At 43.5% G+C, this 144,179-nt stretch overlaps 6 protein-coding genes and 1 long non-coding RNA gene across 9 annotated transcripts in view; 5 read left to right on the forward strand and 2 right to left on the reverse strand.

Annotated features, from left to right (window-relative positions):
* Positions 1 to 3,675: 3,675 nt before the first annotated feature.
* On the forward strand, positions 3,676 to 6,345 carry LOC106576960 (dual specificity protein phosphatase 13). 2 transcript variants are annotated; one of them, XM_014154533.2, is made up of 3 exons: positions 3,676 to 3,893; positions 4,389 to 4,606; positions 5,728 to 6,345. In XM_014154533.2, the coding sequence occupies exons 1-3, from the start codon at positions 3,772 to 3,774 to the stop codon at positions 5,937 to 5,939; spliced, it is 552 nt and encodes a 183-aa protein (XP_014010008.1). In that variant the 5' UTR covers positions 3,676 to 3,771; the 3' UTR covers positions 5,940 to 6,345. The 2 variants fall into 2 exon arrangements, with proteins under 2 accessions (XP_014010008.1, XP_014010009.1); XM_014154534.2 differs by having other exon boundaries at positions 3,735 to 3,893; positions 4,397 to 4,606.
* A 1,706-nt stretch (positions 6,346 to 8,051) lies between these two features.
* Positions 8,052 to 29,263, reverse strand: si:dkey-191g9.7 (GRIN2-like protein). Its single transcript, XM_014154536.2, has 3 exons — positions 28,959 to 29,263; positions 16,914 to 17,501; positions 8,052 to 11,953 (listed from the first exon to the last, which is right to left on the reverse strand). The coding sequence occupies exon 3, from the start codon at positions 11,942 to 11,944 to the stop codon at positions 10,463 to 10,465; it is 1,482 nt and encodes a 493-aa protein (XP_014010011.1). The 5' UTR covers positions 11,945 to 11,953; positions 16,914 to 17,501; positions 28,959 to 29,263; the 3' UTR covers positions 8,052 to 10,462.
* An 8,935-nt stretch (positions 29,264 to 38,198) lies between these two features.
* si:dkey-191g9.5 (rap1 GTPase-GDP dissociation stimulator 1) lies at positions 38,199 to 61,562 on the reverse strand. The gene is made up of 14 exons (XM_014154537.2): positions 61,278 to 61,562; positions 57,696 to 57,800; positions 45,065 to 45,187; positions 44,209 to 44,334; positions 43,829 to 43,957; positions 43,347 to 43,472; positions 43,039 to 43,182; positions 42,552 to 42,683; positions 42,175 to 42,309; positions 41,869 to 41,994; positions 40,934 to 41,073; positions 40,682 to 40,808; positions 40,212 to 40,340; positions 38,199 to 40,050 (listed from the first exon to the last, which is right to left on the reverse strand). Exons 1-14 carry the CDS (start codon positions 61,288 to 61,290, stop codon positions 39,923 to 39,925), a joined length of 1,683 nt encoding a protein of 560 aa, XP_014010012.1. The 5' UTR covers positions 61,291 to 61,562; the 3' UTR covers positions 38,199 to 39,922.
* Positions 61,563 to 71,385: 9,823 nt separating this feature from the next.
* Positions 71,386 to 73,767, forward strand: LOC106577084 (uncharacterized). The gene is made up of 3 exons (XR_001322063.2): positions 71,386 to 71,869; positions 72,110 to 72,189; positions 72,257 to 73,767. It is a non-coding gene; the product is annotated as an uncharacterized lncRNA (long non-coding RNA).
* A 1,214-nt stretch (positions 73,768 to 74,981) lies between these two features.
* Positions 74,982 to 75,716, forward strand: LOC106577070 (olfactory receptor 7D2-like). Its single transcript, XM_014154798.2, has one exon. It carries the CDS (start codon positions 74,982 to 74,984, stop codon positions 75,714 to 75,716), a length of 735 nt encoding a protein of 244 aa, XP_014010273.2.
* Positions 75,717 to 94,664: 18,948 nt separating this feature from the next.
* chchd1 (coiled-coil-helix-coiled-coil-helix domain containing 1) lies at positions 94,665 to 98,714 on the forward strand. Its single transcript, NM_001140799.2, is given in 3 exon segments — positions 94,665 to 94,932; positions 95,669 to 95,787; positions 98,273 to 98,714. Coding segments are annotated over 3 exon segments (372 nt in total). The 5' UTR covers positions 94,665 to 94,793; the 3' UTR covers positions 98,387 to 98,714.
* Positions 98,715 to 123,872: 25,158 nt separating this feature from the next.
* The window catches only part of si:ch211-51a6.2 (neurotrypsin), a 26,880-nt gene continuing 6,573 nt past the window's right edge, over positions 123,873 to 144,179 (forward strand). For both annotated transcript variants that reach the window (XM_045700776.1, XM_014154538.1), the window contains exons 1-6: positions 123,873 to 124,298; positions 130,881 to 130,923; positions 136,445 to 136,687; positions 137,529 to 137,667; positions 137,791 to 137,969; positions 143,935 to 144,082. In XM_045700776.1, coding sequence (XP_045556732.1) covers positions 124,221 to 124,298; positions 130,881 to 130,923; positions 136,445 to 136,687; positions 137,529 to 137,667; positions 137,791 to 137,969; positions 143,935 to 144,082 — 830 coding nt within the window. In that variant the 5' untranslated portion in view covers positions 123,873 to 124,220. The remainder of the gene's footprint in view (positions 124,299 to 130,880; positions 130,924 to 136,444; positions 136,688 to 137,528; positions 137,668 to 137,790; positions 137,970 to 143,934; positions 144,083 to 144,179) is intronic.

Consider the following 144,179-nt stretch of genomic DNA (forward strand, 5'->3'; position numbering starts at 1 on the left):
GTCCCAGGCAGGGAATGGTCATACACAGATAGGCAAACAGGCAGGTGAATCAAAACTAGCACTGAAGGCTATAACTGGTTCTCACAAACGAGCTAGGAAAAGGCTTAGTGGAGTCAAAACGAACAATACCTCACAAAGGCACAAACAGAATGAACTGAACTAAATAAGGAGCTGATGAGACCAGGTGAGTAACTAACACAGGTGAAATCAATGAACAAAAATTGAAAGACAGGCTACGTTCAAGAACACAAAGAAACAGGGCTACGTTCAAGAACACAACAAAACAGAACACAAGGTTGACTAAGAAAATAAATACAGAATCTTACATATGCGATCAATAAACTTTGATTTGATTTGACCTGACCAAGTATGTTTGGATGTGAAGTGTGTGATGGTGTGTTGTGTGTCTCAGCTGGGCGATTCCGTGCCAGGGGAGCAGAACAGATCTGTGGTATCTCAGATTTTTCTGGCAATTCTCACATAGAAACTTCATTGGGAGGAAGGATGTTTGACAGGATTTAAAAATTTGTATCACAAACTATTTTTGAGAAAATCATTATGAAAGTGGCAATTTGAGGCCCTTTAAGACCTAAAAAATATTTTTGGGAATTGCTTAGCTACATGATCGGTATGGGCTGTGTATGTGTGTGCATGCGTGCGTGTGATTGGTGTGTCACTGTGTGTATGTTATTGTGTTCACTAGGCAAGGTCTGCTGCATTGGTCCGAGCCTTCCTCATGATCCAAGCCAGCCGCATACCATCCTGCATCCCACTGCTGGCTTGCTTCTGAAGCTAAGCAGGATTGGTCCTGTTTGGTCCCTGAATGGGAGACCAGATGCTGCTGGAGGTGGTATTGGAGGGCCCCAGGGCAGTGATTGGGGATGTTGCCCTGTGTAGGGTGACATCTTTTGGATGGGACATTAAACGGGTGTCCTGACTCTCTGTGTTCACTAAAAGATCCCATGGCACTTATTGTAAGAGTAGGGGTGTTAACCCCGGTGTCCTGGCTAAATTTCCCAATCTGGCCCTCATACCATCATGGTCACCTAATCATCCCCAGCTTCCAATTGGCTAATTTCCTCTCCCCTGTAACTATTCCCCAGGTTGTTGCTGTAAATGAGAATGTGTTCTCAGTCAACTTACCTGGTAAAATAAGGGTTAAAAAAAATACATCCTCTCATGGCAGCAGAAACAATGGGTCTTCTCCAACAGAATATTTCTAATGCAGATCATTAACCTGGAGTACACTCTTCAGAGAGGCAGAGAAGGGACATAAAACACACTCACACAAATTATAAACACGTGTAAGTGCATCAAAGCTGGGACAGAGAGATTGAAAAACAGCTCTATCTCAAGGCCATCAGACTGCTAAACAGCCATCACTAACTCAGAGAGGCTGCTGCCTACCTTGACACCCAATCACTGGCCACTTTAATAAATGGATCACTAGTCACTTTAATAATGTTTGCATATCTTACGTTACTCATATCATAAGTATATACTGTATTTTATACCATCTATTGCACCTTGCCTATGCCGCTCGGCCATCGTTCATCCATATATTTATATGTACATATTCTCATTCACCCCTTTAGATTTGTGTGTGTTATGTAGTTGTTGGGGAATTGTTAGATATTACTGCACTGCCGGAACTAGAAGCAGAAGCATTTCGCTACACTCACATTAACATCTGATAACCATGTGTATGTGACCAATAACATTTCATTTAATTTGATTTGACACAAACACCTCCCTCCCTCCCTCCCTCCCTCCCTCCCTCCCTCCCTCCCTCCCTCCCTCCCTCCCTCCCTCCCTCCCTCCCTCCCTCCCTCCCTCCCTCCCTCCCTCCCTCCCTCCCTCCTGTCATCTGATGACCTTAGCTGTGATGTAATGCCTGTTACATCACTCTCTTTCTTTCTTTGCCTTCCTTTGTTAATCCATTTTTATCCTATCTCCATTTCCATCCCTCATTTTTCTACCCCGTATTGTAGTCCTCTCCCCCTGATGAATATACAGTGCATTTGGAAAGTATTCAGACCCCTTGACTTTTTCCACATTTTGTTATGTTGCAGCTTTCTTCTAAAATTGATTAAATTAATTGTTTTCCTCATCAATCTACACACAACACCCCATAATGACAAAGTGAAAACAGGTTCTTAGAAATTTGAGCAAATTTATTAAAAATATAAACAGAAATACCGTATTTACATAAGTATTCAGACCCTTTGCTATGAGACTTGAAATTGAACTCAGGTGCATCCTGTTTCCATTGATCATCCTTGAGATGTTTCCACAAGGTGATTGTAGTCCACCCGGTAAATTCAATTGATTGGACATGATTTGGAAAGGCACACACCTGTCTATATAAGGTCCCACAGTTGACAGTGCATGTCAGAGCAAAAACCAAGCCATGAGGTCAAAGGAATTGTCCGTAGAGCTCTGAGACAGGATTGTGTCGAGGCAAAGATCTGGGGAAGGGTACCAAAAAATGTCTGCAGCATTGAAGGTCCCAAGAACACAGTGGCCTCCATCATTCTTAAATTGAAGAAGTTTGGAATCACCAAGACTCTTCCTATAACTGACCGCCAGGCCAAACTGAGTAATCGAGGGAGAAGGGCCTTGGTCAGGGAAGTGACCACGAACCCAATGGTCACTCTGATAGTGCTCCAGAGTTCCTCTGTGGAGATGGGAGAACCTTCCAGAAGAACAACCATCTCTGCAACACCACCAATCAGGCCTTCATGGTAGACTGGCCAGACGGATGCCACTCCTCAGTAAAAGGCATATGGAGTTTGCCAAAAAGCACCTAAAGACTCCCAGACCATGAGAATCAAGATTCTCTGGTCTGATGAAACCAAGATTGAACTCTTTGGCCTGAATGCAAAGGGTCACGTCTGGAGAAAACCTGGCACCATCCCTATGGTGAAGCATGGTGGTGGCAGCATCATGCTGGGGGGATGTTTTTCAGCGACAGGGATTAGGAGGGACTAGTCAGGATCGTGGGAAAGATAATCGGAGCAAAGTACAGAGAGATCCTTGATAAAAACCTGCTCCAGAGCACTCAGGACCTCAGACTGGAGCGAAGGTTCACCTTCCAACAGGACAACAGCTATAAGCACATAGCCAAGACAACGCAGGAGTGGCTTTGGGACAAGTCTCTGAATGTCCTTGAGTGGCCCAGCCAGTGCCCGGACTTGAACCCGATCGAACGTCTCTGGAGAGACCAGAAAATAGCTGTGCAGAAGCTATCCCCATCCAACCTGACAGAGCTTGAGAGGACCAGCAGAGAAGAATGGGACAAACTCCCCAAATACAGGTGTGCCAAGCTTGTAGCGTCATACCCAAGAAGACTCGAGGATGTAATCGCTGCCAAAGGTGCGTCAACAAAGTACTGAGTAAAGGGTCTGAATACTTATGTATTTCATATTTAAATTTTTTATTGTTAATAAATTTCAGAACATTTCTGAACATGGTTTTTGCTTTGTTAATATGGAGTATTGTGTGTAGATTGATGAGTAAATGCACTTTCCGAATGCACTGTATATATAGAGAGGGAGAGGCAGACTGAGAAAGAAACAGAGAGAAAGAAAGAACAGGCTGAACCCAGAGCTAAATCGGTGGACAACCAGCAGCCACCTGCTTATGTCCCTCACACACCTACCCCCACCCCCATACACACACACACACACCCTCGCCTGCTGGAGATGGTCACACACGGCCAGAGGGCTGCAGTAGTTGAGTCAGTCAAGGTGGTGCTACTGTCTAGGGAGAATGTCAAAGGGAGAGCAGCAAGACCTGGTGGCTATTAAAGAACTAGAGTCAATCCTGGAGTCCTGCAAGCTTGAACTGACACCGATAGATGAGGTCTGGCCTAATCTCTACATCGGAAATGTGTAAGTATTTTTTTCTTATTTTAGTTTTTTTCTCTAAATTTCCTTACCCCTGCCCCTGGGTTGGAGGGGTTTTAGAAATACAGCAATAGAGATAATAATAGATTAAATATATTGGATCCCCCTATCCAATCCCTTCGGTTCTATAGAGGTATGAGTAAGAGCTAAAAAGTAGAGGCTAAGGGTCAGAGGCTAGAGGTTGATTTGGAATTCAGCATCTCAAGTTCCTATAGTGGACTCTATTACCCTATTGAACTCTGCTGAACACTACTAAACCTTACAGAACTCTGTTGAACACATACTGAACATGGAATTACTGAATATTGCTCTTTTTTTAAACTACTGCATTCATTTTTTGCCTAAATCTTGTCTATATTATTCCAGGCTGTTCACTGATTAATCTGTTCTCTCTAGGTTATTTCTGTTCAAACAGTTATGCAATCTCACATTTCACATTTCTCTCCCCCCCATATATTTCACCCTCTGTCTTTCCCTTAGGGCCATAGCTCAGAACAGGGGTGCATTAAAGAAGCTTGGTATCACACACGTCCTGAACGCAGCTCACTTTAAGCAGGGCAGCATCGGTGACCAGGATTACTATGGAAACACCTGTGTGTACTGTGGCTTCCCTACAGAAGACTCATCCCATTTTGACCTCAGCCAGTACTTTAAACCTGCAGCTGACTTCATACATAAGGCCCTGAAGACTAAAGATGGTAGGGGCACTTTAATGCATGTGTTTACTGTATGTATATGTTTGTGTTTACTGTATGTGTTTACTGTGTTTATGACTGAATGTGTTTACATTACTGAATGTGTTTACTGTGTTTATGTACTGTGTGTTTACATTACTGAATGTGTTTACTGTGTTTAGGTATTGTATGTGTTTACATGACTAAATGTATTTACTGTGTTTATGTACTTTATGAGTTTATATAACTGAATGTGTTTACTGTGTTTAAGTACTGAATGTGTTTACTGTGTTTAAGTACTGAATGTGTTTATATAACTGAATGTGTTTACTGTGTTTATGTACTGTGTGTTTACATTACTGTATGTGTTTACTGTGTTTAAGTACTGAATGTGTTTACATAACTGAATGTGTTTATTGTGTTTATGTACTGAATGTGTTTACATAACTGAATGTGTTTACTGTGTTTATGTACTGAATGTGTTTATATAACTGAATGTGTTTACTGTGTTTAAGTACTGAATGTGTTTACTGTGTTTATGTACTGTGTGTTTACATTACTGTATGTGTTTACTGTGTTTAGGTATTGTATGTGTTTACATGACTAAATGTATTTACTGTGTTTATGTACTTTATGAGTTTATATAACTGAATGTGTTTACTGTGTTTAAGTACTGAATGTGTTTACTGTGTTTAAGTACTGAATGTGTATATATAACTGAATGTGTTTACTGTGTTTAAGTACTGAATGTGTTTATATAACTGAATGTGTTTACTGTGTTTAAGTACTGAATGTGTTGACATAACTGAATGTGTTTACTGTGTTTATGTACTGAATGTGTTTACTGTGTTTATGTACTGAATGTGTTTACATAACTGAATGTGTTTACTGTGTTTAAGTACTGAATGTGTTGACATAACTGAATGTGTTTACTGTGTTTATGTACTGAATGTGTTTACTGTGTTTTTGTACTGTGTGTTTACATTACTGTATGTGTTTACTGTGTTTATGTACTGAATGTGTTTACTTCTGTACAGTTTATTTAAGACTGTCTCTAGGGACATTTGAGTTCCTTCATCAAACTCTGCCTCTCCCTTCATTCTCTCCTTCTCTCTTTATTCCCACACTCTCTCCATCCTCTCCAGGGAAGGTATTGGTGCATTGCATCATGGGTATAAGTCGTTCCGCCACACTGGTGCTGGCGTTCCTGATGATGCACTGTCATCTGCCGCTTCGCACCGCGCTCAAACACGTGACCCAGCGACGCGCCATCTACCCCAACAGACACTTCCAGTCGCTACTGCTCACCCTCGACACACAGCTCGCACGCAAGAGGAGACTATGTCCTCTTCTCTGACAGTCCTTCTTTCATCCCTCTCTCCTCCCATCCCTCTCTCGTCTCCCCTCATCCGTCTCCCCTCTTATCTATCTATCCATCTCACACACAATCCTTTATACTGGTTGAAAATATGTAGTTGTAGGACTTTTACAGTAGGTACAAACTGGTATTAAAGCACAGCATGTTGTATATACTGTAAATAACCATATAATGCGGTAGCAGGATTCCATGGAGATAATGTCGATGCTCAACGCCTTTTAAAATCTAAAATATCTAAAGAATTTGAACTTTTCAACATCCCCGTGTTAACCAGTGGTGATAGTTGAACCTGCTGTGAGTTGTGCAGCTGAGCATTGCCTCCTGGGAATCTCTCAGTTGAAACACTAATAATGAGATTACACAATTAAAGGTAATTTTTGTTCCAGTTTGCTGTCTGTTGTATTACTTTCAGACATCTACTACAACTATATTATGAACAGTAACTCCTCTACATTTTGAATAGTGTCAGCTGTCCAGCAAATTCTGGAGGATGTATTGGTCATTGGTGAGGAGGTTTAGAATTACAGAGGGTTAAAAATGGAAACTAACTGCAGGTGTGAGTGTGGGAAGAGGAACAAACACAGTGAGAGGAGGGACTATGCCTGTCAAAAGTAAGTTGACTTGGATCAGAGGGGAAAGACGTTTTATTTGAAATTGTTGACCTGACCAGACTGTTTTCTGCTCTGCTCTGGTTTAGCTGTCACTGTGACCCACACCTCCTCTCCAGACTGTGTCAGCATGCCTCTGAGGGAGCAGTGATGTGAGCGTCCGTCTGCCTGAGCTGTTGGAGTTCCTGCTAGCCAACCGATGGCCCACCGGCCACCTCAACCAAGTCTAGCCGGCAACCAGTAGGTACACACACACACACACACACACACACACACACACACACACACACACACACACACACACACACACACACACACACACACACACACTGGTCTCTGCCCCTGCAGTGGTCTGTCAGCCAACCAAGAGAACACATTCCATCTGTCAGAGCTGTGTCAGATCTTGTGGACCAATAGGCAGCCTGTAGGACCTAGTCTGGCCCAACCTCTACATCGGAGTGAGTATGTTGTGTGTGTGTGTGTGTGTGTGTGTGTGTGTGTGTGTGTGTGTGTGTGTGTGTGTGTGTGTGTGTGTGTGTGTGTGTGTGTGTGTGTGTGTGTGCGTGTGTGTGTGTGTAGAATTATAGTTTATAGAACAGTATGTGGCTCGTGATAAAGCCCTGTTGTCATCTCTGGGTATCACACACATCGTAAACAGTACGAACGGCTGTCACCGGATCATCACTGGCTCAGGTTACTATAGCAACCTGCCGGTGGAGTACTATGGTGTTGTCGAGGCTCCAGATGATACAGAGTTTAACCTTCATCCTCACTTCAACCCCCACTGCAGATTTCATTTATACCACCATGACGCAAGACGCTGAGTGCAGTCACAAACACACACATACACCGCTCTGAAACAAAATGGTTATTAAGGTATAATACTATGTATGTCCTGGAGTCAAGGTGTTTGTCCACTGTGCTATAGAACAGTTTCATCAGACCAAACTCTGGCTTCCTGTACCAACTCATACAGCTGGACCTCCTCCTCAGGAGCAGAGGACACACACACGTGCACACACACACACACACACACACACACACACACACACACACACACACACACACACACACACACACACACACACACACACACACACACACACACACACACACCATGCAGTTTCATTTAAAGGGGCAATCTTCGATTGGTAAGTATTTCATTTTATTTATTTATACTGATGTAAAACCATTGATTCTTAAGGAAAATAACGTATAAATGCCTCCTGAGCTTAGTTCAACTGTTGTGCGCCATCAGAACCCAAAATAGAAGCTTGTTTTACTCCCTTGATTGTAAATGAACACTGTATAGCCTCAAAACATGGTTCAAACTATCATTTTGATATCATGCATGGTCAATGGTTACATTTACCAAGCTCTCAGTTGCAGATTGACCCTTCCGTAGTATAAAAATATTTCTCATTTTGTGAATTTTGCCACTCCAGTGACATTGATTCTGATAACTTTACAGAAAGGTAAACGATGAGAAAAAAACATTTTTATTTGTAGTGACTGCGTTAGTGTTACACTCTGACAGTAGTGTCACCAGAGGTTAGTTTAGGCTCAGAAATACAGAGGGGAAACAGTTTCCTAGATGTAACCACCACAAACTTAATCTAAGATACTTTATTGCTGATATCAACAGTAGCCTAGAACACATTATCTGAGACATACTGTATATTGAACCTTCATTTGTGGTATTACTGGGTTTGCCAAGTTACAAATCGACTTACATTGGACATAACCATCAGTACAGATGACCATCAATACAGGTGGTTGTGTTTTAAAGACTTGATAACAGCAGTAATATTCTACTGATAAGGACTTCTATTTAACCTGCCTTCTAGGCTCACGGCCTCCAATACAAACCCAACAATACTGAACAACCTGTGCTGTGACCTGAAATGGCAACTTTGTGATTATTACTAAAGCAGGATAAATGAATTGTAATCAAATGATACTGTAAAAAAAACAAAAGAGCCCTTTAATGCCGATCTTGGTCATTATTTAATACACAATAATAACTTTCTTCAACATTATACAACTGGTATCATGATTAAACAGTTCTTCCTGCATTGTAGCAACAGTAAAAAGCTACTTTAAATCAGGTTCTAACACCTGTTGTGTTTGTTGTGATTGGTCAAAATCTCTTCGCAAATGCAATATGTTGTAAATTACATACTTGACAGGTTTATCAAACTTTCCGGCTAGTTGTAACTCATCCATTTTACAATACCAATACAGTACATTGCTATGGCACAGTAAATTGACAAGATACTGTTACAGTAGTGATAGAATTCAGACTCAGAGTAGAGGTGTGGGTCTTTTCAGTGATTGTTATTTGATAAACAACATGACTGTTTACTTGTTAGTAGTTAACCTTTAACCCTCTGGTTAGATATATGACTAAAATAATTATTTGTCCACAAGTCCACAAGACAATCACCACGCAGAACATATACATGAAAGCACGTGTCAAACTCATTCCGCGGAGGGCTGAGTATCTCTCAGGTTTTTGCTCCTCTCTTGTACTTTATTGTTTAATTAAGGCCACTGATTAGAAGGAACTTTGTTGTCTAGGTCTTAATTGACAGGGAAAACCAACAACCAGCAGCCAGCCCTCCATGGAATGAGTTTGTCTACATGGCATTAAAGGGTCAAACGCAACAACTGTTTATATAAGAGAAGTTGAAAAATGGAATGAAAAATGTATTCACAAACAGGCCATTTCACCTATTGTTATGTGCATTAATGTATTGTATGATGTGATGAGATGTTTACGTTCTTGATAAACATTCTCCAGTCTGTTAACCCTTTCTGTATGTCCCGGTATTCTCCTCTGCATCACAGTGTTGCATGAATCATCTGAGGTCAGTTTAAGTCTTGCTCTATGCTAGTCTGATGACGTACTGTCAATTCAGCATTGTGTAAACTTTTCTAGATATTCTATGTGAATACGGAGCGGTAGAGGTGTTTGTGAAAAGGTATACATTTCTGTGGTCTCTACCATGTGCTAAATCATATACAGTGTGGTATCCCAGGTCTACCCCAGGGGATGGTAATAGAGGGGAGGTACGTGAGGCGACGTTGGCTCCCTCTGCTGGGAATACGGGAGCTGGGCACCCCGACACGGACAGCTAAGTGGAGGTAAATAGAGGAAAGTGCCAACCAGCCGTGATGGCACACCGCGGGAGAGAAGGGAGAGAGACGGACACCAGAGAAGAGAGAGACGGAAGACCGAGCAAACCTAAGTTATTTTTTGGGATATATTTATTTTCTGTCATAAGTAAAGTGGTTTTTCGGACTAAAGCCTCCCTGTCTCTGTGTCAATCGCTGCACGCTCAACCCAACACCCCACAGTTTACCACAACATGTTTCAAACATTCACACAGAATTTGACTAAATAATAGAATCAGAAATGAGAGGAAGATAGACACATATTTCTAGCCGTAGTGGTTCGAAGTCTGGTGTATTGGAGCTTTCTTTTCCTACACTGTGTTTATACCTTTTAGCATGTTCGTTTACAGAAACCCCTTGTTCAGATCAAGTTATTCCCCCCAGTAAATAACTCATTCTTAAATGAGTAAGAAACCATTATATCACTTTGTATGACTGTTATGGCAGCACTCTGTTCTATCACTTGGCATCTACGGTGATGATGGTAGGTACCGTTACCAATAAAATCCATCCAAATGGAACCTTTCACTGTCTTTCCATTCACCTCTTTCAGCAGTATGATGGTAGGTTCTTGTACACATGCCATGATTCTGACAGCCACACAGATTCTCTTAATCCAGAGTGGTCACACTATCTCTGGTGTACTGGAGTCACATTTGATGTGTAATAAAGCAACAGCCATCTTGACCATGAAACGTGGTGTTCAGGTTTCCCCTCTCAGTCCACGGCGGTGCTGGAGCGTGCGCAGCAGGCTGGGGTCCTGATATAGCCCAACACTCCGCTCATCTTCCTCCAGCCACCGGCACCACCGCTGCTCTTCCTGGATGTAGCTGTATCCTGGCGGGACAGCTTGGCAGTGCGGCCAGCAGTCTCCTTGATCTGCAGCTCCAGGTGCTTTTGGATGGCCAGGCCCAGCTCCTCAGGATCCACAGAAGCCCCGTACACCTCCCATGTCATCCCTTCCGCATCCCACTTCACCTCCTTCACCGGGGGTTTCTGGGACGTGTCCGTCTCATTCCTGTTCTCGTTCTTGTTCCCGTTCTCATTCCCGTTCTCCTCCACCAGGCAGACCTGGGGGAACACGTGGGCCGGACACGTCTCGTGGACCTGGCCTGTCTGCACCCCCACGTCCCTGAGCTCCCTGGGGGACATCATGGTCCCTGTGTCCCTGGTGGCTCTATTGTTGCTGCTCATACAGCTATATTCCTGAATGTCCTGCTGCAGGGCTCCACTAGGGTGTAGAGTGTTGGCCCAGGAGCAGTTGAGGTTGCAATTGAGGTTGCAGCATTGCAGCAGGCGCTTGGCATCCAGCGCTGTCTCGCTGACGGAGGACATGAGGCGAGGGAGGGAGAGGAGGGTAGGGGGGTGGCAGTATGCCGCAAACGTGTCCTTCAACGTCCCGTGGGGGTGGACGAAAGTGCAGTAGCAGATGGCCTCCTCACATGATTGTAGGCGTTGGGCCTCACCGCCGACCTTAGCAGCTGTGTTAGAGGGGCTAGGGGCACCAACCCTGACACACCCGGCCTGAGGCTGCTGTGTGGGTCTGCCTCCCCCGCCGTTTCCCCATCTGCAGGCAGTGGGGTTGGTTGTGGTTGTATTGCCGTGCTGGAGCTGGACGGGCTGCTTGCAGGCTAAGGTGGAGAGAGCCTTACGAGAGGCATCCTGGGAAAGGTTGTCTCTCCCTGGGCACGAAGGGCAGTTGGTTTCACTGTGAGGTGGGGGGGCAGGGACCTCCCTGAGCATGTGGAGGGTATCTGAGTAACTCCTCTGGACAGGCAGCCTGGACAGATCCAGTCCTCCCAGGTCTCTCTGTGATGATGATAAGGGGTGGGGCGCCTGGCTCTCTCCGAAGGCTGATAAGGCTTGGTGACCATGATTGGTGACGCCCTCCTCGTGGTGATGGGCTGTGTGAGGGCGGACAGCATTCCTGGGGTCCACTCGGTCAGATGTGTGCGGTTGGATGTTGTGCTGGACGGCCTGAGAAGGCCCCTGTCTGCCTGTTTCTCTGTCTCTTTGGGAGCAAGGAGCCGTATGCTCACTGGAGCCCTTCCTGAGTTCCTCCTGCCTCAGAGGACCTGTCAGCCCATCTGTGGAGCTCTTAGAGAGAGGTAGGAGGGGGTCGGTGCAGAGGGCAGAATCAGGGGAAACACTGCCCCCTGGTGGGTATAGTGCTGACACGGGATGCCCACTCTCTGCCATGGGAAAGCCCTGGAACACAATGGAAACAGACAGGGACATAAGCTCTTATTTATGTCAATGGGAGCTTACTGTACATAGTCTATGCATGAGGACTCCCTGATGAAACCAGTGATCTGGTACTATGCTAATTGATTCATTATGAGACGACTCATCATCCTGCTTGGAGCTAGTGTACTGTAACAACAGACTTGACAGCTAGAATTTCAATGTTTTTTAAATAATTGAAGTCAAGTCTAGCCCAAGTGTTTTGACACGTTATAGGAAAACTCCACACCAAAACTATCTTTTGGTATTTGTTTCATTAGTTCATGTTGACATAGTCCCAAAATGTTTAGCATGTCAGCAGTCAAGTTTGTAAGATATATAGTCTTCAAAATACAGAAATACAGCCTGTATAATGCGTTTTGTAAATTCGTACACATTGTAAATATGAAAATGGAATGCATTATTTCAGAACAGGACCTACTGCTTGCATATCAATATATTGACGTTTGCGATGATGCAAAATAGGATGCTAAATGCATCTTACTGGCTATATGTCTGTATTTTGAAAGTTATTTATCTTGAAAACTTGTTTGCTGACATGCAAAACATTTTGGGACTGTATCAACAATGGACTAATGAAACAAATACCAAATTATATATATTTTTTGCTCATCTCTGTATACCCATCGCAAGACCCACTAGTTGATGCTTATTTATAAAACGCTCTTAGGCCTCACTCCCCCCTAGCTGAGATACCTACTGCAGCCCTCATCCTCCACATACAACACCCGTTCTGCCAGTCACATTCTGTTAAAGGTCCCCAAAGCACACATCCCTGGGTCGCTCCTCTTTTCAGTTCGCTGTAGCTAGCGACTGGAACGAGCTGCAACTAACCCTCAAACTGGACCATTTTATCACCATCTCTTCATTCAAAAACTCTCTTACTGACACTTGTGGCTGCTTCGCATGGTGTATTGTTGTCTCTACCTTCTTGCCCTTTGTGCTGTTGTCTGTGCCCAGTAATGTTTGCACCATGTTTTGTGCTGCTACCATGTTGTGCTGCTGCCATGTTGTGTTGCTACCATGTTGTTGTCATGTTGTGTTGCTACCATGCTGTTGTCATGTGTTGCTGCCATGCTATGTTGTCTTAGGTCTCTCTTTATGTAGTGTTGTGGTGTCTCTCTTCTCGTGATGTGTGTTTTGTCCTATATTGTTATTATTTAAATGTTCTTTAATCCCAGCCCCTGTCCCTGCAGGATACCTTTTGCCTTCTGGTAGGCCGTCATTGTAAATATGAATTTATTCTTAACTGACTTGCCTAGTTCAATAAAGGTTAAATAAAAATAAAGAAATAAAGAGTTACGAAGTACAATCACATCTGTTACACCATGAGCAGACTGGTCAGGTATCCCTCACTAACAGTGGCAGAGATTAGCCCGTCAGATTAGGTCTGGATCAGCCCCTCAATGTTCCATAAGATTACAGGAGAAACACGGGATTGTCTGTGTCTTCTTTGAGAACATTAAGTGATGTCTCCAATGTAGCCTCTCTAAAGCTTTGGTACTGGATGTGTGAACTTGTGACATGGCGTGATGATACGATGTCGGCTACAGTGCTAAACCTCGGTCACATAACCTTTAAGTCAAATACCCTTATACTGTATACAGGAAACAGGTTTCACTTAACCAACAACAAGCTTCCCAACACAGGAATGATGATTAAAAGGATGTTTTGCTCAATCTATTAACATGTATTTATTTTTGTATGTATTTTTTTTCTTGTATTCATTCAGGGGAGCCCAATTGAGACCAGGGTCTCATTCTCAATGGTGCCCTAAGAACAAACAATTCACAAATCATCATGCTAATTCAATAAAACAGCAAAAAAATCCACTACAAGATACAGCAGTTACAGACACACTACATTTCACAAAGAAATGATTTCAACCAAAACACACTCAACCCTGAGTGAATTCATTCCTCATCAGTGTTCTAAACTGCCCAATTGGCACCAGGGATTCAAGATGTAATGAGGATTGTAAATGATTCCAAACATGGGGGGTGTTAAAACAAGGGACCTCAAGTTAATCAACCTTGTGAATGGGTTTGGTGCCTCATATTTTTCCACTTTAACAGAGAAGTGAGTTGGAAACTTCTGCAGCATAGCTTTGTAAACAAAACTGAAGAAATGAAGTGATCTACAGGAATTTAGAGGGGTCCAGCCGACCTTCTGATAAATGATGCAGTGATGAGTATTTAACCTGTTACCTGTGATAAAGCGAAGCGCACTATGGTAGAGCATCCAGGCGTTTTAGAGTTGTGGTTGCTGCATTCTGATAAATGCTGTCACCGTAATCAAGAGCTGGCAGGAAGGTTGCCTGTACAACCTGCTTCCTGCTGTTCAGGGAGAGATAGAATTTATTTATATAAAAGAAGCCTACTTTATTAAACTTGCTGATATGAAGAGAATTATATCAATCTTGCAACATAGACAACATAGGTATGACCAGGTGTCTGGTCAGAGTTCCTGACATATTGTACTGGTCTTAAATCTGTCATTTCTGTCACGCCTGCACCCGCTCTCCCTCTCTGGCGCTCGAGGGCGCCAGGCTGCCCTTCATTATGCACAACTGTCACAATCATTATGCGCAGCAGCGCTCATTGGACTCATTTGGACTACTTCCCTTTGTTGATTGCCCCATCTATAACTGTCTGCTTCCCTGTTTGTTCCCTGTGTCTGCATTAATGTCGTTATGTGTTTTTGTCCTGACGCTGTCCTATGTCCGTCACCGTTAATTGTTCACTCCCTATACCTGCTTCTTGTCTCTACCAGCATCGACCCTTACAATTTCTGTTTTTTTTGGTTTGTTTCTGTTTTTCTGTGGCTTTATCCAAATTGTATTCTTATTTAGACTCTTGAAATATTTGTTCTATGCAGCCAAAATGTACCCTTAACATGTAAATGTAATTACGCTCCTGTGTAAGACAGCAAAGATACGCTGTGTATGTACGGTACATGTTCTTTATGTGCTCTTCAATAAACGAAGCCTACTTCGTAATTAGCTCATCCATTTTTTAAAACCTCACATTGTCAATCCAAAAGCCTAGATATTTATAGGCGGGAATCTGCTCGCTGAGAGAACCATCTGAAATATTTCTGCGAGAATTAGAAAACAACGTACATTTCGTTTTTCCCACGTTAATGTACACATTTGAAATCAGCAAGGGCTTTCTGCAAGGCAACAAAATCCGATTGCAGCTCCAACATAGCCTGGTCAGCAGTAGGATCAACAGCATACATAACGGTGTCATCTGCATACAGATCAATGTTACAGGTTTTGGCAGATTAATATTATTGATATAAATAGTAAAGAGGACCGGTCACAATCATCCCCTCCAGGACACCTTTAGTGATATTGACTTGACACCATCAGAAAGCACACCATGTCCTTTTCTGACTGCTCCCAAACCACTTGCGAGACATCTGGCCGAGTCCCATTTCAGACAACCTTTGAATGAGTAGGGGATGGTCAACAGTATCAAAGGCCTTGGATAGGTCTTTAAATAAGGCAGCACAGTGATTCCTATGATCTATGCAATTTAACACTTCATTTAAGACAAGCATAGCTGCTGAAAAGGTGCTATGTCCTGGTCTAAAACCAGACTGGTACACATTAAGAATAGAATTTGAATTGGACCTTTCTATATACCCTTCTAGGGGCTTTTTAAAATTGTGCATTTCATTCACATTTAGTGTCTTGTTATTCTACTTCACATAAGAGGCCTCTAGGGTCAGTTTAGCTTTAAAAGCATCACCAATGAGCCTGCTCTACCCTGGGAGCCTAACGCCCCATGGTAGCTCTCCATTCCACCCCAGTCCCATGGTACACCTCCTCATTAGTAACGTGTAGGGGCTCTGTGGGCTTTACAGATTGAATAAGAAACCAGTTGCAACAACATGAACAGTCTTTTTGGGATAACATGCATGACATGCATGATGGTCTCTGTGCGTTGTTCAATGTATTTCTTGAATTAATCTGTTTTGAGAGCTCAAGGCTGAATGTTTTCACAGTCAATTACAACATTATGTGTTTGTCTAAGTCATTTAACATTGTGCAATGGAATCACTGTAGGGCCTGGTGTCAGTGGGCGAGCTGATCTGAAGTACAGAGCACAGGATAACACTTTTTGGATAGTCCATCTGTAGATGCTCTACAGACCATCTACAGACGATCAGTAACATTTCAACTATCTACTAAACCCTAGACCTTACCCTAACCTTAACCCTTACCTTAACCTTAACCTTAGCAAGCAGTTGCTTATGAACAGATAGTCACACTTTATTTGGATAGGGGTAGTCAACTAAGCACAGAGGCACAACAAGTCATCTGTCTCCTATAAATTGGTTACATCTAAGCTGGTTAAAAGCAGAGGTTAGGTCACTTCTGAAAATAGACAAAGCAGGCAGATGATATGGCCTAAAGGTTTAGGAACATGCGGCCAGTCAGTAATAAAGAAAGGAATGCCAACACTTTTCCCACTGACACCAGAACAAAACACCTGATGAGTGGTAGTCTGAAAATAGAGGTGTGAGAAGTCAGGTAAATGCATTAGTTGCCTTTTTTCTTTTTACATAAATGCTTCAAATATTTCAGAATGTACCTCACGCAATGCAACAACTGGATATTCCTACTACTATGCTATAGACACACCTAAACAATAATAATGCCCCAAGTATCTGAAGTGTGTATGAGACCAGGGCCAGATGGTGACTGACTCACTCACTCAAGGCCTGCATTCATTTTTTCCCCAAAATAACCTGCAAGTAAAATCCCCCCCCATCCCCCACTTCCAACCATGTACACACACACACACACACACACACACACACACACACACACACAACAACAACATTTCTACACCTCTGGAATGCAGAGATTTCACTTTTTTCATCCTGAAAGGTCTCTGTTGTAACCCCTGCTTACCTTTTAGAAAAAATCTAAGATCCGTGCCTTATGTTCCTCTTCTTTATTTACTCTCTCTCTCTCTCTCTCTCTCTCTCTCTCTCTCTCTCTCTCTTTGTGTCAGAGTCCAGTTATCCCCCAGGATCCCAGGATAAACCCCTGTTTGTCCAGGTTGTTTGAAAGGAAAGGAAAGTGGTTCTCAACAGGTGACCTCCTCTCGCCACGCACCATCCACAGAGCCCTCCCTCCCTCCTCCACAGTCTCTTCCTCCTCTTCCTCCTCCGTCCCTCTATCCTGGCCGGGAACAAGATGGGGCAAACCTTGAGATAATCCTCTCTTTCATCTGATTACAAATGAGAGGCTGCACTTGCGAATCTTCAAATCGTATCCCAGGAGAGAGGGGTAGTGTGTGTGTGTGTTTGTGTGTGTGTGTGTCTCTATATGTGTGTGCGACGGTGTTAGAGATCGGTGGTGGTAGTTGTTTGGCTCTGTGTGTGGTGGAGAGGGGGATGGCAGATAGGACTAGGGAATTGGATGAAGAGAGGGGAGGGGGAATGATAATGAGGAGATGCTCAGTCAGGCAGACAGCTTCATTGCCACTCCATCCACCTGGAAGAGGAAGAGAGAGAGAGGAAATTGCATGAATGAATGCTCTGGCAAAAATAGGTTTGATGGCGAAAAAAACGCCCCCTCACACAGACATTCTGTCTCTCTTGCATCCTCCTCTCTCTCTCTCATCCCCCCTCTCTCTCTCTTCCTCCTCTCTCGCTCCCTCTCTCATCCTCCTCTCTCTCTCTCTCTCTCTCTCTCTCTCTCTCTCTCTCTCTCTCTCTCTCTCTCTCTCTCTCTCTTATCCTCCTCTTTCTCTCTCATCCTCCTCTCTCTCTTGCTCCCCACATACACACACACACACACACACACACACACACACACACACACACACACACACACACACACACACACACACACACACACACACACACACACACACACACACACACACAGACAAATTATTTCAACTCCTACCTCACCTACTCCCTGACACACTCCCCATCACTCTCGACCGCTCTCCATCACTCTGTCCCTGTTGCTATGGAAACTGCAATACTCAATGGGACCCGGATGAATGTTCATTTTCTAAGTTGCTGGGTGGCGACAGACAGTGAAAACATGTCCACCTGGAATTGACAGTGCTCATAGTTGTCAAGTTACAAGAGAACAATGTGATTTTAAGTCTACTTCTTCTGCATGGATGTCACATGCCATGGTACTGTATGTCCGTCTTTGCATGACAACGAATGAAAAGCATGAATGTAATTTGCTTGAGATGGCATATTAAGATGAAAAGTAATGGGAGTATGGGAGTATTGTAGTACTATGTGGTAGAATGGATTAGATAGCTATGACATTATAAAACAGTATTTATTGTAATTCAGAAGGTTTCCCTTCAGCACAGATCTAGGATCAGCTTACCTTTCCCAAATCATAACCTTAACAATTGGGAATGCAAAACTGACTGTAGATTAGTATCCAGGGGCAACCAACATACTATATCCTGCTTTGATAACATGAGAGTCAGACACTCCTGGACAACATTCAAATGCAACAGTGTGAGTCCATTGGCTGTGCGAGAGGAGGGTAAAGATCAGGGGATGGGGACCTTCAGTAAAGGACCTATCCTCACCACGATAACTGGTGAAAAATACAGACAGAGAGGGTGTTTGATTGGAAGACAGAAAATGTGTGATCAAACATAACGCAGTCATGACAAAGCCTGTCAGACATATCAAATGTCCTTGTTTGGGATATTGTAATTGTACATGGAGGGTCAAATTAAATAATTATATTTATCTAACAGAGGGAACAAAAGTGACCTTTGATCTTCCTAATTAGCTGTGATCCTAATTAGCTAGTGCATGCTGCTGAGATAGATAACAAATATTGTTGTTTATAGTCCAGGTGATATGTGCCTAATTTTTTTCATAAAAGCATGAACATTTTCAGAAAGGGAGCCATCGGAAAAATGCCTCCTGGTGGTCGTTGCGGACTATTTTCTATTCTGCCATAACCGTACAATGTATTTTACTTTGTATTTGCTGAACCAAACATGATAACACAGAAAAGGTGATGTGTACACCTATGTTTTGATGGTCACGGATTACAATGTTGCCATGTACAACATCATAAATTGTTCAGATGATTATATACTAGTGGACCACCATGGTAAGCCATGGAAGAAAATCCAATAAAACTGCAGTTTCTGACAACGTTACACAATAGAATATCATGTATGTGGCATAGAAAGCCATACAGCTGCTGTCTTCTTGCCCCTGGTTATGAAAGTGGATACTGTGTGACGCTGCTTACATTTACAGAACACAGGAAGGGCATTTGATTGGTCTGCACCCAGGGAGCTCATAGGGTCATTTCATGGGCAGGTATGTACCTCAACTGATTGCTGGTCCCAAATGCCACTCACCACTCCTCAACTTATATTTCAGAACATTTTCATTTTTGAACACTTCACAATTCTCCTTTATGATGGCACTAGCAGTCAATATAACATCAATCAAGCTCATTTCGCGTCACATCAAAATCAATGAATACAAATGTTATTTACATAGCGTTTTTCACAACAATGATTTTCACAGAGTGTTTTACAACAACCCGGCTTAGACCCCAAAGAGCAAGCAGCAGCTATGTGGTAAATAAAGAAAAGATGTACACAGTAAAAGGTTGGAGTGTGAGCTGTGAGAAGCTGTCAATTTAGGCAAGAAAGTACAGCAGAGTACATCTGATCACCAGACAGTTGTTCATTTAGGCAAGACGAATTATAATAAGTTCATGGATGACCAACAGGGTCATAGTAGATCAGAGTGTACAATACCCTAGCCTGAGAGTTGTCTACATACGCGGACAAAGCATAAAATAGAACTGATTTGACATTGCTGTTATATAGGGGGTATTTGTTTTGAGGCTGCATTTATCAGATCTCCAGATGGGATGAGTTGGGCATATGCACAATGTGAGGTTTTTGGCTAAGTTTAGAGATCTTCCAGCTGGGAGAACAGGGTCCACTGAATATCTCTGGGTTTGTATGATGTGGTTTTGGTCATGATCCAGTCAATAGTAATAAGGAAGAGGATCTGAGAGATGATTGAACCGCGCAGACTTGCCCATAATGACACTGCATGCAAAGTGGTCAAAAAGTGTCCCTATGATTATAACAAGCTTGAATAGTATACCTTGATTAGTATTGAATCGATTAGTATATTAGTATATTGAATCGGATCTCAAGATCTCCTAGAGAGTTTCACCATGTATACTAGCAAAAGCCTTGAAGTCTATGAAGTGAGAATGGGGAAGTGGGGGGACCATACATCCTTGTCCCGTTCAGAATCCTGCTTGCTCCTGCCTTAGCTTGGTGTCAATGGCTGACTCCATACATTTTTGGTGATACAGAATCAAAAATGGTTGACAAAAAAATGGTTGATGGCATTACCCCCAAACGGAGCTTCAGTTTCCAGCATTATGTATAAAAAAAATAAAAAATCTATTTTGTACGTTTTCAGAAACAGCGATTTAATTTGATTTCTTTGCCATGGCTCAACCACGTTGACCATTATATAATAATTGAAACTGTTTATGATGATGTACTGGCAGTCATCCATATTCTTTTTCCCATTGTAATCATATGAAGGAAAATGGATTGACTGTCACGTCCTGACCAGTAAAAGGGGTTAATTGTCATTGTAGTTTGGTCAGGGCGTGGCAGGGGGTGTGTTCTATGTTAAATTCTAGTTTTCTAATTCTATGTTGTGTTTTTCAATGACCTCCAATTAGAGGCAGCTGGTTGTCGTTGTCTCTAATTGGAGGCCATATTTAAGTGTGTTTGTTTTCACTTGTGTTTGTGGGTGGTTGTTTCCGGTATAGTCTGTGCACCTTACTGGACTGTTTTTGTCGTTTGTTTTTGTTTAAGTGTTTTTTCCTTTAATAAATTAGAAGATGAGCACTTTACCCGCTGCATTTTAGTCCACTCCTTACGACGCCTATGACATTAACCAGCTATGGCAGAAATAAAATTGGCTGCCAAGAGGCATTTTTGTGATGGCTCCCTTTCTGAAAATATCTAGGACCCAAAACTATACACGTGTACTAAGTTTCATGCTTTTATGAAAAAGCTAACATCATTTTCACACATTGCCTGGACTAGCATTGTTAACAAGTCTTATCGAGGTGTGGAAAAGGGTTGCGTTTGATTGGATGGGCTTTGCTTGTGTGTCTGTATCTCAGTGGTTGTGATTGTTGTAGCGGGCCTTGGGGGGAGGGGAGGGAGGAAGAGTTATTATTAGGAGCACCAGTCTCATTAAGACAGACTGAACATCTGGAGGGGGGCTGTACCAGGGACATATAGGTGGGGATTAACGGTTCTGTTCAAAGAGTGACAGTAAGCGAGGGATGGAGGGTTGAGGCAGACCCATAGTGTGTTACCCTGCTGACCGACAACCTACACTGCTAAGAATGATGTCAGAACTCTTGTTACAATTATAGTAACAGTTTCAGGACCTGAATAGAATCAGACAGAAGGGGTAATGAGACAGATTGACAAATTGTCTGTTGAATTTCAGACTGAAATGAAATTAGATACACTATCATACAACCCTGCTAGGACAAGGTATCTCAGCAACAGCAATGCCCTAACATGGTTGTGTTATCTTCCCGGCATTGTTAGAGACAAGAAAGCCTGAGCTGCATGCATTCAGATATAATTACCGGCAGAGAAGAGCACTAAGAAAAAAACTGTCTGAAAAGAATATGAATGGCTGACACAGTCGGCTCAATGAATAGATCCCCTCTTAATCCCTGCACACACAAACAACTCTCCAATTCTTTATGCAAACTATCCGTGAAAATAAAAAAAATGACAAAAACACCTTTTATCAACAATGTCTGTGTATAAACAAACATTGGAGCAGGCACTGATATCCAAATAATGCTTTGTTTGAGTATGCCTCGTTCCCAACAACGACCGTCAGAGTAGTGGTTAGAGCGATTGAATCCCTGAGCTGACAAGGTACAAATCTGTCGTTCCGCCCCTGAACAAGGCAGTTAACCCACTGTTTCTAGGCCGTCATTGGAAATAAGAAGTTGTTCTTAACTGACTTGCCTAGTTAAATAAAGGTAAAAAAGTTAAGAAAATAACTAAAAAAGATATACACCATCTCCTTGGAGTTCCATTGGCCTGAAGCAAACACATAAGAGGTGCATCAGCAGTAAAACATCTGTGGTGTGAGAAACTCTACCAGGTAGTGCTGTAGTGTTGCACCCTCTACAACCACTGTGATTATTATTATCTGACCCTGCTGGTCATCTATGCACATTTGAACATCGCGGCTATGTTCTGTTATAATCTCCACCCGGCACAGCCAGAAGAGGACTGGCCACCCCTCATAGCCTGGTTCCTCTCTAGGTTTCTTCCTAGGTTCTGGCCTTTCTAGGGAGTGTTTCCTAGCCACCGTGCTTCTACATCTGCATTGCTTGCTGTTTGGGGTTTTAGGCTGGGTTTCTGTACAGCACTTTGTGACATTGGCTGATGTAAAAAGGGCTTTATAAATACATTTGATTGATTGATTGAGTAAGACTAGAAACTTTATAGCACTATTCAAGCATCAACTGTAGGCTAAACTTTTTCTCTTGGAAAGAGAAAACTACACATATATGTGCCCTAAACATTATCCGTCACAATAGGTAATTCTCCTTGGTCAAGTTTCACTTTACAACATTTTGCATATTCAGTAAAGCTGTTCTCCCCTTGGGGACAGTTTAATCTGCGGACCTGCACTTTAATATCCATGTTTGTGTTCACGACAGCGAACAAAATGAAAGTGCCACATATGCTGCATTTGAGCTCTTGTGCTGTATACATATTGCATATACTGTATGACAGGGAGTGGAGAGGGAGTGGACTCGCAGAGTGGAGTAATAGTATATGGAATCAGTGATCATTTTATTACATTTTGCACAAGGAGGATTTTTAAAGATATATTTAAGTGTCACAAAACCGTTAGAATCAGAGGAGGAAGTAGGTAAAATTGACTGGTCACCTGTGCTAGATAGTGTAGGAGTAGACAGTGCCTGGGAAGTCTTTAAATGTAGATTCCTTGATGTGGTGAATGTGATGGCTCCCATTAGACGGGTCAGGGTAAAGCAGAGATCTAGCCCTTGGTTTAATCATGAGATTCTAGAATCTATCCAAACAAGGAATAAGGCCTTTAAAAAATGTAAGAACTCTCAAGAGCAGCATGATTTTGTCCTATATTAACGTCACAGAAATGAAGTACAGAGCAGGATGGATGAAGCTAAGAGGGGTTACTTTGCTGAGAAAATAACTGAGAACAAAAATGACCCTAAAAAAGCTTTGGAAATCATTTAAGGAACAAGGCTGTAGTAGTACTACCAAAAACAAACTAAACAGTATTGGACTGAACATCAAAGGGGAGATGATATATGATAAAGCAGAAGTTGCCAATGAATTCAACTATTTTTTTTACTTCTGTTGCCAGCAAGCTGGTTAGCAAGCTGCCCACCAGTTCTGGTTTGTATGGAAGCAACCAAGTCAAGAAGTATTATGTAGAGTTTTCTTCTGCAAAGGTAGCAACAGCCAAAATAGTCAGTATGCTGGCAGAGCTTAATAGGGTATGTGGGACGAATCGTCCCACCTACTCAACAGCCAGTGGAATCCCATGGCGCGTTATTCAAATACCTTAGAAATGCTATTACTTCAATTTCTCAAACATATGACTATTTTACACCATTTTAAAGACAAGACTCTCGTTAATCTAACCACACTGTCCGATTTCAAAAAGGCTTTACATGAAAGCAAAACATTAGATTATGTCAGCAGAGTACCCTGCCAGAAATAATCAGACACCCATTTTTCAAGCTAGCATATAATGTCACATAAACCCAAACCACAGCTAAATGCAGCACTAACCTTTGATGATCTTCATCAGATGACAATCCTAGGACATTATGTTATACAATACATGCATGTTTTGTTCAATCAAGTTCATATTTATATCAAAAACCAGCTTTTTACATTAGCATGTGACGTTCAGAACTAGCATACCCACCGCAAACTTCCGGTGAATTTACTAAATTACTCACGATAAACGTTCACAAAAAACATAACAATTATTTTAAGAATTATAGATACAGAACTCCTTTATGCAATCGCTATGTCCGATTTTAAAATAGCTTTTCGGCAAAAGCACATTTTGCAATATTCTGAGTAGATAGCCCAGCCATCACGGGCTAGCTATTTAGACACCCACCAAGTTTGGCCCTCACCAAACTCCGATTTACTATTAGAAAAATGTGATTACCTTTGCTGTTCTTCATCAGAATGCACTCCCAGGACTTCTACTTCAATAACAAATGTTGGTTTGGTTCAAAATAATCCATAGTTATGTTCAAATATCCTCTGTTTTGTTCGTGCGTTCAAGACACTATCCGAAGGGTGACGAAGGGTGACGCGCCCGACGCGTTTCGTGACAAAAAAATTCTAAATATTCCATTACCGTACTTCGAAGCATGTCAACCGCTGTTTAAAATCAATTTTTATGTGATTTTTCTCGTAAAAAAGTTATAATATTCCGACCGGGAAACCCTGTTTTAGTTCAAAGATGAAAAAATAAAAACATGGTGTCGCATCGTGCACGCGCCTCAGTCTCATTGTTCTCTGATCGACCATTATCCAAATGCGCTACTGTTTTTCAGCCAGGACCTGCAAAGACATCATTCAGCATTTTGCCGCCTTCTGAGAGCCTATGGGAGCCGTAGGAAGTGTCACGTTACAGCAGAGATCCTCAGTTTTCAATAAAGAGAGTGTAGAAGCCCAAGAAATGGTCAGACAGGCCACTTCCTGTAAGGAATCTTCTCAGGTTTTTGCCTGCCATATGAGTTCTGTTATACTCACAGACACCATTCAAACATTTTAGAAACTTTAGGGTGTTTTCTATCCAAAGCCAATAATTATATGCATATTCTAGTTTCTGGGCAGTAGTAATAACCAGATTAAATCGGGTACGTTTTTTATCCGGCCGTGCAAATACTGCCCCCTAACCTAGAGAGGTTAAATGATCCAAAGCCACAGGCCTGGATAATGTTCCTGCAAGGTTTCTTATAGATTCTGCAGAGCAAATTGGCCCTCGTATTACGCATATCGTTAATCTCTCTCTTGAACAGGCACCTTTCCCAGGGACATGAAACAAGCTAAAGTTATACCTCTGTATAAGAAGGGGATAAAGTCTGACCCTGGGAATTATAGGCCTGTATCTATCCTCCTGTGTAACATCAAAGATCCTGGAGAGAATTGTACATGAGCAAATGTATGAATATGTTAACAAACAGGGTCTAATGTATGATTTTCAGTCAGGTTTTAGAAAAACATACTCCACTGATTCATGTCTACTTTACTTGACTGACTTCATCAGGAAAGGGATTGATGAGGGAAATCTGTGTGGAATGGTACTGCTTGACCTACAGAAGGCCTTTGATACAGTTAACCACTGTCTCCTAATCTCCAAACTGGAGGCACTGGGGTTAAGCAGTATCACTCTAGGCTGGGTAAAGTCCTATTTATCAGGAAGGGAGCAAGTAGTAGAGGTTAATGGTTCACTGTCTCAGGCAAAACCAATGAGTTGTGGCGTTCCGCAGGGGAGCGTGCTTGGGCCTCTGCTGTTTTTATTGTATATTAACGATATGAAAGATGCTTGTTCTTGCGGTCTTTTTCTTTATGAGGATGACTCTACACTTCTGGTGTCTCACAAAAGTAAAACTATGTTGGAGAGCATACTTAACACAGAGCTTACTAACATTAGCAAATGGCTTGGAGATAATAAGCTATCTCAGCACTTTGGGAAAACTGAAGCAATTATTTTTGGATCCAGACCTAAATTGTGTAGGTTGTCTGAAATCAGAGTGGAGTTAGGGTGTGAGGTGCTGACTACTAAAACCTCTGTTAGCTACTTGGGATGTATCCTTGATGAAAGCTTGGGAGGTGTGAGCGTGGCCAATAAAGTGCTAGGGAAGGTTAATGCCAGGACTAAGTTTTTGGCTAGAAAGTCCAAGCTGCTTGATAAGTACTCATGAAGTGCTAGCTACTGCCCTCATTCAATGTCATTTTGACTATGCTAGTACTTCTTGGTTTGGGGGCTTATCTAAACTTATGAAGGGGAAGCTTCAGATAGCCCAGAATATGCTGATCAGGGAAGTATTGAAGGTGAGTCCACTTACTCACATAGGCAGGAGCTGCTTTCAGGAACAAAACTGGCTGCCTGTTGAGGCTAGGGTGTCCCAGATTAGACTAGGTTTGGTTAACAGGAATATTTACGGTCCTGCGCCAAGATATCTAAGTGATTACTTTCCTCGTGTTAGGGATGCACACAATCACATCACCAGAGCAGGTGTTGCTGATGTGTGCTTATACAGGTTCAGGAGTAATGCTTGGAAAGGTACTTTCTTGTATACTGGAGCCTCAGAATGGAATGAGTTGCCTCTGCACATAAAAACAACGTTCTCTCTGGGCAGCTTTAAAAATAGACATATAAAATATGTTTGATGTCTTCTGTGCCTATATGAATAACCCCTATGATGTAACTGGAATGATGAGATAGATGTTCTTCTTCTCTGTTTTTGTTTTATTATTTCACTGCCATACTGTGTTCGATCTTGTCTAGCCATCTTGTCTCAAGAGGACCACAATGGAAATAAGTCCCAGACTTTATTGTGTGTAATTCTCTATGATTTTATTCATGTGCATGTATGGCTTTTTCAAGTTTTATGTGTGCTTGTTTTTTAAAATGGTCGAATTAATAAACTAAAACTAAACTAAAGGGGTTCCTGAACTTTTTTGGCCTGCGAACCAATTTTGATATTACACAAAAAAAATGTACACACCATGTCAAAAATGCGGCCAATGTTTACTTTTTTTTTTATCTATAAGTCTATTACAAATCAGTCTGACTTTTTACAGTGTTTCAATCTGAAAGAAGTAGGATTTGAAGTGACTGAAATGCATCAGAAAGGTATTGGGAAATTCAGAAGATCATCAGGCAATAATTCTGTAAGATCTTCTATGTAGAAAAGAACATCCTCGTTGATGATGTTATTTTCCCCACAGTCTGTTTTAGTGCCTGGTCTTGTCCACTCTGTTTTAATGAGTCCTGCGCAGCTTGTGGGCATTGTAGAGGGAAACATGCGTGTTCCTTAAACACCATTTTAAAGTTAAACTTCTCGTTAATCCAACCACAGTGTCCGATTTCAAAAAGGCTTTACGGCAAAAGCATACCATTAGATTATGTTAGGACAGCATCTAGACAAGAAAAACCACACAGCCATTTTCCAAGCAAGGAGAGGCGTCACAGAAACCAGAAATAAAGCTAAAATTAATCACTAACCTTTGACGATCTTCTTCAGATGACACTCCGAGGACTCAATGTTACACAATACATGTATGTTTTGCTCGATAAAGTTCATATTTATATCCAAAAACCCCATTTTACATTGGCATGCAATGTTCAGAAATGTTTTGCCTCCAAAACTTCCGGTGAATGAGCACATCAATTTACAGAAATACTCATCATAAACGTTGATAAAATATACAAGTGTTATGCATAGAATTAAAGATAAACTTCTCGTTAATGCAACCGCTGTGTCAGATTTCAAAAAAGCTTTACGGCGAAAGCACACCTTGCAATAATCTGAGTACAGTGCTCAGTCACAAAAACAAGCCATACAGATACCCGCCATGTTGTGGAGTCAACAAAAGTCAGAAATAGCATTATAAATATTCACTTACCTTTGATGATCTTCATCGGAATGCAGTCCCAGGAATCCCAGTTCCACAATAAATGTTTGTTTTGTTTCGATAAAGTCCATATTTATGTCCAAATACCTCCTTTTTGTTCGCGTGTTCAGTTCATTATTCCAAATGCAAAATGCGCGAGCACTAAGTTCAGATGAAAAGTCAAAAAAGTTCTATTACAGTTCGTAGAAACATGTCAAACGATGTATAGAATCAATCTTTAGGATGTTTTTATCATAAATCTTCAATAATATTCCAACCGGACAATTCCTTTGTCTTTAGAAATGAAAAGGAACTCAGCTCGCTCTCACGGCTGCGCACGTGACTGAGCTCATGACATTTTGCCAGACACCTGGTTCAAATAGCTCTTATTCTCTCCCCATTCACAGTAGAAGCCTGAAACAATGTTCTAAAGACTGTTGACATCTAGTGGAAGCCTTAGGAAGTGCAATATGACCCCACAGACACTGATAGGCAATCACTTGAAAAACTACAAACCTCAGATTTCCCACTTCCTGGTTGGATTTTTCTCAGGTTTTCGCCTGCCATATGAGTTCTGTTATACTCACAGACATCATTCAAACAGTTTTAGAAACTTCAGAGTGTTTTCTATCCAAATCTACTAATAATATGCATATCCTAGCTTCTGGGCCTGAGTAGCAGGCAGTTTACTCTGGGCACGCTTTTCATCCAGACATGAAAATACTGCCCCCTGAAAGTCTTATCTTTCAGTGATGGGGTCATAATATTTTGTAGCTTAAACCATTCAAAAGATAGAGTCACATTTGTAGGAAGAAAACAGAAACCACTCTGTTTATTACAACCACATCTAGCGGCTGCCAGAGGTTACTGAGGTAACCCCGGTTCTGTGAACCAAGCACATTTTTAAAAGGGTTTATTTCAGAGTTTCTATCACAACCCCATGTTTGGGAAATGCTGAAATAGGACATAATTACGTGCACATAAAGGAACAGGACCATATGGTAATGGGATATACAACACACATACAACACACATACAACACAGCAAAACATTTGACCTGTTGGACACTTTTTGAAATTCTTATCTGGATTCAAACCGATAACTATCTTATACAGTATAACCACCTTTCACCAACTGAAGAACATACAAAGCCATGCAGGTATGTGGTAATTGGACAAATTGTAACTTGTCCTGTCCCATTTCATGTATAGTATTACCTTCATATTACAGTGTCAGATCTGTGGTGTTCCAGTGCTCCTCTCTGGTTTCTTCGTTCTCTTGTTGTTTTAGCGACCTCTGCATTAGCCACAACACCCCACTCTGACTGTGGGGCTCACACCTGATCCTGCGAAAACTGTGGATTCAATGTAGAGCGTATCAGCAGTTCCAAAGTGCACTGTTGTTCATTCACAGGTGCTTTTTAGAGCTCAGTTCCTTGTTTTCTGGCCCTGCAAACACGCCTACGCACACAACCCTGAGACACGTCTACTCTACAGTATATCTGCATATTCAGTTTCACACACAGACTCACCTTGACCTAGAATGCATTCCTAAGCCCATTTGTTTTTCCTATTCTGGCTTCAAAGTTCACACTGCCTGATAGAAGGAATCTGCATAGCATGCATGATTCTCGTCTGATGGCACTGTTTCATTTTGAAACCTAGGATGACATTATGAGCTGAAATAAAGGAATTCAGATCAAAAACTGGCAAATTATATTACATTGCAAGTTGCAGTATGCAGATTCTACAGTGTGACTCCTCATAAACCATAGATATTGAATGTGTTTTTATTGCGGGTTGCTTTGACACACTTTATCTACACCCTTCAGATTGACAGTAGAAGTTGGATCATCACCTATAAGATGCCATGGCCTGTAATCAACTGAGGTCAAAGGGCGAGGATCAACAGCACCAATCAAAATTGAGATTAAAGCCATGGAGCTACAATAGACAGACAGTATACAGATGTAGGTTCTGAATTTGATCACTCTGTTTTACATAAAGGATTTACATACATTCACTGAAAATCTGTACTAACACAAGGTTAAATTAACAGTATTGCACTTTTCATGTAGCCTAATTTGGGCCAGCTGACTAACCACCAATCAAGCAACGTTACATTGGCGGAAAAGAGTGAATGGACTCACTAAACATTCAAATCCTTTTGCTGCGGGATTGTTTTTCTGCGACAATACTGGTCAAAATTTGAATCCTACCCTGTACATAGCGGACAAAAATGATAACCCAGCATTTGTGTTTACCACAGGAGGTGAGGGATCACATACAAGCGTCTTCTGTTTGACCTTCTTTAGATTTACGCTTGCTAAGCCGCCTATGTGAGACACCATTTCTATTGTGCACAAAATAATCTGAAACACAACCAAAACAAACAGCAAATGCATCCAACAACTTTGTAGAGTCACAATCTTGATGAAATCATTGCGCACTAGGCATATGGGACAAATACATTTTTATAAATCTTTTGACTACTGTAATACACGTATAAGTGAATTTGTCCTAATACTTTTGGTCCCCTAAAATGGGGGGGACTATGTACAAAAAGTGCTGTAATTCCTAAACGGTTCATTCACCCGATTTGGATGAAAATACCCTCAAATGAAAACTGTTTGTCTGCACTTTAACCTCCTAGTCATTGTATTATTTCAAATTCAAAGTGCTGGAGTACAGAGCCCCAAACATATATATGTGTCACTGTCCCAATACTTTTGTAGCTCACTGTAGCTTCCACACAGGTCTCAAGTGACAGGGTTTGTCCTTGGTCTCTGTTAAGTGGGTCTTGCATTTATACAATACATCCCACAGTCTCTTTGTAGGGAGAAGAGGATTTGAGGATGATGTTGGGTAAAGGGTAAGACAGAATATTATCCCTCTGTTGACTCAGAGTTGTCTTTTTATCTGTGCAGATCACTATGTGAACAACCTTGAGGGCCACAAGTCAACATTTTCCAAATGTTACCTGATGCTGCTGAGAGACTTTCTCTGCACATCACTGGACATCACTCAGAATTCCTGTCTGTCTAGTGCTCAGAGTTTCTGGGGAAAGCTCTGCTAGAGGACATAGAAGATGTAGGAGTCATATCATTTCTATTTATTTATTAGAGCCTGAGGTGCTGTCTGAGATCTGAATTCTCTTAAAACATGATATACGAATGACATTCAAATATGCAATTCATACACTTCCATAGATAACTTGGTATACTGTGGTATGCATACAGTGTCTATCAAATCAAATCAAAATCAAAATGTTTTGGTCACGCACACATGGTTAGCAGATGTTAATGTGAGTGTAGCGAAATGCTTGTGCTTCTAGTTCCGACTATGCAGTAAAATCTAACAAGTAATCTAACCCTTTTTTTTTTTTTTTTATTTTCTTTTTTTATCTTTATATATTTTTATTTTTTTTTAATTTTTTTTAATTTTTTTTATATTTTTTTTACATTTTAGTCATTTAGCAGACGCTCTTATCCAGAGCGACTTACAAATTGGTGCATTCACCTATAATATCCAGTGGAACAACCACTTTACAATAGTGCATCTAAATCTTTTAAGGGGGGGGTTAGAAGGATTACTTTATCCTACCTGGGATAGGATAAAGTAATCCTTCTAACCCCCCCCTTAAAAGATTTAGATGCACTATTGTAAAGTGGTTGTTCCACTGGATATTATAGGTGAATGCACCAATTTGTAAGTCGCTCTGGATAAGAGCGTCTGCTAAATGACTAAAATGTAAAAAAAAAAAAAAATGTAAATGTAACAAATTCACAACAACTACCTTATACACACAAATACACACAAATGTGAAGGGATGAATAAGAGTATGTACATATAAATATATGGATGAGCGATGGTGTGCGGCAAAGGCAAGATGCAGTAGATGGTGTAGAATACAGTATATACATGTGAGATGAGTAATGTAGGATATGTAAACATTATTAAAGTGGCGTTATTTGAAGTGACTAGTGATACCTCTATGTAAACATTATTAAAGTGGCATTATTTAAAGTGACTAGTGATACCTTTAAGTGGCCAGAGATTTGAGTCTGTACTGTATGTTGGCAGCAGTCACTCAATGTTAGTGATGGCTGTTTAACAGTCTGATGGCCTTGAGATAGAAGCTGTTTTTCAGCCTCTTGGTCCCTGCTTTGATGCATCTGTACTGACCTCGCTTTCTGGATGATAGCGGGGTGAACAGGCAGTGGCTCGGGTGGTTGTTATCCTTGATCATCTTTTTGGCCTTCCTGTGACATTGGGTGCTGTAGGTGTCCTGGAGGGCAGGTAGTTTGCCCCCAGTGATGCGTTGTGCAGACCGCACTACCCTCTGGAGAGCCTTGCGGTTGAGGGCGGTGCCATTGCCGTACCAGGCGGTGATACAGCGCGACAGGATGCTCTCGATTGTGCATCTGTAAAAGTGTGTGAGTGTTCTTCAGCCTCCTGAGTTTGAAGAGGCGCTGTTGCGCCTTCTTCACCACGCTGTCTGTGTGGGTGGACCATTTCAGTTTGTCCGTGATGTGTACGCCGAGGAACTTAAAACTTTCCACCTTCTCCATTACTGTCCCGTCGATGTGGATGGGGGGTGCTCTCACTGCTGTTTCCTGAAGTGCACGATCATCTCCTTTGCTTTGTTGACGTTGAGTGACAGGTTATTTTCCTGACACCACACTCTGAGGGCCCTCACCATCTCGTCGTTGTTGGTAACCAGGCCTACCACTGTAGTGTCATCTAATAACTTTATGATTGAGTTGGAGGCATGCATGGCTAGGCAGTCATGGGTGAACAGGGAGTACAGGAGAGGGCTGAGAGTGCACCTTTGTGGGGCCCCAGTGTTGAGGATCAGCGGGGTGGAGATGGTGTTTTCTACCTTTACCACCTGGGGACGCCCCGTCAGAAAGTCCAGGACCCAGTTGCACAGATGGGATAGGGCAGTGTGCAGTGTGATGGCGATTGCATCATCAGTGGACCTACTGAGGCGGTAAGAAAATTGGAGTGGGTCTAGGGTATCAGGTAGGGTGGTGATAGGGTCCTTGACTAGTCTCTCAAAGCACTTCATGATGACAGAAGTGAGTGCAATGGGGCGATAGTCATTTAGTTCAGTTACCTTAGCTTTCTTGGGAACAGGGTCAATGGTGGCCATCTTGAAGCATGTGGGGACAACAGACTGGGATAGAGATTAGTTGAATATGTCCATAAACACACCAGCCAGCTGGTCTGTGCATGTTCTGAGGACGCGGCTAGGGATGCCGTCTGGGCCGGCAGCCTTGCGAGGATTAACAAGTTTAAATGTTTCACTCACGTTGGCCTCGGAGAAGGAGAGCCCACAGGCTTTGGTAGCGGGCTGTGTCAGTGGCACTGTATTTTCCTCAAAGTGAGCAAAGGAGTTGTTGAATTTGTGTGGGAGCAAGACGTCGGTGTCCGCGACTGGGCTGGTTTTCTTTTTGTAATCCGTGATTGACTGTAGAACCTGCCACATACGTCGCGTGTTTGAGCCGTTGAATTGCAACTCTAGTTTGTCTCTATACTGACGATTTGCTTGTTCTGTTGTACGTCATGGACCAAGGCGCAGCGGGTTAAGTGGTCATCTTAACTTTATTGAACACAAACGAAACAAAACAAGAAACAAAACACATAAATCAAACACCCCTCTTACATAAATACATATCCCATTAAACCCCAAACCACATAAAACAAATACCCCCTGCCACGTCCTGACCAAACTACAATAACCAATAACCCCTTATACTGGTCAGGACGTGACAGTACCCCCCCCCCCCAAAGGTGCAGACCCCGGATGCACCTCACACAAAAATAAACACAAATAAACCCCCCAAACTAAAGGGAGGGAAGGGAGGGTGGCTGCCGTCACCGACGGTTCCCGTGCTACACCCCCCCCCTCCCCAATCATCCTACTGTGGAGGTGGCTCAGGCTCTGGCCTTAGTCCACCACCTAACCAGTCCACCCCCGCTGAATACCTCTGGCTGAGGCACGTCGCTGTAGACCTCGGGTTGAAGCACTTCGCTGTAGACCTCAGGCAGAAGGACGATTCTGGGAGCTCCGGACTGTAGGGCGACTCTGGGAGCTCTGGACTGTAGGGCGACTCACTCGGTTCCGGACTGTAGGCCGTCTCACTCGGTTCCGGACTGTAGGCCGTCTCACTTGGTTCCGGACTGTGGGCCGTCTCTCTTGGTTCCGGACTGTGGGCCATCTCTAGACGGGGCACTGTCGCCGGATACTCTGGACGGGGCACTGTCATCGGACACTCTGGACGGGGCACTGTTTCCGGAAGCTCTGGACGGGGTACTGTCGTCGGAAGCTCTGGACGGGGTACTGTCGTCGGAAGCTCTGGACAGGGACTGCGCACTGAAAGCCTGATGCGTGGGGCTGGTAGTGGAGGTACCAGACTGGAGACACGCACCCCAAGGCTAGTGCGAGTGGCAGGAACAGGACGAGTTGGACTGGGCTGACGCACTGGAGGCCTGGTGCGTGGGGCTGGTACTGGAGATGCCAGACTGGATACACGGATCCCAAGGCTAGTGCGGGGAGCAGGAACAGGACGAGTTGGACTGGGCTGATGCACTGGAGGCCTGGTGCGTGGGGCTGGTACTGGAGATGCCAGACTGGATACACGCACACCAAGGATAGTGCGGGGAGCAGGAACAGGACGAGTTGGACTGGGCTGACGCACTGGAGGCCTGTTGCGTGGTGCTGGCTTTGGATGTGCCAGACTGGAAACACGCACCTCGGGGCTAGTGCGAGGAGCAGGAACAAGACGAGTTGGACTGGGCTGACGCACTGGAGGCCTGGTGCGTGGTGCTGGCTTAGGAGACGCCAGACTGGATACACGCACCTCAGGGCTAGTGCGAGGAGCGGGAACAGGATACACTGGGCCGTGAAGGCACACTGGCGGTCTTGAGTGTAGTACTGGCACCACCCTTCCCCCTGGCAAATGCGGGGTGCTGGCACCGCGCACACCGGCCTGTGAATGCTCGGCCTCGACGCCGTGCGCATCACCCCATAGCACGGGGCCTGACCAGTAACAAGCTGCCTCCGATAAGCATGGGGAGTTGGCTTGGAGCTTAACCCTGGCCCAGTCAAACTACCCGTGTGCCCCCCCCAAAACATTTCTTGGGGCTGCCTCTCATGCATCCTACGTTGGGCCCGCTCTTCGCTCCACTTTCGCCATTCCTCCCTCGCTGTCTCCACCTGTTTCCATGGCAGGGTCTTGTCCCCTGCCATTACCTCCTCCCATGTCCAAAATGTCCTCCACTCCCTTCTCTCCCTGGCCCAGGATCCTCTTCCTGGGCCCGCTGCTTGGTCTGTTGGTGGTGGGAAGTTCTGTAACGGTCGTTGTACGTCATGGACCAAGGCACAGCGGGTTGAGTGCTCATCTTAACTTTATTGAACACAAACTAAACAAAACGATCGAACGAACAGTGTTGCAGGCTAACACACAGCAGTACAACAACAACTTCCCACAAAGGGACAGGTGAAAACAGGGCTACTTAAGTATGACTCTCAATCAGCAACAACGATGTACAGCTGTTCCTGATTGAGAGCCATTCCAGGCCAACAAAGAAATACACAACATAGAAAAACATAGAAATACAAAACAAGAACATTACCCAAAAACCCCGGAACACATAAATCAAACACCCCTCTTACATAAATACATATCCCATTAAACCCCGAACCACATAAAACAAATACCCCCTGCCACGTCCTGACCAAACTACAATAACCAGTAACCCCTTATACTGGTCAGGACGTGACATGTTCGAATGCCTTGCGGAGGGAATAGCTGCATTGTTTGTATTGGTCATGTTTCCGGTCACCTTGCCATGATTAAAAGCGGTGGTTCGTGCTTTCAGTTTTGCGCGATTGCTGCCATCAATCCATGGTTTCTGGTTAGGGAAGGTTTTAATGGTCACAGAGGGTACGACATCTCCGATGCACTTGCTAATAAACTCGCTCACCGAGTCAGCGTATACATCAATGTTGTTGTCTGAGGCTATCCGAAACATATCCCAGTCCACGTGATCGAAGCAATCTTGAAGCGTGGAATCCGATTGGTCAGACCAGCCTTGCATTGACCTGAGCAAGGGCGTTTCCTGTTTTAGTTTTTGTCTATAGGCTGTGAGCAACAAAATGGAGTCATGGTCAGATTTGCCGAAGGCAGGGTGGTGGAGGGCTTTGTATGTGTCACGGAAGTTCGAGTAGCAATGATACAGAAAGTTACCAGCTCTTGCCTTGCATTCGATACGCTGATAGAATTGAGGAAGAATGGTTCTTAGGTTAGCTTTGTTAAAATCCCCAGCTACAATAAATGCAGCCTCAGGATGTATGGTTTCCAGTTTACATAGATTCCAGTGAAGTTCTTTCAGGGCCGACGAGGGATGTGCTTGGGGGTGGATATACACGGCTGTGACTGTAATCGAAGAGAATTCTCTTGGAAGATAATGCGGTCGGCATTTCATTGTAAAGAGTTCTAGGTCTGGTGAACAAAAATATTTGAGTTCCTGTATGTTGTTGTGATTACACCATGAGTCGTTAATCATAAGGCATACACCCCCACCCTTCTTATTACTAGAGAAATGTTTGTTTCTGTCGGCGTAATGCGTGAAGAAACCAGGTTGCTGTACCGACTCTCACAATATATCCCGAGTGAGCCATGTTTCTGTGAAACAGAGAATGTTACAATCTCTGATGTCTCTCTGGAAGGCAATTCGTGCCCTAATTTCGTCCACCTTGTTGTCTAGAGATTGGACATTGGCGAGTAATATGCTCGGAAGCGGTGGATGGTGAGCTCGCCTTCTGAGTCTGACCAGTAGGCCGCTCCATCTGCCTCTCCTGCCACGACCGCGCTGTTTTGGGTCGGCCTCTGGGATGAGATCGCATGTCCAGGGTGGAGGTCCGAACAAATGATCCGCTTCGGGAAAGGCGCATTCCTGGTCGTAATGATCACTTTTATATCTAATAGTTCTTCCCAGCTGTATGTAATAACTCTTGAGATTTTCTGGGGTAACAATGTAAGAAATAATACATAAAAAAACAAATAACTGCATAGTTTTCTAAGGACCTGAAGCGAGGCAACCATCTCTGACGGCGCCATCTTGCAACTGGGTGACTATTATAGACGTCTATTACTAGTAGGTTATGTGGTCCTAAATGTTTATGCCAAACAGCAAATACTGCAATAGAAATGGAAGCCGCTGACATGAAAGGCACATTCCAGGTTGTAATTCCATTGTGAGATGTGCAGTGCGACTGCAACAAATACAACCTGGTACACAACCATAGTGATTATAGAGGTGGTTATCCGATTGGTTCAGGGTACAGAAGTGTTAATGACACACTCGGGACTCAGCTGTGCTCTGCCTGGTGTGAGTCACACGCACGCACGCACGCACGCACGCACGCACGCACACACACACACACACACACACACACACACAAAATCTTTTCCCCAACACCAGTTGTTAAAGGGGTGGTTTGATTGATAGCAGTCTCATGTTTTGCTGTGGTTTTCTCTGGTTCAACTGATGTTTATCTGTCTTAACAGATTGCTCAGGAAATAGCAGGCAGTTGAATGTGCAGACACAGGCACGTACACACACACACACACACACACACACACACACACACACACACACACACACACACACACACACACACACACACACACACACACACACACACACACACACACACACACACGTCTGGGCTCCTGGCCCAGAATCCCACTCGCCGGCAGTGTGCAGAGATCAACCATTTTACAGTGCAATCTCTGCAAATCAGCCGCTACCCAATGATACACACGCAAGCTTGTACTCACACACTGTAAACAGACACATACAGACACACACAAGACACACACACACAAAGAAACACACACCCACACACTGATTCCTGTAATTGTGTACATACTGAGCCTCATTTCAATAAAGAGCTATGAATAAGCATTGACTGTAGTGTAAAGACAATGTTGCCACCTAGTGGTTAGAGTGGTTGTCTTCTCTGTAATCTGGCACGTTGTTTCCCTGTGCTTCTACAGCCAGGACATGCAGCAGCTTTTCACACAGTAGGTATGGATGTAAAACACAGTACGGGCCTTTACCACCTGACTAAAACATTACCCCTCCTGTAACCGCTGAGACTTTAGTTTATCTGAATATGGATGAGGCAAAATATATTCTCCTCCCACATGGGAAAGAGGCTTAGGGAGTCTGAGAGAATGTGTTTATCAGTGTTCCGAGTACGCTAGCAGAATGAGAAGGGTAGCCATTGTGTTTGGAAAAACGACAAGCAGACAGCAGACCCGTACTGAACTGAAAGTATTGGACTGGAGGAAGAAAATGACCAGAAGCCTTCCTCCAAATTGCTTTACCTGTCCAATGTAGTATTTTAGAGACCTGAAACACACCCACATTCAGTCATGCCAGTTGTTTCTGTAAGACATCCTTTTTATTAAAACACCAACATAATTATTTCAAAGATTGAAGAGTTTATTTCCATAACGCTATATCCACACATTTTTCACATTTGTGTTTTTGCATCAGAAATGATTGCTTATGGGTACCTTCATGTGTGCGTAAACTATTACTATTCTCAGATTTGTATATAATAGATATTTGATGTGTATGAAAATGTGTTAATTTGCAAAACGCTATATATCCATTGTTTAGCTGGAATGGAATGTTCGTGTCCTGTATAATTGACTGTGATATGTGGTTGTCTCACCTAGAGATCTTTAGATGAATCCACATTGTAAGTCGCTCTAGATAAGAGCATCTGCTAAATGACTAAAATGTCAAATCTAAGTGTTTTACGTACAGATCTCATATCACTGTATTGAATTACTTATTTAGAAAATGAAATAATATTGATGTCACAAAAGTATCATTTGTACATTTCTTTTTTTTTAAATGTAGTTATTTGTTACATATTTGTTAGCGTTTTGCAAAAGAACATGATTATGTGTCTCTCTGAAGTGATTTTTTTTTTTAAACAAATACATGTCTGTCATAGAACAACCACATGCCACGATTAGATAGTGAGACAACCCACCAATCTCTTTCAGAATTTCATTCAACATTAAAAGCTAATTTACCAACTCAGCTCCCATTGAGTAGCCTATTAGGTACTAAAGGGAAAGACGGATGGAGTGCTGTTTTCAGTTGCTATTAGCTATATTAATCCTTTTGAAATAGCCAGTCAGTCTCTGTTGGGCTCAAGACACCTTAACAAGTTGGTGTTAAAAGGAGTTGAATCAGCAGGGCTCTGAGTGCAACATTAAAGCTCCCTTCATCACAAGCCTTTTGCTGCCCCAGCGTCAACATAACATATTCATCCCTTTAAGTCTGAATTTTGGAGCTGGCAGCCAGTGGGCGAGCTGCCTGACACTCTCACAGCTCTGTAATGATTATCCCCAGTGCCCACCTACCTGTGCTCTCAGATAACTAGCACTAATTAAAATGTACTTTGGTAAAATATCTGAGATATTGAAATTGAATGCTTTTCTTGAGCTGTAAATTGTAGATATTACCGAGGGGATCTCACTATGGAAGATCCACAGAGAAGAGACAGGTATGGTCCTATTCTAGGAACATGTACATCCATGTAGACTGGTCAATATAGAGTATAGATAGAACATCACATGAATAAACAGTGCCAGACGTTAGTTTTGTGTTTTGCATTGAGGGTAAGCGCATTAGATGCTATGAAACAGTAGCCATGATTAACCCTATGGCGCATACATACGCAAACGTTTCCTTTGATAATATACACTGGTCGTTATCGGAAATCATACATACATTGAATTGATTGGGGTACTGATTAGAAGAGCTATTTCACACATAAACACTATTTTTATAGGTGGTCATGATGACTGAACCGGGATTGTTGTGACTCGTGTGCGTTTCCATGGGTTGGCTCATTCAGCTTGTGCTTAGAACATAGGCTATCACCTTGTCAGCTCTCTGTCAGATTGGGTTGGTCAGTCCTCTCCATAGGCCAGGTGAATGGAGGCCCAGCTTTGGAAGACTCAATATCTGCTTCTTTTCATGGAGAGAATGGTGTAGTCACGATAGTAGGGGAGGTTGTGGTGGCACGTGGTGCTGAGAGTCTGTGGTCACATTGACCAGGGCAGTGGTCCGGTCAGGCCAGTCTAGCTGGTTTCAGAAAGCATGGCCAGCACTGTGTCGGCCTGTGTGGCTACATTGGTGCTGGAGTGACCAGAGAGCTTGTTGAGCGTCTCCTTCAGGTTAAGAGATTCCATTTCTTCCTTCATCGAGCCTAAGAGGGAGGAGTATAGAGACAAAGACAAAGGGAGAGAGTGAGAGACAGAAAGAAGGAGCGAGAGAACATGTGTGTGTGCAGGTGTGGGTGTGTGTGTGGGTGTGGGTGTATGTGTGGGTGTGTGTGTGGGTGTGTGTGCATGTGCGTGGGGTACCTACTGGAGCTGGCCAGGCTACAGATAAGCCCTAGGGCACTGAACTTGAACTCCACCGTCCCCACTGGGTCATCCAGCATCTTCTGCAGTGTGGGCAAGAGCTCTGCCTCTCGGAATGATTCCTGCATGGAGGCTGGAAAACAGAAGGACATGTCACACGCACACACGCAAGGAGTGTGTGTTAGTCTCTCATTTACAGGAAGTACATTATGGTATTGAACATTGGTATGCAGGGGAATTAGTAAAACCTAAAAAGAGCTTACAGTAATTCACCATTGTAAAATATAAGCTGATATTATTACATTGTATATTATTACATGCTGACATAATATACCCAGATATTATAACAAATCTATGTATTTTGGTTGCTGTCAGTAAACCTGTATCTAGCTACGCTCTGTCAGTCAAAAGGATAGCTTTAGATGTATTGATCTTTCCCTCTGATTGCTCTCAAAGGATCGGAGAATCCCTCACCGATGTCAATGGCAGATGCAATCGCCAGGGCCACCAGGGCTTCATTCTGCATGATCAAGTGTTCGCTGGTTGCCATGGTGATGAGGTGTCGCACCCCATCTGCTTTGGTTACAGCGTTGATGACTTCCTGTAAGAGTCGGAAGGGAGAGAATCAGTCTCTAGAAGAGATGAGGATTACACACATACAGTATGTAATCCTCATAGTGTGTGTGTGTGTGTGTGTGTGTGTGTGTGTGCCCACGAGTGACTCACCGGGGCACGGCTGTGTCTAATAAGGGCGGCCAGGAGGCGGTTGGCCTCTCCCCTGACCCCTGCATGGTCCCGTGCCTCACACCACTCCATGATCCTCGCCAACAAAACCTCATCTTTACCCAGCACTGCAGCTGCCTCCTCTGAGCGAAGACGAGAGGAGGGAGTGGAGGAGGAGAGAGTCAGAGATAGAGAGTGGGGGTGAGAAATTGAGTGAGGGGGGAGAGTAGAGATGGTAGAGATGGTTAGAAGGGATAGAGAGAGAGAGAGAGAGAGAGAGAGAGAGAGAGAGAGAGAAAGGGAGGGAGGGAAAGATAGAGACAGAGAGACAGAAAGAAAGGGAGAGAACGATAGAGAAAGAGAGAGAGAGAGAGAGAGAGAGAGAGAGAGAGAGAGAGAGAGAGAGAGAGAGAGAGAGGGAGAGAGAGAGACAGAGACAGAAAGGGATAGAAAGAGAGAGAGGGAGAGAGAGACAGTGAGAAATAGGGGGAAAGAAACAATGAAAGGATTAGAAGTGAGAGAGAGTGGTGATTCCCTTTATAGGAGTGTATTACCTCAGTAGACTACAGTAATCAAGGGGAGCCACAGTACCCTGCAATTTACTGTGACAGGTCATAGTAGTGCCTGTGGTGGATTTTATATCCCGCATACAGTGTAAATAGGCTGTGATTCCAACTATGCCTTTGGACATAGAATAATTGTACAGCATCTACTGGGGCTGAAATAACTATCCTATACAGGTGGTTGGTGGTAGGAATAACAGCCATGTTTCTTAGTTTATCATAAATAAAAATTACTCCAACACACATTTAGTTAACTCTGCACTAGATAAATGCATTTGACCTATGTGATTTTAGTTAAGTCACATACAGTATAACCCAGACCTCTACATTAAGCACACATCCCATTCTTCTTCACCATACACCTTTCCCACGAACCTTGTCCATCCACCATCATGCGCAGGGTGCCCAGCAGTTTGAACTGCACTGGGGGCATGTCAGAGCGCAGCAAGGTCCTGATTCTCTCTGTCACCCCGTCCTCCAGCATCCTCACCTTATTACTGGCTGAAACAACAGGAAGAAGAGGGGTCACAGTGGTCTCAGAGCTGAGAGTCCTCAGTGTAAGAAGAGCTTACAAGATAAACACATTAGTCATTCATTTCCCGCTCCCGTTTGTCATTCAGTGTGTGTGTGTATGTGTGCGTGCGTGCGCGTGTGTTTGTGGTTATCCATCCTACTATGTACCTGGGATCGCCAGGTTTCTGAGCGCACTCAGTCCGGCATGCTGGACGGACACGTCGCCTTCGTCCACATGCTGCTCCAGTAGGGTCAGGATATGAGGAACCACTCCTAACTCCAACATCTTCACACAGTTACTGTCTGAGAAGGGTGAAAGAGAGAGGGGGAGAGAGAGAGAGAGAGCGAGAGAGAGATCGAGAGAGGAGACAGGAATTGATGAGACAGAGAAAAGATACAGAGCGAGAAAGGTGAAGAGAGGTTATAAGGTAATAGAATATGAATATAGACATGGGCTTAGAACATCAGAGACTGAGGAGAATCAATTCTCAAAACTAAAGCAGTCAATGTAGATAAGTCAATCTGAAGGCATTTTGTCATCTCACCATTCCTGGCAAAGTTGGCGATGGCCAAGGCTCCAGACAGTTGCAGCTGAGTGTTGGAGGACTGCAGCCAAGAGAGTACATCCCGGTAGACCACCCCCGTGCCCTCGCCAAAACACTTCTGCATGGACTCATCTAATGCACCAAACACAGCACACAGGGACAGGCAGCACATCAAACTAGTCAGTCACCGATCATCCATATTTCATTTAGCAAAGAAATCGAAACAGATAAAAGACAAATAAACAAGAAAACCACGTATCATCATCAACACATCGCATGAGCTGATTTTTATGAATACAAATGTGATTCTTAGTCTGAGAGTATCTTTGCTCGATTGCATTCGGAATCAAACATCAATCAAATTGAGCGATGTGAGCTGACAGACAGTGAAGGGGTGTGGGTGAGTGAGGCATGGACTATGGGGTTAGGTTCAAGGGGAGGACCATAGAGGGATTCTGGTGCCTCCAGGTCAGGTTGAGTTCCTTACCTCCCAGCAGGAGGGAAACGATGAGGTTAGAGGCGATCTTGATGCTACAGAGGTCATGGGGGTCAGAGCCACCCTGTAGCCCCCGAATCATCTCGGACAGAGCCTCAGGAACCCCCGACTCCACAAACTGCAGCTTCAGAACATCTGACAACAGCAGCACAGGAGGAGTGTGTTAGTCTGAGCACACATTCATTCAACCCTCCATGTGAAAAGCTTAAACTTCACTTGCAGCCTATTTAATCTCATCCGTGTCTGTATAAATGATCATCATTTGAATGACCACACTTCAGGCCCTTGCCCAGATTTACCACTCTCTCCCAGTGATCCCAGAACCTCCAGTATGATGTGTCTTCTCTCTGCGTCAGTAGCCCGTTTTAGCTGGGCCGTCAGCACCTCTGCCACGCCCACATCTACCAGAGCCTCCCGCGTTGTGTCTGCAACGGTCAGAGGCCACATATTTGATTTGACACCTTTATCTAACCAGGCCTGTCAGTTAAGAAACAATTCTCATTCACAGATAATAATGTGAGAACTGGTTCAACTCAGTATACGCAGTCTCCAGGTAAACAAATGAGACAAGCACACCATTTTGGTTCAGAAATGTAACCAAAAACGAACAGGCTTTCCTCCCCACTGGCTACAGACGTCAATTCAAAGTCTATTCCGAGTTGGTTCAACATAATGTCATTGAAATATCGTGGAGACAACATTGATTCAACCAGTGTTTGCCCAGTGGGTCCTCTCTGTGACCCTGTCTAGAGTATACTAAAGTTCCTCTGGTGTTCATCACCCATGTCGGCCAGGTTACAGAGGGCCAGCAGACACACGTTGACCAGTGGGTCGTTCTCTAGGTTCTCCCTCATGATGGCCACCAGCCTGGGGATCACCCCACACTGCACCAGCTGATCCTGCTGGGCCGCTGAGAGAGGGAGGAGGAGAGGGATAAAAGGGGAAGGGAGAGAAGGAGGTAGAGAGTAATGGAGTGAGACTGAGATAAATAGACTTGGAGAGGTGGAGGCACACACAGCAAATCCATCAGAACAAGCATTGCGTAGTAAGATTACATATTAATTTAGTAGGCAGATTCTGGTTCAGATTCATCCTATCACTGCAGGTAAAGCCTGATTCCCCCTGGGAAGGGCCCGGCCTGCGAGAGTCAGTCCCACTCACTGTTGTCGAAGCAGATGCGTCCGATGGCTCTGCCAGTGTGGAGCAGCAGCTCCTCGTCTGCACTGTTCAGCAGGGGCACCAGAACCGTCACCAGCCCCGCATCAATGCACGGGTCCCTCACCGCCGCTGGAACACAGGGACAGCATTTCCTCAATCTCTGTTTGTACCCACAGTAAGCCTATGGCATTGTTGTGTTTGTAAACGGAGGACTGGATCTTGGTAGATGCAAATAGAAAGTAGTCCTGCTGCTGTCAATGAGTGACGACCAAAACCACCCCCTCATTTTTGGTTCAGGGAGCGGTTCTTACAGAATGCACATAAGTCAGTTGCAGAAGTTCTGTTTTATGCATAGAAAAATACATAGATTAAAGAACAAAGGAAAGTGAAGGAAGCAGAGGGCACATTGGTAACATACATATATTATGCATAGATATCATCTACATAAAGCTACTTAAAATATAACATTAGCATAACTTCTTTTGAAAGGGCACTTTGAACCTTAAGTACCCACTGTGCCTACACTGGTTGAATCAACGTTGTTTCCATGTCATTTCAATGAAATGACATTGAACCAACGTGGAATAGCAGTTGAATTGACGTCTGTGCCCAGTGGGTACTTAGTAGAGGCCATGAATATTAGTTGATAGGTAATGAGTAGGAGGAGGTGAGGTAGCACAGAGACCACTTTGAAAACAGCCAGACAATAAAATCAACTTATTTTATTTTAATCAGTGAGTCTTTCAAAGACAGTGTGAGTCAGAGTAGTAGTGATTAAGGGCTTGGTTCTCTCCATTAAACTCAGATTGGTATTCATGCCCCCTGTTCCTCTGTCTCGTGGGCTGGCATCTCATCTCACCTTCCCTGGCCATTTCTGCCACCACCAACGCCACTTGGTTGGTGAGAGGACTCTTCACCCTGAGGGTCTGGGTTAAGATGGGAAGGATCCCACTGGAGGCGATCTCCTCAGCAGCTCCCTTCTCTGGGGACAGATCATACACATACTTATATGTCAACTACTCCTTGGCATGGAGATACAATAGAATGGAATATAACTGAAGACGGAAAATGACAAATGGCTTTATAGTAACATAAATCATCTTTATTGACCTATAGACAAACCAGCTAATTGTTAACCATAAATTAATTCAGACACAACTTTTGCAAATGAAAGTGTCCCAGCATTAAATGTAATGCCATTTCCTGTGCCAAGTCTCTTCTCTGCGTCTGTTCTGTGGGTGGCACTGTGTGCTCTTTTCGAAGGATGGGTCCCGGTCTCTCCGTGGCTATGGGATCCGAGGGTTCGGGGGTGGTCTGCCGGGCATTGGGATGACAACCCAACTCGGGATGAGGAGGGCTTTTAGCGGGTGGAATAGTGAGGACCAATTGGAGGTTTACTTAGTAGCAATGCAAATATCATGGTACAGCTATATAGACACTCAATCATCATGTTACTTTTTAAGGGTACGTTTACAAACATATATTTTGATAAATAGAATTGAAACGTGTCTCATTATGGTAAGTGGTGAAATAAGTATAGCCAGTTATAATTGTAATGGCCTAGCAGATAATAAGAAAAGACGATCAGTATTTACCTGGTTAAAAGAGAAGGAATATAATATATATTGTTTACAGTTATCTCATTCAACCATTTTAGACTAAGTTTTGTGGAAAAAGGACTGGGGGGAGAAATATATTTTTCCCAGAAATTCAAAAGGGTGATGATATTAATTAACAGTAATTTTGATCCAAATGTGCAAATTGTCCAAACAGATCATCAAGGTAGATGGATTATTTTAAATATGTTCTTGGACAATTAACAGATATGGCTTATTAACCTATACGGTCCAAATAATGATGATCCAAGCTTCTTTGAAAATATATATAAGAATTTATCAACTCTACAAGCAACACTAGACTCTATTATTATGGTGGGAGATTTTAATACGGTCTTAAATACCTCTATGGACCGGAAAGGAAATCACACTACAAACTATCACCCTCAGGCACTTAAGGAAATCATGAATGTCGCAGATATATTGGAATTTGTGGATATATGGAGGCTTATATACCCTGACTTAGTGAGATATTGTCAGGGTTTTCGCTGCTGGTCATTCGAGTCAAGTGCAGGAGAGCAGAGAATAGGTGATCAGGCGACTTTATTAGCCAAGAGCAACAAACAGACAGGCGCAAACAGTTACAACTCAAGCCAACCGGCAAAAGTGACAAGCGCAAAATACCGTCAATAATATAACAATAAGGTTCACCAATAATTCCCCAAATAGGGTACAGGCAATGCCCAGGGTGAAAAACCAGACTGGACCAATACAACAAACACAAAACAAAACAATTCCACATAAAGACATGGGGGAAATGCAGTGTGATTGCAGTGTGATTAGGGAATGTAAACCAGGTGTGCGGGGAACAAGACAAAACAAATGGAACAATGAAAAATGGAGCGGCGATGGCTAGAAGGCTGGTGACGTCTACCGCCGAACGTCGCCCGAACAAGGAGGGGACCCGACTTCGGCGGAAGTTGTGACAGTACTCCCCCTTGACGCGCGGCTTCAGCAGCGCGCCAACACCGGCCTCGGGGACGACCCAGAGGGCGAGGCGCCGGGCGATCCGACCGGAGACGGTGGAATTCCCGCAGCATTTCAGGGTCCAACACGTCCGCCACCGGAACCCAGCACCTCTCCTCCGGACCGTACCCCTCCCACTCCACGAGGTACTGAAGGCCCCTCGCCCGACGCCTCAAATCCAGAATGGAACGGCCGGAGTACGCCGGGGCACCCTCGATGTCCAGAGGGGGCGGAGGAACCTCCCGCACCTCAGACTCCTGGAGCGGACCAACCACCACCGGCCTGAGGAGAGACACATGGAACGAGGGGTTAATACGGTAATATGGGGGAAGCTGTAACCTGTAACACACCTCATTCACTCTCCACAGGACTTTGAATGGCCCCACAAACCGCGGACCCAGCTTCCGGCAGGGCAGGCAGAGGGGCAAGTTTCGGTGCGAACACCGGGCCTCACTGCGGTGACGGTCCACGCTGTTTTTTTGGCGCAGTGTGGCCTGCTGGAGGTGAACATGGGCGGCTTCCTATGTCTCCTCCGTGCGCCTGAACCAGTCGTCCACCGCAGGAGCCTCGGTCTGACTCTGATGCCACAGCGCCAGAACCGGCTGGTACCCCAATACGCACTGAAAGGTGGAGAGGTTAGTGGAGGAGTGGCGGAGCGAGTTCTGCGCCATCTCGGCCCAGGGCACAAACGCCGCCCACTCCCCTGGCCAGTCCTGGCAATAAGATCGCAGAAACCTGCCCACATCCTGGTTCACTCTCTCCACCTGCCCATTACTCTCGGGGTGAAAACCTGAGGTGAGGCTGATCGAGACCCCCAGATGTTCCATGAACGCCATCCAGACTCTCGAAGTGAACTGGGGACCTCAATCAGACACTATATCCTCAGGCACCCCGTAGTGCCGGAAGACGTGTGTAAACAAGGCCTCCGCAGTGTGTAGGGCCGTAGTAGGGAGACCGGGCAGAGGGAGGAGACGACAGGACTTAGAGAAACGATCCACAACGACCAGGATCGTGGTGTTTCCCTATGAGGGAGGAAGATCGGTCAGAAAATCCACCGACAGGTGAGACCAAGGCCGTTGTGGAATGGGTAAGGGATGTAGCTTACCTCTGGGCAGGTGTCTAGGAGCCTTACACTGGGCGCACACCGAGCAGGAGGAAACATAAACCCTCACGTCCTTTGCCAAGGTAGGCCACCAGTACTTCCCACTCAGACAGCGCACCGTCCAGCCAATCCCCGGATGACCAGAGGAGGGTAACGTGTGGGCGCAATAGATCAACTGGTCATGGACAGCAGACAGAACGTACAGACGCCTGACGGGACACTGGAGGGGAGCGGGCTCTGTACGTAACGCCTGCTCAATGTCCTCGTCCAGCTCCCACATGACCAGCGCTACCAGGCAGGAGGCCGGGAGTATGGGAGTCTGATCCATGGGCCGCTCCTCTGTGTCATACAGCCGGGACAGTGCGTCTGCCTTAACATTTTGGGAACCTGGTCTGTAGGACAGGGCAAACACAAAACGGGTAAAAAACATGGCCCACCTTGCCTGACGAGGATTCAGTCTCCTCGCTGCCCGGATGTACTCCAGGTTGCGGTGGTCAGTCCAGATGAGGAAAGGGTGTTTAGCCCCCTCAAGCCAATGTCTCCACGCCTTCAAAGCTTTAACCACAGCCAACAGCTCCCGGTCCCCCACATCATAGTTCTGCTCCGCCGGGCTGAGCTTCTTTGAGAAGAAAGCACAGAGGCGGAGATTCGGTGGCGTACCCGAGTGCTGAGAGAGCACGGCCCCTATCCCAGCCTCGGACGCGTCCACCTCCACTATGAACGCCAAAGAGGGATCCGGATGGGCCAGCACGGGAGCCGAGGTAAACAGAGCCCTTAGGTGCCCAAAAGCCCTGTCCGCCTCAGCCGACCACTGCAAAAGTACAGGACCCCCCTTCAGCAGTGAGGTAATGGGAGCAGCCACCTGGCCAAAACCCCGGATAAATCTCTGGTAGTAATTGGCAAACCCTAAAAACCGCTGCACCTCCTTTACCGTGGTGGGAGTCGGCCAATTACGCACGGCTGAAATGCGGTCACTTTCCATCTCCACCCCTGATGTGGAAATGTGATACCCTAGGAAGGAGACGGCCTGCTGAAAGAACAGGCATTTCTCAGCCTTGACGTACAGGTCATGCTCCAACAGTCGTCCAAGTACCCTGCGCACCAAGGACACATGCTCGGCGCGTGTAGCGGAGTATATGAGAATGTCATCGATATACACCACTACACCCTGCCCGTGCAGGTCCCTGAAAATATCGTCTACAAAGGATTGGAAGACTGATGGAGCATTCATCAACTCGTACGGCATGACGAGGTACTCATAATGCCCTGAGGTGGTACTAAACGCCGTCTTCCACCCGTTTCCCTCCCGGATACGCACCAGGTTGTAAGCACTCCTGAGATCCAGTTTAGTGAAGAAGCGCGCCCCGCGCATTGACTCAATCACCGTGGCGATGAGAGGTAGCGGGTAAATGTACCTCACCGTGATTTGATTTAGACCTCGATAGTCAATGCACGGGCGCAGACCTCCCTCCTTCTTCTTCACGAAAAAGAAACTCGAGGAGGCTGGTGAAGTGGAGGACCGAATGAACCCCTGACGCAGGGATTCAGAGACATATGTCTCCATAGCCGCCGTCTCCGCTTGCGACAGTGGATACAGGTGACTCCTGGGAAGTGTAGCGTCTACCAGGAGATTTTACCAGGAGGTCTGGACTTTCCATCCAACTGAATGGACAGATCCGCCAGTTGGTCAAAGGTGATGGTGGCATCCCTGCATGCCAACTCCCGACGGACGTCCTCGTGCAGGGTGCATCTGTAGTGGTCGATAAGGGCCCTGTCGTTCCATCCTGCTCCGGCGGCCAAGGTCTGAAATTCCAGGGCGAACTCCTGGGCGCTCCTCGTCCCATGCCTCAGGTGGAAGAGCCGTTCACCCGCCGCCGGAACTCCTCGAAGGGGTCCAACGCCGTATCTCCTTCTCTCCACACGGCGTTTGCCCACTCCAGAGCTCTCCCCGAGAGGCACAAGACGAGGGCGGACACCTTCTCTCTTCCCGAGGGAGCTGGGTGAAAGGTGGCCAGGTATAGGTCCAGCTGTAACAGGAACCAAGGTCCGAATGGAGTGGCGATGGCTAGAAGGCCGGTGACGTCGAAACGCCGAACGCCGCCCGAACAAGGAGGGTAGCCGACTTCGGCGGAAGTCGTGACAGATATACATGGCTGAGGTTTAATCAAGCCAGTCATCTTGATTACTTTCTTATGTCATTCTCTCTGGCACCAAAAGTTTAAAAAGTGTTGATAGGGGACAGAATGCGGTCGGATCATCACATAATTGGCATATATATTACTCTTACAGAATTTCCACGTGGGCGAGGATATTGGAAATGTAATAAAATCCTACTGGATGATAACTTGTTTATAACTAGGACAGAAGACTTTACAACTGACTTTTTCCGACATAACATAGGTACAGCAGATCCCCTTATTGTATGGGACACTTTTAAATGTGCCTTTAGAGGCCATGCAATTCAGTACTCATCTATAAAACAAAAGCAATTTAGATCAAAAGAGTCCATATTAACAAAGGAAATTGAAGGACTAACAGTACAGTTAGATAGCAATAAAAACTGTACCATAGAGGCACAGAACAAGTTAGGGGAAAAACAAAAAGAAATGGAGGAACTTATTCAAGAAAGATCCAGCGTAATATATTATAAACATTAAAGCGAACTGGATGGAATACGGGGAAAATGCACTAAATAATTGTTCAATCTTCAACATATAAATGCTACTCCAAAAAATGTAGTGAAACTTGTTACAAATGATGGAGTCACGCATGATTCACCAAATTATATTTTGAATGAGGAAGTAAAGTACTTTAAGAATATGTTTTTGTTTCAGTCTCCTCCATCTCCACTAACCGAAGCTAATTGTATGGATTTTTTTCCTATGAATAATGTAAAATTAACATCTGTACAGAAAGACTCAAGTGAAGGCCAAATTACAGAGGAGGAACTTCTTGACGCAATTAAAGCCTTTAAGGCTAGGAAAACTCCAGGTCTGGATGGCATACCAGTGGAAGTATACCAAACTTTTTTTTATATACTCAGAGGACCATTATTAGCATGTTTTAACCACTCCAATATAAATGGTAGATTATCGGACACGCAACAAGAAGGTGTGATTTCATTATTACTGAAACAGGATCCAAGTGATATATATAAAGATCCAGTCCATTTAAAAAATTGGAGGCCTCTTACACGTCAGTGTTGTGATGCAAAAATTCTAGCTAAATGCTTGGTGCACAGAATTAAAAAGGTATTGTCAGATATTATTAATCCTAATCAGACAGGTTTTTTACATGGACGATACATTGGAAATAATATAAGACAAGTACTGGAAACAATAGAATACTATGAAATATCGGGGACACCAGGCCTAGTTTTCATAGATGATTTTGAAAAGGCTTTTGATAAAGTACGACTGGAGTTTATATATAAATGCCTAGAATATTTCAAATGTGGAGAATCTCTTATAAAATGGGTCAAAGTTACTGTATGTATAGTAACCCTAGGTGTAAAATAGTAAATAATGGCTACATCTCATAAAGTTTTAAACTGTCAAGAGGAATAAAACAAGGTTGTCCACTGTCGGCAACTCTATTTATTATTGCCATCGAAATGTTAGCTGTTAAAATTAGATCCAACAATAATATTAAGGGATTAGAAATCCGTGGCTTAAAAACAAAGGTGTCATTGTACCGTGATTATTCATGTTTTCTTTTTAAACCACAATTAGAATCCCTCCACAGCCTCATAGAGGATCTACAGTTGAAGTCAGAAGTTTACATACATCTTAGCCAAATACATTTAAACTCAGTTTTTCACAATTCCTGACATTTAATCCCAGTAAAAATACCCTGTTTTAGGTCAGTTAGGATCACCACTTTATTTTAAGAATGTGAAATGTCAGAGTAATAGTAGAGAGAATGATATATTTCAGCTTTTATTTCTCTCATCACATTCCTAGTGGGTCAGAAGTTTGCATACACTCAATTAGTATTTGGTAGCATTGCCTTTAAATTGTATAAATTGGGTCAAACCTTTCGGGTAGCCTTCCACAAGCTTTCCACAATAAGTTGGGTGAATTGTGGACCATTCCTCCTGACAGAGCTGGTGTAACTGAGTCAGGTTTGTATGCCTCCTTGCTCGCACACGCTATTTCTGTTCTGCCCACACATTTCCTATAGGATTGAGGTCAGGGCTTTGTGATGGCCACTCTAATATCTTGACTTTGTTGTCCTTAAGCCATTTTTCCACAACTTTGGAAGTATGCTTGGGGTCATTGTCCATTTGGAGACCCATTCGTGACCAAGCTTTTACTTCCTGACTGATGTCTTGAGATGTTGCTTCAATATATCCACATCATTTTCTTTCCTCATGATGCCATCTATTTTGTAAAGTGCACCAGTCCCTCCTGCAGCAGAGCACCCCCACAACATGATGCTGCCACCCCTGTGCTTCACGGTTGGGATAGTGTTCTTTGGCTTGCATGTCTCCCCCTTTTTCCTCCAAACATAACGATGGTCATTATGGCCAAACAGTTCTATTTTTGTTTCATCAGACCAGAGGACATTTCTCCAAAAAGTACAATCTTTGTCCCCATGTGCAGTTGCAAACCGTAGTCTGGCTTTTTTATGGCAGTTTTGGAGCAGTGGCTTCTTCCTTGCTGAGTGGCCTTTCAGGTTATGTTGATGTAGGACTCGTTTTGCTGTGGATATAGATACTTTTGTACCTGTTTCCTCCAGCATCTTCACAAGGTCCTTTGCTGTTGTTCTGGGATTGATTTGCACTTTTTGCACCAAAGTACATTCATCTCTAGGAGACAGAACGCATCTCCTTCCTGAGCGGTATGACGGCTGCGTGGTCCCATGGTGTTTATACTTGTGTACTATTGTTTGTACAGATGAACGTGGTACCTCCAGGCATTTGGAAATTGCTCCCAAGGATGAACTAGACTTGTGGAGGTCTACAATTTTTTTCTGAGGTATTGGCTGATTTCTTTTGATTTTCCCATGATGTCAAGCAAAGAGGCACTGAGTTTGAATGTAGGCCTTGAAATACATCCACAGGTACACCTCCAATTGACTCAAATGATGTCAAATAGCCTATCAGAAGCTTCTAAAGCCATGATATCATTTTCTGGAATTTTCCAAGCTGTTTAAAGGCACAGTCAACTTAGGGTATGTAAACTTCTGACCCACTGAAATTGTGATACAGTGAATTATAAGTGAAATAATCTGTCTGTAAAAATTTTTGGGAAAAATGACTTGTGTCATGCACAAAACTATAGTTTGTTAACAATACATTTGTGGAGTGGTTAAAAAACGAGTTTTAATAACTCCAACCTAAGTGTATGTAAACTTCCGACTTCAACTCTCTGGATTAAAACCAAATTATGATAAGCGTACTATATTATGTATTATGTAAAAATTATACTTTAACATTACCGTGTAGTTTACCAATAAAATGGTCTGACGGGGATGTGGACATACTCACTATACAAATCCAGAAAGAAAGAAATGATCTCACTCCAATAAATGTTTATAGAAAGTTAGCAAAAATAGATGTCTATTTGTGGAAAAATCACCCTGATTACCTCTTTAGTCATATCAAAGTTTACCTATTTGCTTATGGTTTTGCCTACACCTAGTGACCTGCTTTTTAAATGATATGAACAAAAAACATTCAATTTTATTTGGAATGGCAAGCCAGACAAAATTAAAAGGGCCCATTTATATGGCCTAATATGAATTCGGAGTGCAGGAATGATTAAATATTAAAGCATTAGACCTCTCACTAAAGGCATCAGTCATACAAAAGTTATACTTAAATCCGAAATGGTTCTCTAGTAAATTGGTAGGAATGTCTCACCCCATGTTCAAGAATGGCCCTTTTCCCTTTATTCAGATTACAACTGTTCACTTTCGGTTGTTCGAAAAGAAAATAATCTCCAAAATATGGTTATTTTTTAAACAAGCCTTAGAAAGTTGGTTGCAATTTTAGTTTAATCCACCTGAAAAGACAGAACAAATAATACAACAAATATTGTGGTTAAACTCAAATATACTAATTGCAACAACAAAAAAATTCGATAAAATGTAAAAAAACGTATCATTTTTGGAAATTATATCATATATAGGACTGGTGGCGTTATGTCACACATGCAGCTAACACATATGGAAATGTCTGCTCTACCCAAAATTACAACCAACTAATTGCAGCATTACCACAAAAATGGAAGAGGCAAGTAGAAGGGGGGAAAGTAAGGAACTTGACTGTCGGCCCTGCATTAAAGACCATAAATGGTTAAAGAAAATTGTGATAAATAAAAACATATATCAATTTCATTTAAAATTGAAAAAATGGACAGCTGTGCCATATAAATTGCTAAATAGTTGGGAAGAGATTTTCAATGTACCTATTCCATGACACATGGTTTATGAATTGACATGCAAAACAACGCCGGATTCAAAACTTCACATTTTTCAATTTAAATTATTAAACAAAATTCTTGCAACCAATAGAATGTTATATATATGGGGGATGCAATCTTCCCAGCTCTGCAGATTTTGCTGTGAGGAGGCAGAGTCATTATATCATTTATTTTGGTACTGTCAATATGTAGCTCGTTTTTGGTCGCAGGTCCAGGAATGGCTGAAGAATTGCAACATTTACCTAGAACTAACACTGCAGATAGCAATACTGGGTCAATCAATCAATAATATAATAATTATTTTAGCAAAAAAATGTATCCTTAATTTACAATCTGTAGAAGCTATGATAATAGAAAGGTTAAGTACTTTTGTGAAGCATCACAGCACAGTTGAAAAATATATGGCAAATAGAAATCCTAAATGGATGGTGATGAGAGGGGTTGAATGGAGCTGAAGGGTGGGACTAATAACAACAACATAACCAATGTAAAACATACAGGGTCTGTAAAATGTATATAAGTTCAGAAATGTTGTGAAATAGCACAGTTAAATAGCACAGAAATCAAACTGGATGGACATCAGAAATAGAGGAAGGACAAAAAACAAACAAAATATAACTATTGTAAAATAGATTGTGTCTGTAAAATGTGTATAATATGTATAAACTGAAGGTAAAAGCCTAAGTGTTATTGTTTAATAGTTTACTTCAAATTGGGGGAGGGGTGGTAGGGTTTGCGAGGAATAATAAAGGTATATTCTAAAAAAAGTATGTATATGTATGTATGTATACATGTATGTGTATGTATGTATATATGTGTATATGTATGAATGTTTATGTATATATATATCCATCCCAGTCTCAAATCTCTGGAAGACTGAAACAGGTTTCCCTCAAGAATTTCCCTGTATTTAGCACCATCATTCCTTTAATTCTGACCAGTTTCCCATTCCCTGCCGATGAAAAACATCCCCACAGCATAATGCTACAACCACCATGCCTCACTGTGGGGATAGTGTTCTCGGGGTGATGAGAGGTGTTGGGTTTGTGCTAGACATAGCATTTTCCTTGATGGCCAAAAAGCTCACTTTTGGTCTCATCTGACCAGAGTACCTTCTTCCATATGTTTGGGGAGTCACCCACAAGCCTGTTGGCGAACACCAAACGTGTTTGCTTATTTTTTTCTTTTAGCAATTTCTTTTTTCTGGACACTCTTTCGTAAAGCCCAGATCTGTGGAGTGTAGGACTTAAAGTGGTCCTATGGACAGATACTCCAATCTCCACTGTGGAGCTTTGCAGCTCCTTCAGGGTTATCCTTGGTGTCTTTGTTGCCTCTCTGATTAATGCCCTCCTTGCCTGGTCTGTGAGTTTTGGTGGGCGGCCCTCTCTTGGCAGGTTTGTTGTGGTGACATATTCTTTCAATTTTTTAATAATGGATTTAATGGTGCTCTGTGGGATGTTCAAAGTTTCTGATATTTTTTATAACCCAACCCTGATCTGTACTTTTCCACAACTTTGTCCTGACCTGTTTGGAGAGCTCCTTGGTCTTCATAGTGCCTCTTGCTTGGTAGTGCCCCTTGCTTAGTGGTGTTGCAGACTCTGGGGTCTTTCAGAACAGGTGTATATAAACTGATATCATGTGACAGATCATGTGACACTTAGATTGCACACAGGTGGACTTTATTTAACTAATTATGTGACTTAATTGGTTGCATCAGATCTTATTTAGAAGCTTCATAGCAAAGGGGGTGAATACATATGCACCACTTTTCCATTTAAATATTTTTTTTTAAACAAGTCATTTTTTTCATTTAACTTCACCAATTTGGACTATTTTGTGTATGTCCATTACATGAAATCCAAATAAAAATCCATTTAAATTACAGGTTGTAATGCAAGAAAATAGGAAAAATGACAAAGGGGATGGATACTTTTGCAAGGCACTGTATATGGATATATATATTTACCCCAAAAATATATGGGGGATTGGAAATGATGCAGACAATTACATTGATGGAAGCAACAATCTATCCACAATATTAAGCTGATCCACCCCTTCTCTTTGATGAGATTGATCAGGATCACTGAGTGCACCGGTTGTCTGGACTCTTCTCCTCTCTCCGATTAACAGTGACTCTAACCCATCTGTGATGTCAGGAGAAGAACGGAGAGAGAAACTAAAATAGAATCCTCCTCTGTTGAGCTTGGGAGGGAGATTCATTGTGATTATTAAAGCAGCAAGATGCAATAGACACAGAGGAAGACTTAATGTTAGCATTTCTCCTTTCAGAGAATGTCACAACAGCCGAGGAGGCAGCTCAGGTTGTCAAGCGCTAGGCCACGCTGCTATGGTAACGTCCCCTTGCCCGTTTTTGAGGAGAACCAAATGTGGCTGCTTGTGCACAGTGCAACCTCATATAAATTGGATATTTGCCGAACCAGAAAGAGGGAGAGCTGGAGAATAACCTGACCTGTCAATCTCACACTTCCTTCCTTTCATTCTTAAGATCCCCCTCTCCACAGCACTGTGATGTTTAATGAATACAGATGAGAAACAGCAGGGGTGTTCTGAACACTGTTGTAACACTCAGTCTTTTTATAACTGAAGATTTGGGCCGAGACTACGTCAGGCATCCAAAATGTGATAAAAAAAGAGAACGTTTGTGCCTCAGCCCAGCAAATCAAAAAAGGGGGGAACGATAGATCCCTAAACAACATGATAAATATGCTGTGATAATTGAAGCTGAGACGATATATAGTTTCTAAATGCACTGACCTTGCTTGCCATGGCCAAGCAATGTCATAAAAGCTCATTGCTGGGAACAGGGCAGGAGTGACATTGATGAATCCGAGGTCAGTGTCGACTGGTGTGTGTGTAGAGTGGTGTGTGTGTGTAGAGTGGTGTGTGTAGAGTAATGTGTATAGAGTGGTGTGTGTGTAGAGTGGTGTGTGTAGAGTAATGTGTATAGAGTGGTGTGTGTGTAGAGTGGTGTGTGTAGAGTGGTGTGTGTGTAGAGTGGTGTGTGTGTAGAGTGGTGTGTGTAGAGTAATGTGTATAGAGTGGTGTGTGTGTAGAGTGGTGTGTGTAGAGTAATGTGTATAGAGTGGTGTGTGTGTAGAGTGGTGTGTGTAGAGTGGTGTGTGTGTAGAGTGGTGTAGAGTGGTGTGTGTGTAGAGTGGTGTGTGTGTAGAGTGGTGTAGAGTGGTGTGTGTGAAGAGTGGTGTATGTAGAGTGGTGTGTGTGTAGAGTGGTGTGTGTAGAGTGGTGTGTGTAGAGTGGTGTGTGTGTAGAGTGGTGTGTGTAGAGTGGTGTGGTGTGTGTAGAGTGGTGTGTGTAGAGTGGTGTGTGTAGAGTGGTGTGTGTAGAGTACAAACTCACTCTTCTCCAGTAGCACAGCCAGCAGGGTGTCCAGATGAGGCTTCAACTCCTGCTCTACCAGCTCGGTGCTCACACTGATGGCACTCAACGCCTCTGTCAGAGAGTCTGCAACACATACACACGTGCATGCGCGCACGCACACACATTGTATATTAGTCACATCCTCCTGCTGAACAACTACACTGCTTACATGTACTACATAATATTTCTGTAGAAACAATACATGCCGGTACTGTACATTCTGATGTTGTACAGTGAGGGAAATAAGTATTTGATCCCCTGCTGATTTTGTACGTTTGCCCACTGACAAAGAAATGATCAGTCTATAATTTTAATGGTAGGTTTATTTGAACAGTGAGAGAAGGAATAACAACCAAAAAATCCAGAAAAACGCATGTCAAAAATGTTATAAAATTATTAGCATTTTAATGAGGGAAATAAGTATTTGACCCCTCTTTAAAACATGACTTAGTACTTGGTGGCAAAACCCTTGTTGGCAATCAGAGGTCAGACGTTTCTTGTAGTTGGCCACCAGGTTTGCACACATCTCAGGAGGGATTTTGTCCCACTCCTCTTTGCAGATCTTCTCCAAGTCATTAAGGTTTCGAGGCAGACGTTTGGCAACTCGAACCTTCAGCTCCCTCCACAGATTTTCTATGGGATTAAGGTCTGGAGACTGGCTAGGCCACTCCAGGACCTTAATGTGCTTCTTCTTGAGCCACTCCTTTGTTGCCTTGGCCGTGTGTTTCGGGTCATTGTCATGCTGGAATACCCATCCACGACCCATTTTCAATGCCCTGGCTGAGGGAAGGAGGTTCTCACCCAAGATTTGACGGTACATGGCCCCGTCCATCGTCCCTTTGATGCGGTGAAGTTGTCCTGTCCCCTTAGCAGAAGAACACTCCCAAAGCATAATGTTTCCACCTCCATGTTTGACGGTGGGGATGGTGTTCTTGGGGTCATAGGCAGCATTCCTCCTCCTCCAAACACGGCGAGTTGAGTTGATGCCAAAGAGCTCCATTTTGGTCTCATCTGACCACAACACTTTCACCCAGTTGTCCTCTGAATCATTCAGATGTTCATTGGCAAACTTCAGACGGGCATGTATATGTGCTTTCTTGAGCAGGGGGACCTTGCGGGCGCTGCAGGATTTCAGTCCTTCACGGCGTAGTGTGTTACCAATTGTTTTCTTGGTGACTATGGTCCCAGCTGCCTTGAGATCATTGACAAGATCCTCCCGTGTAGTTCTGGGCTGATTCCTCACCGTTCTCATGATCATTGCAACTCCACGAGGTGAGATCTTGCATGGAGCCCCAGGCCGAGGGAGATTGACAGTTCTTTTGTGTTTCTTCCATTTGCGAATAATCGCACCAACTGTTGTCACCTTCTCACCAAGCTGCTTGGCGATGGTCTTGTAGCCCATTCCAGCCTTGTGTAGGTCTACAATCTTGTCCCTGACATCCTTGGAGAGCTCTTTGGTCTTGGCCATGGTGGAGAGTTTGGAATCTGATTGATTGATTGCTTCTGTGGACAGGTAACTTTTATACAGGTAACAAACTGAGATTAGGATCACTCCCTTTGAGAGTGTGCTCCTAATCTCAGCTCGTTACCTGTATAAAAGACACCTGGGAGCCAGAAATCTTTCTGATTGAGAGGGGGTCAAATACTTATTTCCCTCATTAAAATGCAAATCAATTTATAACATTTTTGACATGCGTTTTTCTGGATTTTTTTGTTGTTATTCTGTCTCTCACTGTTCAAATAAACCTACCATTAAAATTATAGACTGATCATTTCTTTGTCAGTGGGCAAACGTACAAAATCAGCAGGGGATCAAATACTTTTTTCCCTCACTGTATACAAACCTACACAAAAACATCTACACTGAAACCCCTCATGAACCTTCAGGCTATTCCAATCTAACAGTGGCTTGCCAATGCGCATACACGTCAGTACTGGTATAAATGAATTGCACTCATTCATCATCCTGCCTACTGTCAATAAATGCAAACCCAACACAAGCTACAATAAAGGTGCTTTTCTGTGAATTCTGGATATTTCTGGAGAAGTGACTCCCCCAAACACACTGCAGTGATCGCAAATAAATGTTGCTGCAATGCACCTCAGCAATACATATTGACACATACTGTATAGGACCAGAGTCACATGAAGATATGAATACACAGGCAGAGAGATCAAGTCGCATCATGCCGATTTACATCAGAGATTGCAAGGGATGGCTGGCAATGGTATCCCCCATGCCACAGGCTAGGGAGAGAAGGGTGGAAGGTGTGTGTGTACATCATTTCTCTAACATGCCTCTGTCCCCTCCAGGTGGCAAATATCTGACCGCTTGGTGCACGACAGTGTTTTGTCACGTCACACACTTTCCTCCTTGAGGATGTTGTTGTGACAGGCGACACAGTGTGCGTGCGTGCGGCACGTGTGCATGGGGGCGGTCTCGCCATTCAGGCTCTCCATTGGCCTCCCCATATAGTCTACTTGTAGACTAATCAAAGAGTTGTCATACAATACTTTGGAGCCAAGACTGTTATTGATTGCTAGTCTTGGCCGTAAATCACTTTCCAACTTCATTTAACCAATCTGAAAATAAAGCCATATGGACAACAAAAAGAGCCTAGAACCCTTAACCCTTAACTTTAGAGCAGAGAGAGAAGGAGAGAAGGAGAGAAAGAGAGAGAAAGGCAGAGCCTAGTCAATGTGTGGGTGTGACCATCAGCTGTCCACTGTGCTGTTCTGTTAACACACTTTCTGAGCAGCGCCACAGAGAGAGACACAGCACAGAGAGCGTCACAGCACAGAGGGCATCACAGCACAGAGAGAGTCACAGCACAGAGACAGTCACAGCACAGAGAGTAATCACTTTGGCTAATCCCTGGTAAGCAGTGTGGAAATAGAGTCTGCAGTGGGGGGCTATCAGGGTTATCATATGTACAGTGTCAATTATCATACAGACCCCCATTTCCCTGCTCCCATTTGTCAGTCAGTGTGTGTGTGTATATGTGTGTGCGTGTCTAGACAGGGGAAATGCTGCCTACAGCAGAGTGTTAATCTGTCCCACCGAGCGATATAGGAAACCCCCCCCCATGGTCCTTATTGCCACTGACATCCCACCAACAGCCCACTGGGCACAGACATCAATTCAACGTCTATTCCACGTTGGTTCAACGTCATTTCATTGAAATGACGTGGAAACAATGTTGATTCAACCAGTGGGAGTGCGCTTCCATTTAGACATTTCCAGCCCTACAGGCTCTCAGTCCACTCCTCTCCCTGTCTCCCAGGGTTTCTACGGCAACAGCCCCCTGCTACCTTTGTCTATCCCAACGGGCATACCTGAACTGGTAATGTCAGCCTATGTTTCTATGACCTTTGAACACAAGACAGGAAAGGAAAACTCCTTGTCTCCTGGAGTCTAGCCTGAGCTACGTCCTTGTCGATCCCTACTGTACTGTACATCCCCACCCGGATCCAAATATTGTCAACGCCTCCATTGCTAAACGCACTCATTGTCATGCACACGCTGTAAGGGAGGATTTCAGAAAGGGTTTTTCTACTCACCCATGTCGGCCATGGTTGCAGGTCGGCAGGCGCTCACTCTGTCTCCCTAGGATTCTATCCCGGCTCTGGTGCGTGTGTTGAGTGTGTGTGTGTGTGTGTGTGTGTGTGTGTGTGTGTGTGTGTGTGTGTGTGTGTGTGTGTGTGTGTGTGTGTGTGTGTGTGTGTGTGTGTGTGTGTGTGTGTGTGTGTGTGTGCGCGTGTGTGTGTGTGTGTGTGTGTGTGTTTGGCTTAGTAATGAGAGAAGAGCAGCCCTCCTTCAGGCCAGGCGTGCCCCTTCTCCCAGCTCTGCTTCAGTCAGCTGAGCAGCATGTGTCTCCCTCCCTCCCTCTCTTTCTGCTCTACCACCCTGCTCCCCTTCTCACCACTGCGCTTGCGTTCTCTTTCCCTCTCTCCCTCTCCCTCTCTCTGTCTTTATTTCCCTCGGTCTCTCTCACACACAGTACCAGAGCTTGGAACTAGAGGGTTCTCTCTGCATTTTTGTCATAATGTAGTTCTTGACGTAGCCTTGTTCTGTTCAATGTTCTCTACCTATATAGTACTCTCAATACCCCAATTCATGTTAAGTTCAAAAGAATACTTAATACAAATTGCTGATACCATTCAAATCAATGAGGGTTCGGAACACTGTCGGTCTTGTCTGTATCGCTCCGTCCCTGCCTCTGTTTTCTAATTCTCTCTCATCTTTCTCCTTCTCCTTCTCCTTCTCTTTCACACAATCCCTCCCCCTCCCCCACCCCAACTCTTCTGCCTCTCTTTCCCCTCTCTCTCAATTCAATGTAATTCAAAGGGATTTATTGGCACGGTAGACAGTTGTTTACATTGCCAAAGCAAGTGAAATAGATAATAAACAAAAGTGAAATAAACAATAAAAAAAACATTACACTCAGAAAAGTTTCAATGGAATAGAGACATTTCAAATGTCGTATTATGGCTATGTACAGTGTTATAACTGTCACGTCCTGACCAGTATAAGGGTTATTTGTTATTGTAATTTGGTCAGGACGTGCAGAGGGTATTTTGTTTATGTGTTTCGGGGTGGTGGTGTATGTAGTAGGGTGTTTGATTTATTATTTCCGGGTTTTGGTCTATGTTCTATGTTTTGTATTTCTATGTTCTTTCTGGTTTGTTGTACTTCTGTGTTTAGGTTGATGGGGGGTTGGACTCTCAATTGGAGGCAGGTGCTTTCTCGTTGCCTCTGATTGAGAGTCCTATATATGGGTAATTGTTTAGTTTGGTGTTGTGGGAGATTGTTTCTTGTGTTGCCTGTGTGAGTGTGACAAGACTGTTTTGTTGTTCTCTTTATTTAAAATAAATATCAAGATGAGCATCCACATTCCTGCTGCGTATTGGTCCTCTATTCCCGACGACAGCCGTTACAATAACAATGTGTGAATAGTTAAAGTACAAAAGGGAAAATAAATAAACATAAATATGGGTTGTATTTACAATGGTGTTTGTTCTTCACTGGTTGCCCTTTTCTTGCGGCATCAGGTCACACATCTTGCTGCCGGGATGGCACACTGTGGTAATTCACCCAATAGATATTGGAGTTTATCAAAATTGATCAGCTTAGTTTCCACCACGTTTTGTGGGCAGTGTGCACATAGCCTGTCTTCTCTTGAGAGCCAGGTCTGCCTACAGCAGCCTCCCTCAATAACGAGTCTGTAAATACTCAACACTTTACATAAGTTTGGGTCAGTCACAGTGGTCAGGTATTCTGCCACTGTGTACTCTCTGTTTAGGGCCAAATAGCATTCCAGTGTGCTACATTTTTTTGTAAATTCTTTCCAATGTGTCAAGTACATATCATTTGGTTTTCTCATGATTTGGTTGGGTCTAATTGTGTTGCTGTCCTTGGGCTCTGTGGAGTCTGTTGGTTGTAGAATTAAATCTCTCTCTCTCTCTCTCTCTCTCTCTCTCTCTCTCTCTCTCTCTCTCTCTCTCTCTCTCTCTCTCTCTCTCTCTCTCTCTCTCTCTCTCTCTCTCTCTCTCTCTCTCTCTCTCTCTAAATCCTAAATCTCTCCAAAGCTCATCAGTCGACTATTAGCCCCTAGGAGACACTGAGACTGAAATACAAGAAGCCATAACAATGACGCAAAAACGGATTCCCTTTACGGGTTCAGCCTCCTTGTAGACCTTTTAATATTACTTTAAAAAGGAACAAGAACAACAAATAAAAAATGATGGTGTGATTGCTGAATAAAGGTCATAATGCAAATATAAACTACAACGGGTAAGCTACTGTGATTGGACTATCTATCTGACCTAATTTTAATACATCTTATTACATCATAATTCCATCCTATCGACAAGACTTGCTCGGCCAACAGAGCAAGAGATATTCATTTCATAAGAAGTAGCAAAATGAGGCCACACTGGCGACACATAATGTAAATGAATACAAATAAAGATAGAAATACAAATAGAAGCCATTACTGTAGCGGTGCCAGGAACTGCTGGTACACATTAAGAGTTTCTGTCAGCAAGATGATCCATACTGATACTGTGTGGGGAGTGTTAAAACCAAATTGATGCCAAGAATAATTGTATTACCATGTCGATGGATGCGCATAGAAGTCACCAGCAGAGGAAATTAACTTAAAAAGACCTAAGAGCCACATGAATGGATAGTTCAATTTCTGCTGCCCTGCTTTTGATCAGCAGGTGGCAGTGTAAGACAGATCACTAAAAATATTTTTTTTTACGCTCCAAGGTTGATGATAACATTTTGTCTCCCCAACTTGGATCCTTTATCAATATTCGTGACAGTTGCGGTGTCCACTGAAAAACTATCATGTAAAAATGGCAATGCCATTGTCCAAAGCTTTAGTGGCTTGTTTGATTCCTCCACTCTGTACTAATAATGTGGACACAATATCAAGGCCTGTTCTTTGTTTACGAGTTATGTCCCACCTGGGACAAAGACGACTAAGTAAGGAAGTCTGTAAATAGTTTCCCTCTTATTGACTTTCAAAATGGCCGACTATCTGTTAAATTTAACTAATGAACAGAATCCGTCAGGACCAGACAAGACACGTTATCACAAGACAATCATGGGGAAGCCCAGGTCTCTCTGACACAAGCTATTAGGGATTGTGCCTCAGACAAGTCACCTAAACATACTGGAAGGTCTGAAAATGGTCCAGAAGGTCATGTGAATGGAGTTACTGGGCACAGAGGGACTATTTAGTCTCATAGCCTCTATTGTTTCCTGTTGACAGATTCCGACCAATGGTAAAGCTTCAGAGCTAAAGAAATACATCTTATTCAGTGATATATATATATATATATATATATATATATATATATATATATATATATATATATATATATATATATCCTAGACCCAGATAAAATGCATTCTATGGATAAGTGCATCATTTGTATGTTAAATGCTCCATACATAAACAGAGAATCATATTTTGTTAGACTGATGAAAATAACTTTTATTCATAGCACGTGTGCCTGCCGCAGTGAAAACACGTAATTCAATTACCCACCAGACAATCTAATTGGAGTTACAGTTCAGATAACTCTATTTCATGGACAGAGCAAGTTAAGATGAACCTCTGGGGTATTCTAAGAGAAGAATCCAGGAGCACTTCAGAAGTGCATCAGCTCTTATGCCAGAGAAGCGGCCATTCGTATTCACACGTTCCTTCCTCATGTCATGCCTTATAACAGAGACATTATTCACACTAATGTGCAAGAGCATAAGGGCAGCTTTGTGATTCATTGTGCCCTTCTGGATGACGTCAAAGTCAGCGCATCAGGCATACTCTAAATTCCCTAATATAACTGTCTATAGTTTATGTACTGTAGTAGTTTGTGTCAGAAAATCACATCTGGTCCAAACTGAATGATCTATTTAACAGCTGTTACGTATGGTATTTGACCATAATAGTGGATGCTGTAGTGTTGTCAGGACTCCCTCCACTGGCCAGATAAATCCAGTGTTAGATAAGGAAGGTAATTTCTGGGAGTGGTGCTGTTGTCTTTCCCAGACAGCCTTCATTAGCTAATGGCCTTGTCCAGGACTAATCCATTCAGTCTCCCAGACATCCCTTTTCCAACCTAGACAGTACGCAGAGTAACACTCTGTGCCCTCTCTCCCTCGTTTCTCTGTTTTCTCCTTATTCCATCTCTTTCACCTACCCAGAAACCCTGCTTTGTTTCTGTTTGTCTTTTACCCTAGGCAGTGACATTGGAGATACTGTACATGCTCATGCCTTTCCCTGTTTAACTGCCCAAGAGGCCTGTCATGACGCAGTGTGATTTACTACAGCCTCCTTGAAAATAACTACCAACTAAATGATAACATTCATTCAAATAAAAACAATTATCTGTTGAGACGTATAGGAAAGTCCCATAACAAGTGTAAATAAAATGGTTGTCAATGTAATAAGTACTCTAATGGGTTCAAACTGGACATGTGATAAAGTCTCCTCCTTCATATTACTATAGTGTTTATCAGTGAGCGGGTGGGGTTCCTCTCGCTCTCCCTCTCTCTCTCCCTCTCTCTCTTTCTCTCTCTCTTTCTCCCTGACAGCTGGGGTGTTGGACCAAGGCTCTATGGTGGATCAGAGGAAGGCTCCTCCGCCCCCCCAAACGCCCAAACACAGGGACCACTTCATCCCCCGGGAGAGTACCCACATCATGCAAATCATTTGAAATATAATGACGACCCTACAGTATACTCAGAACTGCATATTTAAGACTGGATGAAGGGGGAAGCACACACCTTTTTTCTTAATTTGCTGTCATGTGAACTGTAGAGATTTGAGAGTGCCTGTTCTTGAGGCTCTGTCAGATAAATCTCCTTCAAACTTGCTTTTATAGATGCCGGGGCTGTGTAGTTTTGACAGATGAAGCTGTGAACTGATTAATCTGAGAGATTTGACCAATACTGATGAATTCCTCAAAGCTATCCTGTTTCATTAATTGCAGGACCATTATGCAAAAACTTGCACAGCCTGTGATTTCTACACCCAGAGTCATATCCCAAAGCTCTCATATCCCAATGTTCTGCATTAGCATCGAACAGCCCCCGTCATATGCAACTTTTCAGGGAAGTTAGAAACCGATATACACAGGCAGTTAGAAAAGCCAAGGCTAGCTTTTTCAAGCAGACATTTGCTTCCTGCAACACAAACTCAAAAAAGTTCTGGGACACTGTTAAGTCCATGGAGAATAAGAGCACCTCCTCCCAGCTTCCCACTGCTCTGAAGATAGGAAACTCTGTCACCTCCGATAAATCCACTATAATTGAGAATTTCAATAAGCATTTTTCTACGGCTGGACATGCTTTACACCTGGCTACCCTCACTCCGGTCAACAGCACTGCACCCCCCACAGCAACTCGCCCAAGCCCTCCCCATTTCTCCTTCTCCCAAATCCAGTCAGCTGATGTTCTGAAAGAGCTGCAAAATCTGGAACCCTACAAATCAGCTGGGCTAGACAATCTGGACCCTTTCTTTCTAAAATTATCTGCCGAAATTGTTGCAACACCTATTACTAGCCTGTTCAACCTCTCTTTCGTGTCGTCTGAGATTCCCAAAGATTGGAAAGCAGTTGCGGTCATCCCCCTCTTCAAAGGGGGGGACATTCTTGACCAAAACTGCTACAGACCTATATCTATCCTACCCTGCCTTTCTAAAGTCTTCGAAAGCCAAGTCAACAAACAGATTACCGACTATTTCGAATCCCACCGCACCTTCTCCACTATGCAATATGGTTTCAGAGCTGGTCATGGGTGCACCTCAGCCACGCTCAAGGTCCTGAATGATATCTTAACCGCCATCGATAAGAAATAATACTGTGCTGCCGTATTCATTGACCTGGCCAAGGCTTTCGACTCTGTCAATCACCACATCCTCATCGGCAGACTCAATAGCCTTGGTTTCTCAAATGATTGCCTCGCCTGGTTCACCAACTACTTCTCTGATAGAGTTCAGTGTGTCAAATCAGATGGCCTGTTGTCCGGGCCCCTGGCAGTCTCTATGGGGGTCCCACAGGGTTCAATTCTTGGGCCGACTCTTTTCTCTGTATACATCAATGATGTCGTTCTTGCTGCTGGTGAGTCTCTGATCCACCTCTACGCAGACGACACCATTCTGTATACTTCTGGCCCTTCTTTGGACACTGTTAACTACCCTCCAGACGAGCTTCAATGCCATACAACTCTCCTTCCGTGGCCTCCAACTGCTCTTAAATACAAGTAAAACTAAATGCATGCTCTTCAACCGATCGCTGCCTGCACCTGCCCGCCTGTCCAGCATCACTACTCTGGACGGTTCTGACTTAGAATATGTGGATAACTACAAATACCTAGGTGTCTGGTTAGACTGTAAACTCTCCTTCCAGACTCACATCAAACATCTCCAATCCAAAGTTAAATCTAGAATTGGCTTCCTATTTTGCAACAAAGCATCTTTCACTCATGCTGCCAAACATACCCTCGTAAAACTGACCATCCTACCGATCCTCGACTTCGGCGATGTCATTTACAAAATAGCCTCCAATACCCTATTCAATAAATTGGATGCAGTCTATCACAGTGCCATCCGTTTTGTCACCAAAGCCCCATACACTACCCACCACTGCTACCTCTACGCTCTTGTTGGCTGGCCCTCGCTTCATACTCATCGCCAAACCCACTGGCTCCAGGTCATCTACAAGACCCTGCTAGGTAAAGTTCCCCCTTATCTCAGCTCGCTGGTCACCATAGCAGCACCCACCTGTAGCACGCGCTCCAGCAGGTATATCTCTCTGGTCACCCCCAAATCCAATTCCTCCTTTGGCCGCCTCTCCTTCCAGTTCTCTGCTGCCAATGACTGGAACGAACTACAAAAATCTCTAAAACTGGAAACACTTATCTCCCTCACTAGCTTTAAGCACCAGCTGTCAGAGCAGCTCACAGATTACTGCACCTGTACATAGCCCATCTATAATTTAGCCCAAACAACTTCCTCTTCCCCTACTGTATTTATTTATTTATTTATTTTGCTCCTTTGCACGCCATTATTTTTATTTCTACTTTGCACTTTCTTCCACTGCAAATCTACCATTCCAGTGTTTTACTTGCTATATTGTATTTACTTTGCCACCATGGCCTTTTTTGCCTTTACCTCCCTTATCTCACCTCATTTGCTCACTTTGTATATAGACTTATTTTTCTACTATATTATTGACTGTATGTTTGTTTTACTCCATGTGTAACTCTGTGTTGTTGTATGTGTCAAACTGCTTGCTTTATCTTGGCCAGGTCACAATTGTAAATGAGAACTTGTTCTCAACTTGCCAACCTTGTTTAAATAAAGGTGAAATAAATAAATAAAATAAATATGGCTTATAACAAGATATTTGATCTTGTTTAAGGCAACTTGCTACAATGTGGCAAAACATCAATTCCTGCAGCAGTTCTCTTTATCTCTTTACATGCCCACTGGGCACAAACCGGTTGAATCAACGTTGTTTCAACGTAATTTGTCAACGTATTGTGATGTTGAATCTGTGTTTGAAACACATTTGGATTTGCAAAAAGTCATCAACCAGTACTGTTTTCATATCATTTCCACCAGCGTTGCAAACATTGAATTTAGGGTAAAAGTTCAATTTAAATACAATAACTTAACCTGACTAACAGGTTGTTACATCAATCTAATTTCAACGTAATCATCAAAACTATGTATACGTTGAAATTGCGTAGAAAATTCCACATAGAATAGTTAAAAATGTATGTGGAAATGGCAACACAATTTATGTCATGTGTGTAAATACATTGAACATGCTACATCAGATCTATGCCACATATTCATCCTATTTTAGATGTTGACATTTTTACATATTCTCACTGTTTAACCAATGCCTGTTTTTCATCCTATATTCAATATACTTGGGTGGTTGAAATTATGTTGAATTTCATATTTGATTAGACATATTTGATTTGACTTTGTTTAAATGTCGATTGTAAAATGGTATGTTTGAATCTACGTCACTGTCTCAATGTCATGCCATCAACCTAAATAAACAGATACCTATATTGAAATAAGTCACAGTCCAACGATTCCTGCCTGAACAGAGACTACTACTGGTATATGAGAGGTAATGTGGAATCTGGTGGAATCTAGTGGAATCTAGTGGAATCTAGTCAAGCTAAGTCTTGCCCTGACTCTTTTTTTGTGTTGGAGTGAGGGTTTTGGACCGATGGCGTTATCTGGGAGATCCGTTTGACATCCATGAATATCATAAATGCTTTAAATAAGGTTGCGTCAGTGAGGATAACAAGAAGTTGGCTTGTTTTGTTTTATTGTGTGTCCGAGGAGCAGAAGGAGCGTGCTTTGCAACTGAAAAATATATCAGATTGGAATGTGTTGTGTAACAGGGTGCATGCCTATCAACAGGGTTATCTCTGGAGTGGCGCTAGACGTGAGTTCAAAGGATGTAGCTGAAAAAGTAGATGCCGTGATTGGTGCACGCCGACTGACCCGTATGATAGAGTGAGCCCATTCCATCCATTCTTCCTTCACATATACAATATATTTGGGTTATGTGAGATACCCTGTAAGAACCTATGTGCCCAAACCCATGCAGTGCAGTAAATGTAAACTGTTTGTATGTAGACAGGAAGAGTATCGTATGCCAGTTGAGGCGAAATTCTGCAATTGTGGTGGTGAGCATGTGCCCAAATTCATGAAGTGCCCTGTTAGGGCGAAGGAGACCGAGGTGACAAGTGTAAGGGCTGTCCAGCATGTCTCCTATCTGGAGGTGGTGAGAAGAGTGGAAGAAGGGAGTAATATTGAAGAAGCCATGGTAGTTGGATTAGAAAAGACTGTAAATGTTACTCGCCAACAGGATCCTGACATGTTGCATGTTAAAATGGTGGACTTTGCATTGTTTATTGCATTGGTTAGAAACTGCACAGCTCAAACAAAGAAGAAAATCTGAGAAAATAGGCATTGTTGTGAGGGACTTTACAGCGGAGGCATTACACGGAATCCTGTCGACGAATGTTCGGTCCTCATAGGCCCCTGAGCCTGTGTAGGGATGTGATTTGGATTAAGATTGAAGGAGTGGGATGGGGTTTTGGATTGATTTTATTTTTGTATCGCAATATTTTTTTTGTTTACTACAGTAGGTGGCGGTCCGCAAACAAACGTTAAAGGTGCATGCCACCACCTACTGTACTTGATGTTGACGGTAACTTGAGTGACACCTCCAGTGTTACAACACGTGATCGTACTGAAAGGTTGTTTGATAGTGATGAGATTGAGAGGTCGTCTGATAGTGTGTGAAGCAGGATCTTCTCAAACTGCAACAAAGGGTGGTATATTTGTGAAGCTGGCATCTTGGGCTAATGTAAACAACCTCATTAGGGGATCATGACATAGTTTATTGGTAATTCTCAGAGAAGAGGGGCTGAATGTTCCAAAAAATGCACACACACTTATGCATACACCCAGAGAGTACAACACTGTTGAGCAGGGTATGGTGAACACTCTGGTTGTGCATCCAGATTTAATTGAGGAAGGCAATTAATTGGCGTGGATGTCGATTAAGGCAGTCCCCTGCACCTCTCTGATTCAGAGGGGCTGGGTTAAATGCGGAAGACACCTTTCCCAGATTATAGTTGAAAATGCAATAATTAAAAACTGCTGATTGTTACAAATGACTTACATTGTTCAAACCCTCACCCCACCATTCAGAATCAAAACTGCAATGTGAAGACGTTGAAAATCACAGAAGCCAGTGATGTCGAAATCTCCAAGAGAAACTGAAAGAGAACTACATTGAAATAATTTAAAACTGCTATGTTAAAACATACAGTACATTGACAGTTTGTACATTGTTTACTTGGAATGGTTTTTATTCTGTAAATTGTGCGTTTAGAATTGCATGAGGAATGTAACTCCCACCTCCAGCCACTACTGCCTCCAAGTTATGTAAATATGGTAGCCTGCAATGCTGATTACTAATCGACCCCTTGTCCCTAGCCACTGAACAACCACCTTGCCTTTTGATTGACAGGGAGACAATTTTAACGTATTACTTTAAGTGATCCTTTCAAATATCCAAGCGTGTGGCTAGTGAGAAGGTAGCCTTCATTTTCAGGAAAAGGTCTACCCAAGCCCCCACCAAAATATGCCCTGACGCACCAGAAAACCTGTGCCTCTGCTACCAAGAAGCAAAAGGCTAAACGCAGCACAAGCTGCATTTGAGAAAGGTATTCTAATTGTAAAAACAACTGGCATGATGCTGTCCAATCTTTAATTGCAGAGAATCATCTTGGTCTCTCACGTGGCTTAACAACGAAGCATGAAGGCTCGAGGTCTCATTCTGTCATCTTAATTGAGGGATCCCCGTCACCAAGTCGGACCTTTTTCCTGTGACAGACACAAGTATGAAACTCTCCATTTAGAATGTTATATTTGGAAGTGGATCAATCTAAAATAACCTTGTTTCAGGAAATGTACATTTAAAGGAAAGTCGCCCTACTCTGGTTGAGGAATTTGACTTCAACCTGAACGAGACAGAGGAAGATTTACTAAAGGTAAAAGAGCAGCTAACGGAGAATGATTTTCGAAAAATACATGGTGAGTAATGAAATGTTTCATTGGTATGAGTTGAATTACATTATATTGCCATGTAGTACCGAATGAAAAAATCCTGTACATGTGTAATGCATTAGTGTCCTTTTATAAAATGACCGCTCAAATCTCATGTGAAGAGAGCAATGCACCGGTAAACTATTACCATATTTACCATATTTGTTTCACTTTCAAATGAGGTCATGGCGTGTCGCTTGTAAAGTACATATTTTGTGTTCTATACAGAATCCCGACGAACGGCCTCATGTCAACGATGAATATGAAAGGAAACAACGGGAAGAGGGCCTTTGCAGCGTCATTATTAGGTACAGTGGAGTCCAAATCATGACATTTGAATAACTTCTCTACCTAATATGTTTTCCCGCTTTACAGCAGGCGTGAGTCTTGGCGAATCAAAGACTACAGGCGATGTCAACCTGCCTGAAATATGCACCTGACCGCAAGGGGGGCAGTGGGAAGGCCAATGAGTAATGGGAAGAAAGATCTCTTAAGAAGTTAAAAACAGCGAAGCTTCTTCCAACTGTGTCTTTTCTTGGGGTTTATTGTATTTTTACATTTGTGTTTCCAGAAGCTTTTTTGGGGCTTGTACATCTATTGAGGTGCAATACATTTTCTTTCAAACTTTTCTTGATTTTGACAAAGAAAAATTGCATAACAGTTTTTACATGGACAAAGGTTTACACAATGCTGTTCCAAATTACTGCTCTAATGGTGATAGACAGAATTTGTATGGAAGCAACAACTACTGCTGAGGCTTAATAGATGTTGGAGGATACATTTGTAGAAGGTATTTGACTACGGACTTTCTGTGCCCAATCATTTCCCCTTGCTGATGACTGTCAAATCCCTGACACTGCACTGACCCCTTCCTTTAGGCCTCCGTGAACTCTGCTCCTCATCCTAAAGCTTCTTAAATCCTACCCAAGGTGAATCCATTCATTCAAACCCTCTCTCCATGTTAATTCAATTTCATGCTGGTTCACGCTTCTTCACTCTCCCCACTTCTCCACTTAAATCCTATATTCCATAACTCCTCACAATTTCGTTTCCCTGAAGAGTGTAAAACTCGCCCACTCTGACACAAGCAACTGTAAAAGAGGTCGGGGCAATTTCTTGAGGCATAAATTCTCATTAAAACTACGGCACTGTAACGCTTGAAATGAATAGGCGTTTTTTTTTCGCCTCCATGTTCAGAAAATCTCTCATTATAAGTATGTGAGCATCCCGAAGGAGAAGGAACAACAGAGGAAGCTAGAGGGACTCATGGTTCAATATGAAGCATGTACCGTATATTAATCAGACAGTTAGCTGAGCCTGACTTGCATTAAATCGTCTGTATCAATGAAACTGGAACATTGTCAATTAGATCACAAACACCCTCCGCTCATTAAAAGCTACTGTTGCCCACCCATGCTTTTCTTTTCTCTTATAGAAAGGCCTCCTTATGTCTCTTCAACATTTGAGGTCAAGTCTTATAGCTTATTCATATATTGTGTGAAATTGCATGCAATTTAGTAGGTTGTGCATCACAATGTACAGTATGTTAACATCAATCCACAAGTGCTTGTTATTACAGTAATAACATTTGATCACACTTCTTCTTGCACTTGTTTTTTCTTGTATGTGTGGGAATGTTATTCGTTCAAGGTCCAAGGTCTGATGAGGACAATAATGGCAAATAGAATGATTAACTGTGGCTATATTTAACCATCAACACTATTTGTCCATTCCTAGTCTTCATCATCTGGGGAAAATAAAGATGTGGGATCAACTTGTATAAAGAGGTGAGAGTGTTGTCACTTAGATGATTCTATTATTATAAATCTTTTTTCACTGTTATAGGTCAGTATCTCTCTTCTTTCTTTCTTTCTTTCTTTCTTTCTTTCTTTCTTTCTTTCTTTCTTTCTTTCTTTTTATTCTCCATTCACTCTGAAGGACAGTATGGCAACAAACATTGTGGCATATTTCATGTCCAAATCATTCCAAAGTGTCTGAAATTGATTGTGTAGCTCAAAGTTACAGTACATGGCCATAGCTAGAGCTGACAAGAGCTCTTGAATACGCTTTGGCGTGAGAAGATCACAGGCCAAACAGGTGAAACTGTGGATTATGATGATTTTCAGTGACACTGGACACCTGAGCCCTGTTGTAACCCCTCGACAATTGTAGCCTTGTTTAATCAACTGCTTTTTACATATGCTAACAATACCATCTGCTGTCTCTTCTGGCCATGGTTCTTGTGATGGATCATTCAGCCCAAACCCCACTGTCTTATGTCAGGGTGACAGTCGTCTGCTCCGTCGACTGAGCGATTGCGCACTAATGATTCCACCTGTCAGAAGACAATGCCCAAATCTAAGTTTCTTATAACAATCTGAAACTGTGGGGATGCTACTATTGCTAACAACCGTGATGAGAGTGGTGAGGGTTGCCGTTGGTCTTGTTGATGTTTGCCATTTTTAACAGACTGAAAAAATGTCCTTATCGGCTGCTGTATAAATGAGGTGTAAATGTCCATGTCAAACTTGTACTTGCTTGTATATTCAGTAGTCATCACTCACCTAAAGGCACTGCCTGATTTCCAGAACACAATGGAAGCGTGGTTATTTGCACTTGCAAATCACCTGAATTCACTGATTATTTGGTTCTGGTCTTGTGACCCAGAACCAAATTCTGCATGCGGGCTAAATGTTTAAGATGAAAAGGTAGGTTGTGCGATTATGAATAAACAACATCACAAGGGACCAAAATGTATTGGTTTTAAGTTACTTCTAAAAAATTGACGAAGTCCTGTTGCTTAAGGATGCTTGAGACCACCTGCCTTTTCACTTTTTAACTCCTCCCCTCAGCTCTCCTTAATCTGTGTCGCTCAAAAGGAGACAGACACTGTCCAAATAAAAGACTGCCAGTCCTACCGCCCAGTTGCAACTGCAATATGGACTCCATGGACCTGAATACAACCAACTGCTCTCACATGGTCCTCTCTCCTCTCAACCAGAACACATCAGTTTCAACAAGGCAAACCCATGTCTCCTCGTGTCTCTTTTGGCAAATCGTACAGAACGGGACATCACTGGTCCTTTTGGTGTTGTTGTTCATGACTCTTTTCCTCTTCTCTGTGATGGTGAACAGCTACTTGCTGATCGCGCTGAAGAGCTCAGATAGCTTCTCCTGGCGGCCTCGCTATACTCTGCTGAAGAATCTGATCGTCAGTGACCTGCTGCTGTCTCTCGCTCTGTCGTCCACCGTGCTCCGCTGCCTGTTGACCAGGCACACACTGGTGTTTGGAGGCTGGTGCCTTTTGCAGGTCACTGTCTGTAGCACAGGCATCCTATGCTCTCTGCTCACTCTGACCCTCATGGCCGTGGAGCTTTTCATCTTTATATGTCATGGCCTCCGTTACATGGTCATCTTGACTTCCAGGCGACTACGTCTGGCCATAGTGCTGACCTGGGTACTTTCAGTGACCGTAGCTGCTGTCCGAGTGGGTCTTCTACTCTCTGGACAGACCTCTTTTGGTAGAGCCATTCCAGGGCTACTATGCGATCCCATAATTATGGATAAACTACCTGGCCTTCACTGGGCAATGAAGATGTTCCACACAGTCACTATCATTGTTGTACTTCTCGTCTGCATCTTGACCTTCTCCATCTGCTACAGACGCATGTACCAAGCGGCCCGCAGAGCCGTGGAACCCTTCCACTCTGACAATAGTCTCGCCCGTCACACCATCACCTTCTATTCCTTCATGTTCTTCCTGCAGCTGCTGCCCATCATGGGGAATATAGCCAGATTGGTGCTAAGGAAAACCAATGTCCATGACACCTCCTGATCATTTGTCACTGGCGGAGCGCTCAATGTTTTTAACTGCGTTAGTGGCGTTCATGGTACCGCCATGCATCAACCCACTTGCCTACGGTATTCGGAACATGGAGGTATGGCACACACTGGCACAGCTGTTCAGACTGCAGCAGAGGAGGCAGGGAGAAGTGGCCTAATCCTCCCAGTTTACTTTATTGAATCTCCTTGAGGAAATGTGCAGAGGGAGAGGTGGGACAGCTAGTGTGTCTTGAGGATAAAAGTTGTACTTTTCCGAACCTCCCCCATGATATCTACCTTTACCATGTACAGTCAGGTCTGTAATTATTGGCACCCTTGATAAAGATGGCTAAAAAAGACTGCATAAAATAAAGAATACAAATACTGAGCTAAAATGTATGCTCAAAACAAATGGGGAAACTACACTGCTCAAAAAAATAAAGGGAACACTTAAACAACACATCCTAGATCTGAATGAAATAAATAATCGTATTAAATACTTTTTTCTTTACATAGTTGAATGTGCTGACAACAAAATCACACAAAAATAATCAATGGAAATCCAATTTATCAACCCATGGAGGTCTGGATTTGGAGTCACACTCAAAATTAAAGTGGAAAACCACACTACAGGCTGATCCAACTTTGATGTAATGTCCTTAAAACAAGTCAAAAGGAGGCTCAGTAGTGTGTGTGGCCTCCACGTGCCTGTATGACCTCCCTACAATGCCTGGGCATGCTCCTGATGAGGTGGCGGATGGTCTCCTGAGGGATCTCCTCCCAGACCTGGACTAAAGCATCCGCCAACTCCTGGACAGTCTGTGGTGCAACGTGGCGTTGGTGGATGGAGCGAGACATGATGTCCCAGATGTGCTCAATTGGATTCAGGCCTGGGGAACGGACGGGCCAGTCCATAGCATCAATGCCTTCCTCTGGCAGGAACTGCTGACACACTCCAGCCACATGAGGTCTAGCATTGTCTTGCATTAGGAGGAACCCAGGGCCAACCGCACCAGCATATGGTCTCACAAGGGGTCTGAGGATCTCATCTCGGTACATAATGGCAGTCAGGCTACCTCTGGAGAGCACATGGAGGGCTGTGCGGCCCCCCAAAGAAATGCCACACCATGACTGACCCACCACCAAACCGGTCATGCTGGAGGATGTTGCAGGCAGCAGAACGTTCTCCACGGCGTCTCCAGACTCTGTCACGTCTGTCACATGTGCTCAGTGTGAACCTGCTTTCATCTGTGAAGAGCACAGGGCGCCAGTGGCGAATTTGCCAATCTTGGTGTTCTCTGGCAAATGCCAAACGTCCTGCACGGTGTTGGGCTGTAAGCACAACCCCCACCTGTGGACGTCGGGCCCTCATACCACCTCATGGAGTCTGTTTCTGACCGTTTGAGCAGACACATGCACATTTGTGGCCTGCTGGAGGTCATTTTGCAGGGCTCTGGCAGTGCTCCTCCTGCTCCTCCTTGCACAAAGGCGGAGGTAGCGGTCCTGCTGCTGGGTTGTTGCCCTCCTACGGCCTCCTCCACGTCTCCTGATGTACTGGCCTGTCTCCTGGTAGCGCCTCCATGCTCTGGACACTACGCTGACAGACACAGCAAACCTTGCTGCCACAGCTCGCATTGATGTGCCATCCTGGATGAGCTGCATTACCTGAGCCACTTGTGTGGGTTGTAGACTCCGTCTCATGCTACCACTAGAGTGAAAGCACCACCAGCATTCAAAAGTGACCAAAACATCAGCCAGGAAGCATAGGAACTGAGAAGTGGTCTGTGGTCTCCACCTGCAGAACCACTCCTTTATTGGGGGTGTCTTGCTTATTGCCTATAATTTCCACCTGTTGTCTATTCCATTTGCACAACAGCATGTGAAATGTATTGTCAATCAGTGTTGCTTCCTAAGTGGACAGTTTGATTTCACAGAAGTGTGATTGACTTGGAGTTACATTGTGTTGTTTATGTGTTCCCTTTATTTTTTTGAGCAGTATATATTATTTTATACTAATACAATTGCTCAGAGAAAGAGATTTTTTTAACAAATAATAAAAACATATATTTTTTTACTTGCTTTGCTTTTAGGCCCATGGGGAAGGGTGGTATGAAGAGGGGTTTTCTGGTTGCTAGGGGGGTGGGAAGGGGTGGGAAACATGGTTTCCGGATGGGTGGTTGGAGGGAGACATGTACTGTAAGATGGGTGGGGTTGGAGTAATGAGGTGGGAAGTTTATGGTAGAGGCTCACTTTGTTTTTCTCTTACATAGCTACTCAATTTATTCTTCCTTTTTGGCTCTGTGATGCACAGTGACTATTCCATTATATGCATTTGTGCATTGTGCATGTAGCCTACAAGAAATGCAAAAAATATAAAGATTTGGTCACACAAAAAGAAGATAGGGGTCAAACTTATTGGCACCCCTGTTTTCAGTACTCTACCATCCTCCGCGTATAACGACACTGAGCCTTTTTCTGAAATGTTTTGTGAGATTGGAGAACACATTGGGAGGGATCTAAGACCATTCCTCCATACAGAGTCTTTCCAGATCCTTGATATCCTTCATCTGATCTTATGGACTGCCCTCTTCAATTCAAACCACAGATTTTCAATGGGGTTCAATTCCGGGGAGACTGAGATAGTGTGCGTGGCCAAATAGCTCTATTTTCATGTCATCTGAACATAGCATCGCATCCGATCCAAGTACCAATGCCATTTATCAAACTCCAAGCGGTGCTATGGTCAGATGACATGAAAATAGATCTCTTTGGCCTTGCACACCAGTGGTGAGTTTGGCGTTGAAAAAGAGAAGCATATGCAGAAAAGTACCTCATACCTATGGTTAAAATATGGTGGTAGATCTTTGATGTTATGTGGCTATTTTGCTTCCATCATAAACTTAATCAAGTACGAGGACATTTTAGACAAAAACCTGGGCTAGGTTTCCCATAGCACTAACAGCATCTTAATTCCATTGAAAATAAATGGACTAAAGATGATCTTAGTGCTACGATGTTTTAGGGAAACCCAGCCCAGATTGCCTGTGCCTGGAGGCTGACACTTGGCCATAAGTAGATCTTCCATCAAGACAATAACCCCAAGCACTAATCAAAATCCACAGTAAAATGTTTAATTGACCACAAAATCAATATTTTGCAATGGCCATCTCAGTCTCCGGACTTGAACACCATTAAAAACCTGTGGTTTGAATTGATGAGTTCAGTCTATAAGAGCAGACGAAGGATATCAAGGATCTGGGAAGATTCTGTATGAAGGAATGGTGTAAGATCCTTCCCAACATGTTCTCCAATCTAATAAAACATTTTAGAAAAAGGCTCAGTGTCGTTATCCTCGCAATGGGAAGGTGCTAGAGTATTGAAAACAGGGGTGCCAATAATTTTGACCCCTATCTTTGAAAAAAAGAAATATGACTTGTTAAACAAAATCTCTTTCTCTGAACAATTATATTAGTGTACAATTATATATATTTTTTTGTATACAGTATAGTATAGTATAGTATCTGTATTATTTATTTTATAAAGTATTTTTTGAACATCTTTATCAAGGGTGCCAATAATTATGGACCTGACAGTACCTCTGATGTGCATCTCTTCAGTCAGACTGGGCCTTACAGTAAGCTTTTACTTGGACCCTCCATCATAAACCCTACTCATGCGACAGCTATGACAGCTGATGACAGCTAATGACAAGAAACTTGACGATTCAAGTGTTACAGATTGTGCTTGTATTTGAATGTACTTGTATGTAATGTTTTATTTAATATACCTTGATTGTGTATGTAATGTATGTTGTACCATGTATTTGTGTATAAAAAACAACTACATTTTATGTACTGTGGTCATGAGGATGTTGCCGTAGACATGGAAGCTACAGTATTTATCGTCTAGCTAGCACTACAAGCAAATATCGTTTTCTTCCTATTAGAAAACACTAGCAAACATGATGGATGCACAAACGTACATTCTTTATAACTAGGTTGGCAAAACTATCAGTAATTTACCAAAGAAAAAAATCTTAATCTTTATATCTGTGTCCATATTGCCCATGAGTTTATAGTGGATACACCAGTGACGATGGCCAAGCGGTCAATCGCGGTCGACTGGTTGATCATCAAGGCATTCCTAGTCGATCACCAAACATTTCTGTAAAGAACCCAACGATAAAGCCTTGCTTTCCTCATTTTTTTTATAAGTCTCGCGCTGTTGACGGTAGGTGCACTTGATTCAGCAGCCCTAGGCAAAGTGTTCGCATTTTGAACCATTTCATGTATCTGAAGGTAGAACTCCACCTACCTGGCAGACCCAGAGAGCAAATCAAGTGCACCTATAGGGCTACCGCTGGCCAATCAGATAGCTCAGATCACCGTGTCTGCACAGTTTCCTTGAGCCATAGACTGTAAAAAGAAGCCATGAACGCGAAGTTGATACTGTGAAATGTTAAAACTTTTAAAACCATGCATAGAGAGACTAAACCAATACAGCAAAGAGCTACTGTATTTATAAATAAATCAAATCAAATCTTATTTGTCACATACACACGGTTAGCAGATGTTAATGCGAGTGTAGCGAAATGCTTGTGCTTCTAGTTCTGACAATGCAGTAGTAGCCAACGAGTAATCTAACCTAACAATTTCACAACAATTACATTATACACACAAGTGTAAAGGAATGAATAAGAATATGTACATAAAAAAATATATGAATGAGTGATGGTATAGAACGGCATAGGCAATATGCAGTGGATGGTATAGAGTACAGTATATACATATGAGATGAGTAATGTAGGGTATGTAAACATTATATAAAGTGCCATTGTTTAAAGTGGCTAGTGATACATTTATTACATACATTTTTCCATTATTAAAGTGGCTGGAGTTGAGTCAGTATGTTGGCAGCAGCCACTCAATGTTAGTGATGGCTGTTTAACAGTCTGATGGCCTTGAGATAGAAGCTGTTTTTCAGTCTCTCGGTCCCTGTACTGACCGCGACTTCTGGATGATAGCGGGGTGAACAGGCAGTGGCTCGTGTGAGTGTTGTCCTTGATTATCTTTTTGGCCTTCCTGTGACATTGGGTGCTGTAGGTATCCTGGAGGGCAGGTAGTTTGCCCCCGGTGATGCGTTGTGCAGACCTCACTACCCTCTGGAGAGCCTTACGGTTATGGGTGGAGCAGTTGCCGTACCAGGCGGTGGTACAGCCCGACAGGATGCTCTCGATTGTGCATCTGTAAAAGTTTGTGAGTGTTTTTGGTGACAAGCCGAATTTCCTCAGCCTCCTGAGGTTGAAGAGGCGCTGCTGTGCCTTCTTCACCACGCTGTCTGTGTGGGTGGACCATTTCAGTTTGTCTGTGATGTGTACGCCGAGGAACTTAAAACTTTCTACCCTCTCCACTACTGTCCCGTCGATGTGGATGGGGGTGCTCCCTCTGCTGTTTCCTGAAGTCCACGATCATCTCCTTTGTTTTGTTGACGTTGAGTGTGAGGTTATTTTCCAGACACCACACTCCGAGGGCCCTCACCTCCTCCCTGTAGGCCGTCTCGTCATTGTTGGTAATCAAGCCTACCACTGTAGTGTCGTCTGCAAACTTGATGATTGAGTTGGAGGCGTGCACGGCCACGCAGTCGTGGGTGAACAGGGAGTACAGGAGAGGGCTGAGAACGCACCCTTGTGGGGCCCCAGTGTTGAGGATCAGCGGGGTGGAGATGTTGTTTCCTACCCTCACCACCTGGGGGAGGCCCGTCAGGAAGTCCAGGATCCAGTTGCACAGTGCGGGGTCGAGACCCAGGGTCTCCAGCTTGATGGTGAGCTTGGAGGGTACTATGGTGTTAAATGTTGAGCTGTAGTCGATGAACAGCATTCTTACATAGGTATTCCTCTTGTCCAGATGGGATAGGGCAGTGTGCAGTGTGATTGCGATTGCGTCGTCTGTGGACCTATTGGGGCGGTAAGCAAATTGGAGTGGGTCTAGGGTGTCAGGTAGGGTGGAGGTGATATGGTCCTTGACTAGTCTCTCAAAGCACTTCATGATGACGGAAGTGAATGCTACGGGGAGGTAGTCATTTAGCTCAGTTACCTTAGCTTTCTTGGAAACAGGAACAATGGTGGCCCTCTTGAAGCATGTGGGGACAGCAGACTGGTGTCGTGTCTTTGGGCACCATTAACTGAAGACATGTTTATCAAAATAACTCCCTGTTATTATTATTACGCGATTAAACTGATTAATCGTTTAACTGTAATTAACTAGGAGATCGGGGCACCAAGGAAAATATTCAGATTACAAAGTTATAATTTTTCTAATATAACTTTCCTATATTATAACATTATATATTCTATTATAGTATAGGCCGATTATCTTCTGGTTTAAATTGTGTATTTTACCTCGCGTCCGTCTCATTCCAAACGTCGTAAATTGTTGTATCTGCATGAACCCAGTCTTTACTAAAAGTCATCCATACGTCAATTGTCTTAAAATAATTTATTTACTAAACTAAGTAATTCACAGAAAGCATACAAACAGTAGTTATCGTTACAAAGAAATGGTAGAGCAATGTGCCCTAGTGGGCTAAACCGGCATGGCGGCTTTTTAAACAAAGGGTCATAAAGGGCAGCTGAGGAGGCACACAGAGTTCATTAATATTAACAATTGATATGCTAATCCTTTGCACATGAATGCTCACTCATTCGGGAACAATTGCAATCAATATATATTTACGCTCAGTGTGTGTCGGGATCCTTGTTGGAGAGTTCTGTTCTGTTGGAGAGTTTTGTCCGCGTTCTCTCTCTCTCGGTTGGAATGGATCTTTCAAAGTGACATTTATTAAAGTCGTTATAGAATGGATGTTTCGTCGAGTCTTCGCATTCAATGATACCGAATTCTAGCTGCAGACTAGTACTTAATATCAAAGACTTGTTCTTATTCTGTATCGATAGTTTAACCACGTGGTATGGTTAAAGTTCAGTAGAGGAATGTATGGTCAAACCTATTGGCCAACTCGTAATGGAGTGGAGGCCTGGTCTGAAGAAAGTAACCCTGTGTGGGGGTTTTATTCGGAATGACAGAAAAAGGCTGTCTCATGACGCCAGGTCTTGTCTGTGTCCCTGGGGGCGTGCCGATGACTGAGTTAAGCTTTGAACAGAAATAAAATTCTATCACATTAACATCAGTACATAGCCTCTCAACATATTCCAAATAGCTTTAATCTTATTAAATCATTGTATACAACCATTTAGATGCAAGTCCCATAGCTGAGGCTATTATATAAACCTTAGTATGGTAATATGGTACTATTGTCTCCAATGGGTATCACAAAATTGTACCAAGCGGACCAGTTCGTAGCTGGATTCTTCACCGATCTTTTATACCTTCTCCAGAACATAAATCTCGTTCGGTTCCCCAATTCTGTGAGTTGGAAGAATTTCCTTTGTCTCTCTATGAAACCCCTCTCTGTCTCAACTGGGCCATGCAGCAGGACATTCTCCTTTAGAATTTTACGACTGCCTTCACAGGGCCTGGGTAGGGAGAGGTAGGTAGGGGGATGGTGCAAGGGGGAGGGGGTCAACTGTGTTCCCTGTTCCCAGAGAGAGGGCAACGTCATTACACTGGAATAAGGATTGATTGAATATGTCCGTAAACACACCAGCCAGCTGGTCTGTGCATGCTCTGAGGACGTGGCTGGGGATGCCGTCTGGGCCTGCAGCCTTGCGAGGGTTGACACGTTTAAATGTTTTGCTCACATCGGCTGCAGTGAAGGAGAGCCCGCAGGTTTTGGTAGCGGCCCGTGTCAGTGGCACTGTGTTGTCCTCAAAGCGAGCAAAGAAGTTATTTAGTCTGTCTGGGAGCAAGACATCCTGGTCCACGATGGGGCTGGTTTTCCTTTTATAGTCCATGATTGACTGTAGGCCCTGCCACATACCTCTCGTGTCTGAGCCATTGAATTGCGACTCTAATTTGTCTCTATACTGACGCTTAGCTTGTTTGATTGCCTTGCGGAAGGAATAGCTACACAGTTTGTATTCGGTCATGTTCCGGTCACCTTGCCCTGATTAAAAGCAGTGGTTCAGTTTTGTGCAAATGCTGCCATCAATCCACGGTTTCTGGTTTGGGAATGTTTTAATATAAGCTGTGGGTACGACATCGCCGATGCACTTGCTAATAAACCCGCTCACCGAGTCAGCGTATTCATCAATGTTGTTGTTCGCCGCATTGCGGAACATATCCCAGTCCACGTGATCGAAGCAATCTTGAAGCGTGGAATCCGGTTGGTCTGACCAGCGTTGAACAGACCTGAGCGCGGGAGCTTCCTGTTTTAGTTTCTGTCTATAGGCTGGAAGCAACAAAATGGAGTCGTGGTCAGCTTTTCCGAAAGGAGGGCGGGGGAGGGCCTTATATGCGTCGCGGAAGTTAGAATAACAATGATCTAGGGTTTTGCCAGCCCTGGTAGCGCAATCGATATGCTGATAGAATTTAGGGAGCCTTGTTTTCAGATTAGCCTTGTTAAAATCCCCAGCTACAATAAATGCAGCCTCAGGATATGTGGTTTCCAGTTTACATAGAGTCAAATGAAGTTCGTTCAGGGTCATCGATGTGTCTACTTGGGGGGGATATATGCGGCTGTGATTATAATCGAAGAGAATTCTCTAGGTAGATAATGCGGTCGGTATTTGATTACTTAAGTTATTATTCAACACTTTTATAAGCCATAAAATGCGCGTTCTCCCTACTTCCACTCACACTACAGACCAACAACATTGGCAGGGAAATTCAAACATATCCAATACGCAGTGATAATGTCTTGGGCCTATAGTCTACTGCACAAACCTCATTGCTTCAGAACTGTTTTTAATTGGTTAATGTTGCAAGGCTTACGTTTTTTAAGTCATGTCAGCTTGCATTTGACTCAGAAAGTGATCTTGACTCAGACAAATTTGGTGACCACTGGGATAGGCCATACAGAAATTAATGAAAAAAAATGATGGATTTTTTATTTTATGACAAAAGTATAATTTGCTATTAACTCTGCAACTCCTCCAACTATTTACTTTTTTCCAAATTTGCCACGAGTTTGGAGCCAAACCATTTACAACAAAGTCATATTGGGCCTATTGCAACCATCAATGGCCACAAGATTATTGCCAGCTTATCTCTCGTGAAACCATCAATATGCGTTAAATGCACCCTTACAGCTGATCTCAATTGCAACCATTATTGGTCACCTAATTTCCGCTCCCTAAAAGCTGATGTCGGTGTTACCTTAGGCTTGCTACCAAAGTCTTTCAAGATATGTTTGCCCTCTGGTGGGTAGGCCTTATTCCATCGGACCAATTTAGTATTACTTTTTGAGCAGACCAAGGGAGATTTACAGTATATATTTGACAACCATTCCGTACAAATAAAATAAAGGATTTCCTTGTTTACTATGGCAAATCTACTGTGGCAATTTGTGGCAAACAAATGTTGGTGTAGCATCTCTCAGTCTTATTATTTATTTATTTTCTAATTTATGTGATCCATTAAATACATACAGCTGTCTTTAAAATAGAAGTGTCTGGTACGATCATTTCTTTTCAAAATCATAATCATTTGACAAGATAACAATGAGAGATTAACTGATCTGCTGATTTATTCCTGTGGGTGTTAGGTTGCAAGCAAGTTTGTTTTAACACGCAAGTGTAAATCATCGACGTTAGTAACGTTTTAAGTAATCCAGTTGTATTGTGTAGCTCAGCGCTACATTCTGCCTGTTGGTTGCAATGCACCCACTGTAATTGTAAAATAAATACGTGTGTAAAATGATTAAAGATATTTCATGCTGAAACTCTGATATTAAACACCAACGGTATTCACTAAGTCGATGGGTTATATTTAGGGTAATGTTTTACAGCTTTGTCATTCCATTTTTTTTAAATATAAAAATCATCATGTTTTATTACTTTTTATATATTTTACATGTTATGAAAATCCCATAAAATCCTTGAAAGTTTCTCAAATTCAGGTAGTTTACTGATAAACTTTGAGAGTTATCATTAATATACCCTCCCTTTGTAACCCTATTTATAGCGCATGTCTATCCTTTAGCCCCTTGTGAAACTCTGCTGCTGTTGTGTCAGTCTACATTCCTCATTGTGAAAAATTGCCTGAGATAGAATATATTTTTTTAACCCCCTCTCCTTTGTCTAGTGTGGACAATCACTCCAATGGCAACAGGGAGGTCTTGTTTGGGGAAATAGAGGGGACCAGGTGAAAAGTTAGGTTAACCTCTTGAAAGATGATCATTTTGACCTTTGTTTTGATCTATACGTGTAAATAGACAGATACAGTATACTCCAAGTTTCCAACATAAGAATCTCCAAAAAGAGGCAAAATTAAAACTAGTGAAACTACAGTGTGGAGGAAGAGGACTTGAAGTTCTCCACAGTTTATAAACATAGTTTGTATAATGATGGGAAAGTCTGAGGTGTACAGACAGTGTTGTTATTTCTTTGTTTGTAGCCAGTGAACCCGTCTCTCAGGCACACTACCGAGGTGAGAGGCTGAGAAGGCAGAGCTGACCTTAGCAACGGCCAGCCACCCCCTCCCCGCGAGGTCACTAGTCAATATGCAAATGTACAGAGTTCAGAGGGATTCAGACATACCTGGGTGCAAAACTGTACAAGACAGTACAGGTTAAAGGTCATCCTACAGCTGTAGAGGCAGCACCGTCATCCTGACAAACACAAAATCAACCCTAGAACAGAACGAGCATTCCTGAAGCTACCAATTCAACTGACCCTCCACTTAAAAATTCCTTCAATTAACAGACAGTATACAGTAAGATTATATCCCACTATGTGTACATCAGCAAATGGTTAGCACCAAAAACATTACTGCATCATTACTAGGGCTGTGACTAGAGAATGGGGCCAGCAACGCCATGTGGGTTCCAGTTTACCAATTAACTGTTGACTTTCTTAGAGCTTTTTCCACACCAAAAGTCTTGTAATTGACAGGCCAGCTCCATTCTGGTTGGTAGGCAGGGGGTCATAGTCGGTGAACATTGACAAGTGTCAAGGGCAGGAACTTGACACTGAGTTTGATAGCCATGCTTGATGAAATAAACATTCCATTGTTTGTCAACATTTTAATTACATAATCTCAATCTATCGTACTGTTTGTTGCATCATTAGGCCATAAGCGATGTCATACGTTTGGCATATACTGTGGTTCACAAAGGCATCATCTACATCAAGCTGTCAAAGGCCCGATGCCTGTCTATGTTTTTACAAGGCATTTTTTTCATGACAGCCATATACCACAAGACAAGTGTTTCCTGTTCCGATTCAGCTTATATTAATTATATTAGTTACACTGAAATGTTGGGGTTGTGTTACAACTTGACTTATCACTTGTTCCTGGCATGGATGATAATAACCTCAGGTTAGAATCACTACGAGCTATGGAATTCTTCTTTATTATATATATTTTTTAGATATGCAAAAAAAGTGTGATTACTTGTGTTTAACGAGAGATGGGAAAAGAAGGGTAAACTGCTTAGCCAACAAATCAGAAAGAACGCTCAAATAGAAAGTGTTGGATTGATTTACGATTAGAATCTTCACAATTGGAGGAACTTCACGAATCTTCCTGAGAGTGTCTTTCTTTGTAAGTGTGTGTGTGTGTGTGTGTGTGTGTGTTTTTGGTTTTACTATCCTTGTGGGGACCAGAAGTCGCAGTGGTGGTTAATATATGGGGCTTTGGTGACAAAACGGATGGCACTGTGATAGCAAATTGGATGTAGTCTAAGTAGAGTGTTGGAGGCTATTTTATAAACGACATCGCCGAAGTCAAGGATTGGTAGGATAGTCAGTTTTATGAGGGTATGTTTGGCAGCATGAGTGAAGGAGGCTTTGTTGTGAAATAGGAAGCTGATTCTAGATTTCATTTTGGATTGGAAATGGTTAATGTGAGTCTGGAAGGAGAGTTTACAGTCTAACCAGACACCTAGGTATTTGTAGCTGTCCACATATTCTAAGTCAGAACCGTCCAGAGTAGTGATGCTAGGTGGGCGGGCGGATGCGGGCAGCAATCGGTTGAAGAACATGCATTTAGTTTTACTAGCATTTAAAAGCAGTTGGAGGCCACAGAAGGAGAGTTGTATGGCATTGAAGCTCGTCTGGAGGTTTGTTAACACGGTGTTCAAGGAAGGTCCAGATGTATACAGAATGGTGTCGTCTGCGTAGAGGTGGATCAGAGAATCACCAGCAGCAAGAGCGACATCATTGATATATACAGAGAAAAGAGTCGGCCCGAGAATTGAACCCTGTGGCACCCCCATAGAGACTGCCAGAGGTCCGGACAGCAGGCCCTCCGATTTGACACACTGAACTCTATCTGAGAAGTTGTTGGTGAACCAGGTGAGGCAGTCATTTGAGAAACCAAGGCTATCGAGTCTGCCGATGAGAATGCGGTGATTGACAGAGTTGAAACCCTTGGCCAGGTCGATGAAAACGGCTGCACAGTACTGTCTTTTATCTGTGGCGGTTATGATATCGTTTCGAACCTTGAGTGTGGCCGAGGTGCACCCATGACCAGCTCGGAAACCAGATTGCATAGTGGAGAAGGTATGGTGGGATTCGAAATGGTCGGTGATCTGTTTGTTAACTTGGCTATCGAAGACTTTAGAAAGGCAGGGCAGGATGAATATAGGTCTAGGACAGTTTGGGTCTAGAGTGCCTCCCCAATTGAAGAGGGGGATGACCGTGGCAGCTTTCCAATCTTTAGGGATCTCAGACGATACGAAAGAGAGGTTGAACAGGATAATAAAAGGGGTTGCAACAATTTCGGCGGATCATTTTAGAAAGAGAGGGTCCAGATTGTCTAGCCCAGCTGATTTGTAGGGATCCTTGGGCAAGTTGCTGCGGGGGGTGCAGAGCTGTTGGCCGGGGTAGGGGTAGCCAGGTGGAAAGCATGGCCAGCCGTAGAAAAATGCTTATTGAAATTCTCGATTATCGTAGATTTATCGGTGGTGACAGTGTTTCCTTGCCTCAGTGCAGTGGGCAACTGGGAGGAGGTGCTCTCATTCTCCATTACGGTGTTCCAAAACCTTTTGGAATTAGTGCTACAGGATGCAAATTTCTGTTATAAAAACCTAGCCTTAGCTTTCCAAACTGACTGTGTATATTGGTTCATGACTTCCCTGAAAAGTTGCATATCGCGGGGGCAATTCGATGCTAATGCAGAACGCCACAGGATGTTTTTGCGCTGGTCAAGGGCAGTCAAGTCTGGAGTGAACAAAGGGCTATATCTGTTCTTAGTTCTACATTTTTTTTAATGGGGCATGCTTATTTAAGATGGTGAGGAAAGCGCTTTCAAAGAACAACCAGGCATCCTGTACTGACGGGATGAGGTCAATATCCTTCCAGGATACCAGGGCCAGGTCGATTAGTAAGGTCTGCTCGCTGAAGTGTTTTAGGGAGTGTTTGACAGTGATGAGGGGTGGTCGTTTGACCGCGGGCCCATTACGGACGTAGGCAATGAGGCAGTGATCACTGAGATCCTGGTTGAAGACAGCAGAGATGTATTTAGACGGCAAGTTGGTCAGGATGATATCTATGAGGGTGCCCATGTTTATGGATTTAGGGTTGTACCTGGTAGGTTCCTTGATAATTTGTGTGAGATTGAGGGCATCTAGTTTAGATTATAGGATGGCCGGGGTGCTAAGCACATCCCAGTTTAGGTCACCTAACAGTACGAACTCTGAAGATAGATGGGGTCAATCACTTCACATATGGTGTCCAGGGCACAGCTGGGGGCTGAGTTGGGTCTATAACAGCGGCAACAGTGAGAGACTTATTTCTGGAAAGGTGAATTTTTTAAAGTAGAATCTTGAACTGTTTGGGCACAGACCTGGCTAGACTTAGCTGCACTAGGAACACTATTGAGGGGCTGAGCTTTAGACTCGCCGTCATCATCATTTCTGTGAGTTTTTGTATCCTGAATGTTACTGCTATGGAAAATAATGTTTTCAACGCAAGGCGTGTTTCCGAAAATCCTTCATCTAAAATTGTACAGCCAGAAGTACAGAAAAGAGTGGGAGTCTGTACCTGAATTTAAAGGGTGGCTGAAGCCAGTAATTGGGGATGATTGTTGGGCATACTGGGCATACTGCAAATCAGATATGCTTGCAAAAATGTATGACATCAAAAAACATTGTGCTACATCAAAGCATATATTAAATCCAAACCGTACAACCCCGCAATGCAGTCTACATTACCACAGATGGTTAAGAAAGTGGATAACTGCAAAAGCGCAGAAGCTACTATGGCAATGGCCATTGCGGAGCATTGTTCGCTGCTAGCATGCCACCATTTAGGTATGGCTTGCAAAGCTGCCTTTTCAGATTTTGTGGCAGCAACAAACTTCTAAATGCACCGCACCAAGTGCACAGAAATGATTAAGGGAGTACTGGCTCCTTATTTTCTCAAAAGGATAACATCAGATGTGGGGGATGAGAAGTTCAGTCTCATTTTGGATGAGTCCACTGATGTCAGTGTTTCGAAATACCTGGGTGTGGTGAATCGGTATTTCAGTGCTAAAAAAATAACCGTTGTGTCCACATTTCTCGGGCTAGTTGAATTGGAGGGGGGCGATGCCAGATCAATAGCAAAGGCGGTAGTTGAGTTTCTTGAAAAGTGTAACCTTAAAAAAGAGAATCTTCAGGTTATTGGCACTGATAATGTGTCAGTGATGACTGGGGTGCACAACGGGGTGCACAACGTTTTAAAGGAAGAATGTGCATTGCCCAATTTGATACTCATCCGCTGTGTGTGCCATACAATTGGCTGTCAGTGCAGCATCCAAAGAAACTATCCCTAGGAGTGTTAAGTACTTAATCAGGGAAACCTACAACTGGTTTTTGATTTCCCCAAAACGGCGCAAGGCGTACAAAGCAGTGTATGCCACCATTAATTGTGGCCAGAAACCCCTGCAGATCACCAAAGTGTGTGCCACGCGTTGGCTATCGATTGAGCCTGCGGTAACTCGTATATTAAGCCAGTGGGAAGAACTGAAACTCCACTTTGAGGTGACCAAGGCCAGTGAGCATTGCTACATGGCGGATGTGCTCCACGCCATGTACATGGACAAGACCAACTATGTCTACCTGACATTCTTGAAACTAATCCTGTCCGACGTACAAGTTGCAGTGAATTCATTTGAGGGAGAGCAAACAGATCCTGTCATGCTTTTGGACAATCTGGTACACCTCTTAACATCAATTTACAGCAGAGTAGTCAACCCTATGGCAAAAATTGGTGTCCTGAAGGATGCCATTGATGGACATCTCAGTCCATCACCATACCTTGGGTACCTTTTCGAGGGCACGCTGTACCAACTCAGTCTTGCGCCAGAGGACAAAAAGGTCATTCGGAGACAGTGCATCAACTACATTGTTGCTTTAAGCAAGGAGCTGCAAGCAAGGCTACCAAACAACCTTGAAGCCTTGCGAAACATGGCCTTGTTCAGTGTTAAGGAAACGCTAAAGCACAATAAAGGCACCACTGAAATTATTTCAACTGTACCGGGCAGAGGGCAGATAGTGTGGATGGCGTCATGTGGGCGTGTGGTTTGCTGATGTCAACGTTGTGAACAGAGTGCCCCATGGTGGTGGTGGGGTTATGGTATTATCAGGCATAAGCTACGGACAACTAACACAATTGCATTTTATCAATGGCAATTTCAATGCACAGAGATACCGTGACAAGATCTTGGAGGCTGTTTCAGCATGATAATGCACGGCTCACAAGGATAATGCATGGCTCACAGATCACAAGGATCTGTACACAATTCCTGGAAGCTGAAAATGTCCCGGTTCTTCCATAGCCTGCATACTCACCAGAGGTCACCCATTGTGCATGTTTAGGATGCTCTGGATCGACGCGTACGACAACATGTTCTCGTTCCCGCCAATATCCAGAAACTTCACACAGCCATTGAAGAGGAGTGGGACAACATTCCACAGGCCGCAATCAACGGCCTGATGAACTCTATGCGAATGAGAAATATCACGCTGCATGAATCAAATGGTGGTCACACCAGATACTGACTTGTTTTCTGATCTACCTTTTTTTTATGTATCTGTAACCAACAGATGCATATCTGTATTCCCAGTCATGTGAAATCCATAGATCAGGGCATAATGAATTTATTTAAATTGACTGATTTCCTTATATGAACTGTAACTCAGTAAAATCTTTGAAATTGTTGCATGTTGCGTTTATATTTTGATTTAGTGTATAATGAAAATCCTCCATTCGAAATCTATTGAAATGATAGAAATATAGATAATAGAATATACAATTTTAAGTTGCCATTCGAAAATGGGTTGACAACTGTGTCTCAACCGATGGCGGGCACAACACAATCACTTCAGAGGATGTGAAATAGGGTCTAAGCTTCAACAAATGTGAACAGAAAAAAATCTGAGTTTACAGGTTTTTGATAATTTACGTTAAAGGTTTAGAAAATTACAAATGTTATTAAAACCTATTTTCCAGAAATGATCAAATCATTTAGTTTGACAACACTGTTTGTAAGCTTTTAAATTATATCAAACTCACCCGTTTATCTTTTCCAGTGATGAAGACGGATGTTTCATGGTATAATAAGGAATTATCATGGTCCACACACACCAACACAGTCGTGAAGAAGCCACGACAATGCCTCTTCCCCCTCAGGAGGCTGAAAAGATTTGGCATGGGCCCTCAGATCCTCAAAAAGTTTTACAGCTGCACCATTGTGAGCATATTGACTGGCTGCATCCCCGCTTGGTATGGCAACTGCTTGGCATCCGACTACAAGGCGTTACAGAGGGGTAGTTACAGAGGGTAGTGCGTACGGCCCAGTACATCACTGGGGCCAAGCTCTCTGCCTTCCAGGACCTCTATATCAGGCGGTTTCAGAGTCAAGTCATTGACTGTTCTCACTGCTACCGCACGGAAAGCGGTACCAATGTACCAAGTCTGGAATCAACAGGACCCTGAAAAGCTTCTACCCCCAAGCCATAAGACTGCTAAATAGTTAGTTAAATAGTTAACCAATAAATACCTGGATATCTGCATTGACCCTTTTTGCAACTCTTTTGACTCATCACATATGCTGCTGCTACTGTTTATTATCTATCCTGTTGCCTAGTCACTTTATCCCTAGCTATGTACATATCATATTCAATTACCCCGTACCCCTGCACATCAACTCGGTACTGGTACCCCGTGTATGTAGCAAAGTTATCGTTACTTATTGTGTATTTATTCCTTGTTATTATTATTTTTTTAATCATTTCTCTTTTTTTTCTTTCTGCATTGTTGGAAAGTTAACATTTTACTGTCAGTCTACACCTGTTGTTTACGAAGCATGTGACAAACAAAATTAGATTTGACTGTATGGTGGGGTATGCAAAATGGGTCAACTTTGAGCATCTTTATCTCCTGAATGTTTTGGCATTCAGGTCCAAAAGGTCACTTTCTGAATTCTTCCACGAGCAAACATGCATGGAAAGTTTTGTTTAAATCATGCTGTCAAAAGTGATTAAATTCAAATGGATTTACCCATTAATGTCCATGTGTCACAACGTCCACAGAAGGTGGCGCCTCTCCCCGGTCGGGCGGTGCTCGGTGGTCGTCGTCGCCGGCCTACTAGCTGCCACCGATCTATGTTTCTGTGTCTTTTTGGTTGTCTGTCTAGGTCAGCACCTGTTCTGTATTAGTTAATTAGTGGGGTATTTAGTTTGCATGTTTCGTTTGGGGATTTGTGCGGGATTATTTTATGTCATTCCTTTTGAGCTAGAAGGGGGATTGTTTGGCCTCTCTACGCTGTGCATTCTTAGGCATTAGGGTTGCATCCCATTCCACTGTAATTAGGAGCTGTTCTCCTATTTTTGTTTGCGTGTGCGCCCTGCCTTGTAGCGGCATTTTTGTCTATATATTAAAACGTGTGTTTCACGGACCTCAGTCTCCTGCGCCTGACTTCACCCCTCCTGCTATTCAAGTGAGACGTGACACCATGAGATTTGTGTCATTTCCTGAAGATTCCCCTCTCTGTATTGGGAGTTGAGGTGAGTTTGCCTGACAGAACTATCAACACTAATATCTGCTGATTTTGCAGCTTTGATACAACGTGCCTGGAGAGGTGTCCCAATGTTTGGACTTGCCCTACATTCTAACAAAATGTCACACTGCCATATTGGGGAGTCTACATATTTCTCTTTGCATGCCTACCTTTCCACTGGATACTCCAGGTAACCTTGAGGCAGAATGTGTATAATTTAGAATGTGCCAATGCCAGTAACTTATTGCAGCCCATGGGCAAGAATGCAAAAGCTCAAGAAGGCTCTTAAAATTGGCAATCTATAATTTGGACAAGCAAGTTATGTAACTCCTTTGATACAATATTATTAAACAAATATAATTTTGTTATTAAAGGGATAATCCGCAGTAAACAATAAAATGGCCACCTGCCACTGTTTTGGTAAAGAGCTGAGGGATGGGGCTGGAGAAATGTATGTCTCAAATTCATACAGAGCCATGGATGCAAGGACTGACCGTCCTTTATATCAAAATTATAGTTTTATTCATATTCTGAGGCTATACAGTGTTTGTTTACAATTACATTGTTTACAGATAACGGTAAAATAAGCTTATATTTTTAGTTCTGATGGGATACGACAGTTGAACTAAGCTCATGAGGCTTTTATAAGTTATACTTCAAGAATCAATGAGTATATAAGTCCAAAAATGGAAGTACCAATCGCATTTTGCCGCTTTAAATATATTTAAAATGTGCAGCTCATTAGACCACAGAAAACTACAAACGCTTTACGTTAATCTTTCGTAATGCGTGGTCACAACATAGTCATTACTACAGTAACAGCAATATACGACCAAAGATGGCGCTCCACGTTTGTGTCTTATGAGGAAATGATGTTAGAGAAAATACTAATTCACGTATCTAGGCTGTTTTGCGATAGTTTATTGTGAAAGCAAGATATTACATTTTTATTTTCGCTATTTACGTGTGATAATTATATTGTGCAAGCCGCAATGGCGATGCAAGGTGGGACTGCACTTCAGGAGAAGGTCAGTCGGATGTTGAGCAGAAAGCATAAAAAGCCGGTTCTGAAACCCAACAAGCCGCTTGTTCTGAAAGATGAGGTCGCCAACAGGAAAATTAAAAAAGGGGGTAAGGCTTTTCTGTTTAAGGCTTCCAAAGTAACCTGTGTAATGACATGTTCTATCCAGTGGACACGGCTGTAGACATAACACAGCCAACAGCCCAGTACATTTAGTTAGCTAATTGCACGTTTTGTTATTTATTGCTTTACGATTTGTACTGAACGACACGTTTCCCCTAAACGGTGCGCACCGTTCTTCAACGGTCTTGAGGTACGTTTGCTAGCGGTTTGCAAGGTGTGACCTTATCAATATGGGTGTGAATGACCATTTTTAAATCGCAATCTCGTGCAGTACACAGAACACACGATCGCCCCCTGGCCCACCATAATCACGTCGTTCTTCAACTGGGGTGTATTCATTCCGCCAAACAGTGGCAAAACGTTTTGCAACTAAAACGAGTTTCTATTTGAGAAATTCAGCTAGGTTCCTCCATGTTTCATTTGCTTCTGTTTTAAGAAACGTTTTGGAACATAATAGGCGGAATGAATTCCCCCCAGGTTGTACATTCAGTACAGTATAGTTTCGGTGGAATTAAACATTGCACACTGTTCTGTCTACTGAACGTGCCCCAGCCCTCTACACTCTGATTGGTCGGCTGTGTTGACTGTTACATCTCTTATTTACAATGTGCATAAATGACACACTCTTGAAATCATTGTAGATCAGTCATCAGCATGCTGAATTAGTAGTACCTTATAATTTTGACAACAGCATTGGAAAGTGATTACACTGTTTTCCCACAGAGGCCACATGTGTCACAGAGATGTCCATGATGATGGCGTGCTGGAAGCAGAACAACTTCGTCGACACCCTCTGCTCCAATGAAATGCAGTCCTTCTATAAGTGTGTTGAGAAAGCCCAGGTATATTGCTGCTACTCACATTGTACAGGAAATCCTTGCTCCAGGCTTATTGCACACACCCCTCTCTCCCGACCCCCTGTTGTTTTAAACTAGGTCAGCACTGTTATGTTCTTCATTAAACATTTTGCTAGGAGACAAGGGCCAAGGTAATTAGACAGCATGGGTAACATCATTTTCTCTGCCGTTTACTGGCTTGAGACGAGTCATAACAAAACTCTCCCCCTGCCCAGTTTCCTTTAGGGTCTTCCCGCCTATTTTGCTTTTTATTTGTTTCAGGGCTAATTTCCCCTCCTCAGCTGAGGTGCCCAGCTACAGCATGCTACTATAGTGCTGCACAGATGGATAACAAGTTATTAGCTTAATTACGCTTTCATTTTAGTGTCTACGAGGAGTAATACATTATTTAGAAATGTGAATAAATGCACTATATTTACAAAAGTATGTGGACACAACTTCAAATGGGTGGATTTGGCTATTTCAGCCACACCCATTGCTGACAGGTATATAAAATCAAGCACACAACCATGCAATCTCCATAGACAAACATTGGCAGTAGAATGTTCTCACTGAAGAGCTCAGTGACTTTAACGTGGCACCGTCATAGGATGACAACATTCCAACAAGTCAGTTCGTCAAATTTCTGCTCTGTTAGAGCTTCCCCAGGCAACTGTAAGTGGTGTTATTGTGAAGTGGAAACATATTGGAGCATCAACAGCTCAGCCGGGAAGTGGTAGGCCACACAAGCTCACAGAACAAAAATTGTCTGTCCTCGTGCAACACCCACTACCGAGTTCCAAACTGCTTCTGGAAGCAACGTCATCACAATAACTGTTGGGAGCCTCATGAAATGGGTTTCCGTGGCCGAGCAGCCGCACTCAAGCCTAAGATCACCATGCGCAATTCCAAGTGTCGGCTGGAGTGGTGTAAAGCTCGCCGCCATTGGACTTTGGAGCAGTGGAAACGCGTTCTCTGGAGTGATGAATCACACTTCACCATCTGGCAGTCCGACGGACGAATCTGGGTTTGGCAGATACCAGAAGAACGCAACCTGCCCGAATGCATAGTACCAACTGTCAAGTTTGGTGGGGGAGGAGTAATGGTCTGGGGCTGTTTTTAATGGTTCGGGCTAGGTCCCTGGGTGAAGGGAAATCTTAACGCTACAGTATACAATGACATTCTAGACGATTCTGTGCTTCCAACTTTGTGGCAACAGTCTGGTGAAGGCCCTTTCCTATTTCAGCATGACAATGCCCCTGTGCACGAAGTGAGGTCCATACAGAAATGGTTTGTCGAGATCAGTGTGGAAGAACTTGACTGACCTGCACAGAGCCCTGACCTCAGATGAAGATGGCGCCAACGGATATGGCAGCATCGCGACTAGCTCTTAGGAAACTTTGCAGTATTTTGTTTTTTTATGTACTATTTATTTTTTTTATTTTTTATTTTTATTTATTTTTATTTTTTTACATTATTAGCTCAGGAAATGTATTGTGTCATAAAATACAGCCGGGAAGAACTATTGGATATTAGAGCGGCGGTAACTCACTAGAAGTGTCAGCATTACGACCAGGAATACGACTTCCCTGGAGAAGATCTTTGTTCACTCTCCCCAGAGCAATTGAACTTATTCCAGAGGCCGACCCAAAACATCACCGGTGGAGGAGACACATATCTGTCATTGCTCATCTCATGTGTATATACTTTTTCAATACTATTCTATGGTATCTCATTCACTTAATAATGTTTACATATCTTGTATTGCTCATCTCATATGTGTATATACTGTTTTCTATACTATTCTACTGTATCTTAGTCCGCTCCGCTCTGACATCGCTCATTCATATGTATAGTCTTAATTCATTCCTAATTAGATCTGTGTGTATTGGGTATATGTTGTAATTTGTTCGATATTACTGCACTGTCGGAGCTGAAAGCACAAGCATTTCGTTTCACCCGCAATAACATCTGCTAATCACGTGTATGGGACCAATTAAAATGTGATTTTGATTTGAGCCCCATCCAACACCTTTGGCATGAATTTGAACGCCGACCAAGAGCCAGGCCTAATCGCCCAACATCAGTGCCCCAACTTCACGAATGCTCTTGTTGCTGAATGGAAGCAAGTCCCCACAGCAATGTTCCAGCATCTAGTGGAAAGCCTTCCCAGAAGAGTGGAAGCTGTTATAGCAGCAAGGGGGGGCCAACTCCATATTAATGCCCAAGATTTTGGAATGAGGTGTTCGATGAGCTGATGTCCACATACTTTTGGTCATGTAGTGTATCTCAAGCCGATATGTTTTTAAATTAATTAGTATTTGTATTTATTATGGATCCCCATTAGCTGCTCCCAAGGCAACAGCTACTCTTTCAGGGATCCAGCAAAATTAAGGCAGTTATAAAATGTTTAAAACATTATACATGTCTATAACACAAAATACAGTATTGAATGAGGCCATAAGTCTTTCTTCTATGTATTTCCTTACAGATTGCAGTGAAAAACAAATCAGAGCAACACACCATCGGCCAGAGTGGACGCCTTCAACCCAAACAAGCTACTATCCTGCTGAAAAGATACCCCAACTTACACACAGAAATCTAGGACAACTCCCAGCCATACTACGATGTATTAATTGACAAAGGTTGTGGGCCAGAGAATCTTAACCACCCTGCCCACTGGCCTCTGTTATCATGCTTGGCCTTTGTGGCCAACTGAGGTCTCTGCTGGTTCTTACGGTAAAGAGGAAGTCTCTTAGATCACAGAAACATCACCAATGTTCCACGAATGCCAGACGTGATTAATCACCAAAGTGAATTAAGTGGATTTATTGTGCTGCAGATGCACTTCCTGTGATTGCCATGTTAAATTGAGTATGCTGTTATAGGTCATCATATAAAACAGTACCATTAAAATGGCTTCAGTCACAAAAGAAGGTTCCTACAAATATATAACTTCACTCACTGTCTAGTATTTTGAAGAGCATTTTCATTACACATTCAGTTATTGCTATATTATTGCATGGCTTTTTAAGATGCCCTACTAATTTACATTTCTCAAATAACGATCAAGGACATTTGTTTTCATAACTTGACATGATATTGTGTGTGCCCTGGATGAAATATAGTGTGACTGACTTATCTCAGTGTCCTGAGTTGACTCCCATAAAAATGATTTCCCTTAAACAATTATCTAAATAAATCCATGCTGCACAGACAGTGGTTGCTAACGATATTAAGATATTAGTGACCTCTGCAGTATTTAATTATGGTTATTTTGTTGCATTTCCTCTGGAGTGCACCACCACCGGACGATCACCTCAATAGGATACCTATTTTGAGTTTCCAGTGGATCACTCAAATGTAATTTGAAACACTCCTGATATAGTTGAACTGCCTAGCTGTTCTGTATTATTGGACAATTTGCCAGATAGTATTACATGCCAGGAAGCAAAGCCCATTGCAGGTCATAGTCTTACAGGTATTGGAAATCGTATTAAGATGACTGAGGTACCGAGACAATATCTCAGTGGCCGACTAATGTCTACTGGAATTTCAGCTCCAGTTTGCATTACCTTATAATTCACTCCTTTTTATAACTCACTCCTTATAATTCAAGTCCTTTTTATTCATGCAATGGTTTTTATTTTGCGCTAATTAAGTTTGAAGTCTGTCAGCGTTGGGATGTTGGATGCACTGTCTTATGTCTGCCATCCAGCAAACTGCTAAATCCTCTATCAGATTTGGGTAGATCCTCATTATAAAAAGAGAAAACTTGCCATCTCGCCCCACCCACACTGCCCACCATTTCCTTGCCATATTTACTTCCTGCTATACGTGCATACTGAAATGGAAATGCTTTCCTTTGTCATCAGCACTCGTACAGATGGGTTTGATCAAACCACCACAAAATAGCAAATCACTCTAGGTCTGATTCCGACCTGAGTTAAGCTTACGTAAATGGAGCGCAATTCACGCATGAACTTTTCTCTATATGCGTATTCTGGGCTTGAATTTAAGCATGAGAATAGCATACTATTCACCTGCTATTCATTTGGGTGGAGATCAGATAAATAAAGGTGTGGTGGAGGTGTCTACAGATACACAGTATTCTGACCTTGACTTAATTTCCTAATAATTCCACCACCTTACACACAAGGAAACCGTGAATAAGGTCTAGTGAACCTACCGGTTCCAAGTGGAAAAAGCATCTACTTAATTTTTTTTGACTGAAATGACACCATTCTCCATGCACTGTAATTTACAACTTGATAAGAGCTAGGTAAATTAGTAATATGTTTGGGTAAGGGAATTGTAAATATAAATGACTTGATTTAGATCTATACCAAACATAAATATAAACGCAACATGTAAAGTGTTGATCCCATGTTTCATGAGCTGAAATAAAAGATCCCAGAAATTTTCCACACTCACAAAAAGCTTATTTTTCTAAAATTTTGTACAGAAATGTGTTTACATCCGTGTTAGTGAGCATTTATTCTTTGCCAAGCTAATCCATCCACCTGACAGGTATGGCATATCAAGAAGCTGATTAAACAGCTTGATCATTATGCTGGGGACAATAAAAGGGCACTCTAAAATGAGGAGTATTTCTTGTCTGTAATAAAACCCTTTTAAGGGGAGAAGCTCATTCTGATTGGCTAGGCCTGGCTCCCTAGTGGGTGGGCCTATGCCCTCCCAGGCCCACCAATGGTTGCGCCCCTGCCCAATCATGTGAAATCCATAAATTAGGGCCTAATGAATATATTTAAATTGACTAACTCCATAAAAATATATTTTTATATTTTTGTTCAATATATTTCATCTTATAATCACTGGAGACAAAACCAGTCATATGACAGCAAACTGAAGCATATCAACTTTAAAGTTTATGAATTTAAATTTTACGGCCTTTTAACTTGCTGGAATAGGCACTCTCAAATGTCTTAATTATAGGCTACCCTGACTTTTTCTGTTTCCTATTTCTATTATGTTAAATATTAGCCACTGTCAGTATCGACCGTCTGCAGGCCTAATAGCCACATATTCAACTGCCAATTTACTGTTAGCTCCCTTCAGTTGGTATAGTCTACATTATCATTCCATTTAATTTCATTGTTTTGTTTACCTTCATTTGCTTCTTCTGTAAACGCCGCCACGGCTGTGTGGTTGTTCTTGAGGATCATTAGTAACAGTTGATAAAACAATTAGGAGAAATGTGGTGGACCCTCTGTTAAATGACACATTTCTCGAGGTTAGAATATCGCAAAAAATATGATATCTTTCATTCGAGAGAAGACACCCTCCCACGTTATAACATCGGCCAGTATTAAAATCTGACATGTATGATAAACATTTTGATGATCTAAATGTAATATTCCTATTAACTTCCAGTGTAGTTAAGAGTGGCTTTATTGCAATGCTATATCATACGGGCCTAATTTCTGCCTGCTTGAACGACAATAGCTCAGATAGCCTACATGAAATGACCCCCGGAATCGATAAAACATTGCTCAGAGATGCACAAAAACAATATAACATTCAAAATGGGTGAGTCTTTACTTTCATTTTTGTGTGCATACATTTTTACAATACAGCCAATTTTGACAGCTGTCCCATCTAGCGGAAATTGCTCAGTTCTGCCTCAAGGACCCATCCCAATAAATGTCAACCTGCTTAAGAGGCATAGAGCCCCAGAGTGGAGGTGTCATAATACCCATAAAACCTAGCGGTCAAACAGGGAAATGGTTCCAATCGTTTTTCCACCATTAATTTTTCCCATAGGGGATTTTAGAAACACTTAAAATAAGGGCTGGGTTTTGTGTAGGCTTACCATGGCGTGACGTTTTGATAACCATGTAAATCTCTCTTGGACAAGGTGACATTTCTCAATATATATTCTCAAGTAGACATCATGCAAGCTCCTACACATCATCTCTAGCTGATACCTTTGCTAACAGGTATTGTGTCAATTTAAAACTTCACGAGACAGTTCGCAGAATTGTCCATTAAAAAATTTTGGGCCAATTTATTAATTACTAAATGTAGCTAACTTTAGATAGTAATGGTCCTGTGTAGCTCAGTTGGTAGAGCACGGTGCTTGTAATGCCAGGGTAGTGGGTTTGATTCACAGGACCACCCATATGTAAAATGTATGCATGCATGACTGTAAACTGCTTTGGATAAAAGTGTCTGCTAAATGGCATATATAGGATAGTTAATCCAGAGATTATTACTTTTGCCTCGATTCGGCAGTCTCGTCCAGATCATCATGGCATTTGTAGTTATAGAGATTCTTACCAAAAGACTGCCAGTCTCACGGTAATTGACTGTTAATGAACATAAACACATTTTAGCATCTCCAGGCCTCCACACATACAATCCACTGATGCGCCCTTTGGAACATTTAAAAAAAGTGTACACCATCACAATAAATCCTTTCTTTATTTTAGGCAGGTCGAAAGAAACATGATATGAAGAACATTTATTTCAGAAGAACAGAATATGAGTTGGCCTATTGTATGTTATCTTGCTGGCTGTAGTCTTGTTCATTTAGCTGACAAGATATGCGTATAAGTGCCGTGCCATTATTTTATATGATTTTATAGTCAGAAGAATATAATTGAACTAGCTGAATAAAATAGACAGGATATTTTTCCCATTCCGGAGCGAGTGCGCATATGAATTGGCTATGTTGAGCGTAAAAGTGATCAGTTGAAACAGGACCTATATGCTAGATTTAGAGTTATTTGACAAATCTTAGAATGTCATGGAAATCAAACCATTTGGGCTGCATGATGCGACTATAGGCTATTGATGATCTGAGAAAGTAGCAAAAAAAGCTTGCGCTCGGTTCCTTGCCTCTCATAGTGATCATATTTTCACTATTCTCAATTGAATCTTGTCTTTACTATTATGCCAAATTTGTTTAGATTTAGAATAGCCGGTTATCAAATGGGCAGGAACAGGGGTAGGGGAAAATAACATGTCATCTGTATGCACTGGACTAGCGAAAGAAAACCGCTTTCCCCCTGGTTTGTTTTCCAGTCATGCCAGTTATTTCACTGCATGCATCAACCACTGTTTGAAGAGCTACCGAGTGGCGCAGTGGTCTAAGGCACTACATCTCCGTGCTAGAGGCGTCACTCCAGACACCCTGGTTCGAATCCACGCTGTATCACAACCGGCCATGATTGGGCGTCCCGTAGGGCGGTGCACAATTGGCCCAGTGTCGTTTGGGTTTGGCCGGTGTAGGTTGTCATTGTAAATAACAATTTGTTCTTTACTGATTTGCCTAGTTAAATAAAGGTTAAATAAAATAAAACATATAAAAGAGCCTCTTGCTGCACAAAGGTTGATATTCTGCCCAAACTCTGTATGCCATGGGCTCTCCAACCCTGTTCCTGCAGCTACCCAGTGCTTAATTTGTGCAACCATGTGTAATCTGTTTAGGAACATCGATAGTATCATGTTGTCACAACTAAACATATTTCATTAAACTGTTGACAGCCCCTCTCTCTGCATGGTCGAGAAAGGAATTAAGGAGAGAGAGGAGGAGATGGAAACACACGGTAGTGAGATATTCTGTAACTAAAGGTAATGTGACAGCCTATTAATTATGAAAATATAAAGATCCCCTATTACTAAACTATTCAAAATCAAATACAAATTCACTAATTGTAGGGTATCTCTGTAAGCCGCCCTGCACAATCAATGAACTAACAGCATCTCCTAAGCCTATACATTCTCTCCCAGACTCATGGATAGAAAGTTTGGAGCATGGCATAAGGTAACCAGTCCATCCAGTATGGATAATAATACAGTCCACACTCAAAGGCGATTAGTAAAAAATGTGTAATTTTGTAGTATAGGCTAGACCAATTATGAACCAAAGACATCTTAAATCAGTTGTTTTTATGCCATGCGTAATATGCGGTAGACTATGTATTGTACAATGGCACAGTAATTATTTTAATTCACATTTATTTTAGGGCTTGGCCTCATAGGCCTCTGCGCATGCATAAGCTCTAGTATGCATATGGTTGTTTTGAATGAATCATCACCTTAGAAAGCGCTGTCCATTTCGTTGTGTTAGGCTTTCAAACAACACCCACAAGGACCATGTTTTACACTCAGTTTCAACCTGTTGTTGAACTTCTTTCTTCAAATTGATCAATCACTTTTTTAAATCTACCGGTTGGTGCTGAAACGGAGACGAATATGCATATATTTAGATGGATTTCTTTCATTGATCCCTATACTCTGAACCCATTCTGTCGATATATGGTAGTGAGTCTGTCGACAAAATTATAATTTTTTTATTCATTTATTTCACCTTTATTTAAGCAGGTAGGCAAGTTGAGAACAAGTTCTCGTTTACAATTGCGACCTGGCCAAGATAAAGCAAAGCAGTTCGACACATACAACAACACAGAGTTACACATGGAGTAAAACAAACATACAGTCAATAATACAGTAGAAAGTCTATATACAATGTGAGCAAATGAGGTGAGATAAGGGAGGTAAAGGCAAAAAAGGCCATGGTGGCAAAGTAAACACAATATAGCAAGTAAAACACTGTAATGGTAGATTTGTAGTGGAAGAAAGTGCAAAGTACAAATAGAAATAATGGGGTGCAAAGGAGCAAAATAAATAAATACAGTAGGGGAAGAGAGGTAGTTGTATGGGCTAAATTATAGATGGGCTATGTACATGGCTAGTTAGTTAGCGGTGGTGCGCGCTAATAGCATTTCAATCAGTGACGTCACTCGCTCTGAGACTTGAAGTAGGGTTTCCCCTTGCGTTGCAAGGGCTGCGGCTTTTGTGGTGCGATGGGTAACGATGCTTCGTGGGGTGTCAGTTGTTGATATGTGCAAGGGTCCCTGGTTCGAGCCTGGGTTGGGGCGAAGAGAGGGACGGAACCTACACTGTTAGATTGATGCTGTTGACCCGGTTGCTGCGGAAAAGGAGGTCAAAGGGGGGGTGAGTGTAACCGATGTGAAATGGCTAGTTAGTTAGCGGTGGTGCGCGCTAATAGCATTTCAATCAGTGACGTCACTCGCTCTGAGACTTGAAGTAGGGTTTCCCCTTGCGTTGCAAGGGCCGCGGCTTTTGTGGCGCGATGGGTAATGATGCTTCTGTGGGTGTCAGTTGTTGATGTGTGTAAGGGTCCCTGGTTCGAGCCCAGGTTGGGGCGAAGAGAGGGACGGAACCTACACTGTTACATACAGATGCAGTGATCTGTGAGCTGCTCTGACAGCTGGTGCTTAAAGCTAGTGAAGGAGATAAGTGTTTCCAGTTTCAGAGATTTTTGTAGTTCGTTCCAGTCATTGGCAGCAGAGAACTGGAAGGAGAGGCGGCCAAAGGAGGAATTGGATTTGGGGGTGACCAGAGAGATATACCTGCTGGAGCGCGTGCTACAGGTGGGTGCTGCTATGGTGACCAGTGAGCGGAGATAAGGGGGGACTTTACCTAGCAGAGTCTTGTAGATGACCTGGAGCCAGTGGGTTTGGCGATGAGTATGAAGCGAGGGCCAGCCAACGAGAGCGTACAGGTCACAGTGGTGGGTAATATATGGGGCTTTGGTGACAAAACTGATGGCACTGTGATAGACTGCATCCAGTTTATTGAGTAGGGTATTGGAGGCTATTTTGTAAATGACATCGTCGAGGATCGGTAGGATGGTCAGTTTTACGAGGGTATGTTTGGCGGCATGAGTGAAGGATGCTTTGTTGCGAAATAGGAAGCCAATTCTAGATTTAACTTTGAATTGGAGATGTTTGATGTGAGTCTGGAAGGAGAGCTTACAGTCTAACCAGACACCTAGGTATTTGTAGTTGTCCACATATTCTAAGTCAGAACCATCCAGAGTAGTGATGCTGGACAGGCGGGCAGGTGCAGGCAGCGATCGGTTGAAGAGCATGCATTTAGTTTTACTTGTATTTAAGAGCAGTTGGAGGCCACGGAAGGAGAGTTGTATGGCATTGAAGCTCGTCTGGAGGGTAGTTAACACAGTGTCCAAAGAAGGGCCAGAAGTATACAGAATGATGTCGTCTGCGTAGAGGTAGTGGATCAGAGACTCACCAGCAGCAAGAGTGACATCATTGATGTATACAGAGAAAAGAGTTGGCCCAAGAATTGAACCCTGTGGCATCCCCATAGAGACTACCATAGGCCCGGACAACAGGCCATCCGATTTGACACATTGAACTCTATCAGAGAAGTAGTTGGTGAACCAGGCGAGGCAATCATTTGAGAAACCAAGGCTATTGAGTCTGCCGATGAGGATGTGATGAATGACAGAGTCGAAAGCCTTGGCCAGGTCAATGAATATGGCAGCACAGTATTGTTTCTTATCAATGGCGGTTACGATATCGTTTAGGACCTTGAGCGTGGCTGAGGTGCACCCATGACCAGCTCTGAAACCAGATTGCATAGCGGAGAAGGTGCGGTGGGATTCGAAATGGTCGGTAATCTGTTTGTTGACTTGGCTTTCGAAGACCTTAGAAAGGCAGGGTAGGATAGAAATAGGTCTGTAGCAGTTTGGTTCAAGAGTGTCCCCTTCTTTGAAGAGGGGGATGACAGCAGCTGCTTTCCAATCTTTTGGAATCTCAGACGACACGAAAGAGAGTTTGAACAGGCTAGTAATAGGGGTTGCAACAATTTCGGCAGATCATTTTAGAAAGAAAGGGTCCAGATTGTCTAGCCCGGCTGATTTGTACGGTTCCAGATTTTGCAGCTCTTTCAGAACATCAGCTGACTGGATTTGGGAGAAGGAGAAATGGGGAAGGCTTGGGCGAGTAGCTGTGGGGGGTGCAGTGCTGTTGACCGCGGTAGGGGTAGCCAGGTGGAAAGCATGGCCAGCCGTAGAAAAATGCTTATTGAAATTCTCAATTATAGTGGATTTATCGGAGGTGACAGAGTTTCCTATCCTCAGTGCAGTGGGCAGCTGGGAGGAGGTGTTCTTATTCTCCATGGACTTTACAGTGTCCCATAACTTTTTGAGTTTGTGTTGCAGGAAGCAAATTTGCATATCACGGGTGCTGTTCGATGCTAATGCAGAACGCCACAGGATGTTTGTTTTGCAGGAAGCAAATTTCTGCTTGAAAAAGCTAGCCTTGGCTTTTCTAACTGCCTGTGTATATTGGTTTCTAACTACCCTGAAAAGTTGCATATCATGGGGGCTGTTCGATGCTAATGCAGAACGCCACAGGACGTTTTTGTGTTGGTTAAGGGCAGTCAGGTTCTCTAGAGAACCAAGGGCTATATCTGTTCCTGGTTCTAAATTTCTTGAATGGGGCATGCATATTTAAGATGGTGAGGAAGGCATTTTTTTTAAATAACCAGGCATCCTCTACTGATGTGATGAGGTCAATATCCTTCCAGGATACCCGGGCCAGGTCGATTACATTTACATTTTTACATTTACATTTAAGTCATTTAGCAGACGCTCTTATCCAGAGCGACTTACAAAATGGTGCATTCACCTTATGATATCCAGTGGAACAACCACTTTACAATAGTGCATCTAAATCTTTTAAGGGGGGGGTTAGAAGGATTACTTTATCCTATCCTAGGTATTCCTTAAAGAGGTGGGGTTTCAGGTGTCTCCGGAAGGTGGTGATTGACTCCGCTGTCCTGGCGTCGTGAGGGAGCTTGTTCCACCATTGGGGTGCCAGAGCAGCGAACAGTTTTGACTGGGCTGAGCGGGAACTGTGCTTCTTCAGAGGTAGGGGGGCCAGCAGGCCAGAGGTGGATGAACGCAGTGCCCTTGTTTGGGTGTAGGGCCTGATCAGAGCCTGAAGGTATGGAGGTGCCGTTCCCTTCACAGCTCCGTAGGCAATCACCATGGTCTTGTAGCGGATGCGAGCTTCAACTGGAAGCCAGTGGAGAGAGCGGAGGAGCGGGGTGACGTGAGAGAACTTGGGAAGGTTGAACACCAGACGGGCTGCGGCGTTCTGGATGAGTTGTAGGGGTTTAATGGCACAGGCAGGGAGCCCAGCCAACAGCGAGTTGCAGTAATCCAGACGGGAGATGACAAGTGCCTGGATTAGGACCTGCGCCGCTTCCTGTGTGAGGCAGGGTCGTACTCTGCGAATGTTGTAGAGCATGAACCTACAGGATCGGGTCACCGCCTTGATGTTAGTGGAGAACGACAGGGTGTTGTCCCGGATCACCCCAAGGTTCTTAGCACTCTGGGAGGAGGACACAAGGGAGTTGTCAACCGTGATGGCGAGATCATGGAACGGGCAGTCCTTCCCCGGGAGGAAGAGCAGCTCCGTCTTGCCGAGGTTCAGCTTGAGCTGGTGATCCGTCATCCACACTGATATGTCTGACAGACATGCAGAGATGCGATTCGCTGCCTGGTTATCAGAAGGGGGAAAGGAGAAGATTAATTGTGTGTCGTCTGCATAGCAATGATAGGAGAGACCATGTGAGGATATGACAGAGCCAAGGGACTTTGTGTATAGCGAGAATAGGAGAGGGCCTAGAACAGAGCCCTGGGGGACACCAGTGGTGATTAGAAAGGCTTGCTCACTGAAATGTTTCAGGGAGCGTTTGACAGTGATGAGTGGAGGTCGTTTGACCGCTGACCCATTACGGATGCAGGCAATGAGGCAGTGAATGCTGAGATCTTGGTTGAAAACAGGTGTATTTAGAGGGCAAGTTGGTTAGGATGATATCTATAACTAAAAGGTACACTGTATTTAAAGGGATGGCTTAAGATAAATGTACTGAAAGCCCTATAGAATGAAAACTCCACGAGAAAATCTGTTGGCCAGCAAATGGGAGGGTTTTCAGGGGTTGAATAAAATTGATTCAGAGTGTGCAAGGTAGCCACACCTGCAAAGTGAGTCACACGACTGAATTAGATAAGGTAGGAAAGGCATGCTATTCTATGTCTGAATCGGCCCCTATATATTTATGTATACAGTAAGAAACAGTAAGGTAGTGGATTGCTTTCCTTTATTTCTATATTTCTGCACTCGGACTGGCAGTCATTTTAAGCATGTAAAAGGAACAAGGCCTCCCCATCCCAACAATGACCTTGACTTACACATTGCCCAGGTGTCAAATGTGGTATGAAAATATTCTAGACCAGTTCCAACAGTTTACCTTTCACCTACTCTTTGACTCTGTGTAGCCATGTCACATCAAGTCCAAATTCATATTCATAATAATATGATTATATTTACTTCAGACTGACACGCCTAAAATAATTAACTGTCCAATACTCAAGGAAACTCAATAGGTCTTTTGAAGATCATATCAGAACCTAGAAGGCCTTTCTGCTTTTGTTAGGCCATCTTTGATTCCTTGTTAAGACCAGAATAGAACTTCAGAAAATACATAGCTGTTTCAATAGTGTATATATAACAAATAATGGGCTATCTTTGCATCTTAAAATATTGCCAGCAGAGCATGATAGACTGCCAACTCCCAAGTTGCACAGCAATATTTAAAAATCCTTGGAGGATATGTTGATTTTATTAAGCTCATCTTGTAAACCCTTCTGACTTTATGTTGGGATGCCAGAGAAAACAAGCGGTGCTCCTAAAGTAGGCCTAATCACACCTTGATCAGTGGGAAACAAATTCTATGGTTTGACTTTCTCCTTTAAAATAGCCTATAGGCATATACTAGAAATTAATCTCATTATTGCATATTTATTTATGTTATAATAATGATTATCTTCTCAGTAATAGTGAGAAGGTTAGTTGTGGTTTAAACTTGGTTTATTTAATGCTGCAATATATGTGCGACCTAACAAAATTCACTTCGAAATGTGTGTTATAGATCTGTCATTCTCATTGAAAGCCTAAGAAGCGGTAGATATGTTCTATGTGCGCTATTCCTATGCTTCCCGTTCTTAAATTTATTATATTTTTTGGGGGGGGGGTTTTGTACATCAGCTTCAAACAGCTGAAAATAAAATATGTTGGGATATGGAAAATATATTTCACAACGGTTTAGATGGTACAATGATTCACTACACTATACATGCTTGTTTAGTCACATAAACTGAAATGAGGCAAACTATTCGAATTTTAGCAACCAGGAAATGTCAGATTTCTGCATATTGCGTCTTAAAATTTGTATTAAAACATGTTTCTTATTAAGTATGCTGTAGGTTTAGGTCACACTTCCCCATAGAAAAGAAATAGACTACTGTATTAATTAAACTCGGGACACACCTTTACCTTTAGCACAGATATTGATAAGAGATAGCCAAAAGGCGTAGTCTATTACAAGTTCAAAAATGTGTCAAGCTCACTAATTGAAATAATCTATAGTTGACAAGCGGGCATATAGGGCCCAACTTTTAAATAAGTTCTGCACACAGTAGGCAATACTGCTGCTGTTACATGTGTTCATATGGGTTCAAAGGCTCATAAAATGTTTCCACTGCTGCCTCAGGTTGTGAGCAGTAGCCTAGTCTACTAGTGGAACGAATTAAATGAGCGAATAACGTGTACCAGCCTATTGCCAAGTAAGGTACTATAACGGAAAAGTCTAAACAGAACCCTTGGCATGTCCCAACTCTGACCTCACCCCATTGAAGTCAACATTTTAAAGGGTTAGGGTAGGGTTAAAGTCCAGGTAGCAGATAATGAACCTGTATATTAACTAATATATACATGGGTTCTAACTTGACAAATTCTTTGTTAGTTTACAATTGTACAATTTATCCTCCCGCGTATGAAGATGAAGAAGACTACCAGAAAGCTCCGAACACAAGATTGTATGAGTCACAAGATGGCGGAATATATTGCCTGTAGCCTACTGTACATGGTAATATATTGCCTGTAGCCTACTGTACATGGTAATATATTGCCTGTAGTCTACTGTACATGGTAATATAGTGCCTGTAGCCTACTGTACATGGTAATATATTGCCTGTAGCCTACTGTACATGGTAATATATTGCCTGTAGTCTACTGTACATGGAAATATATTGCCTGTAGTCTACTGTACATGGTAATATATTGCCTGTATTCTACTGTACATGGTAATATATTGCCTGTGTCTACTGTACATGGTAATATATTGCCTGTAGTCTACTGTACATGGTAATATATTGCCTGTAGCCTACTGTACATGGTAATATATTGCCTGTAGTCTACTGTACATGGTAATATATTGCCTGTAGCCTACTGTACATGGTAAGCTAATGCGCACCAAGTGGCACTTCACTTTTGGAAAGTGAAGTGGAAAACTGCTATGAGGATTTTTCGACAATATTCATATTGACACAATTACAATCTTTATAGAATAAAAAAATAGAATTTCATAAATGATGTGGAAAAACGAATTTGCATAAAAATTAGCTAGCCACCAGCAGATGAAACAGAAAGTGAATTCTCTCCTCCCTCTCACAGCTTGCGGCTACCACTGTCTAACTGGCTAGGTTTAGGATTTTTACTAGCCCTTACCAGGGACAAACTTAGCTATATTATTGACATTTGGCAGTACGCAAACAAAATCTAGCTCACTTATTTTGCCATCTAGAAAGAAATAGCCACCAATTCATTCAGACACAGGAGGAAGAGGATAGGAAGCAAACGTTATCTGCTGCCTCTTCAACAAAAAGCAACTGTGCGGGCGTTTTATAGGCTCCTGACCAACTATGCTATTTTGTGTATTTTTTTTTGCACTGATCAAAACTTTTTTTGTGCATAATGTTTCTGCCATCGTTTCCAATTACCGAAAAGAGCTTCTGGACATCAGAAAAGCTATCACTAACTTCGATTTGGATGAGGACTTCTACTTCAATGAGTCGGAGGCGAAAGACATATTGATTATCCTGGACCAGGCCCAAATCCCCGACACTCAAAGAAGGAGACGGCGCTATAGAGGCCAGCGTGCAGGACACCTGGCGAGACTACGTCGGAGAGTGGAAAACAATCACCTCTACCTTTGGCAAATGTGCAATCACTGGAGAATAAACTGGATGAGCTCTATTCGAGACTATCCTATCAACGTTGTCTGAAGAACTGTAATATCCTATGTTTCTCCGGATATGGTAAATATAAATCTAGCTGGGTTTTCTGTACATTGGCAGGACAGAACGGCAGCGTCGGAGAAGCTCGGGGAACAGGGGGTGTCTGTGCAACTAGTGCAACTAGATCATCTTTACTCCACGCACACAAAGCTCTCCCTCACCCTCCATTTGGCAAATCTGAATATAACTATATCCTCCTGATTCCTGCTTACAAGCAAAAACTCAAACAGGATGTCACGGGCTGGCTCGAGGAACAACAGGAGAGGTAGAGTCAGGCGCAGGAGACAGAGAGAGTTCGTGACCACCCTTCTTTATTTGAAGCACTGTACGTGGTCGACAAGGTATAGGGGCGCAGCCCTGAACGATTCTGCGGTGGTGTACACAAAATAAAAGAAACCACTGGCAGAAGGAAAAACTAAATACACGTTCTTACGAACACACAAAACCCGGACAAGCAACACAATCACGTACAACCACATACATCCTACGCTAACCTAAATAACCCCCCCTTACTAATGACTAACCCAAAACAGGTGTGTGCCTACCTAGACCTAACCAAACGAAAGTGAAACAAAAAAGGGATCGATGGTAGCTAGTAGGCCGGCGACGACGACCGCCGAGCTCCGCCCGGCCGAGGAGGGGCGCCACCATCCGTCACTGTCGTGACAGTACTCCCCCCCTGACGCGCGGCTCCCGCAGCGCGCCGACGCCGGCCTCGAGGACGCCCCGGAGGGCGAGGCGCAGGGCGATCCGGATGGAGGCTGTGGAACTCCCGGATGAGCGCTGGGTCCAGTATGTCCTCCACCGGTACCCAGCACCTCTCCTCCGGGCCGTACCCCTCCCAGTCCACGAGGTACTGCAGGCCCCTCGCCCGGCGTCTGGAGTCCAAGATGGACCGGACTGTGTACGCCGGGGGCCCCCGATGTCCAGGGGGGGTGGAGGGACCTCCCGTACCTCATTTTCCTGCAGCGGACCAGCTACCACCGGCCTGAGGAGAGACACATGAAACGAGGGGTTAATGCGATAATAAGAAGGAAGTTGTAATCTGTAACACACCTCGTTTATTCTCCTCAGGACTTTAAATGGCCCCACAAACCGCGGACCCAGCTTCCGGCAGGGCAGGCGGAGGGGCAGGTTCCGGGTCGAGAGCCAGACTCTCTCCCCTGGGGTGAACACCGGGGCCTCGCTGCGGTGCCGGTCAGCGCTCGCTTTTTGTCGTACCCTGGTTCGTTCCAGGGATTCCTGCACAGCGTTCCAGGTCTCCCTTGAGCGCTGAACCCATTCCTCCACCGCAGGGGCCTCCGTCTGGCTCTGATGCCATGGCCCCAGGACCGGCTGATAACCCAACACACATTGGAATGGTGATATGTTGGTGGAGGAGTGGCGCAAAGAGTTCTGAGCCATTTCGGCCCATGGCACGAACCTTGCCCACTCCCCTGGCCGGTCCTGGCAGTAGGACCGCAGGAACCTGCCCACCTCCTGGTTTACCCTTTCCACCTGCCCATTACTTTCGGGGTGAAACCCCGAGGTCAGACTGACCGAAACCCCCAGTCGCTCCATAAACGCCCGCCACACTCTGGACGTGAACTGGGGGCCTCGATCTGAGACGATATCCTCGGGCACCCCGTAGTGCCGGAAGACGTGGGTGAATAAGGCTTCTGCGGTCTGCAGGGCCGTAGGAAGACCGGGTAACGGAAGCAGACGGCAGGACTTAGAAAACCGGTCCACAACGACCAGGATCGTAGTGTTGCCCTGAGACGGCGGGAGATCGGTCAAGAAATCCACCGCCAGGTGGGACCATGGTCGTTGTGGAACCGGGAGGGGTTGTAATTTCCCTCTAGGCAGGTGCCTGGGAGCCTTACTCTGAGCGCACACCGAACAGGAGGAGACATAGTGCCTCACGTCCCTCACCAAGGTGGGCCACCAGTATCTCCCACTAAGACCACGCACTGTCCGCTCAACCCCTGGGTGACCCGAGGAGGGAAGCGTGTGAGCCCACCGAATCAGCCGATCGCGAACATCGAGCGGAACGTACTTACGACCCACTGGACACTGCGGAGGAGTAGGCTCCGTCCGTAACGCCCGCTCGATGTCCGCGTCCACCTCCCAGACCACCGGTGCCACCAGGCAGGAGGCTGGAAGTATGGGAGTGGGATCGGTGGACCGTTCCTCGGCGTCATGGAGACGAGACAGTGCGTCGGCCTTAGTGTTCCGGGAACCTGGGATATACGAGATGTTAAACCGAAATCTCGTAAAGAACATCGCCCACCTGGCTTGACGCGGGTTCAGTCTCCTCGCCGCCCGGATGTACTCCAGATTGCGGTGGTCAGTCCAGATGAGAAAAGGGTGACGTGCCCCCTCAAGCCAATGTCTCCACACCTTCAGGGCTCTGACCACAGCCAACAGCTCCCTGTCCCCCACATCATAGTTACGCTCCGCCGGACTCAACTTCCTAGAGAAGAAGGCGCAGGGGCGGAGCTTTGGGGGGCGCCCGAGCGCTGGGACAGCACGGCTCCTACCCCAGCCTCGGACGCGTCCACCTCCACTATGAAGGGCAAAGAGGGGTCCGGGTGCGCCAGCACCGGAGCGTCGGTGAACAAAACCTTCAGACGACTAAAGGCCCTGTCCGCCTCCGCGGACCACTGCAACCGCACCGGGCCCCCCTTCAACAGTGAGGTAATGGGAGCCGCCACCTGACCAAAGCCCCGGATAAACCTCCGGTAGTAATTGGCAAATCCCAAAAACCGCTGCACCTCCTTCACCGTGGTGGGAGTCGGCCAATTACGCACGGCTGAAACGCGGTCACATTCCATCACTACCCCTGATGAGGAAATGCGATACCCCAAGAAAGAGACGGCTGGTTTGGAAAACTCACATTTCTCAGCCTTGACGTATAGGTCATGCTCCACCAGTCGCCCAAGCACTTTACGCACCAGAGACACATGCTCGGCGCGTGTAGTGGAGTAGACCAGAATGTCATCGATGTACACCACTACACCCTGACCGAGCAGGTCCTGTAGAATCTCATCCACAAAGGATTGAAAGACTGCGGGAGCATTCTTTAACCCATACGGCATGACGAGGTACTCATAATGGCCAGATGTGGTACTAAATGCCGTTTTCCACTCGTCCCCTCCTCGGATACGCACCAGATTATATGCGCTCCTGAGATCCAATTTCGTGAAGAAGCGCGCCCCGTGAAATGACTCCATCGCCGAGGCGATGAGAGGTAGTGGGTAACTGAAACCCACTGTGATGGCATTTAGACCTCTATAGTCAATGCACGGGCGCAGACCTCCCTCCTTCTTCTTCACGAAAAAGAAGCTTGAGGAGACGGGTGAGTGAGATGGCCGAATGTATCCCTGCCTCAAGGACTCAGTGACGTATGTCTCCATAGCCGCTGTTTCCTCCTGAGACAGGGGATAAACGTGACTACGAGGAAGGGCAGCGCCCACCTGGAGGTTTATCGCACAGTCTCCTCGTCGATGAGGTGGTAATTGGGTCGCCTTCGTTTTACTGAAGGCGATAGCCAAATCGGCATACTCTGAGGGAATGTGCACGGTGGATACTTGGTCTGGACTCTCCACCGTAGTCGCACCGATGGAAACTCCTATGCACCTGCCCGAGCACTCATTTGACCACCCCTTAAGAGCCCTCTGTCCCCACGAAATCTTAGGGTTGTGAGTGGCTAGCCAGGGAATCCCTAGAACCACTGGAAATGCTGGGGAATCGATGAGGAAAAGACTAATCCATTCCTCATGACCCCCCGCATTACCATGACCAGAGGCACAGTGACCTCCCTGACCAGCCCTGACCCTAGTGGTCGACTGTCTAGGGCGTGCACGGGGAAGGGTTGGTCCAACTGGACCAGGGGAATCCCTAACTTAGCCGCGACCCCACGGTCCATAAAACTCCCTGCTGCGCCTGAATCGACTAGCGCCTTAAACCGGGAGTGAGGGGAGAAACAAGGAAAGGACACTGACACATACATGTGACGGACAGGGGGCTCTGGGTGAGGCTGGTGCTGACTCACCTGAGGTGTCAAAGGAGCGCTCTGCCTGCCCTCTGGACTCCTAGGGGAGTCTCCCCAGCACCGGTCCACAGTGTGCCCTCTGCGACCACATGAGGTGCAGGAGCGACCTCCCCTCCAGTCTTCCTGGCTGCTGCCCCCCTATCTCCATAGGCGTGGGAGCAGGAGGACTGGAGGGTGGAATGAGCAGGGCCCGGGTCGGACGTCCGCGGGCGGCCAGCAGATTGTCCAGTCGGATGGACAGATCCACCAGTTGGTCCAGTGTGTGGGTCGTGTCCCGACAGGCTAATTCCCGGCGGACGTCCTCCCTCAAACTACAACGGTAGTGATCTATAAGGGCCCTCTCATTCCACCCTGCTCCCGCGGCCAGGGTCCGGAACTCGAGAGCGAAGTCCTGCGCGCTCCTCGTCTCCTGCCTCAGGTGAAACAGCCGCTCACCCGCCGCTCTCCCCTCCGGGGGATGATCGAATACTGCCCGAAAGCGGCGGGTGAACTCTGGGTAGTTGTCCCTGGCTGAGTCCGGACTGTCCCACACGGCGTTTGCCCATTCCAGGGCCTTACCCGTGAGGCAGGAGACGAGGACGCTGACGCTCTCCTCCCCGAGGGAGAGGGACGAACGGTCGCCAGGTATAACTCCAACTGGAGCAAGAAGCCCTTACACCCAGCGGCCGTTCCATCGTACTCCCTGGGGGAGCGAGTTTCACCCCACTGGTACTGGGTGCTGTGGGTGCTGGTGGGGGCGCAGGCTGTTGGCCTGCCGAGTTCAGGGGGCCGAGAGCGCGTCGGTCCCAGCTCTCCAGGCGCGCCAACACCTGATCCATGGCGTTCCCCAGCCGGTGGAGCAGGGTGGAGTGTTGGTCGACGGTTTCCTCCATGGACATGGCTGGCGCTGAAGCTCCTGCTGACTCCATTTAGTTACGGTACGTGATTTCTGTCACGGGCTGGCTCGAGGAACAACAGGAGAGGTAGAGTCAGGCGCAGGAGACAGAGAGAGTTCGTGACCACCCTTCTTTATTTGAAGCACTGTACGTGGTCGACAAGGTATAGGGGCGCAGCCCTGAACGATTCTGCGGTGGTGTACACAAAATAAAAGAAACCACTGGCAGAAGGAAAAACTAAATACACGTTCTTACGAACACACAAAACCCGGACAAGCAACACAATCACGTACAACCACATACATCCTACGCTAACCTAAATAACCCCCCCTTACTAATGACTAACCCAAAACAGGTGTGTGCCTACCTAGACCTAACCAAACGAAAGTGAAACAAAAAGGGATCGATGGTAGCTAGTAGGCCGGCGACGACGACCGCCGAGCTCCGCCCGGCCGAGGAGGGGCGCCACCATCCGTCACTGTCGTGACACAGGAAGTACCAGTGACGCACTCAATACGGAAGTGGTCTGATGAAGCAGATGCTAAGTTACAGGACTGTTTCGCTAGCACAGACTGGAAAATGTTCCGGGATTCATCCAATGACATTGACGAGTTTACCACATCAGTCACCAGCTTCCTTAATAAGTGCATCGACGACATCGTCCCCACAGTGACCATATGTACATATCCCAACCGGAAGCAATGGATTACAGGCAACATCGGCACTGATCTAAAGGCTAAAGCTGCCGCTTTCAAGGAGCGGGACACTAATCCGGACACTTATAAGAAATCCTGCTATGCCCTCCAATGAACCATCAAACATGCAAAGCATCAATACAGGACCAAGACTGAATCTTACTACACTGGCTCTGACGCTCGTTGGATGTGGCAGGGTTTGCAAACTATCATGGATTACAGCCCCGAGCTGTCCAGTAACGCAAGCCTACCAGACAAGTTAAATACCTTCTATGCTCACTTCGATGCTAGCAACACTGAACCATGCATGAGAGCACCAGCTGTTCCGGATGACTGCGTGATAACATTCTCTGTAGCCGATGTAAGACCTTTAAACAGGTTAACATTCAAAAAGTCGCAGGGCCAGACAGATTACCCGGACCATACTCAGGGCATGCGCTGACCAGCTTGTAAGTGGCAATCCACTTGTTGTCATTGGTTGGCTCGCTCCGACTGGCCGTTGGACTGGGAGTGGAACCTGGAGGACAGGCTGGCCGACGACCCAATGAGTGTGCAGAACGCCTTCCAGAACCGGGACAAGAACTGAGGACCCCGGTCGGAGACCATGTCCACTAGCAGTCCATGGATCCGGAAGACATGCTGCACCATGAGCTGGGCCGTCTCTTTGGCAGAGGGTAGCTTGGGGAGAGGAATGAAGTGGGAGGCTTTGGAAAACCGATCCACTACGGTCAGGATGGCGGTGTTGCCCTCAGACGGGGAGAGACCTGTGACAAAGTCCAGGGATATGTGAGACCAGGGACAGGCACAGGTTGAAGGAGACCAGGAGCTTGCCAAAGAGTCTTGTTCTGTGAACAGATTGTGCATGCGGCAATGAACGCGGAGACGTCAGGAACCATGGTAGGCCACCAAAAGCGTTGTCGCACAAAGGCCAAGGTCCACCGGGAGCCCGGGTGGCAGGCAAACCTAGAGGAGTGGGCCCACTCCAGGACTGAGGAGCGTACCACGTCAGGAATGAACATCCAGAACAAACCTGTCGGATGTGGAACACGTGCTCTTGGGCGGAACAGGAGAAGACGAGATGACATCGAGGTAGACAAAGACGAACCGGTTCAACATGTTGCGGAGAACATCATTAACCAGAGCCTGGAACACAGAAGCGCAGTTCGACATGTTCCTGCACGGAGTATCCGAGGAAGTAAAGGACGAGCTTGCAGCCCGGAAACTACCGACGGATCTCGACTCGCTCATCGCCTTGACCATTCGGATCGATGGGCGACAACAGGAAGGAGAGGAGATTCGATTTCACTCACCCGTCCAAGGATTCGACCTCACCTCCGAGGCATCCCGGAAGTCCCTGACGGCTTTGTTGCAGAGAGAACCCGAGGCTACCCGAGTTCCCCAGAGAGTCTCCGAAGACTGCAGATTCACCTCTTCCCGAGCCTATGCAACTAGGCAGAGCTAGGCTGTCTCCAGCTTAGGCTTCACACTAGGAGTTGCCTGTATTGTGGGATTACTAGCCAGTTCATACTATCACGTTTCAGGTAAAACCCAGATGCAGACAGTGTCAAAGTAACAAAAGTGTATTACTAGTAAAGGGGCAGGCAAAACGACAGGTCAAGGGCAGGCATATGTCAGTAATCAAGATAGGGTGCAAAAGGTCCAGAATGGCAGGCAGTCTCAGGGTCAGAGCAGGCAGGGGACAATAATCCAGTGTGGTGTGGCAAGGTACAGAATGGCAGGCAGGCTCAGGGTCAGGGCAGGCAGAATGGTCAAAACTGGGAAAAACTAGAAAACAGGAACTAGAACAGACAGGAGCAAGGGGAAAAACGCTGGTAGGTTTCATGAAACAAAATGAACTGGCAACAGACAGACAACACAGGTATAAATATTGGGGATAATGGGGAAGATTGGCGACACCTGGAGGGGTGGAGACAAGCACAAGGACAGGTGAAACAGATCAGGGTGTGACACATAAGTTACGTTACGTTTGGTATGGTTACATATGTTACGTTTGGTATGGTTACATAAGACAGATGTAGGGTGGGTGGTTGGTCAGGTAGATGGGTGGGCATATAACGCAAACATCTAGCAACAGAAAGGTTGCGAGTTCAAATCTCATTGCGGACAACTTGAGCAATATAGCTAATTAGCAACTTTTCAACTACTTATTACTTTTTAACTACTTTGCAACTACTTAGCATGTTAGCTGACCCTAACCTTAACCCTTTTAGCTAACCCTTCACCTAACCCTAACCGTAACCCTTTTAGCTAACCCTTCCTTTAACGTTAACCTAACAACTAACCCTAACCCCTAGCCTAACCCTAAGGTTAGCCACCTAGCTAGAATTCATAACATATCACATGTTTTGCAAATTCATAACATACTGTCCATTTTTTTTTTTTTTTTTTTTACATATTGTACGTTTTACAAATTGGTAACATACTGTATAATAAGATTTGTAATTTGTAACATACAAAATGGGTGATGGACATCCACACATTAATACATACAATACGAAACTTAACATATCATACTAAATGTGACCCACCACCTTGATTCGGTCTTATGTAGCAACATTTTAAATGGTGTTTTTTAAATTGCCTAACAGTAAAGTTTCAGAGCTAGAAAATGGTGTATCATATACTGCAGTTGAGGAACAATGGGAAAGTAAATATTCTTTGAAGGTTGATAAACTTGTAAACCCACTTTTGAGAAAATGGCCTTGAATGTTTTGGTACACCTACTGGAGAGCTCTTCTTTGTCTACACCCATTCAGCATCGTTCACACCATTTTATGCCTTAGCCCCACCCATCTCTTTAAGGATTCACATGTACTAAAAATAGTAACATATTGTAGTAAGCAACCAATGATTTCAAGATTTAAAAGTGGTGAAAGGAGTAGCAAAAAGTAGTAGTAAAAATATACTTTATCTAGTCCTCTGCCTATATCCTAATCTGACTTTGATGCAGGTCATGTTATTCCTCACATTACCGTCTCTGGTAAACACACACTATATCAAATAAAATCAAAGTTTATTTGTGACATGCACAGGATACAGAAAGTGTAAACGGTACAGTGAAATGGTTACTTGCATAGTGGAGTCTTTTGTTTAGACATGTAGCTAGGTAGCTAGCTAACTAAACAATGAACCATAATCCCAACCCATACTTCCATGCACCATGCATGAATCTGCAGGTAGCTAAAGCTAACCAACTAGGTTCAATGTTAGTTAGCTAGCTAACGTTAGGCTGTAACTAGCAATGCAAATGGCTTTCTGAGATACAAATAATATTACTGCACAGATCATACACGTAACGTTAGCTAGTGAGCCAGCCAGTTTACGTTAGCTAGCTAGCTAACAGTATGCTTTATTTTGCAATGATAACGACTTTATGACAAAATCTGAAACGTATAATATCTGAAAATGTTGCTAGACTCTTGCCCACATACATGGATGAACCATTCTCCCTCGCTGTCATTGATGCCATGGTTGCCCGTAGTTTGAAGATGTAATCCAGAGACAGGTGTTTTATACAACAGCCTTCTGTGTTATCTTTTCGACTCCCTCCACATTTGCAATCATTGCCGTTTCTTCCCCATCACTGTCATCAGAAGAATCTACAATGTCTGGTTCAATGAAAAATGTTTGTACCTAAATCATGCATTTCCTCATTGTCTGATTCATTTTCAGAATCAGAGTGAGTCAGAATGGCACGATCGTCCTCCAGAAAGTAGTCCATCACAACTTTTCACACTGATCTTTGTCGATAGCGGGCAGCGATGTTGAGAGCAGGAGCAACACTTTTGCAGTTCTTAAAGACATCTTTCAAAAAAGCTGCGGTAGCAAGGATTATCTACACATACTGAGCATGTTATAGACAGAAGTGTACTACATGGCAGACCAATCCAATCTCATCTCTCGGCATGTCCAGCCCACCATTATCTCAGCCAATCATGGCTAGCGGGAATATTCCTGTCTTTTTCTGTGGCTAAACCAACTAGGCTCAATTGACCTATTTTATTTGTATTTACAGATGTCATACAAGTGTGTTATTAACGCATATGAAAGTTCATATAATCCAGAAGGTATTTCTGCAACAACAACAAAATATTTTTTTTATATATAACAAAATATATATGTTAAAATGCCTCTCCTGTGAAGTAGTGACCTGAGACAGAAGCCTAGCTTCCTGGAACAGGTCACAAATGGAGTGCCTAGGATTTCTGTACAGAATAATACTAAATGCTCTGAGACCAGGTTAGGTTTCCATCCAACCTTCTTATGTGAGTAAAGTAACTTTACATGTCAGATAAAAAAATAAAGAATGACAGTCCTGACGGAAACAACATTTTTCTGGAAACTTTCCTAATGTTGACAAAACAAAATATGCTAGACAAGGTGGGATATTTTTTTGTGTCGGTAAAAAAAGGATGCGAGAAATGTCGGTGGAAAAGCTTTTATGCGCAAATATCGATATAATAACCATCATATCAAAGTAAACTTGGAGTCACGCGGTGACATGTTGTGTGGTCCTCCCACTATGACTCGTCTGGAAAGCATGCAGTTTATTAGGCTACAGATTAAATACATTTTGATTACTGTGCATTGTTGGGTTTAGAGCTTGCAAGAAATCCATTCCACTGTACTTGTGCATGTGACATTAAACGATTAAATAAATTGTGATGAACTTCACAGGTTGGTGAAAATGCAAGGTGATGAGCTTGATGTTCCATTCCAATAGATATTGAGGGTGTTATCAACAATGCTTGCCTGCTTTTTGAAAAATACAAATAATCTTGCTCTTTTGTCCATAATAATGTCATCATGTAGGCTATCTGCGCACACTGTATCTGCAAGCAATTGGCTAGATCGCACATGTCAATACCAGAGTGGGCACACTCGCTATATAACGCAAACAACATGTGTGAAAACCATCCGTAGAGTTGAAAATGCGATCAAACCCATTTAACTTTGTATTAGATACATGGAAATGTAACAGCAAAATGTATTTTTATGTGTACCATGTCATCACTCACAGCCTTTTATCTGCAACCAGTCAATTTGATGGAAACACATCTCTGGTGGGAAAATGCGCATATTGTTTTTATGTGGATTTTAGAACATTTGCGAGATAATCTGTCATCAATTGGATGGAAACCTAGTTAGGGATAATGCTGGGTCTCTGCTTGTGCTTCTGACTGTTGGAGATGCTTTAGAAGCAACATTAATGGCAGTGGTGGAAGAAGTACCTATTGTCATACTTGAGTAAAAGTAAAGATACATTAATAGAATCAAGTAAAAGTGCAAGTCACCGCGTAAAATCCTACTTGAGTAAAAGTCTAAAATGGTTTTAAATATACTTAAGTATCAAAGTAAATGTAATTACTCAAATATACTTAAGTATCATATGTAAAAGTACAAATAATTTTAAATTCTGTATATTAAGCAAACCAGATGGCACATTTTCTTGTTTTTTTTGTTATGTATAGACAGCCAGGGGCAGGCTCCAACACTCAGACATAATTTATAAACGAAGCATGTGTTTAGTGAGTCCGCCAGATCAGAGGCAGTAGGGATGACCTGGGATGTTCTCTTCACAGGTGTGTGAATTAGACAATTTACCTGTCCTGCTAAGCATTCAAAATGTAATGAGTACTTTTGGGTGTCAGGGAAATGTATGGAGAAAAAGTACATAATTTTCTTTAGAAATATAGTGAAGTAAAAGTTGTCAAAAATATAAATAGTAAAGCCCAATTCGCCCACCTCACAAATGTATCCCACTTTTTACAAAGTTTTTCATTCACAGTGTTACACTGACCATAGGGCCTTATCGGATTGTTTCCGAAGTTAGAGCTGATTTGGAGAAAACCTCAAACACATTTTTTTGAACAACATTACAACGTTATGACAATTGATTTATAAGTTTGTAATTTGGGAATGTTTTCTTGGGGTGCTCTAAATTACTATTATATGCGTTTCTGGCCTTAAAAAATAGGTGCTACAGGCATAGGGGTTAAGGTATGGACTTCCCAAGAAACCCGGATAGCACTAACCTACCAAAACCTTGCCTAAATGAGGATGCAACATTGATTTATGTTAGAGAATGTGTTTAGGTCTCATTACTGTAAGGCAATATGCATTTAATTGATAATTGAGTTGTTTTAACTGCCCATGCCTTGAAAGCATGTTCTGGAGATGCGTAGGGCTAATTTAATGTTTTTTGGTTTTGGTGATGTGGGTTGAATTCACCGTGCACATCAAATCCAGGTGGAACATTTGTCATAAAATTCCGGTATATTTTGGCTTCAAAATCCCACAGCAATATGCAGTTAGGGGCCTACTCAGCTCAATCGCATATTCCTTTATAAAACCTAAAACCCTTCACTAACTTACCTCTGCGCACAGCGACGCCCCATTACGCCAGTGAAATGCAACTAGACAGTGTTGAGCTCGCTGTGTGTGTTTATTCTCGACTTGGCATATGTGCATCGCACTGAAGGCGAGAGAGTGTGTTTCTCTCACCGGTGTCTGCTTTCAGTGACACTTCCTCACGAAGGGGGTAGTCGTTTAAGCTATAGTCTATGCTTGAAGCACAGCTGGTACCACAGGGTGTGTAATGTCACATAGGAGTTTCGATTATTTTTGTATCTTTTTCCAGACACAGAAAAAACAACCACATCGGCTCATTGTCCCGTGCCTCGCCTAACTTTGGACGGTCGGTATCGGGCTCTCTTTATCCTGGTCAGTGTCGCTTGCACTTGTAGGCTGACTTTTTGCGTTGGATATGGGTGAAATCTGCTCAAGGCGCGGGCAATGACACATATAAAAGGATGATGGACAAGGAAGCTTTAAAGGGACTCTTCTCTCTGTCAATTGCATGGTGTTTTCTGATCTCAGTTTCTGGAGAGGTATGTGCCTGCTTTTTCTTTCATTATCACTGCGTTTCTGTTTGGAACGGCTATTCATTTACAACAGAAAGGTAAACACAGGTGACCCATAGATAACCTAACCAAATTCCTTACGATTTACAGTCATTCAAATGTGTAGGCAATAGACTTCGGGTAGTTTATTAGTTATGCGTAGCCAATATACACTTACGCGAATGGCAATATCGATGCTGTGCGTGGCAATTTCCTGTGTGCCAGTAAACCCGAATTCCGAGGTTAAACATATTCACTTGAATTTTCACCTGAATATCATATTAGACCTACTGCTGCAATGCATCATTATTAAGCTTTTATTTTCATTCCAATGATTGTATCGTGCCCTATAGGCTACATTTTAATTTCACTAAGGTATTAGATCCCAAGAAAACTTGAGCGCCAGCAATTATAGCCTACCTACCCCTATCCGTTTGTTTCATTGCCCGTTGAAGGAAATACTTTGGACAGACCATTATTCTCAGCAATTGTACTTGGCTTGTTTTTAACATAAGGCTGTATAAGCCCACCCTAGTATAAATATATATGCAGTACTCATCAAAAGTTTGGACACACCTACTCATTTAAGGGTTTTTCTTTAATTTTTACTATTTTCTACCGTGTAGAATAATAGTGAAGACATCAAACCTATGAAATAACACATATGGAACCATGTAGTAACCAAAAAAGTGTTAATCTCTGGGCTAGGCGGGACGAATTCGTCCCACCTACGTAACAGCCACTTGAAGCCTGTGGCGCGATTTTCAAAACCTTAAAAATCCTATTACTTTAATTTCTCAAACATATGACTATTTTACAGCTATTTAAAGACAAGACTCTCGTTAATCTAACCACACTGTCCGATTTCAAAAAGGCTTTACAACGAAAGCAAAACATTAGATTATGTCAGCAGAGTACCAAGCCAGAAATAATCAGACACCCATTTTTCAAGCTAGCATATAATGTCACAAAAACCCAGAAGACAGCTAAATGCAGCACTAACCTTTGATGATCTTCATCAGATGACAACCCTAGGACATTATGTTATACAATACATGCATGTTTTGTTCAATCAAGTTCATATTTATATCAAAAACCAGCTTTTTACATTAGCATGTGACGTTCAGAACTAGCATACCCCCGCAAACTTCCGGGGAATTCGCTAACATTTTACTAAATTACTCACGATAAACGTTCACAAAAAGCATAACAATTATTTTAAGAATTATAGATACAGACCTCCTCTATGCACTCGATATGTCCGATTTTAAAATAGCTTTTTGGTGAAAGCACATTTTGCAATATTCTAAGTACATAGCCCAGGCATCACGGGCTAGCTATTTAGACACCCGGCAAGTTTAGCACTCACCATAATCATATTTACTATTATAAAAGTTTGATTACCTTTTGTTGTCTTCGTCAGAATGCACTCCCAGGACTGCTACTTCAATAACAAATGTTGGTTTGGTCCAAAATAATCCATCGTTATATCCGAATAGCGGCGTTTTGTTCGTGCGTTCCAGACACTATCCGAAATGGTAAAGAAGGGTCGTGCGCATGGCGCAATTCGTGACAAAAAAATTCTAAATATTCCATTACCGTACTTCGAAGCATGTCAACCGCTGTTTAAAATCAATTTTTATGCCATTTTTCTCGTAGAAAAGCGATAATATTCCGACCGGGAATCTCCTTTTCGGCAAACAGAGGAAAAAATCACAAAGACGGGGGCAGTCAGGTCATGCGCCTAAGCCCAGAGTCCCTTGATCGGCCACTTGAGAAAGGCGATAATGTGTTTCAGCCTGGGGCTGCAATGACGACATTCAGGTTTTTCCCGGGCTCTGAGCGCCTATGGACGATGTAGGAAGTGTCACGTTAGAGCAGAGATCCTTAGTAAAAGATAGAGATGGCAAAGAAGTTCCAGAAATGGTCAGACAGGCCACTTCCTGTAAAGGAATCTCTCAGGTTTTGACCTGCCATTTGAGTTCTGTTATACTCACAGACACCATTCAAACAGTTTTAGAAACTTTAGGGTGTTTTCTATCCATATGTAATAAGTATATGCATATTCTAGTTACTGGGTAGGAGTGGTAACCAGATTAAATCGGGTATGTTTTTTATCCAGCCGTGTCAATACTACCCCCTAGCCCTAACAGGTTTTAAACAAATCAAAATCTAGTTTATATTTGAGATTATTCAAAGTAGCCACCCTTTGCTTTGATGACAGCTTCATGAGGAATGCTTTTCCAACAGTCTTGAAGGAGTTCCCACATATGCTGTGCACTTGTTTGCTGCTTTTCCTTCACTCTGCCATCCAACTCATCCCAACCATCTCAATTGTGTTGAGGTCAGGTGATTGTGGAGGCCAGGTCATCTGATGCAGCACCATCACTCTCCTTCTTGGTCAAATAGCCCTTACACAGCCTGGAGGTGTGTTTTGGGTCATTGTCCTGTGGAAAAACAAATGATTGTCCCACTAAGCACAAACCAGATGAGATGGTGTATTGCTGCAGAATGCTGTGGTAGCCATGCTGGTTAAGTGTGCCTTGAATTCTAAATAAATCACTGACTGTCCATGCTTCACGCTGGGAACCAAACATGCAGAGATCGTCCATTCACCTACTCTGCGTCTCACAAAGACACAGTGGTTGGAACCAAAAATCTGGACTCAGACCAAAGGACAGATTTCCACCGGTCTAATTTCCATTGCTCATGTTTCTTGGTCCAAGCAAGTCTCTTCTTATTATTGGTGTCCTTTAGTAGTGGTTTCTTTGCAGCAATTCGACCATGAAGGCCTGAATCACGCAGTCTCCTCTGAACAGTTGATGTTGAGGCGTGTCTGTTACGTGAACTCTGTGAAGCATTTATTTGGGCTGCAATCTGAGGCTGGTAACTCTAATGAACTTATCCTCTGCAGCAGAGGTAACTCTGGGTCTTCCTTTACTGTGGCGGTCCTCATGAGAGCCAGTTTCAGCATAGCGCTTGATGGTTTTTGCGACTGCATTTGAATAAAGTTTAAAAGTTCTTGAAATGTTCTGGATTGACTGACATTCAAGACTGTCATTTCTCTTTGCATATTTGAGCAAACAGACACCTCACAAGTCCTCAACTGGCAGCTTCATTAAATAGTACCCGCAAAACACCAGTCTCAACGTCAACAGTGAAGAGGTGACTTCAGGATGCAGGTCTTCTAACCAGAGTTGCAAAGAAAAAGCCATATCTCAGACTGTCCAATAAAAATAAAAGATTAAGATGGGCAAAAGAACACAGACACTGGACAGAGGAACTCTGCCTAGAAGACCTGCATCCTGGAGTCGCCACTTCACTGTTGACGTTGAGACTGGTGTTTTGTGAGTACTATTTAATGAAGCTGCCAGTTGAGGACTTGTGAGGCGTCTGTTTCTCAAACTAGACACTCTAATGTACTTGTCCTCTTGCTCAGTCTACACTATATTTCTGATCAATTTGATGTTATTTTAATGAACAAAAAATTAGCTTTTCTTTCAAAAACAAGGACATTTCAAAGTGATCTCAAACTTTTCAACGGTAGTGTATTTTAATTTGTTTAACACTTTTTTGGTTACTACATGATTCCATATGTGTTATTTAATAGTTTTGATGTCTTCACTATTATTATACAATGTAGAAAATAGTACAAATAAAGAAAAACCCATGAATGTGTAGGTGTGTCCAAGCTTTTGACTGGTACTGTGTATATATAAATAAATTATTAACCTTCCGTCTATTTCTGAAGGCTGACTGTGTGTCCTATATGCGCAAAGTTAGCGCGCCTATCAATTAATAAAGAAAACGATAGTCTGTACATTTGGTTGAATAGGACCCCATTTTTTTGTCATCTGCAGGCGATTAGATTTGATAGTGAGAGATCTTTTTGTCAAACCGCCCCATCCCTTGCACAAGTCATACGTCAGTAGGGAGTGATCTACATTAGCGTGATCAACACTGAGTTGGCTGATACCCCATTTCATGGGTGCACAATCCATAGGTTAGGCTGTACAGTGCATATAGCAGTGCATTCGGAATTTATTCAGATCACTTGACTGTTTCCACATTTTGTTACATTCCAGCCTTATTCGAAAATGTATTCATTGTTTTTTTCCCTCATCAATAAACACATAATGCCCCATAATGACTAAGCAAAAACTGTTTTTAATAAAATTGTGCAAATGTATAAATAAATGAAATATCACATTTACACAAGTTTTCAGACCCTTAACTCAGTACTTTGTTGATGCACCTTTGGCAGTGATTACAGCCCCGAGTCTTCTTGGGTATGACGCTACAAGCTGGACACACCTGTATTTGGGAAGTTTCTCTCATTCTTCTCTGCAGATCCTCTTAAGCTCTGTCATGTTGGATGGGGAGCGTCGCTGCACAGCTATTTTCAGGTCTCTCCAGAGATGTTCGATCGGGTTCAAGTCCGTCTCTGGCTGGGCCACTCAATGACGTTCAGAGACTTATCCCGAAGCTACTCCTGCGTTGTCTTGGCTGTGTGCTTAGGGTCGTTGTCTTGTTGGAAGGTGAACCTTCGCCCCAGTCTGAGATCCTGAGTGCTCTGGAGCAGGTTTTCGTCAAGGATCTCTCTGTACTTTGCTCCGTTCATCTTTCCCTCAATCCTGACTAGTCTCTCTGCCGCTGAAAAACATCCCCACAGCATGATGCTGCAACCACCATGCTTCACCGTAGGGATGGTGCCAGGTTTCCTCCAGACTTGACGCTTGGCATTCAGGCCAAAGAGATCAATCTTGGTTTCATTAGGCCAGAGAATCTTGTTTCTCATGGTCTGAGAGTTCTGTAGGTGCCTTTTGGCAAACTCCAAGCGAGCTGTCATGTGCCTTTTACTGAGGAGTGGCTTCCGTCTGGCCACTCTATCATAAAGGCCTGATTGATCCAGTGCTGCAGGGATGGTTGTCCTTCTGGATAGTTCTCCCATCTCCACAGAGGAACTCTGGAGCTCTGTCAGTGACCATCGGGTTTTTGGTCACCTCCCTGACCAAGGCCATTCTGGGGTATTGTGTGTAGATTGATGAGGAACATTTTTTATTTAATCCATTTAAGAATAAGGCTATAATGTAACAAATGTGGAAAAAGTAAAGGGCTCTGAATACTTTTCGAATGCACTGTAGGTATGCCCCCAATGCAATTCTGAATTCAAATACATCCACAGTGCGATTACAACAGATTTCTTTTTAAACATTCCAACCTTGTTTAGCATTATCTTGTCCAATTGTTGCATGATTACTCTATTTGTATCAGTTTGCATCAGTTTCAATGGGTGACTTTTATTTGAAGCCGGCTCACGCTAATGCTGTTCACAACACACTGGTGAGTTATCTCATGCGTTTTACAGTCTGAGGTGTGCAAGAGTGAGCCACCAATAAAAGTGTAAACAATGGAGCAAATGCATCCAATGATATCTTCATACTCACTTGCAAATAGCAATTGATGTACATAGCCAATGACATTCCTTGAGAGCAATGTTACATTTTTGTAAGGCATGGTTACAAGCTATACATCAAGTGATAACAAAAGCACAAACAATGGAGTAAAATACAACAATTGTAGACTACTAATCGCTTGCTCTTTATGCATCAGTCTTATGAATAAGTCTTAAATGAATAAGCCTCATGAATATTACATACTATAAATGCTTTACAAATTATTATAAGTTATAAATGCTTGTGAACTGTATGCATGTTTATAGATGTTTAGAAATATTGAAATACGTATTTATGAATAATGTGTATAGGCTACTATTTATAAATAGTTTATTCAGTCTTATTAATGTTATTATAAAGTGTTACCCAATAGGCTAGGGAACTACAGCCCCTTGTCCCTTTCCCCAAAGAATATTGCTCAAAGCTATTTTTTCTAGTGAGCTGTGTCTCATTATAAATTTGTGCTTTAGATGTCTGCAAGCGGCACGTTTTTCCTGACGTTAAGTTGCAGGATGCTTCAGGCATTACCCCAGCTGCCCCCGTCTCCATTAGATTGACAGATGCAATTATTAGAGTTCAACTGACTAATGTGCAGACTATGCTATACCGAAAGTAGACCTGGTCCCAGACATTGCGTCACCGCGTGCTGTTTCCCATGCGTGACAGTATTGATTTCAGTGGCCTCCGTTGTGATAATGGTGCCTTAAAGTAGCACCCCTTAACTTAACCCCGCAATCATTTTATTGCATTCTGCATATACATTCTAAACTATGCCTCCTGTTCCCAGCCTCAGTGGTGACGAAGTAATTGAAAATATAGCAGAAGAGAAGAGAGATAAACATGGTTAACACAATGTTAAAACTATTTTCACTGATCCACAGAATAGCATGATAAAGTAATATCACATGACTACAAGTAGGCTACAATACAATATAATACAACAGTGAGAGAGAGATAATAAGTTGTTGGGTATGAAAGCTTCAAACAATCCGCAAGGCTACTTACAGGACATAAGGGGCTACTTATGAACAAGCATCCATAAGCTAATGTGGGACACTTTCTCTAAGTGGCATAGGCCTGAAGCCTCATATTCTGTTGTCTTGTTTTTTTGCAGGTCATCTCTCAAGACACCTACCTAAATACTCTGCAGAGTGCAGGTAGACACCGCTTTTCCTGTTCCTCTTATTTCTAATAGGTCTTGATTTCATCCGTCCATCATTTTGATTCTTCCAAATCATCTAAGGACATGGATAAACAACTAAGCAGCATTAAATGAATAGCTTAAATGTACATACTTAGTGGGATGATGTGGGGTGTGGATGTGAGATGGGGGTGTGTTGTTTCAGCAAAATGTCACCAATTCAGATTAAAAGCTTGAAAAAGCCCTTAATCAAAAATGCCCCCTTCCTCTGCTAAAGCCGTTATTACCGAGTCCTTTGTCACCAGCACTGCTCATAATCAGATGGTGATTCTGATTGGGCCCCTGAAGGATGGGACGATAGTTAGGCAACGTTCAACATCTCTTGCTCTCGCTCTCGCTCTCTTTAACCTCATTTCAAAAACGTCTTATCCACAGCCAAAAGACTCATAACCAGCTTTGGTATTAGCACCAAACAGCTTTGAAAATGCAAGCTGCTTTTTCCTAGAAAAAAAAGAGTTCTCCTTTTTGAAGGTTAGGGATTCATCCAAGCCGGATCCCTGCAGCTAAGAAATAGGCAAAATCACACAGTGCTCAGTATTGCTGAGTTGATGAAGGGAACACTTGATCTCTCGTTCAGCTTGTAATGTGATATGAATTTTAGCATGTACATGGAAATGGATGGTTATTAGATGAAAGAGTTGGGATGATAGATACAACATTTCATCTCATATACCAATTAGTCTTTGAACCATCACCACACCCTCCATGCCCAGGCAGGTCCAGTCCTTTGGATCCCTCGGGCGCGATGCTAATATCTTATCCAACCCTACCAACCCCCCCTTTACCCATCCCACGCCTTAGACTCCTAGTTCATGCTCAGACAGAATGAGATTCCTACCAGATTGCCTCATGTTCAGGCTTTCACTTATGGAAATGCGAGTGGCCCTGATTTAAACAAGGCCCTGCTTTTAGAGCCCTGACATCATCTCTGATAAAGACTCCCACTTTCCATCAACCAGATACTGCATGTCTGGTTCTTGTCTTCGCTGAAGTTACTGTTATGTTATGGGGTGTCAACGGGAGTTCCAGTCTGGGTATTATAGATGGTTGTTTCCATTTGTGGCTCAACTATAGACACCCATCAGGGATAGAATTTGAGCTATGCTAAGAGACTTTAGAGCTTATTAAAACTAGGATGGACAGTGGAACATTTTTATGACACCCACGTGCATACTTAGTTTCTTGCGCTCAATGCATGCATTCATATACTCACTCAGCTCCTCTGCATGGGAACTGAGGTTATCCATACACATACACATTCGATACAGCACGTCTGCTTTGACGTGCTGGTGATCTTTTGATTTGTCTTTGGGGTTTTGTGTGTTCGTGTTTGTGTCTGCAGCGTAAGCTTGTCCATGTGTGTGTTTGAATCTGTGTGTGAGCGTGTGTCTGTTTGTGTGGCGCGTGCGTGTGTGTGTTTAAGGATCAGTGTGTTCCGGTAACCTTTCCTAATAACCTTTCTGTGTCTGGCACCCTCTCACTGTGTGAACTCTATCAAATATGTTTCTCCTGTCAATATGCCAGGCAGGGAAGCTGGATGAGGTGGAATCATTGTGAGATTGAGACATGTGCTGAGAAGAAACACCATCACAGATAGTGGTGACTCAGAAGGATTTAGGATCAGCTTAGTACATAAAAACATCTCACACATCTCAGTGTCTCAAAACCATATTTACTTTCTAAAATATTCAATGCCTTAGGGAATGGCAGATACAAATTGAAAAATGAGAACACAGTTTAGTTGAAGAGGAAAGAAAAGCACAGCCTCTGAGAGGAAAGGACGTTTTGGCTTTGCTTTCTGGGGAGTCATTTAGACTGGGAGTTGGGACAAATAACTGTCAGTCACACTTGGTATTATTCAATGGTACCTGCCATGATGTTGACAGCATAGGAGGGCTTAGAAGACAAACTGCGCCTGAGACCGGTGTGGACAGCCCAGCACAGCCCAGTACATCACTGGGGCCAAGCTCCCTGCCATCCATGACCTCTATATTAGGCAGTGTCAGAGGAAGGCTCTACACAACACCCACTCACATACAATCATCATCTATGTTTCTGCTACTCTGTTTATCATATATATTGATGCCTAGTCACCTAACCCCTGTACTGTACATATCTACCTCTATCGATCCAGTGTCTTTGCACATTGTAGGTATGGTACCTGAACTGACTCTGTATATATAATGCTTACTTACTTTATTGTGTTCTTATTAGTTCTAGTTTTTTAGATATTGCGTGTTTTTGTTCTACCTTGTTATTTTTTGTATTACTTTGTTATTAATTACAGCATTGTTGGGGTTAATGCATTTCACTGTACTTGTGCATGTGACATTAAAAGAAACTTGAAACTTGACTCTTCCAGCACTCATTGACCCCAACAAATCTCTCATTCTACCTCTGTGATCCATCTTGACAAAGACAGACTCCAACCCTTAGACACTGCTGACATCTGAAAAGATTGGATAGGTGTTTAGAAAAATGCACATTCAAAACTATTCTATCTGGTCTATCTATCTAGTCTATCAAAGAGCAAGGTGGAGCTATTACCGTATTGCTCATACAGATGTCGGATCTTAATTTGAGCCAGTTTTCAACAGCAGGAAAATAATCCTGCAGCAACAGGAAATGTGGATTATAATTGATGGACATTTTTATAGGGGTTGATACATTTTTCGTAAGGGAAAATCAAGTCTGAAATTACAAACTTCAGAATACTTTTTAAACCTCAAATACAGTAAAAGTTTTAAATGTTCTGTTTCCTGCATGCAGGAATGTTCTTCTGCAACATGGTTATGAAATTAAGACCCTACATTTGTACCTAGCCAATCCTTTCAGATCTACATAAAGTGACCAGGATTTGGGGCAAGACGTCAATCTGCAATTGAGCAGAGTATTCCTCCTTCAAGATGTCTTCTCTCTCAGGCATCAATCTTTGGATACTCTCTCCAGTCTTGTCTCTCACTGCTGGTATTTGGTATTTTGATATTTTATTAGGATCCCTATTAGCTGTTGCGAAAGCAGCAGCTACTCTTCCTGGGGTCCACACAAAACATGGCATAATACAGGACATTAATAGACAAGAACATCTCAAGGACAGAACTACATCAATTTAAAAAGGCACACGTAGTCTACATATCAATACATTCACACAAACTATCTAGGTCAAATAGGGCAGAGGCATTGTGCCGTGAGGTGTTGCTTTGTCTTGTTTTTTAAACCAGGTTTGCTGTTCATTTGAGCAATATGAGATGGAACGGAGTTTTGTGCAATAATGGCTCTATATAATACTGTACGCTTTCTTGAATTTGTTCTGGATTTGGGGACTGTGAAAAGACCCCTGGTGGCATGTCTGTTGGGGTACGTGTGTGTCTCAGAGCTGTGTGTAAATTGACTATGCAAACAATTTGAGATTTTCAACACATCAATGTTTCTAATGAAAATAAGAAGTGATGCAGTCAGTCTCTACTCAACTTTTAGCCAAGATAGACTGGCATGCATAGTATTTATATCAGCCCTCTGGTTACAATGAAGAGCAAGACGTGCCGCTCTGTTCCTGGCCAGCTGCAGCTTAACTAGGTCTTTCCTTGCAGTATGAACTGCTAACACCAAAACCAGCATATTCTGCTGGCTTTCAGTTGTAGCTTTCACTACACAGCAGCGGGATTTGGTTGGTCTTAACTAAGTCACTAAGCCTGTGTGAACGCTAACTGGCTGTCCCTCAAACAAACACAGACAGGGGTTAGACCACACGCTGGGCGGGTGTAGATTTGCGAGCGATCGCTCACAGGTGTGAATGTTTGCCCAACGACAACTGAAAGGACTTGCGGCCCCTAATCCACTGGTTTAGAGAGTTCAGGAGGAGGAGTTTAGGTACGTGATGAGGGTGTCTTCCTTCCCTGGCCGGACCCCAGTGTCCATATCCACTTCCCTCCACTCTCCTCAGGGTTTAACACCTGGCTCCAGAGGGATGTTAGCGCGTCTCTCCTTCATATCATTTACAGTACGCACACACCATGGCCTGAGGTACTGCCATATCAGTTACACATCACAGGAAGCATGGACCTAAAGGTGAATATTAGCTACTACTAAAGAGTGATTATAAGGCAGTTCCGCCCATACATAGCCCCTTGAAAAGGGACTGATAATTAGTCAACGTAACATCCATGGCAAATGGAGACATTTGCCATACATGCAGGCAACATAGATTATGGAGTGTGTTGCCCTTTTTATTATGGAGTGTGGTGCCATCTATAGATTATTACTTATGTTTAGGCATTCATTCTGAGTGGTTAAATTTAGGGTTAAGGATGGGGCTCAAACAGAAAATCTAAAATTACATAACGAGTGCCTAGCACTGGGATTAAACACGCGATGCTCAGAGCCGTGGAAAGGAACTCAAAATTAAGTTGGAGACATATTTTTTCCTGGATTTTCTTTAACTGACTAATTCAATAAATTGTCTCCATTTTTTGCATGATGTATTACCAGACATTGATCCATTGGAAATACATGGGTTTATGGACCAGGTTCAGGGCTCACCCTGGCTCTGGTTGTCATTAAACCACAGACCCTCCCCTCTTTAAAACTCAATCTGTGGACCAGATGAATGTATGCTTGTGTTTAATGTCCCACTCCTATTTAATGTGATGGGTCAGCTTTATAGGTGGTCCCAGAGGCTCTTTAACCTGTATAGATTAGTTTGTAAAACTGAGTCCCTGAGCTCAGGTTTCCCATTACAATCCCAGCTCATGTCTTCACAAAGGCAATTAGAGGATAGAGCTGCAGCAATTGTAGACCCAGTCGAATGATTCTGGAATTAAAAAGGCCCGAATATTCAGAGGATTGCGTTGCAGTGAGTTTCAGTTTCCCAGTAAGCCCTGTAGGAACTCATGGCTAATGCACTGGATTCTCAAGACAAGCATCCACCCCTCTTGAGGAATTGTCGTCCACTCCAAAGTGGTATACAGTGTCTATGCTCTGATCAAACTATCCTTTCAACAGCATTGAGAAAATAATCATGAAGGATTTTAATGTTTAATATAATTTTAAGACATGTATGCCTAGGGTGCATTTCAAGGACAATTCCTAAGCGATACAGACACACAAGCATACACAGACACAGATGGGCTGTAGTAAGGGCTCAGGTTTTCAGGTTGTCTGAAGGTAGCCCGCCACGCTCTGTGACTCAGCAAAGCAGACCTACACAAATACTCTGGCCCCTGCACTGCAGCACCGGGCTGTCAGTCTGACCAGTCAGGTGACTCACTTCTATACCTCTGAGGATCGGAAACAAAAGAGAGAGACAAAGGAGAGGACATCTTTTTAAACCTTGCCTGGCTTATTGTGACTTCATTTTAAAACTCAGCTTTACCCCCCCCACTTCGTCTCACAAAAATAATTATTGCTATACTGTGTTAAGAAGCTCATCCATTGATTAACCTATAGTATTGTATCTGAATGTGACTCTGTCTCCCTAGCTCCTCTGTCCTGTTCAGAGGGCTTCACTGAGCTGGGTTACTATAATGGCTCCGTGTCTCAGACTGACTCTGGTTCGCCCTGCTTAAAGTGGACAGAGTTCCCAGACTACGTCCTGCAGTACCCGAGCCGGGGGCTGGGCGACCACAGCTACTGCCGCAACCCCGACCGTGAATCCAACCCCTGGTGCTTCTTCCGCCAGAGCTCTGGAGCCATCGGCTGGGCCTACTGCGACTGCCATCAGGGTGAGGATTTACCGACTAATACTTACTTCAAGGGAATCAGTACTGCTGGGTAACTACCTGGAACCAGATTATTTTTAGTGGTGTATGAATTCCAAAGTGACCAAAAAGTAATCACTAGGTATCTTTGTATTTTTGCAGTGTTTTTGGGGTGATCATATTGCTCTGGCAGGAAATCTATGTCTCTATGTGTCTAGGCAACCTATGTGCCTGTCTGTCTATGTCTGTCTATGTCTATCTGTGTTTCTTGCCTATATGGTTTTTGTTTCTCAATCTGTCTACGCCCCAATATATCCTGTCTGTTTTCCAGTCTGTCAGTAAGCTCCTCCCACGGTGTTTTCCACCTATCCATCAGGCAGCTGATATTGTTCTCTCTGTGACTCCCGCCCCCCAATGGGAGTGTAACCCTGCCTGTCCGTTAGACAACCGTCTCTCTTTTTACTGGCCTGTCAGAACCTTGCTTGTATGTAGTGCCAGAGGCAATACCCTCGTTTTGAAATCTGTTTAGCTACATCTGTATTTGCTGTCATTATCAGTCTGTCTCTGTCTAGCTCTCCCAAGCTTTCTATCAGTTAACGTGTATGTGTGTGAACGCGTGCGTGCCCATGTCTGTTTTTCGGGTGCGTGCCTGCCAGGTTGAAATATGTAAGTGTTCTATGCAATTATCCTGAGATAATCACACCTGTTGGATTTATGATTAACGAGGGAGCAATCTGTCTGTCTGTCTGTTTCTGATGGGTGTGAGAGAGAGATGTTCCACCTGTCATTTCAAATGATTTCACAATCTCTGGTGCTGTACCATACCTTAATGCCCTCTCTTCTCTCTCCTCTCCCTCCTCTCCAGGAGCTGCCAGGTTGGTAGGTGGGTCCTCCCCTCAGAGCGGGCGTCTGGAGGTATACCTAAATGGCCAGTGGGGGGCGGTATGTGATACACACTGGACCGACCGCGATGCCAGTGTGATCTGCAAACAGCTTGGACTGGGGTGAGAGCTACTGAGATAGTTTTATAGCTGTGTGTGTGTGGGTGTGTATGTCACATCATTCTCTCCACTCCTGACTGTCCATCTATCTTTCTCTCTCCGTCCATCCTGTCTTTCTGTCTGCAGTGAGATCGGCACAGCCCTCCAGCACTCCTATTTCGGGCCCGGCTCTGGACTCTTCCACTATGAACGCCTTGGCTGCCGTGGCAACGAAAACTCTCTGCTGGACTGCAGGAGTCGGAAGTTTGTCACTAGCGACTGTAACCATGGCAACGAAGCGGGGGTGGTGTGTGCTGCACCTGAAGGTGAGGGTGTTGGAGATTTCAAAACAGCCTTGGGTATAAGTAGTGGAGATTTATCACAGTTGCTACACATATAAATATAGTACATACTGTATTGCTAGGCATATTACACATGTAGAGGTACTAAAGCAGCAAAGAGCCACTTCCCCTTCAGTTGAGTGAGACAGGGACAGAGAGAGACTGTTCCCTCTTTCTTAGAGCTCCAGTGTTCTTCTCCCACCTTAGTCAGAGCTGCGTGGGCCAGAGGGTGAGATTCATGGCTAAGATTCTCTGGCCCAATACTCATCTCCAAAACACAAACACTGCAAAGCTAGAACAAGAGCAGTTTCTTCTGAGCAGCACAGCCAAGAGGGAGCTGATGTTGCCTGTCTAGTCATTCACATAGCTTTTAGAGCTCTCTGAGCCTGCCAGTACGCCCTCGCGGCTTATGCAGCACTTGTGTCAGAGAGTCCCAAAGGGGCAGAGGGAACAACAACAGTGGTGTGTTAGAATGAGGGTATAGAAGGGAATGCCCAGAGGAGTAGAGGCTATATACATTGAGTGTACAAAACATTAAGAACACCTTCCTAATATTGAGTTGCATCCCTTTTTGCCCTCAGAACAGCCTCAATTCGTCAGGGTGTGGACTCTACAAGGTGTCGAAAGTGTTCCACAGGGATGCTGGCCCATGTTGACTCCAGTGCTTCGCACAGTTGTGTCAAGTTGGCTGGATGTTCTTTGGGTGGTGGACCATTCTTGATACACACAGGAAACTGTTGAGCGTGAAAAACCCAGCAGCGTTGCAGTTCATGACACAAACCGGTGCGCCTGGTACCTACTACCGTACCCTGTTCAAAGGCACTTAAATATTTTGTCTTGTCCATTCACCCTCTGAATGGTACACATACACAATCCATGTCTCAATTGTCTCAAGGCTTAAAAAGCCTTCTTTAACTTGTCTCCTCCCCTTCATCTACACTGATTGAAGTGGATTTAACAAGTGACAGCTTTCATCTGGATTCACCTGGTCAGTTGGTCATGGAAAGAGCATGTTTTGTACACTCAGTATATTTAGTGCAGTGCAGGGAATTATTCAGTCTGAAACTTTAGGAGGAGAAAGTTATCTGAGAGTCCTGAGGCCCTGCCAGGGAGGTGGGAGGGGTCCCACAGGGCACACATGCACCCCCCTTCTGACCCCCCTACCCCAAACAACCCCCACCTCCTCAACTTCTCTGTCAGGGCAGCTCACATATTCAGATTGCATAACTCATCTACCCCTCTTTCCTTCTCCCTGCATGACATGCCGGAGCTTTGAACCAAACTCTATGGTTAGGGGTCATTGCACTCCAACAGTTCTGTGGTTTGGATTGCTTTATTTATCATGGCACTGGGCAAGAAGTTATTTACATTTGCATTCATCAAGGAGACCAAGAGATCCATAAGTCGATAACTGAGAAGAACAGTTGTTTCTATTGTAACATGATGCCAACATGTTCTGCCTAGTAACTGCGTGAGCCACCGCATTTAACTACGGTAAGGTGACTGGGAACATGGATGAGTACTAACAGACCAGCTATGACCTCCATACAGTGCCTTCAGAAATTATTCACACCCCTTGACTTTTTCCACATTTTGTTGTTACACCCTGAATTTAAAATTGATTACATTTTGATTTTGTGTCACTGGCCTGCACACAATACCCCATAATATCAAAGTGGAAATATGTTTTTAGAAATGTTTACAAATTAATAAAAATGAAAAGCTGAAATGTCTCGAGTCAAAAAGTATTCAAGCCCTTTGTATTCAAGGCCTTTGTTATGGCAAGCCTAAATACGTTCAGGAGTAAAAATGTGCTTAACAAGTCACATAATAAGTTGCATGGACTCACTCTGTGTGCAATAATAGGGTTTAACATGATTTTTTAATGACTACCTCATCTCTGTACCCCACACATACAATTATCTGTAAGGTCCCTCAGTCGAGCAGTGAATGTCAAACACAGATTCAACCACAAACACCAGGAAGGTTTTGAAATGCCTCACAAAGAAGGGCACCTATTGGTAGATGAGTAAAATAAAAAAGCAGACATTGAATATCCCTTTGAAAATTGTGAAGTTATTAATTACACTTTGGATGGTGTATCCAAGTAAAACTAAGTGCATGCTCTTCAACCGATCGCTGCCTGCACCTGCCCGCCTGTCCAGCATCACTACTCTGGACGGTTCTGACTTAGAATATGTGGACAACTACAAATACCTAGGTGTCTGGTTAGACTGTAAACTCTCCTTCCAGACTCACATCAAACATCTCCAATCCAAAGTTAAATCTAGAATTGGCTTCCTATTTCGCAACAAAGCATCCTTCACTCATGCTGCCAAACATACCCTCGTAAAACTAACCATCCTACCGATCCTCGACTTCGGCGATGTCATTTACAAAATAGCCTCCAATACCCTACTCAACAAACTGGATGCAGTCTATCACAGTGCCACCCGTTTTGTCACCAAAGCCCCATATACTACCCACCACTGCGACCTGTACGCTCTTGTTGGCTGGCCTTCGCTTCATAATCGTCGCCAAACCCACTGGCTCCAGGTCATCTACAAGACCCTGCTAGGTAAAGTCCCCCCTTATCTCCGCTCACTGGTCACCATAGCAGCACCCACCTGTTGCACGCGCTCCAGCAGGTATATCTCTCTGGTCACCCCCAAAGCCAATTCCTCCTTTGGCCGTCTCCTTCCAGTTCTCTGCTGCCAATGACTGGAACGAACTACAAAAATCTCTAAAACTGGAAACACTTATCTCCCTCACTAGCTTTAAGCACCAGCTGTCAGAGCAGCTCACAGATCACTGCACCTGTACATAGCCCATCTATAATTTAGCCCAAACAACTTCCTCTTCCCCTACTGTATTTATTTATTTTATTTATTTTGCTCCTTTGCACCCCATTATTTATTTCTACTTTGCACTTTCCTCTACTACAAATCTACCATTCCAGTGTTTTACTTGCTATATTGTATTTACTTTGCCACCATGGCCTTTTTTGCCTTTACCTCCCTTATCTCACCTCATTCGCTCACATTGTATATAGACTTATTTTTCTACTGTATTATTGACTGTATGTTTGTTTTACTCCATGTGTAACTCTGTGTTGTTGTATGTTGTCGAACTGCTTTGCTTTATCTTGGCCAGGTCGCAATTGTAAATGAGAACTTGTTCTCAACTTGCCTACCTGGTTAAATAAAGGTGAAATAAATAAATAAATAAATAAATAAATAAATAAAAAAGGGTGTCGCACAATTGGCCCAGCATCGTCCGGGTTAGGGGAGGGTTTGGTCGTGGGGCTTTACTTGGTTTTTCGTGCTCTAGTGACTCCTTGTGGTGGGCCGGGCGCCTGCAGGCTGATTTCGGTCGTCAGTTGAACAGTGTTTCCTCCGACACATTGGTGCAGCTGGCTTCCGAGTTAAGCGAGCAGGTGTTAAGAAGCGCGGCTTGGCGGGTCATGTTTCGGAAGACGCATGACTCGACCTTCGCCTCTCCCGATCCCGTTGGGGAGTTGCAGCGATGAGACAAGATCATAATCACGAATTTGGGGAGAAAACGGGAAAAAGATTACAACAACAATCCCAAAAATCTAAAATCATAATAATGGAATAGAGGTAACCACAGGCAAAATCCTAGAGGAAAACCTGGCTCAGTTTGCTTTCCAACAGACACTGAGAGACAAATTCACCTTTCAGCAGGACAATAACCTAAAACACAAGGCCAAACACTGGAGTTGCATACCAAGTCGAAATTGAATGTTGATGAGTGGCCTAGATACAGTTTTAACTTAAATTGGCTTGAAAATCTATGCCATTATGTGAAAATGGCTGTAACAAGGATCAACAACTAACTTGACAGAGCTTGAAGACTTTTTTAAAGAATAATGTGCAAATATTGTACAATTCAGGTGTGCAAAGCTCTTAGAGAATTAACCAGAAAGACTCACAGCTGTAATCGGTGCCAAAGGTGATTCTAACATGTATTGACTCAGGGGGTTTAATACTTGTAATCAAGATATATGTAATCAAGATATATCAGTGTTTTATTTTTCATATTATTTTAAAAAGTTTTTACAAATGTGTGAATTTCGCTTCCACTTTGATATTACAGAGTATTTTATGTAGATCGTTGACAAAAAAATTACAATGAAATCCAATTTTTAATACAACCTATTAACACAACAAAATGTGGAAAAAGTCGAGGGGTGTGAATACTTTCTAAATGCACTGTAAGTCAATCAAAGAGGCAAAAAGACATTACAGCGACAAAGTGGAGTCGTAATTAAATGGCTCAGATACGAGACGCATATGGCAGGGACTTCAGATAATCACTGACTATTAAGAGCCACGTCAGTGACACCGACACCTCACTCCCAGACAAACTTAACACATTCTTTGCCTGCTTTGAGGAAAACAACACAGAACCGCCATTGTGGGCTTCTGATGCTCACGAGGACTGCGAGCTCCTGATCTCTGTAGTCGATATGATGGGATTTTCAAGCGTGTTAACCATCACAAGGCTGCCGGCCCGGATGGCATACCAAGCCGCGTCCTCAGTGCATGCGCAGACCAGCAGGCTGGAGTATTTACGGACATATTCAATCTCTCCCTATCGCAGTCTGTTGTCCCCACTTGCTTCTAGATGTCCACCATTGTTCCTGTACCCAAGCAAGCTAAGGTCACTGAACTAAATGACTATCGCCCCGTAGCACTCACCTCTGTTATCATGAAGTACTTTGAGAGACCAGTCAAGGACCATATCACCTCCACCTTTCCTGACACGCTAGACCCACTCCAATTTGCATACCGCCCCAAAAGATCCACAGACGACACAATTGCTGTTGCACTGCAAACCGCCCTATCCCACCTGGACAAGAAGAACGATGGAGCTGATCGTGAACTACAGGAGACAGAAGAGGGAAAACATCCCCATCCACATCGACAGGGCCTTAGTGGAGAAGGTTTAAAGCTTCCAGTTCCTAGGTGTGCACCTCACTGAGGACCTGAAATGGTCCCACCACACCGACACCATGGTGAAGAAGGCAAAACAGCCCCTCTATAACCTCAGGCGGCTAAAGAAATTCAGCATGGCCCCTTAGACCCTCAGAATCTTTTACAGCACCATTGAGAGCATTCTGTCGGGCTGCATCACGGCCTGGTAGGGCAACTGCGCCACCCTAACCACATGGCTCTCCAGAGGGTGGTGCGGTCAGCCCAACACAACACCAGGGGCACGCTGCCTACCCTTCAGGGCATTTTGACAGTGTAAAAGGAAGGCCAAGATGATCATCAAGGATCTCAGCCAGCCGAGCTATGGTCTGTTCACTCTGCTATCATTGATTGTAGTGACGGTACAGGTGCATCAAAAGCGGGACAAAGAGACTGAAAAACAGCTTCTATCTCCAGGCCATCAGACTGTTAGCCAGTTAGCCAGTTACCTGCCCGGTACTCTGCCCTGCACCTTGAGACTATTTCCCCATGTATATCGTGTTATTGAATGCTAGTCACCACACATTCTGTTTATATACTGTTGTCTACTTACTGTACATGTATATACTGTATTATTGACATAGCTCATCCTAATATACCTACTACTGTACATACCATTTCTTTCCAATTTACATAATGTCTATACACACCGCGTATTCATATTCTGGATTCTGTCCCATGCTCACTCTAATATATCTACTCTGGATTGGTAATTGGACTTGTTCTGTCATTTCTTGATTTCTTGTTTAGATTTTTTGATTATTTGTGTATTTGTATTGTATTTGCAAGACATTCTACTGCCCTGCTGGAGCTAGTAACACAAGACATTCTACTGCACTGTTGGAGCTAGAAACCCAAGAATTTAGCTTCACCTGCTATAACACCTGCAAATCTGTGTACGTGAGTAATGTGACCAGTAAACTTGGACTTTATTTGATTTCTGCTGTCTTTTTCAGGCAATGGCGCCCCCTTGAGGTTGGTAGGTGGCCTGGAGGACTTTGAGGGTCGTGTGGAGGTGTACCATGATGGGAGGTGGGGCACCATCTGTGATGACCAGTGGGATGACATCGATGCTGAAGTTGTCTGTCGGCAGTTGGGCCTTGGGTGAGCAGCACTGGGATTCCGATGGCTAGTTGCTTGGAGGATGGTGCTTGACATGCAGCACATGGGTTTTGAATGTGATTCTCTCCACTAAATGTCA

The sequence above is a fragment of the Salmo salar genome, chromosome ssa18 (assembly GCF_905237065.1).
Source record: "Salmo salar chromosome ssa18, Ssal_v3.1, whole genome shotgun sequence".
Taxonomy (NCBI): domain Eukaryota; kingdom Metazoa; phylum Chordata; class Actinopteri; order Salmoniformes; family Salmonidae; genus Salmo; species Salmo salar.

Coding starts and splice junctions, on each gene's coding strand:
- LOC106577070 (XM_014154798.2), top strand. CDS start 74,982: ATGACTCTTTTCCTCTTCTCTGTGATGGTGAACAGCTACTTGCTGATC.
- LOC106576960 (XM_014154533.2), top strand. CDS start 3,772: ATGTCAAAGGGAGAGCAGCAAGACCTGGTGGCTATTAAAGAACTAGAG. Junction 3,894..4,388: donor AATCTCTACATCGGAAATGT/GTAAGTATTTTT, acceptor TCTTTCCCTTAG/GGCCATAGCTCAGAACAGGG. Junction 4,607..5,727: donor GGCCCTGAAGACTAAAGATG/GTAGGGGCACTT, acceptor CATCCTCTCCAG/GGAAGGTATTGGTGCATTGC.
- si:dkey-191g9.7 (XM_014154536.2), bottom strand. CDS start 11,944: ATGGCAGAGAGTGGGCATCCCGTGTCAGCACTATACCCACCAGGGGGC.
- si:dkey-191g9.5 (XM_014154537.2), bottom strand. Junction 42,684..43,038: donor CGTTTCCCTCCTGCTGGGAG/GTAAGGAACTCA, acceptor TTGGTGCATTAG/ATGAGTCCATGCAGAAGTGT. Junction 40,809..40,933: donor TTAGACACAGCCGTGCCCCG/GTGAGTCACTCG, acceptor CGACTCTTACAG/GAAGTCATCAACGCTGTAAC.